This window comes from Columba livia, chromosome 4 (assembly GCF_036013475.1).
Source record: "Columba livia isolate bColLiv1 breed racing homer chromosome 4, bColLiv1.pat.W.v2, whole genome shotgun sequence".
NCBI lineage: Eukaryota > Metazoa > Chordata > Aves > Columbiformes > Columbidae > Columba > Columba livia.
In genome coordinates this window covers 19,568,400-19,700,756 of record NC_088605.1, presented here as the reverse complement: position 1 = coordinate 19,700,756, position 132,357 = coordinate 19,568,400, and the positions used below count along the sequence as shown (strand labels likewise).

General features: G+C 42.6%; 3 protein-coding genes and 1 long non-coding RNA gene across 18 annotated transcripts; 3 read left to right on the top strand and 1 right to left on the bottom strand.

Annotated features, from left to right (window-relative positions):
* Window positions 1-22,502: 22,502 nt before the first annotated feature.
* Window positions 22,503-42,898, top strand: LGI2 (leucine rich repeat LGI family member 2). Of its 2 annotated transcripts, XM_065060666.1 has the most exons (8): window positions 22,503-22,786; window positions 22,876-22,947; window positions 25,780-25,851; window positions 29,099-29,170; window positions 29,742-29,813; window positions 30,911-31,080; window positions 36,103-36,267; window positions 38,854-42,898. In XM_065060666.1, exons 1-8 carry the CDS (start codon window positions 22,560-22,562, stop codon window positions 39,669-39,671), a joined length of 1,668 nt encoding a protein of 555 aa, XP_064916738.1. In that variant the 5' UTR covers window positions 22,503-22,559; the 3' UTR covers window positions 39,672-42,898. The 2 variants fall into 2 exon arrangements, with proteins under 2 accessions (XP_064916738.1, XP_021141764.2); XM_021286089.2 differs by lacking the exons at window positions 22,503-22,786; window positions 22,876-22,947; window positions 25,780-25,851 and adding an exon at window positions 28,131-28,581.
* A 6,757-nt stretch (window positions 42,899-49,655) lies between these two features.
* Window positions 49,656-72,620, top strand: LOC110357948 (uncharacterized). Its single transcript, XR_002411958.2, has 4 exons — window positions 49,656-49,788; window positions 52,373-52,442; window positions 54,157-54,267; window positions 69,517-72,620. It is a non-coding gene; the product is annotated as an uncharacterized LOC110357948 (long non-coding RNA).
* Window positions 72,621-74,684: 2,064 nt separating this feature from the next.
* Window positions 74,685-127,086, top strand: CCDC149 (coiled-coil domain containing 149). 13 transcript variants are annotated; one of them, XM_065060650.1, is made up of 14 exons: window positions 74,691-74,875; window positions 83,850-84,011; window positions 84,548-84,586; window positions 94,611-94,718; window positions 100,085-100,201; window positions 101,629-101,801; window positions 103,266-103,338; window positions 104,631-104,715; window positions 106,003-106,147; window positions 113,367-113,443; window positions 114,742-114,774; window positions 118,418-118,540; window positions 123,009-123,602; window positions 124,208-127,086. In XM_065060650.1, the coding sequence occupies exons 1-13, from the start codon at window positions 74,828-74,830 to the stop codon at window positions 123,599-123,601; spliced, it is 1,776 nt and encodes a 591-aa protein (XP_064916722.1). In that variant the 5' UTR covers window positions 74,691-74,827; the 3' UTR covers window position 123,602; window positions 124,208-127,086. The 13 variants fall into 13 exon arrangements, with proteins under 13 accessions (XP_064916729.1, XP_064916730.1, XP_064916722.1 ...); XM_065060651.1 differs by having other exon boundaries at window positions 74,695-74,875; window positions 118,418-118,525; XM_065060652.1 differs by having other exon boundaries at window positions 74,697-74,875; window positions 118,418-118,525; window positions 123,012-123,602.
* Window positions 127,087-127,893: 807 nt separating this feature from the next.
* SOD3 (superoxide dismutase 3) lies at window positions 127,894-129,428 on the bottom strand. 2 transcript variants are annotated; one of them, XM_005501284.3, is made up of 2 exons: window positions 129,266-129,428; window positions 127,894-128,817 (listed from the first exon to the last, which is right to left on the bottom strand). In XM_005501284.3, the coding sequence occupies exon 2, from the start codon at window positions 128,799-128,801 to the stop codon at window positions 128,076-128,078; it is 726 nt and encodes a 241-aa protein (XP_005501341.1). In that variant the 5' UTR covers window positions 128,802-128,817; window positions 129,266-129,428; the 3' UTR covers window positions 127,894-128,075. The 2 variants fall into 2 exon arrangements, with proteins under 2 accessions (XP_005501341.1, XP_021141766.1); XM_021286091.2 differs by having other exon boundaries at window positions 127,894-128,835; window positions 129,266-129,407.
* Window positions 129,429-132,357: the final 2,929 nt, after the last annotated feature.

The window sequence follows — 132,357 nt, the reverse complement described above, 5'->3', positions numbered from 1 at the left end:
CTTGTGATTGAAGGGTGTCAGAGGCCAAAATACAGGGAAAAGGAACAAGGCCTCCAACATTTGGGAAGGTTCCTAGATTAGTTGTGTGTGTTTGGCTTTTGCTGTGTATAAAGGTTGAAAAAATGCTTGAAAAAATGTTTGCAGCCATTCTTATCCCTTAACCTGAAATGTTTCCAAACTGTATTTGGTGCAGTGACCCCTCTGTAGGTGACGGGTCACTGTACGCAGGGGCACGGTCCACGTGCCCAAGCAGGGCAAAGCGCTTTGGTTTGATACTGGACTGCCAAGCAGATGTGACGAGCAGAACTAGTTTGCAGACACAGATAGTGTTGAGCAGTTGATCCTGTAACTTATCTTTCTGGAGTCTGAGGCACTGCACATGGAAAGAGTGTTTAGTTTGGTCTGTAATATTTTAAATGAGGAATGTTGCTATTGAGGGCAGAGAATCTGCCAAACGTAACTAAAGAGAAGCATATTTTTAAAAAATTCTACAACGTACTGTATAATCTCTTGATCAAATACAAGTTCTCTTACTACTCTCATTGCTTTCTTCTGGATCCCTCTGCAGATCCTGGCTTCAGATTTTATACAGCATCTAGTTCAGTAGTGGTAGAGAAATTGCAAATGGCTTAGTGAGTGGAGGGGCTTGGGATACAGTTCAAGATACGTATTTTAGTGGAAGATGAGTAAAGTGTCTGGAAGTCTATAAAAATAGCAACAGCCTGGGATGCTTGCTGTGCAGCTGAGGGGGCAGCGGGTCCAGCAGGACCTGAGGGTGCACACTGAAGTCTTGATCTGCTGCACAGTGCGAGCACCAGACAATACCATCAAAATAAGCTTCGTTCCATCGCAATTGTAGCCTGCCCCCTCATAGTATTAATTTCTAGTAGTCTGTTCTCTCCTCACCCCACTGAGTGGTTTTGGGTGGTTTTTTGTTTAGCAGGCTCTGCCATACTTGTGCGTCAGAAAGGGGCTGGGGAGGGGAAGGACACCTACCGGGGTGTTGCCATCCCCACTGATGCAGAACTTCATGTGCAGGGAGTCTGCTGGAGCACACAAAGGCAGCAGGTGCGAGTGCACATGCCGCTAGCATTTTTTTTTGTTGAAGGGTTTATAATCGGTAAATGGATTTGAATATATAACTGTTTTGTAATAATGATATAACTGATGCTGTTAAAACTCAAGCTTGTATTCCATGCAGATGGCACAAACTGTCACGGTCTGGTTTTCTCTTTGGTTTTGTTTCTAAAAACTGCAGCTGAATGTTATATCTTTGTCAGGGCAGCACGTCGGGTTTCAGAAAAGATGCACACCATGCCAGTCTTCTAGCAGTAGGTGGTGTGGTCGGGCCCCACACGGTTCCTCTCCCCTCTCTGAAGGCATGCTGAGGAAATTCAGCCTCATTGGCTCCAAGGTCTTTGGAAGGCAAGTGTTTCTCAATGACTGTTCAGCAAGAATCTGTTGTGGCTGCTGGAGGTCTTCGTAGGCTACATATACTCTTCACAGTGCCCTGTGGTGGCTTAATGACCTGAGTTCTGGATCCATATGCTCTTTTACAGGTAAATAGTTTTTGTTCTCTTTTTTCGCACCTTCAGATGGGCAAGACAAACACTTCTTTATTGCTTGTACACCCTTATCAGTATTAAAAGTTGTGGCGGCTGCAGCACTACTGCTGCCCTCAGCAAAGCTGTGATGTGTGTGTGGACCTGCCAGTGGAGTGAAGCGGGGCTGGAGGCATTTCAGCTCCAGGGACAAGGTACTTTGTGCTCCCAAGGGTGACACACCACGGTGCGGTGGCCCTTCTGGAGGTGTGAGCTGGGCAGCGTGAGGTGTGCGGCTGGCCATGGGTTATTTGGTCTGCTGATCCAGGAGGGAGTTGTGTTTTCTCTTTTCTAGATGTGACAGCTTTGCAGTGTGCTCAGGAAGAAGAGGCAATAACAATGTATTTTTGCCATGGAAGCAAGTAGCTGTGACTCGCAAGGCTCCTGGGGCACCACTTGGCAGAGTTAAAAGATGCTCTTTTCATTTAGTCACTATATAACTGCATTTCTGAGTCTCCTTGTTTGCTTTGTTCTTGCATAAGCCCCTCTTCCTGCATCTCCAGGCCCTAATTTTCCCCTACGTTGCACTTTCTATAAATTTTTACATTTGTGCAGGTGGTGGTCAAACTCAGCTCTTTCGATGTGACAGCATTTAGCATATATGCTGCATTTACTTGGCACAAGCATAGAAGGCCATAGCAGGGGCAAGGCGGTGGGGAATCAAGCCAGTTGTTTACATCTTCCTCTAACGGGCTGGTAGGTCAAACATCCTTCTCCTTGTCCACAATTCTCTGCCATTAACAGCTGTTAGTGAGTGTTAGCGCATCATATTTTTTCCCCTCGAGGCTGAGCACATTATCTCCACAACACTCCAGCACCTTGCTGGGAACATGCCACAATTCTGTTTTCAGAGTGTTTTGTTAATGCTAGTGACCTTGGTGGTGTGACCACAACACCTGCTTTACCTGATAAGATCATTAATTTTTTTCTCCGCAGCCTTTGTGTTGAGCGTAAGCAAATCTTCATTTGTACCTGGAAAACAGTGCCCGAACATCAGCTTACTGGAGCACTGGCCTGTATCTCCCAGTATTTTTTAAGGCATTAAATAGGCAATTAGAAGAAATCACTTCAATAAAAGCAGAATGAACACGAGCCTCTCGTTAGCTGCAATGGAGCAAGACGGTGTTGGAGTCAATCGCACAGCTTTTCAGCTGTCACTCTGCTGCAGCAGCAGCTGTCTGTCAGCCGAGGTGACAGCCGAGAGCTGATCTATACTCTTCGCTGAGCTACAGAGATAAGCTGCACATGCACAATGAATGTGTTCACGAAATAAACACATTGTGAAGAGCAGGGTATTTTTTTAGTGATAAATCTTCTCACCCTTCTAACAGTTCCTCCTTTTTCCTCCTTTGTTAGTTTACGAGGTTGCTGTCACCCCCTACCTTTTTTCTTGTGATGGCTATGTGTTCTCCTTCTGCCTTTTACCCTATGGGTTTGTTTTTCTGCGTTCTGCTGCTTTGTACTCCCGCGGCTGCACCCGCGTTGTGCATCCCACCATGAGCTGAGGTGGGGCCCGTCCATGGAGCAGACACAGGTGGTGCTGCCTCCTGGGCCAGCGTGACCACGGCAGGAAGTGCCACCATGACAGCTGGTGTCCATAAAGTGCTGATTGGAATTGCCCATGAAAGGTTTAAATGGATCTGAAACTCAGGGCTTCTGAAGGGGCCAGTCCTACTTCAAGCCTTACCCCAGTCTTTTGTGCAGGCAGGACTCCAGGGTTTTTGTATTTGCTTTTTCTTCTTATTTATCAGGCATGAGTTTATTAAATGATAAGGTGGCTTTAACTTTCCCCTCCCCACTGTTTGCTCCAGTTTTGTTTTTCCTCTACAGCAGTGCTGACTTTATTTGACACGTATGGGCCAGTCCTGCAGCTCTTCTCTCTCTTCCTCGTCCTTGCTGGATGTGGAGAAACAGATTTCCTTGGCAGAAATCCTGTGCTATGGGTCTTGCTGTGTGGCCCCATGCACAAGTATATCCTGGTCGTATGTCCTGCGTGACAGGGCTGTTCAGGCTGCTCTGATCTCTGGTCATGCTGGGGTTGAGGTTTCTCCTGTTTTTCTGCCTTACTCTACAGTAACAGGCATTTGTATTTAGGAGTCTGAGAGTCTTGGGTGACCTAATTTCCTCAGTAAAATAGAGCAGTGTAAGCATTTTGTCGTGAAAGTGCAGGGGATGACAGTGGCTCAAAAGATTGATCGTGTCACTGGTCCGGACTAAGAGCACATACATCATGAGAGACTTTCTTCAAGGCCTTCCAAAAAGATCAGTAGAAACTAGCAGCTGGCATAAAAAGAGGAAAAACTGATCTCAGATAAACCTTTACATGTACAAAAAAAACCCCCACCCTAAATGTTTTCATTTAAAAATTAAGTTTCATTCTTTATTTTATGATCTTGGTTGTACAACACTTACGTGTACTTTTTAGTTTTGCCTGAGGTCTACAAAGCCTGAAATGGAAAGCACGTACTTCTCCATCACTCTGTGAGACAGAGCTAAGTATCCTTCCCATTTTATAGGTAAGAAGGTAAAGACAGCAGGATCACCTCTGAGTGCCGATTGCCTTTGGTGTAGCTGTGCGGGGGGATGCTGTTTATGCCCTTTGGTTCCACCTCAGAGAGCCCAACGCAGGTAGCTTAGGACACGTGCTGTCCCTGTCCTTGTGTCTCTCTCTATAAGGTGCAGCTTACTTCAACCCTTCCTTTTTTAACTGTTTTCTACTTAAACAAAGATAAATACATTTTTGCCCCAATACATATGCTGTAGGATTCACAAGACCTAATACACATTATGGCATGTACGGGGGTAAAATCAGCAGCTCTCGTTTTCCAGGCTGGTGGCTTGGACTCCTTTGATAATTTCAAAGGGCCTGAGATAAAAGGAGCTTAGAAAATACAAAGACCTCTGATTTCCTTGCAGGGGTACAGTGGAGGAGCAGGGATGTGACACTGAGCTATCACTGGTTTTGTAGCTCTCAGTTCACTGAATATGCACGAACAGAAAATGCCAGCTTTCAGGCCTGTCAACAGATATTTTTCTTCAGTATTTGAAGTACCTCAGCAATGACAATTATGTAGCCTCTTGTGCACTGCCAATCCTACCTTTGAAGTCTATGGTTTGGGGAAAGTTTAATACATTTTGCTTAAAGTTAAGCAAATAACTTATCCACATGCAATGGAAGTCTGGTCATATTGTATATGTATATATATATATATTTTTAGCTGTTACTTACAGCTTTCCAGAAAACAATGTGTCTAGAATAAGATTTTGACAGCTAAAATTTCAACACTATCAGTTAGTTGGTAACATTATTTTTCTTTCCAGTTATTATCTCAGAGTAGCTTTTTCTCTTCCAAGTTTGGCAGGCAGCGTGCAGAGTAGCAGCATACACTGCATCTATGCACAGAGATGGGGTTTTCCAGTGTGCTTCTAATTCCTGTTCAAACTTGAGGCATTGCTCAGCTCTGCTTTCAATTTTACTGCAAAGTCTCAACAAAATAAATAGAAGGCATAGAAAAAAGACCTAAAATTAAAGGAAAAAATGTTTTAAATGGTCATTTCTAAGACATATTTTTAAAAAAATTCATAAGAATTGAACTTAAACTATTTTCTTAGTAAAAAGTATGTTCCATAAATCCTGATCTCCTAAGCCACACTTAATCCACGCCTATACAAGATTTCCCTTATGGTTTCACATTTTAGATGAATGCTTCGTGTACACAAATACCGTTCCAAGATTTTTGTGGGATCTTGGTATTTTTAATAGTTGATATAAATGAGAGCTGCATTCGGAGATGTCAGACACGAAGGCATTAGGTTGTGCACGTGCAGCAGACAGAGCCGCAAGCTGTGCCCCCTGTGCCTGGGGCCTGGCGGTGCCTGTCCGAGGGCCGGGACATCGGGAGGTCACCGATCGCTGCCACAGGGGCCGGGCACAGCAGAATCATTTGCTCTTGCCTCTCCCCTTTATTTAACCGATTGTTAAATGTGAGAAAGATAACCAAGGCACAAGATAAAACACCTTTGAACAAATCCAGTTATATGTTAATAGGCCTTGCAGGAGCGGGGCCTGATCCTACCGCCTGTGGACAACCAGCAGATGAATTTGGAGAAAGCCGAGGCTGTCACTGGCACTTGGCACCATCCGGGGCAATGGCCGCAGCTCCTGGTGGACTTAAAGTCTCTTCACACAGGCTTTTCCCGCTAATGTTTAACCTGTCTGAACTGCGGACCAGTCTGTCTGCTGTGGGTGGAGGTTTCTAGCTAACAGGCTAGCAAGAAAAGAAAAAAAAACAAACAAGAAAAAGGCAATTAAAATAAAATGGATGTGGGGAATAAACAAATTAATGCATTTAAATTGGAGGCTTAATAGGGCAATGACTGTATTGCTCCATGTCTGAGTTACACATGCCATTACAGAAACTCCTCCTTTGTTGGTGACCGTTCAGTGACCATTCATTCCTATAAGAATGACAAATGCTAACTAAAAGCTCTCAGAATGATACAAGAAGTCATAGTTCATTTCAAACAGCTCCCAAGAGCGCTGATGCCATGATGGATGGTGCCTTACTTGAAACCTCCTTTCCCGCAAAGCACGAGACTGCCAATATTTGTAAGCTGTACTCATACAGGTCAGCAAATATAATAGGCAAATATGCAGAGCAAAATACATTTTGATTTATTAGACTGCCTTTGGAGAGAAGGCAGAAAGTTCTTTATTACAGATATTTATCTTGTAGTCTTTTCCACCCTGCTGCTTGTTAGTGTGTGTGGAGTTTTTTGCATGTATTTTTAAGTACTAGTAAATGTGAGAGACGTGGGAAAGCCTTTTCAGTGGATTTTCTCTTATTTTAATTGAAATGAGGTCAGAAATACTGGCCTAATCATATCTTGTTAAGCTCAAATGTATGTATATTCCGAGTACTTAGTGCATGAGGGAGAATCAACCTAAAGTATGTCACGAAAGTGTGACTAAGAATCCCATGTTTATAAATATTTCAAGTGTCTGTTACAAAAACAAACATCATAGTAGCAATGGCTTTTCTCTTTTATCTGCATAAGCATACTTGGGAGTATGCCAGAGCTTTCGCATCTAAAACGGTCACCAACAGGTGGTGCTAACTATTTCCAAACTCAATACAAGGTTCTTCGCTTTTGTTCCTCAAGCAAATTCACCTTGCTGCCTCATCTTCCTGGCAGATCTGCCTCAAAGCCTATTCTTGATAAATACGCAATTCCCAACAGACTAATCTAACCTTTTTATACTCCTTCTTTGCTGCTATGACCTTTAGTTGCTCTTGCATGCTGGTCTGTGGGTTTTCCCCATGCTTCGGTTGGTTGCAGCCAGCTGTCAAACAGGAACTTCTGGGAACATGATTCCGGCGCCCAGAGCTTTGGCTGCACTCCTGAGGAGCTTACCTTTGTCTTTGTTCAGAGTTCTTTGATCTTGACTGTATTTTTCCATTCTTTCTGGAAATAGGTCTTAATGTTGCTCCAAAACAAATAAATCATTTTCACTCAAACTCAACTTTCATCCAACATTTTAAAAGTTCTGCTTTTGAAAGCAAAAGGGAGAATGTAAAGAAAGGGAAAGGTCATATAAATATAGAGCAAAGTCAGTTGAATGGTATAGAACAACTCTGGTGACTTCAGTCTTTTATCTTCAAAAAGGATATTCTTTTAGCTCATCGACTCAGAATTCAAACCGATAGGTGTTTTCTGTTTTCAGTGGCTGTCTGGTTCAAAGCAATAGCCCGTTACTGCAGCTCGCATATACTGCAGTGCTAATTCTCCTGATACAAGCCATGACGTTAGATTTGCATCAGTGGGGAGAACCAGGCTCGTTGCTATTCAGCTGTCAGCGCTGCAGATTACGTTGTCCTGAGCCCTGTGTGGGAGCTGAGAAGTGCCAGTGAGAGCTGGACCAGAGAGGGACTGCGTGAGCCAAACCTCCCCACCAGAGATCAACATGCCTGCTTTCCCAGCTATGGTACTTAGGGTACGTGTTTGCATTTGTAATGGCTTTGTTAAGCTTTTTTTCCCCAGTGCTGCCTGTGAAACACAATAGACTTAGTACTGAGGATAACTGGGGTGCTCTGGGTCCTGCCTACCAGCCTGGCTCTGGAGTGGGGCCCACCCTGTAGGAGGAGCAAAGCTGCCATCTCCAGCAGCCCTGCGGCACAGCATGGCCAGCCCACGTCCCTCTGCTCCATCTTGATTCCTGCTAGAGAGTATGCCTAGGCCAGGACACTTTTGGTAAGAGATTGCCTCCACAGAGGTTACTTTCCTAACAGTCAGAAACAGTAAAAATACACAGGTACCTTGAAGTGCAATGCTGAACTCCCTAACCCCTTTGAAAGGTATCCACAGCCTCCAGAGTTTTTATAAAAATCTACCAGAAGGCTTTTTGACATAAAAGCATAGGAACTCTGAGCCCTATGATCTGTCCGAAGGACCAGATTACCTCACTGGGAGGTGTGGACAGCAATGAGATCTACCCGGCCAGGTCCCAGCTGGGGCACCTACACCACTTGCTCAAAGAGCGGTGGCATCCCTGGAGCATTGTCCCCTCTGTCCTGAGTCATCTGGCCACAGGTCACCAACCTATTTCTTTCTCCTGCTCAGTTTAATGAACGTTGAGGGGATTATTTTTTCCCCTCCTTGGCACACCTGGAAGGATGAAACACATCCTCCCTCTTCCTCCAGAGGAGACTCTAAGCCTCAGGGTGAGACCCTTCCCTCGAGGCTTAGAGAATTGCCTTGGGTAAAGCTGAGAATAAATTTGTCACTTCCTTGATGGATGGTGATCAGAAAGCTGTGGAAGGAAGGTGGAAGGTGGTGCTTAACATGAGGTTTTAAAAGTAGTGGCAGGAACTGCATTTTATGAGGGTTTTGATCTCGTGACATGCTAAGATGCTCTAAGGAAACATGATGGCTCAAGGCTTTAATGGGGACAGAAGCAAAGAAATGTCCAGTTTCTGCATTTCCTTTGAATGTAAGTACCCCTAATCTGGAGCCTTAAACCTTGGGCAGTGTTGGCATGGGCAGCTTTTGAACTCGGTACCACCAGAGAGGTGGCCACCTCACTACTCAAAACCACGTTCTGTAGGTGATGCCCAAATTCCCAAGCTGTGCAGCATGACTCCAGACATGGTTGTTTTTCTCTGAAAGGTCAAGGCCCAAGAGGGGATGCCTCAACCATTTAATGTAGCACTTCTACAGCACATTTTCCTTTTTTTATTTTTTGAACTTCCAACCTACCCTCAGTGAGTTGTTGTTACTGATCATCCTCCTACCTGTGGGAGCGAAGAGCCTTCTGCCCTCCCTCATGTGGTCTTCAAGGCCCGTCTGATACTTTGCTGAGGTTTCAGTGTTCTGCACCTGGACCTTGGACAGAAAGCTATTAGCTTACTTTCCCAGCATGTCTTTTTTGTCTTTAACTGAAAGGTACAACTCCTCAGCTGCAGCTTCTAATGTGTTTGCATTGCTGCAGATAAGATCTTGCTGACCCTTTAAGAGATTTTACAGTAAAAGAAATAGTTTTGTTGCATCAATATGATTTATGAGCATTGAAATGTAGACAAGGATCCTGGCAAGGGAAATAGAAATCTGATATGAGGAAAAGAGATGCTGTTTGGGTACACAAATTGGAAACACTGAGGTCCTTGTTACAGCTCTGGAGAAACCAGATCAGGTTAACCATGTGATCCGAAACACAGTGGAGTGTCCACATTAATTTTAAAGACCTTAGTAAATCAGCAAGTGTCTTGAAAGGTGAAGCAGATCACCTGAGCTTGAATACTCATCTTTGTCTCCAGTAGGTTTTATACCGATCTAGCTGTGTTGTAGAAGCCGGCGAAGCAACAATCTTTCACTTAGTATCGGCACCAGACACAGTGTCTGACCTATGTATATTCACTGAAGAAGCTGAATCATCTGGGAAGAGGAACTTTTCTGATGCTTGATATAGTTGCAAGGGAAGAGAAAAACACAGAACTGAGCAGGACGTCAGACCTGCCCTAAATAAGCGTGACCCCAAGAAAAAGCCCCTAGAGGCAGCTTTGGAAACACGCTGTCTGGAAGAGGCTTGGTAGAAGCACAGGAACTATCTTTGTTTACTTAATCCCTCCAATGCCCGAAGGAACAGGGCTCAGAAATTTTGTAAGCAGCAGCATCGCATCAATTTCTCCTAAGCAGAGTAATTTGCAAGGCCTCCGCATTTTCGGCCTGAAAGAGTCTTGGATTTGCGGGTTTGTAGATGCTGTAGGATTAGGTTTTTTAACATTTTATAACTGCATCCTGTTTTCCCCAGTTTATTCCATTTTATGAAGCTTGCGTAGGGCTGGTACACATCATCACTCCTCTGCCAGCTAGGAACAGATTTGAAGCTTTGCAGGTTGCTGGTCCTGTTGAGCAAGAAACCTGTGCTGCAGGAATACTTTTTTAAAAAAACGTATTTGCTTTACCTGCAGACCCTGTGTATGTAGATACAAACAGAAAACACATTCAAGAAAATACCTTGTTGAACTGTGTGCAATCAGCAGCACCATGTGGTTCCTGCCACACAGGCTCTACTTGGTTCTTTGTAAATCAGTGGCATGTGCTGACCACTACGTGTTCAGTCACTTATTTAACCTTGACAGAGACTGAAGAGAACAAAGGTTAAAAGAGAGATGTGCAAAAGATTACTTAGTACCATTAAATTTCACATCTTTTCTACTAATAGATAAGATGATTTCCACCTCATGTATTTTTGACTCAGTTGTAGGCTGTGGCAGCAAAAAAATACATTATTATGTCTTTCTGCTGTTTCTTAGTTCAGATGCTTTATTTTATTCAGTTTTATTTATTTGCTTTGTATTAGAAGGTTCCAACATTTTCCCTTGCTGTTCCTGTTTCTCAATGTTCTTAATAAAAACTCCAGCCATAAAAGAGTAATTCACACTGAATTCAGGTGGGATTTTATCATACATTTTTCATGCATTCCCTAATTCCCAAGTAGGAAATCCATGAATAGGAAATCATGATTTAAGCCAAGAAGCAAGTACAGCTGATGTTACCTCGCAATGTTTACTCGCATCATTAGCCAAATGGGAATAATACTTGGAATTAGCTGAAAAGGTGCTTATTTTCTAAGCTTCCTGCAAAAATCCACAGATATCACAGAATCACAGAATGTTAAGGATTGGAAGGGACCTCAAAAGATCATCTAGTCCAATCCCCCTGCTGGAGCAGGAACACCTAGATGAGGTTACACAGGAAGGTGTCCAGGTGGGTTTTTAATGTCTGCAGAGCAGGAGACTCCACAAGCTCCCTGGGCAGCCTGTTCCAGTGCTCTGTCACCCTCACCATGAAGAAGTTTTTTCTCAAATTTAAGTGGAACCTCTTGTGTTCCAGTTTATACCCATTGCCCCTTGTCTTATCATTGACTGTCACATAGAAGAGCCTGGCTTCATCCTCGTGACACTCACCCTTTATGTATTTATAAACATCAATGAGATCACCCCTCAACCTCCTCCAAGCTAAAGAGACCCAGCTCCCTCAGCCTTTCCTCATAAGGGAGATGCTCCACTCCCTTCATCATCTTCGTTGCCCTGCGCTGGACTCTCTCCAGCAGTTCCCTGTACTTGAACTGAGGGGCCCAGAACCGGATACAATATTCCAGATACCATCTCAATATGTTTATTTATTATTATTACTTTACTGTACAGCCCGGTTTGTCATGAGTGGGCTACAAATGTTTAGTCCTGCTGTCACAGTTCTCCCCTTGCTTCCCTTGAGCAAGGCTGGAGCATTTTGGCCCAATTGCTGGGAGCGCCCTTGGCTGGGGCAGGTCCTGCCCATGCTGTGGGGTGGGGGGCTTGTCCCCAGGGTCGCAAGTGGGCACCACACGTGCACGTAGCAAGGGATCACCCTCTCAGCAGAGCCCCAGCTAGTGTGCGCACGGGAAGGAAGATGTGGTCAGCTGCTTTTCTCATCAGTGAGCCTCTGTCTTGTGCTTAACAGGCTTCAGCTAATCAACCCAGCAGTCCCAAGGAGTAAAATGCAGATATAACTCTTTCTCCCATAGCAGGCTGGGGATCTGTGGGCAGGGTTCAGCCGTGATCCTAACATCCCATTCAAGCTGAAATGTCACGTTATTTACTTACTAAAACAATGCTCTTATTACAAAGACATGTTAGGAGTGAAAATATGACAGCATCTATTTTAGGTTGTCATTGATCTTTAATTTGCTGTGACCTGAAGGTTTTCTATGTAGTCAGTACTTTTTGGCCAAAATACACGACTGCAGGGAAATGAGTAAATGAGTGCCAGAGATGTTCTTTTTTTCCTATGAAAAGACTGAAATTGCTTTGTGTAAATGTGTGGAAAATGCTGATATTTTGTTTCTATAAATACTTCACCTCCTGCGTGCTGTATTTCATTTGTGCTGTTTCCTAGGAGTATTTGGCTTCTTATCACTTTTACGCAGGGTGCTGAATACAAATGAGCTGTGGTTTACCCAGCAACCAAGCTGTGGAGCATTTGTGACTGTTGTGCATTTCCTGAGCAAGAGTAACTAGTGAATGAAGCAGATTACCCTGTAGCCTTGCAAAACACCAAGGATTATAAAACATGCATTTAGTGGATAAATACACAGAGGAAAATGCACAGACGCCCTGTGTTTCTATATATACAGACATGCATGTATATTCATATATCTGGGTGATGTGAAAAAAACAAACAAACAAAAAAAACCACCACCCTGAAATAATCCATCATTTTAAATGAGAATTTAAATATAGGGAAGGTAAAAAAAATTAAAGTTGCATTTCTTCCTCTCAGCGACATTGCCTACAGCCAGGCCCCTTGTTTATGGCTTCTATAAACAAGGCTTCATTATCACAGACTTATGTGATCACAGGATGATTCAGGTTGGAAGAAACCTGAGGAGGTCACTTATCCAACCTCTGCTCAGAGCAAGGTCAGCTCTGAGGTCAGACCAAGTTTCTCAGGGCTTGATACAGTTGTTCCTTGAAACCCTCGAGGATGGAGACTGCAGATCTTCTCAGGGAAGCTGTCCCACTGTCTGATTGTCCTCCTGGGGAAAACCTTTTTCTATATATCCAGCCAGAACCTCTCTGTTGTCTCTCATTCTCCTACCATGCATCTCTGTGAGTGAAGACCCTGGCCTTGCCTCCTGGATGACCTCCCCATAGATTCTGGGAAGCTGCTCTTAGGTGCCTCCAAAACCATTTCTTCTCCAGGCTGGATAAAGCCACTTTCCTCAGCCTGTCCTCTTAGGGAAGTGCTCCAGACCCCAGCCAGCCTGGAGGACCTCTGCTGAACTAACCCCAGCTGAGCATCCTCTTTCTTTTATTAGAGGGATGCTAAACTGGACACAGGACTGCAGGTGTGGTCTCTCTATTGCTGAGTAAATGGGTTTAGTTACTCCCTTGGGCCTCCTGGCCGTGCTTCTTTTAGTACAGCCCTGGTTGCTCTTGACTGCTGTTGCTGCTGGGGCTCACAGCTGGCTCAAGCCCAGCTCAGCCCCAGTTGTGTCATTGCAGGGGACTCTTCCTTCCCAAGTGCAGGATGTGGCATTTATCTTTGTTGAATTTCAGAAGACGCCTGCTGGCCCATTCTTCCAGCCTTCCCAGCTTCCTCTTGATGGCGAGACCTGTCCTCCGGTGTACTGACTGGTCCCCCCAGTCTGGTGTCATCCATGAACTTGATGAGAATGCACTCATGGTGTCCTTGATAAAAATGTTAAACTGAACAAGTCTCAGGGACCCAAGTTTGGCTGACTGGCTTTGTTCACCAGGTTGTGCTTTCGACCTTTTCCGAAGACAGGTGCGAGATTTGCCTTCCTCCTGTTTCTTGGGACCCCTCCTGTTCTGCAAGACCTTTCAAAGGTGACAGTGGCCTCACAAGAGCAGCAGCCAGCACTGTGAGCAGCCTTGGATGCAGCCTATCAGGTCCATGGACCTATGGGCCAAGTTCTGTCAAGATCCCTGGCTTGATCCTCACCCACAGCAGGTCATCTCCTCCAACCCTGCCTCTCAGCGCCGAGGCCTGCTGTGATGGTGGCAGCTGAGAAAATTCCATTTTTGTCAAGAACATTTAGGGTGAAAGGCCTGGACAGCTTTTAAAAAACTTTTTGAACAATGCCAGGAAGGTTTCCTGAATTAGCCATGGGCACAGCAGGGGTGGGAAAGTGCGCTTGGAGTTACGCACCTGAAGTCATCACCCAAGCCAGTTTTAGCTTTTGCTCACTCAAAGCCTGAGCAGGGACATTGTGTTGCCTTCAGAGGGAAATGGCAGCGTAAGCGCTGAGCTCCTCAGCCCTTCCCATGCGTGTGCCGTTTCTCTAATTGCTAAAATACACACACATGTATGCGTGATCTTGTCGCACAGGAACGTTTGTACTGTCTCAAATCAACTTAAATTAATCTCGCTCAACTGTTTGACATAGGTAATATATATGGACTTTGCAATTTTATCCTTTGCTTAGATTAAACTTTAGTCTGTGATACAGTTTTCCAAATTAGGCAAAATGATGTTTGATTATTGTAAGCTAGTAGTCTCCATATCATGATTTCCACCTCCTTCATAACTGCAGTTTTAAACCTGCCTTCGTTGCTGTCTGCCATACATAGTGATCAACTTTTTAGTGCTCTGGATTAGGTTGTATGTTGCAGTAAAATGTAAATATATTTTATAAATATAAAACATATTTTAACATATTGTAGCATCATTAAACACAGACTGTACTTAGTGAAAATACTACTTACACCCTGTAGCACCGTGTTACCACACATGGTTTTCATGGGACTGGGATAAAAGAAAAATAAGGGAGGGATTCTCACATGGAAATGAGAATAAACAGTAGCAGAGGAGCCTCGTTCCATCCCGATGCTCTCCTTGTGGGCAGGACAAGTGTGAGGGCATCCAGTGATGAGCAACCCACCTTCAGGCAGCTGCTTTATGGAGAAAGAGCTGGAAAAGGGGCAGCAGGGATATCTACAAGTATTCCGGTGTGTAAATGCTATGATGGAAATGGTGCAGGACAGACTTAGGAGGGAAAGAAAGAGCAGGCAAGGCTTGAGGAGGCCCCTTCCCCTTCAGCCAACGCCACCACTTGGCGCTTCCAGCAGCATTTAGTGTGCCCAGGCTGCACAGGGGACCGAGACCATGTAGCAACTAGGAGGATAAAAGAAAAATCTAAACGAAGATGGCACCAAATGCTATGCTGCCAATACACGCAAGCTGTTCCGCAGCTCTTTGGGTAATCTTGGGCTGTTCTGCCTGTCCTCTTTTCTGGACAAAATGTGGTTTGACTTTCCTGAAATTCAGAAGATACCACCACACTTTCCAGCACAAATAAAGCTTTGTCAAATTAAGTCTGACTGGTGTTTTGAACCTGGTGTTTACAGCCTCCAAGCTGAGCAATGTCTGTTGTGTGACAGACATTATCTTTAGCTTCATCTCAGGTGTGCAGAAGCCAATGCGAGGTCATTTTAAGATAAATTAGGACTGCAGAGACTGGTCCTTTTCTAAAACCTGATGACTGCTTTTTCCGTAAGGATGCTGTACCCAGCAATCTTGGTTTGAAGTAGTTCACTGCACATGAAATCAATAAGCGGAATTGGGGTGAAATGGTCAGGGAACTGCAGTTGATCAAATGGCTTTAAACTTTATTAGCTGATTGCACAATTTGTCTGTAAACAGGTATATACAAGAAAAAATCTAGCCTTCTTTGTCTTAATGGTCCCCTGCCATGATTCCTACAAAGACTGCTTTCCTTCTCCCACAGCCTCCTGTTTCTTTTCATGGATTACCTGGAATTATGGGTTATCTAAGGTTTGATTTTCAAGTGCCTATACTTTTGAGGGACTGCAGATTATCTGAGCTTGGCCATACATGTAAAAAAATACAGTAGTTCTGCTTCGTTGATTTCACAAGACATAATCCACCCATGAGTGTACCACTTTGGAATATTGTGTCCAGTTCTGGGCCCCTCAGTTCAAGAAGGACAGGGAACTGCTGGAGAGGGTCCAGCGTAGGGCAACGAAGATGATTAAGGGAGTGGAGCACCTCCCTGATGAAGAAAGGCTGAGGGAGCTGGGTCTCTTTACTTTGGAGAAGAGGAGACTAAGGGGGGACCTCATTAATGTTTATAAATATATAAAGGGTGAGTGCCATGAGGATGGAGCCAGGCTCTTCTCGGTGGCAAACAACGATAGGACAAGGGGTAATGGGATCAAGCTGGAACACAAGAGGTTCCGCTTAAATTTGAGAAAAAACTTCTTCTCAGTGAGGGTGACAGACACTGGAACAGGCTGCCCAGAGAGGTTGTGGAGTCTCCTTCTCTGGAGACATTCAAAACCCGCCTGGACATGTTCCTGTGCGACCTCACCTAGGCGTTCCTGCTCCAGCAGGGGGATTGGACTAGATGATCTTTTGAGGTCCCTTCCAATCCCAAACATACTGTGATACTGTGATACTTTTTCTATAGCTAATGCTATAGATATTCTGTCCTTAAAAATATAAAGGATAAATTTTACTTTTATTTACAAGAGTAATTGAGAATTTTTTTCTGAGTTTCAGGTGGAAAAATAAAAATTAAAATTTCTTATTGACCTTGCGGGGAGGTTAGGTGGCCAAATAGTATACCAAATTTCACATAGCAAAATAGTGAAATGCAATCACCCTGCAAATATGAAAATCTCTTTTTCTTACAGATTTGTTGCACTCTCTGTGGGTTTTTTCTTTTGCCTGGTGTCCTAAAGAAACGAGACTTCTGTTTTTGCACTATCTGTTTGCATTTGTGTCTGTTTGCCAGAACTCCCTGATAACTTTGAGATCATTCAGTTTGAGATGGTTTGGAGGGAAGGACACAGAGATCCCGAGTTCCCACTGACAGCCGGTAGAAGAAGAGATGAGGGGAAGCAAGGGGGGCTCCGCCGCTCCCTGTTCTGCTCGCCCTTCGCAGCAGCCAGCACTTGTGGGCAGCCGGGTTCAGCTGGAGGGCACCAGAGCACCGTGCCCACTGGAGGGACTTCCCAAATCCTGCCCCTCTGGCAGGCACAGCGATGGGCACGGGGCTATTAGGAAGGAGGGCGAGCATTGCACGGGGTTGCTGAGACTGGGGTAGCGGGGAAGCGCAGGTCCGGGGCGGGTGAGGATGCTGCATGGAGGGGAGGTGCGGGGGGATGTGGATACACAGCCTGAGCTCAGACTCCATTAGTTTTGCTCTTCAAGGAACAACTTGCAGTTCCTTTGGTGTCTTAGGTGTTCACAAGTGAAGAAAGAGACATGTGAATTGTTATGTCTATTAAGTTCTTATTCCATAAGTGGTGCTAATATACTACTAATACATTTTCTCAAGAAGACTTATTGCAGGGTAGGACCATAGGCGAAGCTATGTGTGAAAGTATCTGAGGCAACCCAACTTGTTCTACCTGTTCCTCTTTCCATAGTGAGCACTTTACAGATCTGGGACTTTGGAGCCACTGTGAATCCCTGTTTAGGGGCCTCTTGGAAAACATGAAAGCAAGGACAGTATGCGTGACCAAGTCTTCTTTTGCTGGTGCGATGTGAATGCCCACCTCCACAACACGTGGCACATAACATACGTCTGGTGTAAGAGACCAGGGCTGGTGACCGGGGTGCCACTGCAGAGGACTTCCAGCTCTCCCACAGTAGGTTTTGGCAAGCTGTACTTTTGTTTGATTTCTGAGATTTTTTTTTAATAGTTTTCATAAAAGCCTACCTTGTAGTATTGCATTTCAGCAAAGAAAACTGCTTTTGCGCTTTTTAAAAGGAAAACTGCAGTAACATACCAGGTGTGTGATCTGGACCAGAAATCTTCAGAAGTCAAAAGCAAAGGACATTTAATCCTGACCAAGCAGACTAAACATTTGGTAAGAAATCTGGAGAACGTTCAAGATAATAATAATGTACTCTGCATGTTGCAGTACATCTCCTCTAACAGTTGGAGTCCAAGAAGGTCACATCAACCATGAGCGAAGAAAGAAAGGAAAACACTCAGCAAGATGAATATTGCTCAGAGCATTAATTTCCCCGTACTTTCTTCCACAGCAGGGTCACAAGCAATTAAGAATCCTCATAGTGGGAACAGTTCTACTGACATACTTTCCTCTCACCCACAATTTTTTTCAAATTTTTTACTTTGGGCAGGTGGTCGGTTGTGATCCAACAAAACTCATTTTTATCCACAAATTAACGTAGAAATCAAATTTTCTCAGACAAAAAAGGTTGAAGTGTTCTTCTCTTCTATACTTCTAATTTTGCAGAGGGTGAGCCGATCAGCAGCTTTCTGTCCGCTACTGTCCACTTCTGTCAAGCTATAGGAAAAATAAATTAATACATTACATTACAATGCATTTACATTAATATTATAATCAGTAGAACAAGGTTTTTATTAACAAAGGGTTAAGAAGCAAAAATAAGAACATGTAAGAAATACCTTCCTGATCTTGAAGAAACAGAGCTGACAACTTTCACATCAGGGTATTTATTTTAATATTTATGTGCTTCTAAATGTTTGTCTGATTCCATTTCTCTTTGCAATTCAAGACAAATACCTGAGATTTTAGAAACGAGAAAGAGTCACCGCGTTAGCAGGAATGACGGTGATAACATAATACATCAAAGTAACAAGATGTCTGAGCCGTACTCACCTGGGAATCAGGGTATTTTCCATTTAGCGTCCTTGTGGAGGATCACATGCGCCATTGTACATGTCTGCGCTCGGGTACATGCGGTGTCCCGGGGGACCTACCTGTTCCCTTGCACACTCGGTCAGGGTGGCTGTTCACAGACATGGCATATCCTTGCACCTCACATACCTATTCAGATTTTTATATCATGCCCATTGACAGGCTGTCTGAGTGCTTCTTTGATTGTGTTACCCATTTGAAATGCCATTTTATCTATGGGTATCTGATAGCACAATCATTCATATGTGGCTGACTGCATTTATTTGTGGCGTGACTTAAATGGATGCACCTGCAAGTATACATAAAAAATCACCTGAGCTTATGAACTAGAATTTGAAGGAAAGCAACAGAATGCACATTTCAGTGTTATTTCTCATTCTTTGGAGCTCTGTTTCAATGCCTTTTTTCTTCTCAAAGAAGAGGGAGGATTTCGTATTTATACAGGGCTATTGTATGGATAAAATAAGACATTGCTTTCTAAACAAGCAATTTTTTAATGTTCTTTTAAGGAAATTTGTATGTGTGTGTGTGCATCTGTGTATATGCATATTTATATTTCTAACCCCCCCACACACCTGTTTTCTGTCATTTGAATGTTCTGAAACAATCATTCATTTTCAGTTTCAGCAAGACAGGGCCGTCTGCTGCGTCCTGCTGGCGCTCCAGGCTCTCTCCTCCTCCTCAGCCTCCGACCAGCCCTCACTCTCCATGCCGGCTCCCTCCTGCGCAGCACCCTGGCCCTGCCGCACCTGCCACCCCGTCCACTTCATCCTCCTCTGGCTCACGATGAAGGCTCCTCGATATCTCTGAGACCCCCGGTGAGCGTGGTGTGTGCCTGGCAGCCCCTCGCTGAGTGGAGCAGGGCGGCTGCAGGTGAAGCTGCATGGAACACCTCAGGAGGGGAGAGAAGGAGAAAATCCTCCCCGTGGAGGAAAAAGTGCAGTTAAATTGGAAAACACGTTGCCTGCAAAATTATTGTGGGCAGTGACAGCACTTAAGTAGGATTCTCTTCAGAAGTGTCATGGGATTTTGAGAGATCTGCATGAAACAGCTCAGCAGGAGTAAAAGTCGCAGAATAGAGCCACGGGATGGGGACTCTAAAGTCTTTGAGGTTAAATAGGTGTGTATCATTTAGGGAAAGTGCTTTACATACCCATATGGCCTTTGTAGACATTTAGAACCTTGTAGCAATACCAAACCTCCAGACTTGTGTTTCCTAAGTGGCATCCCTACACGGCCACAGCAGCTGTGCTTCATGGAGAAATGTCTTCTGTGGCTCATGGGAATATCACAACTTTGCTGCCATTTCAGGAAATTATTGTTGTGCCTTTTTTATTTTATAGAATCACAGAATATCTCAAGTTGGAAGGGACCTATAAGGATCATCAAGTCCAACTCCCTGCTCGTTTCAGACCTACCTAAAACTAAACCATATGACTAAGAGTGTCACCCAGATGCTCCTTGAACTCTGTCAGGCTTGGTGCCATGACCACTTCCCTGGAGAGACTCTTTAGTGATTGACCATCCTCTCAGTGAAGAACCTTTTCCTAAAGTCCAGTCTGAACTTCCCCTGACTCTGCCTGATTCTGTTTCCTCATGTTCTCTGGCTGGTCACCAGGGAGAGGAGATCAACACCTTTCTCTCCTCTGCCCCCATTGAGGAAGCTGTAGACTGTGACTGGGTCACCCCTCAGCCTTCCCTCTCCAAACTGAACAAACCAAGTGACCTCAGCCACTCCTTGTAAGTCTTTCCCTTGATACCTTTCGTCATTTTGGTTGCCGTCCTCTGGACACACTATAATAGTTGGGTGTCCTTCTTATACTGGGGTGTCCAAAACTGCACACACTACTTGAGATGGGGCTGCACCAGTGTGGTGTAGACTGGGACAATCACCTCCCTCACCCGGCTGGAAATGCTGGACTTGATGCACCCCAGGACACGGTTGGCACTTTTGGCTGCCAGGGCACACTGTTGGCTCATGTTCAACCTGCCATCAACCCAAACCCCCAGATCTATTTCTGTAGGGCTCTTCTCCAGCTTCTCATTCCCCAATTTGTGTGTATAACCATGATTATCCCATCGCAGGTGGAGAATCCAGCACTTGCTTTGGTTAAATTTCATACAGTTGGTGATCATCCAGCTCTTTAGTCTGTCCAGATCTCTCTGCCCCAAGGGAGTCCATAGCTCCTCCTTATTCGGTATAGTTGGCAAACCGACTTAATGTACGTTCAATTTCTGTGTCCAGTTCATTTATAAAAACATTAAAGAGCACTGGCCTTAAAATTGAGCCCTGGAGAACCTCACCAGTGACTGTGTATCAGCCTGATGCAACCTTATTTACTATAACTCTTTGAGTGAAACCCGCCAGCCAGTTGCTTATCCAACATGTTATGAACTTGTCTAGCTGTGTGCTGGACATTTTGTCCAGAAAAATACTGTGAGAGACAGTACGAAAAGCTTTTGGGTTTTGGTCATGTTCTTGTACTTATTTTGGGGAGGTTTACAGTGACATCAGGATAAAGCGCCTGTGACCCAGCTGGAGGAGAATGACAGGAAGATCAACAGGGCTCAGAGCTTTCAACAACTGCTGTCTGCTTGCCAATGAAATAAACACCCTGAGATTATTGCGGCTGTTGAATTAAGATGCAGATGTGGTAATAGCTCCTGTGAAGAGGTGTACTACACGAATCATTAAAATCACTGAAAAGATAAAATCAAGCAAAGCAAACTGGGAATGATACTGACCTCAAATAATTTCACTGTCTTGTTTCTAACTAATCAGACGAGAAAGAAATTAACCCGCTAACTCAGGTGTTGCTCGTGCTTTGCCTCCGAACATTTGCCTCCCGGAGGGATTGTGTATGGGCAGAGATGATGAGACCTGGGTCTGCTGAGCATGAAGGAGTCTCACTGCTGTCTTCACGTACCTAATGGGAGGCTGTGCTGGAGCTGTGCTGTAAACAGTGAGAGGCAGCAGACAGGAGTTGCAGCCGTGGAAACTATCACAAAAATTTTTGCTACTGTCCTGTGCCAACCCAGGAGAGAGGTCAGGATGCAGCACTAAAGTAATTCTTCTGTTCATGTTGTGAAGGAAGTTTCTTTTCCCTGGGTTTCCCAAAGCAGACACTCAGACATGTATTCCAGAAATTCCTCTAAAATAAATCATTTCTTTGCAAGGTATAGTGTAGAGCAGCTCGCAATGGGTGTCCCTGGTAGACAGAGCCCTAGTAAATAAAACCCTGGGCAATTATACCCTTACAATCTAAGCTTCCCACCCATCACACATCAATTTGGGTCAATTGTAAAATTAAAGTCTGGGATCTCCCCATTGGATCCCTTCATTTTCATCAGGTGGGCCATTTCTTATCTTGAGGGGTAGTTGTTTGTCTTTTACTGACCAGACTAGACATCAATCAAAGTCCTGATCTTCAGTTGCTATTTTGCACCTGCAGCTGGGGAGAAAAATAAGTCCTTGGCCAAAATATTCTTATGCTTCTTGTCTTCTTTTAGACAGGCCTTTCCATTTCTTTACTCCTCTCTATGGCTGTAGCTCCTGCTGACCATCAAAAGATCCTTTACCTTCTTGCTTGAACAGTCTATGGGGCCATTTTTGCTTAAAGAGGCAGAAAGTTCAAAAGTGCACAGTTTATGGCCTAAGTTACTTATGCTAAGCAAGTTCTATATTAGCAGCTTCTCAACAAGTTCCATAAGAACCAGTATACCAATAATTCAGTAAACTAAGGCAGTCTATTCCCTAACGACGTGTATGAGGTCTCCCAATCAAACTGGAGCACTCCAAATGAGTTTTCACACGTGGCTCTTACACCTTTCAGACATTCAGGTACAACATGACTTGGTCAGCCGCTACTTTACACATACACACGCACACACACACAACCACACACACACACAACCACACACACACTACTGTTTTGCAACCCAGCTATGATTCTACGGTGTCACCATCCCATCCGCTTCTTTCTTAGTGTAGTCGTCCCGGGAGTGTCGCTACAGTCACTGTGATGCCAGGTGATGGAGGGGTTTCACAGAGGTGCTAGAAGGGGGAGTATGCTGGTGGACAAAGGGGTATCATTTTCCTTCACTCGGGATTCAGGAGCAGGGGGGCCCCACCTCTCACCGCCCCCGGTCCGGCCCCGCAGCGGCGGGGCGGCGCCGCGCTGATGTCAGGGCGCGGGAGGCGGCGGGAAGCGGCCGCCGGCCGGCGGGCAGCGGCGGTATGGCGGCCCCGCTGCGGCTGCGGGCTCTGCGCTCCGTCGCCCCCGCCGCGCTGCCGCTGCTGCTGCCGCCGCTGCTGCTGCTGGTGCTGCTGCTGCTCCTGCCCGCAGCCGCGCTGCCGCGGAGACCGCCGCGCTGCGCGCCGCCCTGCAGCTGCTGGCGGGAGTCGGCGCTCTGCGTGGGGGCGGCGGGGCCACCCCGCAGCCTGCCCGCCGGCCTGGGCTCCTTGTGAGTGCAGAAGCGGGGAGAGAGAGAGATGGCGGGGGCATGCGGGGCGGTCCCGCTTGACGGGTGGCTTCCTTTTTTTTTTGTTCCAGGAGCCTGGTTAACGGGACCTTCTCCGAAGTCAAGGACAGGATGTTTTCCCACCTGCCGTCCCTGCAGCTGCTGTAAGTACGGCACTGAAAATGACAGCGGCCGATTAGCACTTGGCCCGTTCTTCCTAAATAGAGTGCGGGTGCCCTTGTAGAAAGGGAGGTAGCATGTAGATGCCCAGCTTGTGCAGCCCCCCGATGTAGTTGCTGTTTTGTAACAGAGCGATGCATTTTCTGCTCATAAACTACTTCATAAGGCACATATGTAGTGGCTGAAGGAAGACAAAATGTTTTCTGATACCCTAAGGTCCTTTTTTTTTTGTTTTAAGTTTTAGCTTTAATAAGTTTAGGGCAGAGTTTTCCACTGGAGTTGTGTGGTAGTTCTCACTCCTGCTCGCTTTGTGCCCCGGACTCTCATGTTGGCTTTGGGACATGATGGGGCATGAGTAGAGGCTGCTGGGACACACCTTAAGAGGAAAACCTCTGTGCATGAAGCACTGGTGCTGTCTGCAGCATGACTCTGTGCTTCGGTATCCAACTTGAAGGGTGGCCTTTCAGATGCCTTCTGACCTGGTGGTCCTGTGTGCTGGGAGGCAGCGATCCAGCGCCCGGCATGCTGCTCCCCTCCCGCCTGCCTGACCTCGGGCAAGTCACTTGGTTGTGCCCACGTTGCAGCCAGGTGTGTGCCTGCAGCTCCCGTATCTTACCTAAACTTGCTTTAGTTTAGTTGTCCTGGGAGGCAGTAGCAGAGAAAACACAGAGATACGGGGTGCAGTACAGCCCCCCTGGGGAGCCTGGGTACTTGTTTCTCTGGTAGCCTGCTCAAAGCAATGCCGCTGCCCGTGCCCTGCCTAGCCCTGTGCAGCTGCCTGCAACGCCTGGTACAAAGCAGGCTCTCCACATCTCCCCCTGTATGGACCAGGTTACCCCAAAGCAAAGGCATGTTGCAAAATATAAATCAGCAAAAATAAGTGAGGCATATCAAAAAGCCAGGCTAAATGCTTGCCACAGAGCTAGACATTAAAATCAGTTCTTAGCAAGAGAGAGTCCCTGAAGGCATCTTGGTAGGGTGGTGGCCCTGTCTCCTCGGGCACCCTCACCTTGCTTCACTCAAAGGCCTGTCTTGCTCTTTGGGGGGGAGCAGTACCCCATGAAAAATGGTGGAGAGAAGTGAGCAAGGCAAGAGGGGGGAGGCCTTCATCCTCTCTAGCGTGACACCAGTTCCAAACCCAAGTTTTTGTGGGACTTGAGGCCTAGCACAGAGCCCTGGGCAGGGGACAGGGGGACTTCGGCCACCTGTGAGTGGGGCAGACAGCAGACTCCTGCCAGCTGGGAAGGAAAGGGATGAGTCCAAGGGTGGGTTGAGAGAAACTCAAGTTGCGCCAGGGAAGATTTAGATTGGATATTAGGAAAAAAATTCTTAGCGGAAAGAGTTTCAGGTGTTGGAACAGGCTGCCCAGGGAAGTGGTGGAGTAACCATCCCTGAAGGTGTTTAAAAGGCATTTAGATGAGGTTCTTAGGGACATGGTTTAGTGCTAGAGTTGGTTACGTTATGGTTGGACTTGATGATCCTGAGGGTCTCTTCCAACTGAAATGATTCTATGATTCTATGAAGATTAGTGATGGGGGGAATCCGGCTTGTTCTGTATAGTGGTACTGGGAAGGGTGGAAGAGTGGATGAAGGTTATGCTTTTTCCTTTGCTGTAGTAGGTTTCCAGGAGGAGATGCTGGGGTGTGTGGGGTGGTGGGGCAGAGGTCAGTTGTTGAGAAAGTCAGAAGTTGCCCATGTCACTTTATGTGGTAGATCAGATGTAGGAGTAAGAAGGGTTTGCCACCACCACTACCACCACCTTGGGCCCCAACTAATGGTGTCAGTTAGTGTAATTTGTGACTTTTCCTTTCAAACATGAGAAAGAAGAATGATCAAATGACCAAAGGATACATGCATAATTGAGCACTTGGGTACCTCAACACTGTGTCTTCTGTGGCAGTAATGGTAAAGCAGTAATGCAAGGGTTTCTTTTTGATGGCAATCTGAATCTTTGTCAGATTTCTTTGAGATCATTTAAGGCATTTGTCTAGTATTAGCATAATAACCAAGGATCACAGGGAAGGTTTGCATTTCATGTTCATTAGTCTTCTAAATTAATTTTATAAAAATGCCTAAAACCATGCAAAAAGAGGATTAATAAGTTACTCTAATAAAGTGATTAGTGCAGGCATTTTCACTCATAGCAGAAAATTCTGAGATTTACCAAAAATGATTTCTTCTGAATAGCATTTGTTCTTCAGACTGAATTAGAAGTTTTGCTAGAGATTTCTCTCTGTGCCTTTGAACATCAACACTGGATATCATTGTGCTGAGACAGCAAAGAAAGAACTTGGCTGGCAAAGCCTTTCCTTAGCATCCTTCTCCATGACCGCCTTGTCCTGGCTCAGGTGTCAGCCACTCCGGTGCAGCTCTCATGTTTTGTCCCTGACATTCATGCAAGGCTCCCCTTCTTTCTGGGAGCTCAGGAGTGGCGCTGAGATGGTCTCTTGAAAATTTTCGGTGTGGGTGAAGGGGTGGTGGGCAACTGGGGTCCACACTCAGCAGACCTACCCTTGGTAGGCTTGTTCTGCTCAGGAGACCAGAGAGTCAAGGGCCAGGTTGCATTTCATTAAGGTGAATGGCACAGTGAACATTTTTCCTGGGAAGTAGTGGACATTAAGTAGCATCACATTATGCCTTTGATTTTTTTTTTTTTTTTATAGACCATTCCACAGTATTTTATGTGTGTTGCATTGGTAGGGCAGTATGGGCTTGAGTCAGTAAGATGAGTTTGGTCATGGGCAATAAACACAACAGGCATAATCCACTGTGTCAAGTTTTAATGTGCTTTCCTAATGGCTGCTCTCCATTTTCAGCTTGCTGAACTCCAACTCCTTCACTGTTATCCGAGATGACGCCTTCGCTGGTCTCTTCCATCTAGAATACCTGTAAGTTTGGTATTTTATGTCTTCCCTTGTCCTTTATAAATCAAGATGTTTTGATAAGTTGCCAAGCCTCCTGCTGTGGAGTCTTAGTCTTTACTGTGATTCCCAGGAGCAGGGGAGATGAAGGATTTATGTTCCACTCCTGTGCAAATGTCCTTTATGGTGGCTCACCATTTCTCAGAGGTTGCAGTGGATTTTTAAAATACGCTGAGAGCACGGGGTGGTTCTGTGCAATTACAGTACACTGAAGAGGCCCTGCTGAGCAAGAGCTTGTCCTCGTTTTCCAGAACAGTGCTGTCACTGTCAAGGAGGTTTGAACCTCAGAAGGAGGTGGGGAAGCCTCTCCTGGCCTGCTGGCAGCCTGGGGAGGAGGTGCAGAGTATCTATATACTGCCCAGAACAGCTCTGATTGCCAAACTGGTCCTATTCCCCCAGACTTTCCTCTTCAACTTAGCCTTTTTTCTGATATGCCAGCGGCATATATCTTTATATTACAAATAGATATATGACAATATAAATATATATTTTATAGAATATGTATTATTGTAATTATGTATATTAGTACTTAAATTTATTTAATTTTCCTTTACTTGGTTCACTTCTTCATTGATTTTTACATTACCTTCATTTCTTTCCCCATCTTTTTTTTTAGGTCACTTTTTTTCTTTAAAAAAGTATTAGCCCTGGTACCAGGTTGTCCTCACTTCATACTCCTAAGGACAGCCATTTCTCTGTATTACTGGACATGAGCTGGTACATTTGAAACTCTGAATATGACCTGCAAAAAAATTCATCTTTCCACCCACCTTCCTGTGCTGAAGAGCAGCTGTGGAAGATGTTTCTGTCTTTTTCTAAAGGAAGAACAATGCTCATAAAACTGATTCCTGCTAAAGGCTTGCAGGCAAGTAGGTATTAAGGAGGGGCATATTCAGAACTAGTAGTCTGATACGTGCAGAGCAGCCAACAATGGAATTTTCAGATCAAAAAACAGAGGATAGTGGTAAGTGGTGTATGCTGAAATCCACAGTTCATCTACATCTGGGTTTTTCCACGATAGCGAGTTATCTAATAATTTTCTTTTCTGTGTGTCTACAGGAAAAAAAGTAGTTTGCAGAATGTTTGCAAAAAGGAAGCAAAACATGTTGTTTCATTAATGACTTGCTTTCGACTGCTAATGTGTCTGACATGGAGCACGTCCCACAGGACATGCTATCATAGCAGTTGCACTGGTTACTGCAGCCAGAGTCTTCTCTGAAAGAAAAAAATCCTGCCCCTCCTCATCTGGTCAAAGGGGACACCCCGTCCCTGGTTGGCAGCTGCAAACCAGGGAGCAGAGTGAAGACTGGTACAGCCTGGTTGTTTCAATTTCCCTCAGCTGCAGCCGGACAAGTTGTCTTGGTTAATGGTTGTGGTCGCCCACCCTGACAAGTCCGCAGAACTTGGCCTTTTCCCAGCAAATCACTGCTGTCTGGGAGCTGTTTGGGCCTCTCTTTAGGGTTATTTTTGGCCACGCAGGTACTAACACCATTACAGGTTCACAGTCACTAGTCATCAGACCTTGTGGAGAATTAGAAAACCTCACTGAGAAACAAGAATGACAGGTTTCTTTGTGCACAAAGCAAAGTCTCTGGATGAAGGGCAGCTGGGGAGCACCCACAGCAGATACAGTATATAGTATAGTAGTATATACGCATATAGTGTATATATATATATATATATATATATATATATCTCCAGCTGTGTCCTGCTGTGCTTGCAACACTGATAGCAGCATTCAATGCACCCTTAAACTCTGTGTGCAGAGTCTGGATAAGACAGGTCTGATGCAGACAGGAGCTTTGCTGGTGATCAGAGCGGTGTTCCCAGGGTAGCATCCCTTCAAGGCCAAGTTTGCTGACTCAGAAATACAGCGACTTTCTGAGTCCCAGCCCAAATTTGCACCATCCCTCTGCAGTGTGTACAACGAAGACGTGTTTATTCACACATACCAGTGCACTGGCGTTGTGTGGTGGTGCCAGGTGCCGGTGCGGGTGTCAGGAGTCAGTTTGGCTCTGGACTCTGCAGATTGAATTCATGTCCTTAGGCAGCCTTGTAATGTGGTATGGCTGACCCTCTTCTGACATCTTCCTCGTAGACACAACAGTTTCTCGTCTGTACCCTTTGCTTGCAGTTAGGGTCATGGTCACTTCAGGAAGGATTTTGGCTATGCCTAAACCGCAGAACCAAGAGCTCTTCTCATCTCCAGTATCCCCATCTTGACTCTCCCTCAAAGAGACCTTGGCTCATAGCATTTTTCCTCTAGTTCCCTGGAAGGCAAACAAGGATGCGTAGGAGGAAGTGAGACACTTTTATCTCATAAAACCTTTTATAAAGTCAGCATGCAGTTGTCTTCCTCTAGGTACAGCTGTACCATGCAATATCTTGATGGCCACCTGGCTGTGATCGCTTTGCAGGACTGATGGTGCAATTAGGGATGTGTCCTCAAGTGCTTGGGGGTCAAGATGCTCAAATATCAGCTCTTTCTTTAAATGCTGACATGCAGTCAGGAGGAGCAGCATGCTCCTGGAATCGATATGTGCCCATCATTATTTCCCCAGTGTGCAGAGCTGTGACTTGTGAGCAGCAGGACAGGCTGCAGAGCTGGTGTCCCGGCTGGAGAGAGCTGAACTGCGGCAGCATGGAGAAGAACAAGGCAGCGGTCTTGCCATTTGTGCAGACTCCAGATGTCTACCAGTATGTAGCTGCATCTCTGTGGGTGTGACGGCGGCACTGTGTACAGCCACAGGAGCTCCGTGTCCGAGCGTCCGTCTGCAGCCTGGGCAGCCCCGGCACTGCTGCACTGCCCCAGGGTTTCAAAATGTGGGTGATTTGTGAGAGGAAGGTAGGACTTGAGCTTCTAAAGTCCATCTCAGAGGCCTCTCCCACACAAGTCTCTTCCCTCACATAACACACCCCGAGAGGATTACCCAGCAAAGGTATAACATTTTTTGCTTTGTTCATTTTGTTCTTTGTGCTGGATATTTGTGTTGCACACTCTCTCTCGTGCTGTCCAGTACCTGCGTTGTTCCCCATGATCCACCTGAGGAAAGGGGAAAAGGGAACGTGAGCAGCTCCACTGAGACTTCCACCCCTTTAGGTCTGAAGGGGCAGCCTAGGAACCAGCTGAATTTGGAGACCATATGTTAAAGCACTGGTGATGCTAATAGTACTGCTCATTAAAGTATTTTAAAATATTTATTTTTTGGCCTAGGTTCATTGAAGGAAACAAAATTGAAACTATTTCAAGAAATGCATTTCGTGGCCTTCGAGACCTGACTCACCTGTAAGTTACTCGGTAGAGTAATTTGCATTTGAAAAAAACCCTTCTGGGGGATCTATGGGTTTTCCTGCCACATAGAAAACCTCCCTTCCCCTCTGTGTATCAGCTTCTTCCCACTGTCAACAGTGTGCCTTCCACAAATTAAAAAATGGCCTTTAAAAAAGTCCTGCTGGGGTGGCACTGTGGTGTGTTGGGCTGCCTGCGCACACTCACAGCTGGCGCTGGGGTGCGGGTGTCACCGCGGGTGCTGCACTGGTGCCACTGTCACACAGGGGCTGCGCTGGTGCCACCCTCACACCACGCACTCAGGATTAACACCCTGTTTCTTTTCAGCACGCTCAGTGGTTGCTCTGTGTGTTACATATGCACTTGGGCAATAAAAATGCTTTACATATTTTACTTTAATGTGGGTTTCAAGAAATTGTCATTTTTTACTAAGAATAATTAATATATGCCCGTTCCTCGTAACTACTAATGATGCCAGTAGTTAGCAACATGCAAGTGAACACAGACTTAGTAAGAGTCAGCCAGACAAGAGACAGCAATCATACCAAGCTCTAACTTTCTTTTCTAGTTCTTTGGCCAATAACCAGCTCAAAGCTCTGCCAAGGGATGTCTTCAGTGATTTAGATTCTTTAATTGAACTGTAAGTAACAAGAATCTTTCTATTGACTGCTTGCTTCTGTTACTCTGAGTTTTATGTTCAGGTTTTGTGTGGTGCTCTATCTGATATCTGCACAGAAAAGAAATGTGCATTTTTTTGTTCTAGTGTTTCTCATTTTAAAGTTGTTTACTTGATAGTCTCCCCTAAAATATCTACTATTTCTCAAATCACTGTTGCTTCTCATGATGCTGTACATAGCTTTCATTATTGTTCTTCTTGCCAGTGTTTTATATAATTTTTTTTTAGGGAAAGGGAGACAACAAATTTTAAAACTACAGTTTCTCTGAACATTTTTTCCTGTTATTGTTGCATGTATTCCCTGAGATTATTTTAGTAGAAGGCATTCATTTTTAAAAAAGGCTTTTTTTTTCTTGGTTTTCTGCAGTTGTAGCACATTGCTGACTTATTATCAGCGTTTTCTTGTATAACTGAGCTGCTAGTCACCTTCTCCTGGTTTTTGCCTGGCTCTCACAAATAGCAAAGTATAATTGTAAGCCACAAAAATTGCCAAGGGATCAAAGAACAGGTACAGTGTTGAAATTGCACATAGATTAATAGAGGGAAGTTAAATTGACTCCACATCAGCAGTGATTCTAAAATACAAGCCTTACATCTGTATTTTAATGTAACGGAGAAATGGTACCAGCAAGGCCGCTCTGTCAGCCAGCAGTACTGGAGCAGTTTAGTGAAGGAATGGGATTTATCTGTGTCAGTGGTAAATGGTGCTATGGAGGTTTGAGCAGACAGCCACAGTGTTAGGATTTATTACATTATAGTCCTAATCCCATGAAAACTTTCAAACGTGAATGACTTCATACATGAATCACAGTGCTCTATTAGTAAGATTATATGTGGGTGTATTTCCTAGATTGAAACAGTTTTTCCAAGGACAACACTCAGTGAAGGAGAGTCCATAGTAAGAGAGTCCAAATAAAACTTAACTACCCTGTTCTCCATTTAGAAACATTTCAAGGCTTCTCAGATATTTTTAAATTCAGCATGTCAAGGTGATAACAGTTCTGTAGTATTCATATTGCTATCAACCTTTTCAAATATGTTTATTTCTGTGTGTTTTTTAGAGATTTAAGGGGAAATAAATTTGAGTGTGACTGCAAGGCCAAGTGGTTGTTTTTGTGGTTAAAGATGACAAATTCCACTGTTTCTGATGTCCTGTGTATTGGTCCAGCAGAATATCAGGATAAGAAGTTAAATGATGTGACAAGTTTTGATTATGAATGCACCACTACAGGTATTCAGAATGTATATTTCTAAGCACACTACAAATGGTTAAATATCAGAAGTTTAGACTATGCCCTTTTGCTTCTGTGAGCATGATCTGGGGGGAGGAAAGGGTTACATAGCAAGCATTTCTGAGTACTGGAACAAGCATAAAATGGGAAAATTACATTTTGAAGCCAAAGTAAGTACCAAGTTTTTATTTGGATTAAGTGATAATGGGAAAAGAGCTGTGACTTTTCATATTCCAAAAGACTTGATTATGACTCACTTTGTGACTTAATTTTCATCATAGAATGCTTTCTATTATCTGGAATAAAGCCATACAGTTATGGCAGATGAGCTTCCCAAAATCTCTGTATTTCACAGAAAGCAATGAAAAGAAGTTCAAATAATGTGGCTATATCTGTTATCTTTAGTCAATAGGCCACGATTTAATAGCATCAAATATTGTGGCAATACTGCCAGCAGTTCTTTATGGAACTCCATTAAGTTGGAGAGAAATGTCCAATAGTATTCAGACTACTGTCTTGTTTAGGATCTTGATTTTTATTTTAGGTAATGTAAAGCATGCTGAAGGAAGTAAAGAGAAACTTGCATGTGGTTATGCTTATATTTTATGACCGAACAGCTGCAGTTAACTATCTTTAAATGTAGTCACATCATATAAGTGAGAATATCAGTTACAAGTATTGTTTTTCATCTTTCATGTGTATGATGTCAGCACTGTCTTTTTTCTATCGAGTAATATCAGAGGCGTTTGATTTCTCATCTGTCATCAAATCAGCTGTCATCATTGAGACAATAGAAAAGTTAATTACTAGTAATGTAAAATAAAGTTTCAGGACAAGGTATGAAAGGTAATCCAAGGGCAATGTATAAAGGTAAAGAGAATTAACACAGAATTCAAAAATATCTCAGAAGAGCAGCAGAGGTAAAGCAGGATAATGTGCTGCATAAAAGGATGTCAAAAGCAGGAGAGCAATATAGCTTAGAACAGTATCAAAGTTACATCCCTGCATCTGCAAATCCACCAAGATGCAAAAGCGCAAAGGAAAAGTGGTGTTCCCTTCATTCCAGTCTGCTTTCAGCAATTGTGCAGCACTAACAGTGTGCGAGAACAAGCTTTATCTGCCTTGTCCTCAGGCCTGTACTGACCTACCTGCCCTCTGTCATCTCTCTGCACCTACAAACCTAACTACAAAGTTGCTGCAGGCAAAATTCACCCTTAATGTTAGTCCCTTTGTCCACTCTAAGCAGAATGACACCAAGCATAACTAATTTGACATGCTGTAGAGTTTGCTGGGGAGCTAAGGTGTTGTGTGGTGCAAGGATTGCCTAGCTTAGTATTTGTTCAGATGCCACCAGAGAAGTGCTCTCATGGCACAGCAAATAGCTGTGACATACTCCTCAGAGAGTAAAGGACATTTTCAAAGCAGCCATTTGCTGGCTGCTGTGAGGGAAGGCTGTCTAAGAGGGACAGGCTGCGTGCAGAAATGACCCATATGAGATAAAACAGAGAAAAGTAGAGTAGAAATGCAAATCTTTAGGAATGTCACCCTTGAGACAGCATCATGACCCCTGTACTGAACTGCGGGCTGCCGTGCTGGAGCTGTGACCCTGCGGTGGCCTTGGCAGCCTGCCATGTCAGGCCACAGCTGCTTTTTCCTTCTCCACAGTTGCCTCTCTCAGATCCAAAGGGAGTGTAAATATGCCCATATTAATTCCCTGAGGATTGATTAGTCACATATTTTAAAGTAAAGCAGCATACCCTGTAGCTGTGTTCTCCTTTCCCATTCACTGATGGGCAGTGCTCTGCAAACCTCTTAAACTCACATTAGTCTTTAGTACCTTATTTCTGTCCTTTACCAGGCATGATCAGACTCTCCATCATTTCTGGTCTCTGGTACTCTGTGCTGAGCATGACTGGATGTAGGATGTGGTAACAAAGCAGTTTGCTTGATAAAATGTGCATCTCAGAGGCTCCATCAGTTCATTGCGCCCTCTGAACTGATAGAATGGTGACAGGAGGAGAGATGTAAAGAGGTGCTGCCATATTGAAAAAAAACAAAAAGGCCAGAGAACAAAATGCTGCTATCACTTATTCACAGCAAAAGTGATTCACAGTGTCAGTGATCCGCACTTTTAACTCTTTTTGTGATAGCATCTCGCTTTTCCATTCCTCACAGCTTGCATCATGGAAGCAGCTTAAGCTGTTTCACTTCATTTCTCATCTTTCTCCCACAACAGTGTGTGAGGGGGCTGTGCTGTGGCTGTAAGCAGGGCAGAGGAATGTGTACTTTCAGGAGACTGGAAAACAAGCTTCGCACTCCCACAGTCACTAGCAACAGGCTGTGTGTGTGCCTGGGACCTGCCTTGCCCAGACCTGCCAGCAGCAATCATCTCGCCGAGCTTTGGAAGCTTGTTTTCCCCACTTCTTTACCTGGCTGGGACTGTCTTCAGGAGGTGGTCCTCTCTTTCCCTGTGGCTGGAAGGAAGGTAGTTTGCAAATTAAGTCACCTGCTCCACATTCACTGCTGTGCGGGAGGTCACCCATGCCCCCGTGGTGGGACGGTGGGAGGGATGGCTGACGCTCCCTGACAGCACCTCCACCTGGGTAGCCTCACCTGGAGTAGAAGTCTCCACCGCGGGGAAGAAGGGCCATGAGGAGAGGAGGACCAGCTGGTGGCAGAATGCAGTTTAGGAGCTGCTGCCAAAGGAGACATCTGTGCTCCTGTGTGCTGGGATCAGCCAGAGCAGGGGCTGCGGGAGGGAAATCGGCCAAACAACAGAAGCAGTGGGTCCCTTATTCCTGACAGCTTGTGCCAGTTCAACAGCCAAGAGAGCAGAGGCAGAGCGGGTGGCTGGAGGATGGGGGGACCACCCCAGCCCTCAGCCAGCAGAAAGCAGTGTTAAAACTACATGTTTTGACCCAGGGAGAGCAAAACTGTATAGGGGCAAGAGGGAGAGAGTGACAGCCCATGCGGCCAGCAGCCCAGGGAGAGTGAGGGCCGCATCCTTTTCCCTCTTCTGTGCAGGCTGATCCAGCTTAAAGAGAAAAATGTTGGGAAACATCTCCCCCCAACACTGTATTTACCATACAAGCTCTTTCTAGCATTAAAGCAAGGCATGTGGATCTGCCTGTAAAACTAAATTAAACCCCCAAGAACTAAATATTTGGCAAGCCTGATGTGGCAGCATCTCTTTACTGTGTAACCTTGTTCCACATTAGAGTCTGGTATTTCCAACTGGTGCTAAAAGCAATGTTTATTGCTTTTTACTGATTATGGCTGATTTGGTTACCCATTTTTACTCATCCAGTGATATAAAGAGCCGAATGACAGGTACAAGTAAAAATAGTTATGTTAGCACTGAGTCGTATCTGAATGAGCAGTGGGTTTTAACACACAAACTGGTTTGGTTTAATTCACAGATTCCCTCAAAGTGTTTCACAACTGTTCAGATTTCAAGAGATGTCTTTTTCAGTGCTAGTGGGTTTTTTTGTTATTTTTCCTCAAGATTTAAAAACTATTTTGGTTTTCTCTGGCAATATCTGTTATTGTCCCATCCTCAGCTACCTTCTGTGATTTATGACTTCATGTCTGCATATTTTGATGTCAATTTTCTCTGGTTCTTTTATTTTCCCAGTAAGAATGAAGATAACTTTCTTGTTTTCCTACCAACATTTATGAATCAAGCCCAAACTCTATTTATAATAGTCCCTCAAAGAATGGAGACTGTCATTTCTTTTGCAGCTGTAGAATCTGCTCTGTTTGTTTAATGGTAGTCATCTATCTTTATTCTTCAGAAGTGTAACTCCTCAAGGGCAAGGCTTTCAAGCATGCAGAGAGAGAGATTTCTTCATTCGAAAACAATTATTTCATAATGCACCAAAATGAGGGACTCGAGTGAGGACTTAATTACCATCTCACCAAAATCCCTGGGTGCTCAGGCCCTTCCAGTGTAGGAGTGCATGATGAAATCGTGTAGCAAATGGAGCTTGAAACAGAGCGGTGTATGGTTCTCCAGAGAAACTCCATCGTAGTGGAAAATGCATTTCCTTTTCTATTTATCTATATCCATATATAACTTCAGCTCAGGCCTGCTGCCATGTTCTAGACCCAAGTGCTGGCTTGTCTTTGTCAACTCTGCTACACTGGTTTCTTTTTCTCACAATACTGACCTTCCCCAGCTGTCAGGCCAAGTATCACATTCAGACCCAAGTCTCCTTGCTTTGCCCCAGATTGGTTCTGTCATTACTGCTGACTTAGCCCAGGGTGAATTTTAAAGTTTAAGCTACAAAGGCACTCAGATTTTGAGAAGAAATCTTGAATTTTGGAGTTACACTCTTAGTCTTTACAGGTTGCTCCAGCTCCTCAGTCTTAGTATCTAGAATAAGTTTTCCACTGGATAGTAATTCGCAGGTTGGTTGTATTTTATCCCTAAACTACTTTACAATGCCCCATAAAACGTTATGTTAACCAAGTTTTTGATTACACCATTTTGTCTATGGTCTAGCCAAAATGGGATTATCCCCAGGCAGACTTCAGCTTATCATTTCACTTTCTGCCTGGTTTAGCATAACACAAATTGCTAGTGATTAAATTTGCATGACTTAAGAAGTTATTGGACTTCAGCTGGAAGTTGCTGTCTCTCAGCTTGAAAGTGATTCGAGCAAGGCCATTTCACTTGATGGAATAACAACTTCCAGCTGTGGGGAAAGAGACTTCTCTCTTGACATCCTGATTTCATTGATACCAGCCAGCCTAGCTGGAAAATCTGATTTCTGCCACTATTTACCTATCTGATCTCCTTGGCAACTGTATTTCCAGGGGACAGTTTATGAAGCCTAAAGCAGCAGAAGCTTTCCCCTGTTGCTACACACCTAACGGGAGCACTGACACTTCCATGCTAGCATTATACAAAATCCAGAGTATTTCACTCATTTTTCAGTGTTAATCGTTACAATCAGTAGCCACTTACTCTATGTTCCTAGCAAGGATGTATCCTAACTGTTGTAAATGTATGTTTCTAGATTTTGTTGTTCACCAGATTTTGCCCTACCAGTCAATTTCAGTGGATACATTCAACTCAAAGAATGACGTGTTCGTAGCCATTGCACAGCCCAGCATGGAGAACTGCATGGTGTTGGAATGGGATCACATTGAAATGAATTTCAGGAGTTATGACAATATCACAGGTATATGGACACTGGGATTCCAGTTGTTGATGAACTACTGGCTTTTCACAAGGGTGAGATTCATAGATGGGACCAGCTGATGGTTTTTGTCCTGAATCTCTGTTGAAATTTGCCGATCAACGTTTATAATGTTGGGACATGAGTGATTTCATGGAGTAGTGCATCTTGTTAACACACGCACATTTAACCACACTGTCACACAAAAACTAGACTTTTTTTGCCTAATCTTGTAAATTGTGCTGAAGCACAAACACTTGCTGTGAATGTCACGCTGTGGCCTAGCTTAGACACTCCCTGCCTGAATCACACTGCGAGTTAAAGTATAGGTCAAAGGAGCCCTCCCTCTTGCCAAAGTGCGTGAATAATTTAAAAATACTCTATTGCATGTAGAAGGAAATAGGTCTGAAGGATGCATATAGGGTGGGCTGGCCCGGAAAGCATGTTTCACAGCTGAAGATTACATAGAACTATTTAAACCATGATTGTTAGCTAAAAAGATGTGCGTAAAGCTTTCATCTATACTTTCCATTAACAAAGATGCTAAATTTAGCATCATGGCCAGATTACTTATCAAACACAAAGCCCACGTGGATGCCAGGTGATTTCCTAATGCTAATAGCCATTCTGTTCCTGATCAATGCTCATGGTGCTGTACAGAGCTCAGTCACACGATGACAACAGGGACGGAGTCTTTAGAGCTGTTATATGCTGCCTCATTTCCCAGCTATGTCAAACTATTGGTTCTGAAGCCTCAGGAGCTAGATTTACCCATGGAGCATGCTTTCCTCCTGTTTGTTGTTATGTGTGATAGATTATTTTCTACCTTACATTTTGGGAAACAAAGAGTATGCTGCGTTCTCATTTGGTGTTGTCTACAAAGGCAGAGAGCACCTACCTCATCAGATCAGCTGTGTGTGTCACTAATGAAAATTTACAAGGTGCTACCCCTCTGTCAGGAAATTTTGGAAATGAAAAATCTTGTATTTTTTTAGGTTTCATTGTGTTTTAGTAGAATAGGGAGAAATATGTACCAGCAGATGTAAATTGAGAAGTCCATGGCCCAAAGAAAACGAGCAGAGCTTTAGAAAAGCTCTGGAAATGAAGTTGAGAATTTGGGTCATTTCCAAAGTCTTCTGGATGTATTTCAGCTTCCTGTGAATGGCAGGATTAGGAGACACTTCTGCTGAGGTGAGTGTTGTAGCTCCACACCCAGCGTATGTGCCCAGACTCTTTTCTCAAGTAACTGTCCTGTGTTCCTGGAAAGCCTGGGCTTGAGCTCTGAGCTCTGACATGTGAGCAAGAGACTTTTTCCAGGGGACACCAGCACGTAAAGAGCCTAAAGTGTGTTTTGTAGAGCTCCGGAGCCAGCTATGTGCTCCACGGGAGTTTCATTACTAACTATGCTTGGCATTTGGATATCTGGACTTAGGCCTTTACAACATGGGCTTATGGAGCTGTGTTAGTTGTCAAGATTGCCTTTACATTCAGCCTATGCAGAGAACAGGTGTCACTGCCCTCTGCAAAAGGAGACATGTACAGATCAGGTGGAATCTTTTCTATAGTGCTTTTTGATTAAGTTAAGTTAGACTAGAAAGAGCCTGGATGGTCAGCTTGAGCATTCAGGTCTATGCTGCAGATGCCTTATGGTACTTGAGATGGATCCCCCCCCGCTCCTACACTGGAAGGGTGGTGAGTCATCCCAGGCCAGCTGTGACACAGCTGTGGGTCAGGGCCAGCAGAGATGCCAGGGTGAGTCTCCTGTAGGGACTGTGACCGAACACGCACAGGGGAACCTGCGCAGTTCTGGTACTACTAAAACCGTCTGCTTCAGGGAGGAATTCATCTCTTCTTCCAACTAAACCTTTTGTAAATAGTCTAGATGTTAGTTTTTTTATGTGGTTCTTGTATAGTGACTTGACACTCTCAAAACAGACTTTAGCCCAATGTGATCTAATCTGGGAGCTGCAGTATTCCTAAATATTTCTAGTTTAATTTAATCTCAAGAATACCTAACATAAACAACAGAGTTAGATTTATCTTTTTCATCCTGCTGTCAGTTGATACTTTCACAAGATGCATCAGTGTTTCTATTTACAGCAGCAAAAAGCTGATTCTGGCCCTCTTGGAGCAACACAAGTAGACTATATTTCATTCTCCTAGTGAAACTGTAATGACAGACATTCCAAGAATAAGAGAATTTCAGATTCCTGCTGAGTCATGAGATAACAACTCTTGTTATTTTAAAATAATAAAATTTGGCTTAAATAATTGTTTCGGATATTAGGGGGCATTTTTTGAACAATCAGAGAAAGAAAAAGTATTCTACATAAAAAAGAATGAACATTTTAGGGTGTATCATACTTGCACACCTTGAAGGGTGTGACATTTCCAACATTTGAAGTCATCTTTCTAGTTACTGGGGAGAAAAAAGCATGAAAAGAAGCTCTGCTGGCATGTAGCAGAAGGCAAAATTATGAGATGGTGCAAATTATTAAAAGGTGGGGTTGATGTGGTAATCTTTCTGTGGTTTAAAGGGCGCTTTGTACTGTCTTAATATATATGATTTTTTTTTTCTTTGGGCAATAGGTCAGTCCATAGTGGGATGTAAAGCCATTCTTGTTGGTGACCAAGTCTTCGTGGTGGTGGCACAGCTCTTTGGTGGCTCACACATTTACAAGTATGACGAAAGCTGGACGAAGTTTGTCAAATTCCAGGATATCGAAGTATCTCGCATTTCCAAGCCAAATGATATAGAGCTTTTTGAGATAGATAGTGAAATGTTTTTTGTCATAGCAGATAGCTCTAAAGCAGGTTTGTCAACAGTGTACAAGTGGAATAACAAAGGATTTTATTCATACCAGTCCCTTCACGAGTGGTTCAGGGACACTGATGCTGAGTTTCTCGATATAGATGGGAAATCATATTTAATCCTCTCTAGTCGTTCCCAGGTTCCCATTATACTCCAGTGGAACAAAGTCTCCAAAAAGTTTGTCCCACACAGTGAAATCCCCAACATGGAAGATGTCTTGGCTGTGAAGAGTTTCAGGATGGAAGAGAACCTGTACATCACACTCACGAGATTCATTGGTGACTCCAGAGTTATGAAATGGAACAGCAAACAGTTTGTGGAGATACAGGCTCTTCCATCCCGAGGAGCCATGACGCTGCAGCCTTTCTCCTTCAAGAACAATTACTACCTAGCCTTGGGAAGTGACTATACCTTCTCCCAGATATACCAGTGGGATGGTGAAAAGAAGATCTTCAGATTATTTAAAGAAATCTATGTGCAAGCACCACGGTCTTTCACAGCTGTGTCAACGGATCGAAGAGATTTTTTCTTTGCCTCTAGTTTTAAAGGAAACACTCAAATATTTGAACATATTGTCATTGACTTGAGTTTATGAAAAGCTGCTGAAGTGAAATTCATGTAGAATGACATTTATACACAAACAAAACAAAACGAGACCTTTCCAAAACCAGGGTGCACCTATGGAGTATGATGACATTTTCTGAACTTTTCAAACTTGCATATTAATCAGGGATTGCATTCACTTGGTTACTGCATGACATGTCTGTTTTATCCTTTTTCAAAGACACTTTGCAATCTGCAGTCATTCAGAGAAGAGTGCAGTGCATTAGGATTAATTTAGACATCAAAGAGAATGATCTAAATTTTACCCAGAAAACTACCTTGAATTGAACATCTCATAAAAAAGTGAAGAGTAAGCCATACAAGACATAGAAATGACTTTGACTCTTACACGAACATGTTAGTGATGATTTTAAGATTAGAGCCAATTCTTCATGGCTGCTGATGAATTGTAAAAGTGAACAGTAATGTTCCAGAATACACTTTAGTTTTGTTTCCTGAGGTCTGTCTTCAAAAATCTCTCTTTGTGGTTTATAGTAAGACTGGGGTATCATTTTAATTCACTGTAAATTAAAAGGAAAGTAAAAATCTATTGCTATTTTTCTTCCATTGATCACTATTTCAGCAACAAATTGTGTGTAACAAATAGCCCAGCCCACAGTTACGGGGTAGCCAGGAAAAGAAGGGTATGTCGCTTCTAGACTGTGAGATCTTAACAAGATAACATGGACAGATAATACCAGAGGTCTGCTTGGTGTCATGAATGAAGCGACTACGAATTCTGGCCACTTTCTGTTTTATTAGATATTTCAGCAATCCACCCCATGTTGCCCTAATTCACACTTTTCCTGATGATCCCAGTAGATTTTGGGATGTTGTGGCAAGTAAATCTGTAGTGATCTCTCATTCTAGAAGGCACAGCTTAAGTTTAGCATGAAACACATGTCCACATTCGGTTTCTCCATGGTGTAGCCTCTCTGTACAAAATGAGATGATTTATTCTCCAGTCTTCTCCCTTCAGCACCAGCTCACAAGCAATAAATTCAGGTTTTGGGCACCACAAGCTGTATTTGAGGAATCCTCCTTCTGGCTGAGGTCTAAATGTGACTTGGGTATCACTGAGTCTTTTCAAACCAAGGCAGCTGGAGCTGTTCCAGGCTAGAGCTAACCCTGGCTCCAAGAAGGGTTTCCTCTTGGTAGCTCCAGGCTTTTGCCAGGCTACCAGGCCACTGAAGGTTAAACAGACCACACTACATTGTTGTTTCGGGTGGCTACAGACAGGCAATTCAGTCATCCGGGGCAGTCCTGGCATGCGGAGCCTCTGTCGGGATAACAGCTAGGGACTTTTCCTGGAAAGGCTTTCCACCAGCCTTACCCAACAAAGCTGTGTATCAGAGGTCTTGTTTGTTCATTTACACAATATGTTTCTTTATGTTTTCATAGTACTTAGCATATTAGGTTGTTTTATCATGTCTTGCTGCTGCCTCAGATAACGAGGAGGCTCTGTGTAAAGCAGGCAGGACAAAGGAAACTGTCCTTTGTTCCTTCATACTCAGGGCTATCTCACCATCTCCGTGCTGAGTGTCATGTTTTTGCCCTGGACATGTGAAACATGGTCTGTTGTCACAAGCTGAGATGTTCGCACAGGCTTTCCAATGTCTGAGATGTGAACAGTGCTGCAGAAGAGGATTATGCACAAGGACTCCTGTGAGGAGCCAAAACCTACCAGTGACCTGGAATATCACAGCCTTCCCCAACTGCTGCCTCGCTGCTATGAAATAAAATTATTACTGTCAGAGACCTAACTAATTTTATTGTGGTTTTAAATGATGTGTTAAATATTTTTTCCTGTAGAAGTGCTCATCTTGGTTTTATTTTTAATCAATCACGTTGGCAATTTAGCCCATTCAGCCACCTGAAGTATTGTGCTCTGCCCTCCAAATCCCGAAGCGGTGTCAGTCATGTTGGTTCAGTCAGACGAGAAGATGCAAATCAACCCTCTGCAGCAGGTTTTAGCAATATCTCTTCTAGGATGAAGCTAACAAATCAGACAAAATGAAGAGATGAATCATATGTCTGCTAGTGAATGCAATTTCTTACCATGTGCCAGTTTACTTTTTAAAGTGTGCATGGTTGGCAAACGATGTTTCTTCAAACTGTGTTGTGGGAAGGCATTCTTTAATTGCTTTTCTATCCAGTGTGCATGTTTAAAGAGAGCCAGATGTTCCGCCAAGGAGGGGCATTTCTCAGAGTGCCAGAACTTTCTGTTGGGGCTCACTGTGAGTACCATCCATTCAGCAAGAGGCATCAGTCAGAGCTAAGAGCTAGTTTAGAGAAATTGGATCTTGTCGTTTTTTACATGAAGGAAAGCAAGCAGATGGGGAAAAGGGCTTATGTATCCAATACCAGGAGATGGTACTCTCTCAAGAGCCAAGGGGATTTTTAGACTTGGCTATCAAGTTGAATTAAATTAAAATGGTCTCTGCAGAGACAGGCTTAATAAAGAGGATAAAGTGATCCGCAGGAGTCTAGCTCATTCGCATGGGACCAGAAGAAGAAAGTGAGGGAAATGAATGCTGTGGGCAGGCTGCTGCTTCTGAGTAGCCGCGTGTGTTGGGCAGCAAGCCCAGCTCAGCAGCACTCCTGGCCGCAGTGGTCTCGGGGTCTGGGGCGGCTGACCTGCCTGTTCTGCTGAGTTAGTGCATGGGAGGTCAAAGTAGCTGAGAGGAAGGGAAGAAAAGCACCACTTGATAAAGGAAAGAGATGATGGTACATTTCTCAGGGCTAAACAGGCAGTGTCTCAGAAAGAGCCTTCTTCTGCTCTTTCTGCTCCCAAGGAGAAGCTATAGGACGCAGCCATAACAGCAGAAATCACCAGGCATCAAAAGTACTTTGTACCTTCCCAAATGCAACAAGTTTTATCTCCACGGCCTACATTCTATAACGGAAATTGTTTTGAGTAATAAATAAACTATATCCATAATTTACTGCAACTGTTAGACCATCAGAACAGTGAGAAAGGATAACAGAACATGCCACCTTGTAATTTTTGATGTATCCTAAAAGACATACAACTATGTAAAGAACAGTAGTTCTTTATAATATAAGCATAGGTTTAATACAATGTGCTAGCTACAGTGGGAGCATTTTAAGGCTGTATAGACATTGCGCTTTTTTTAGTAAAGAGGAGCTGATGCAATCTATGCTACTTACACATGTATGTACTATTTCAATATATGAATAAAATGTAGATAATGAGACTAATAGTGGTGTGTCATGCATGTTAAAATATCCACGCTGTGAAGATCCACACTGCCAGAGGGATGGGCAACGTGGGCAAACGAGTCCTTGTCCATTTATCATCAGTTTTGGCTTTTGAAAACATGGAGGAAGCCCAGCTCTGCTTAGTTGAACTCAGTTTCTGTGCCTGGGGTAGCTTGGACCTCCAAGGTTTTGCTGTTCCCTGGAACATCATCCCTTTCACTCTTTCCTTACACCCCATCTAGTGTTAGCAACTATGTAATGCAGCTGTTACTACAATTTTAGGTTCATATTAAACCTGGTTGTTTCCTTTCTTTCTTACTGCAAAACCAAGAGATCTTCCTTTTCGAAAAAAAATTCGAAATGTAAGATACTTAACCAGGTTTCTTACATGCAGAGTGGGTAGAAACCAAGCCCTAAAATTAATCCCTAGATTTTCAGATCTTCAATATGGGATCTCTTAAGACCTGTTAAATTTTACTGAATCATTGGCATTTACTCTGAAAATGCAAAAATAAATAGAAATCTATCATCAGTTAATACATTTTATTTAAAGGAATCCTTGAGCATTATACACTGATCCTGCTAGTCACTAACACAGGGAATAATTCTTTTTGTTTCCCTTCTTCAGAAACAGCACAATTCCTGTAACTAATTATAGGCTTGTACAATCAGAGACATGTCTGACATACCATAATGGGATGCAATCGTTCTGAGATCATTGCTTTCCTTTTGGGCATTCCACTTTTTTATGAGTCAGCAGCCCTTGTGATGTGGTTCACTGAAACTCCATCATAGCTCAAACATCAGCTTCACATCAGCACCATTTCCCAACCTGCCCTCCCCCAGTTTCTCTGTCCTTGCTCAGTGAACACTTTTTTCCACCCGTTACCAACTTCTTCAAATCTTCCTTGGAAAGTTTCTGTTCCTCCTTGAAAGTCACAGCCAGATACCAAGAGAAAATCATTCCCCACAAGCAATGCAGAGAGGGTCACTCCTCTGCAAATTTCAAGGGGAAGCCAGAGTAGGGTCTTTTTGATAGGTCAAGCTGAAGGCAGATGTGTAAGAAACAGCTGGAGGAGTCCCACTCACCCTCTCTAAGTCCCATTCACTCCTGGTCTACAGACCCAAGCTGCTACCACCACTCCCTCTTGGCAGCAGCGCTCACAGCCAGGAGTCGCTGAGACTTTTTTTCACACCCAAACCCAGAAGAAATGGAGCCAAGCTGCTAATGCTGTTCTTTTATTCCCTGGTATCTGGAAAGCAGGTCCTTGACTCCACTTGTATCCCCATACAGTCCAGCATCCTTTTTGGGAAACTGCAGACTAGGTGATCTAATGGGCTTCAAAACTCACCTTCAAAATCTGACAAAACCAGCTGGCCACATAATGTTAGATCCTGCACAAAATTAAGAGACTGATGCTGGGGAAGCATTTCAAATGATAGCTACAAAAACTTAATCCACCCCGTAGTACCACTTTCCCCATAAGCTGTTGCCATTCTTGCTGCAGAGCTGTGTGGTGATTTGCAGAAGTATTTTGCAAAATCTTGAATGGGAGGAAAGTCGCTGGTGTTATGAAGCACTAGGCAAATGCTGTTATCTTTAGGTCTGAGTGGATGGGTTGGAGCCATCCACATACGTGGTGGGTAGCTGCATACATTGCAAGTTGGACGTGATTCCTCACAAAGCCATGCACAGCAATATCAAAGTGAACCATACATCATGGCTCTGGGTAAGGAAAATGTTGAAGGGAAGCATCTGGAGTTGCACAGTGCCACCCTGGAATGATTCACAGAGGAGTGCGATGCACTTTGACTAGTAGGCAAGTGAGATACATTTTTTACAATCTGTGAGTTGGGTTGAGAGAGATTATATGGTTCTTCCTATAATTGTAGAACAGTTGGGGTTGGAAGGGACCTTTAAAGGTCATCTAGTCCAACCCCCCTGCAATGAGCAGGGACATCTTCACCTAGACCAGGTTGCTCAGAGCTCCACCCAACTTGACCTGAAATGTTTCCAGGGATGGGGCATCTACCATCTCTCTGGGCAACCTGTTCCAGTGTTTTACCACCCTCATAATAAAAAATTTCTTCCTTATATCTGGTCTAAATCTGCCCTCTTGTAGTCTAAAACCATTACCTCTTGTCCTATCACAACAGGACTGTTTTAATCTTTCTTATAATCCCCCTTTAAGTACTGAAAGGCTGCAATAAGGTCTCCCTGGAGCCTTTGCTTCTCCAGGCTAAACACGGCTGACTCTCTCAGCCCTTCCTCATAGGAGAGGTGCTCCAGCCCTCCTCTGGACGTGCTCTAACAGGTCCATGTCCTTCTGATATTAGAGGCCCCAGAGCTGGATGTGGTATTCCAGGTGGGGTCTCACCAGGGTGGAGAAGAGGGCCAGAATCATCTTCCTCGACCTGCTGGCCACGCTTTTTTTTTATGCAGGCCTGGATATGATTGGTTTTCTGGGCTACAAGTGCACATAGCCAGCTTATGGCCATCTTTTTTCCATGAGTACCCCCAAGTCCTTCTCAGCAGGGCTGCTCTCAACCTCTTCATCCCCCAGCCTGTATTGACACTGGGGATTGCCCCAACCCAGGTGCAGGACCTTGCACTTGGCCTTGTTGAACCTCATGATGTTCACAGGGGCCCACTTCTCGAGCTTGTCCAGGTCCCTCTGCATCACATCCCATCCCTCAGGCGTATCGACTGCAACACTCAGCTTGGTGTCATCTGCGAACTTGCTGAGGGTACCAGTCTATGTCATTGATGAAGATGTTAAATAGTACCTGTCCCAATATGGGCCCCTGAGGGACACCACCTGACAGTGATCTCCATCTGGACATTGAGCTGTTGACCGCTACCCTCTGGATACGACCATCCAAACAATTCCTCATCCACCAAACAGTCCACACATCAAATCCATATCTCTCCAGTTTAGAGAGAAGGAGGTTGTGAGAGACTGTGTCAAGGGTCTTACAGAAGTCCAGAGAGATGACATCTGTAGTTCTTGTCCACTGATGGTAGTTGCTCCACCATAGGCAGCTACTAGGTTGGTCTTGGGAAGACTGGATGAAAAATTTCTATAGGCATCACATTATTCCAGTTTTGCCATGTCAGTGAGGTAGCCTAGATGGAATTTGTTGGAAAGCAAGTAAAGCAGGTACCACAAGTTTAATATAAGTAATATTGAAGTAGAGATTAGAAAACCAGACATGGTGAGGCTGTAGACAAATGTTTAGTTACCTTGAGGGAAATGAATCACATTTTCTAAGCACAGAGATAAATCAGGAAATCAGGGAGAACAAAAAATGCTTCTAAATAAAGGAAAGGAATAGGAGTGACAGCATATGAAGTGTGAGTTTACTTAATTGCTATGTAGAGAAAGTATCTAAGTGCCTTTCCAAGGTCACTCAAAGAATGCAATCCACATCATTTTCCTTTCCAGAGTCACCCTAGTTTATGCTTAATTAAACTGTGCAAGCTCTGCACACTCTAGAAAATGCCCTTTTTATTACATTGTAGGCAATTTGCATTTCTGAAGGGCATTTGGGAATCATGACATCACCAGAATGAAGAGCTTCTGGTAGCGTTGCTCCCATTTTTATTCATTTGCAATTGTTGACTTTAATTCCAAAGTTCATTTCTATTTCCTGCTTGGACATTAGCACTGGATTGTACAAGAATGCTCATCTGCCAGCTTCAGCGCCTGTTTCATTTCTTCTGACTCAGCAGCCCCTTGGGGGTGACTCATCCTCCAGCTGCAGGTGCGCCCTGACAATCCATTCTCCATTGTAGTCCTGTGAGTGAAGGGCCAGGGGGTCAAGAAAGTTCTCATGACCCACTGCTGGTGGGGTCAGTGCAGGGTCTGGACTGGCACATGGAAGGAGGGAGCAGCACTGCTCTCTGCATGTTGATTATTTGCTTTCTTCCATTTCTTCCATTACCAGTGTGGTAAATGGTTTTGCCAGAGTTTTACAGAAAGCAAAGTACCAATGAGGCCGGGATGGTGCAGGTTTGCTTGGGATGCTTCTGAAAACAAGCTAAAAATAGAAAGGGGAAAAAGAAGTTAAATCCGCAATTCTGGTTAATAGCACCTGCCTACTCTTCGTTTGTAAATTCTGCAGCCCAGGGATCTCCTTGGATCCCCAGCTTCTCTGGGTTGCTGCTGACAGCATTTTCTGACTCTGTACCACTAGCTCTGGGGAGAAAACTGCAGGCCTATCATTTTGGAGAAAGACTCATCACAACTGTTTGTGTCTCTGTCACCTCAGGATCTGATTATGGTGCTGGGGTTGCACCTTGAAATGGTTATAATTAAGATTTAATGAAGTGAGTACATACAGAGTACTGCAGCTACTCCCCACCCACTTATTGCATCTGCCTCTATCTTAGGAATAACTACAACATGATTTTTACAAATTTTAAAAAGTAAAGCCTCATATTTGGAGTTTGTCCTATAAAATCCCACATGACTGGAACTGTGAGAGCCTGGGCAGCTCTCCTTCCCCATCACAACACAGGCTGGATGAGCTTGGAGCATGCTGCTGGCTGAAAATGGATGCAGGTAGGAGAAAAAACAAACAACCAAACAGTGTTCACTGCTTTTTGGGCTGGAAGATTATAAGGAAATCCTGGGTGTCAATGGTGTGGAGAGGGCTGTGCTCGTGTCCATGTGAATCCCAGTCAATGCTGTACAGCGGTGCAGGTGCAGTGGTCCCAGCAGCCGAGGTGCTTGGGCCGGCTTCCTGAAGCCCTGCGGGAGCTCCACAGCTCCCACAGGATTTATCCCAATGTGCATTAAGGACGTACCTGACCTAAGCCAAGAGAATAAAGTGAAAGATGAGACTAACTGGCACATTAATGCCTTCTTGCAACCCTCGGCTTGAAGCAGCGCATACATGTGTGCAGGTGTACTTCCCAATCCCGCACCACCCTGCTAGTAACAAATAGTGATTTGTTCCTTTACTTTTCTCAGACATGGATCAAGACCGTTCATCTCCTTTCAGTTTTCTTTCTTTGCCCCCAATTTACTTGCCTCTGTCTTTCTAATTGCTGGGAGGTTATTATGTTTGAATCATCAGATGTAAAGAACCATATGCTATTTCCCCTTAAATGACAGCTCAGATATGTATCCTTATTGTTGTAGGGAGATTCATATTGACATCTGTGGGTCAGGTGAGGATAACTGGCCTTTTGATATGGACTACCGGTGGGGGCCAACTGGTGCAAATGGTGACCCTTTGGTGTGGTGGGCAGGGAAGAACAAAGAGGTTCTTGTAGCTGGGGATGAGGCAGCTGGGGACACACTTTTTCTTCCCCATTGAAGGTGTGGGGGAAAATTCTAAACTATCCATGGAAGTAATGAACTAAAACACCTATTTTAAAAAATCATTGACTTCTGCGTCCTGTTCTACTCTGGAATAGTTTTGGTAAATGTGACCAGGACTTTGAACATTGTACTGGTAGCCTCTCTGATGTTGCTTGGTACAGGGGTTGCAGAAATTATTTCTAAAATGCCTGGAGCTCTAGGATAGGCAGAGATTTAGTAACAACGGGTAGGAGGGGGATCTAATTGGCAGCAGGTTGCTTGCTGATGTGCTAACAGCTGTAAGAGTAGGGGGTGAGAATTAACCTTTGAATTTGGGAGCTCATGGAGATGCTGAAAGCTCCAGGCTGCTAGGTAGAGCTGTACATATGTCTTTGTCATCTAAGTGTGGGCACTGGGCCTTTTGGGAAGATTCTGGGAGGGAAGAATCTGCTTGCAATATGCGGACTGTAAAAAGAGATGTGCAAGTCAAGAAAAGCTCTCCGCAGTGAGAAATGCTGCACATTTCCTGCAGTCATCAGTTGAGGCATGCTAGATTCCTTAGGAAAAAATGCAGGAATGTTAACTTTTTTAGCGGTTATTACATTCCTTATTGGTGTTGTCTTTAGTGTTTGCTTCTCTGAGACTTCTTCTCCAGGTTTTCTTTAGTGAGGTGAGTATTAATTGTGTTTTCTACCTTCTTTTCTATTCTGTCCGTGTTGGTCAGGCCTGTGATAGGAAGGATCGGCAAAGACAAGGCACTCAGGTATCGGAAAGGCTGTCAGATCATGACCTGAGCCAAAACAGAAAAAGTCGCAGTCATAGAATAACTGAGGTGGGAAGGGACCTCTGGAGGTCATCTGGCCCAACCACCTGCTCAAGCAGAGTAGCCTGGAGTCAATTGCTCAGGGCCATGTCCAGACGGCTTTTGAGTATCTCCAAGGAGGGAGGCTGCACAAGCTCCCTGAGCAACCTGTGCCAGTGCTCGGTCACCCTCATAGTGAAACAGTTTTTCCTTTTGTTAAGTTTTTTCCTTATGTTCAAGTCCTCCCTATGGAAGTAGAGCAAAGAAATACGCTGCTTATGACCACCTGTATAGAAAATCCAGCCATTCCAAGAATATTTAATTCTCTGTTCCTCTTATCCTCATCAAAATGTGTCTAGATTAAATAATTTCCATGTCATTTGCAGCACCAAAGTGTTCCTAAGTATAGACTTGGCTTAGTGACCTTGTAGTGAATGTCAGCAGTCAGTTAAGTCACTGCTTAGCACTGACACTGAAGCTATTTAGGAAGTAATGAGTTGGCACAGCGTACTAACTTCTGGAATAACTGGGAGCTTGCTAATGTCTGATGTATGTCCCACGCAGTGGTATAATTTAGGGAAGAGAGTGAGTCACTCCTACTACTCCCAATGACATCCCAAGACATTAAGTTTGTCTTCACTAGAAACAACTCAGGCTCATCCATGGGTTTCTCGCCTGCTGTACCTCCCTTTCACTTGTCTACACTGACAGGTAGCTCAGGATCTTCCCTTTCAGATCAAGAAGACCAGCTATCCATGAATACTTGTGAGATTGAGGTAAACATTGTAAATATCATCTAGAGTCATAATGATGATGACAAAATGGTGTTCTGTTCCCTCTGACCTGAAGTAGGTAATGAGTTGTTCCCAGGGTCTCGCCGTGGCTGGGCTAAGGAGAATGCTTATTGCACTCCCTCTTATTTGGAAGAGCTTGAGTGGTAGAAAAGCTTAATTCTCCCCTGTCCTGAGGGGAGACAGAGTCTGGTATCCCAGTCCTGGGGCTCCCCACAGCCTACACTTGGAAATAGGAATAGATACCAACCTTGGAAATTCCTTGGAAATGACGTGGTTGTTGGGCAGAGGCAGCCTCTGAGGGTGTGCGGGTCAAAGGACAGCGTGTTATAAGCAGCGGCTTTGAACACCTCTGAGCAACAGAAGGTGGGGATGGGAGCTCCTCAGGGAGCAGCTCCTCCCGCCCAGAGAGGGCACAGTGTGCGGCAACTGCTCCTGCAGCTTATCCTGTACAAAGCAACTTTCAGCCAGAAGCACCTGGTTTACATGAACAATTCAGCAAGAGAAACTGGGAGGAAGTTTGCTCCGATTCATAAGGATGAGGTTTGGGCCTTCCCTTCCCTTATTTGGTAAAAACTGATGGTTTTTGTCGTGAAGAAACCAAGGCACAGCACAGAGTTACAAACTGGTTTGTGTGGGAGGGCAGAAAGACCGCCTGGATGCTCATGCCAGCCTTCAGCACTCCCTTCTTCCAGCATGAGCAGGTACTTCTTGTACTCTGAGTCGGTACTTGAATGTGCCACCTCAGTGTGCCGGCTGGTGACCCTCCAGTTACGGATGCTGCCTTCATTAGGCATCATCACACCTGCATATTTCCATACTTTTGTTTCATGTTTTCAAATCAAGACCAGTCTTCCAACTGGTTCCTCTATGAAGATACAAATATAATCCTGTGAGGAGTATATAGCTTCAGTCTGAGGCAGCTTCTGGGCAGGACAGACTACTTCTTTCACTGAGTTTGTTCTCTAGTGTCAACAAATCAAATCTGAATTTGCTCAGTTTAAACATATTTTCAGAAAAACTCCATTGTTGGATACATTCTATTACACCAGTGTACAAAAACCAAAGGAAAAATGATAAGGAAAGGTTTCTATCTTTTTTTTTTTACTGTTTCTTCTCTGAAATCTTTCACATGCAGATGTTGATGCTTTGTCAAGTACACGAAAAACAGCTCAGTTTCTGCAGATGCAAGGAAATAGAATATCTAAGGAAATAGCAAAGAGTAGGAACAAATGAGAGATCTTTTTCAATAACATGCAAGGTTACAGAAAACAAGGATATTCATGAACCTTCTAAAACAGAATGCGAAGCAATGAGATTGTATTTACTTTAACAACAGAGCTTTCTTTTGTCTCTTTGTATTTAACCTCAAATTATTTGCATTGCCTCCCATGGCAACAAATTCAATCCTTTGAAAATGTATTTGCCTTTTGCTGGTAATATCTATTACAATAAAACATACAACATTTATTGTCAAGAGCTATACAGGAGATACAGATGGAAATTCAAGAAAGGTGTATTGGCTTTGCATGGCAAGATATTGGTAGCAGGGGGGCTACAGGGGTGGCTTCTGTGAGAAGCTGCCAGAAGCTTCCCCCACATCTGATAGGGCCAGTGCCAGCCGGCTCCAAGATGGACCTACCGCTGGCCAAGGCCAAGCCATCAGCGACGGTGGTAGCACCTCTGCAATCACATATTTAAGAAGAGGGGTGGAAAAACCTGTTGTGGAACAAGAGAAGCCAGAGGAGGAGAGTGAGAATATGGGAGAGAAGCAACTCTGCAGACACCAAAGTCAGTGAAGCAGGATGGGCAGGAGGTGCTCCAGGAATTGGAACAGAGATTCCCCTGCAGCCCGTGGTGCAGCCCATGGTGAGGCCAGCTGTAACCCTGCAGCCCATGGAGGTCCACTGTGGAGCAGAGATCCACCTGCAGCCTGTGGACGACCCATGCTGTGACCCCGTGGTAATCCAGTGCTGGAGCAGGCTCCTGGCAGGACCTGTGTCCCCATGGACAGAGGAGCCCAGGCTGGAGCAGGTTTTCTAGCAGGACTTGTGACCCCATGGGGGACCCAGGCTGGAGCAGTCTGTTCCTGAAGGACTGCAACGCTGGGGAAGGGACCCATGCTGAAGCAGTTCATGAAGAACTGTAGCCCATGGGATGGACCCATGCTGGAGAAGTTTGTGGAGAACTGTCTCCTGTGGAAGGGACCCCATGCTGGAGCAGTGGAAGAGTGTAGGCAGTCCTCCCCCTGAGGAGGAAGGAGCGACAGAGACATGTGATGAACTGACCACAGCCCCCATTCCCTGTCCGTCTTCACTGTTCAGGGGTGGGGGATGTAGAGAAATTCAGAGTGGAGTTGAGCCCCGGAAGAAGGGAGGGGTCGGGGGAGAGGTGTTTTAAGATGTATTTTTTATTTCTCATTACTCTACTTTGATTTTGATTGCTAATACTGTTAAACTAATTGTCTCACGTCGAGTCTGGTTTGCCTGTGATGGTAATTACTGAGTGATCTTCCTGTTCTTACCTCAACCCATGAAACTTTTGTTATATTTTTCTCTCCCCTGTCCAGCTGAGGAGTGGAATGACAGAGCAGCTTTAGGGGGCAGCTCGAGTCCAGCCAGAGTCAACCCACACAGAAGGTAAAAAAAAAGGAGCTATTTTGCCGTGTGTTCAGCACACCAAACAACCTCCTGTGTCTAAACTGTCCCTCTTCAGGTCAGTAGACATTTGAAGTGCTGCCAAGACAACATACTCCTTTTGCATGGACTAGAGATTGCTCCATAGTGACCTCTCTGCCCAGTTAAAGGCTGGACTGGAAAAAGACCATATGTCTCTAGGGATTTCTGCCTCCTCTTGCTTGGCTGCATACTGAGAAAGACTGTGCAGGTAGTGATTACCAGCAGGTTCTTAGATGCCTTTCAAGAAACAGCATGAAAGAATTACTTCAGCTGTTGTGAGTTGTGTTTGGTTTACTTCTTAGTAGATGACTAGGTAGACAAGAGAAACACTATGTTTGATCCATGTGATTGTGGCATCTCTGGGGACCCGGAGGAACAGGCGGGCAGGGAGGTTCGTGCATCCAACAGGGGTGGGTGGCTGAGGCAAAGTGCTGCACCAACACAGCGCTTCTGGGCTGGTAGATCCTCCAGTCTCTGCACTGCACATGGGTTTACTGGGCTGGACACCATTGCACTGTGCACTGCACCGTGCTTCAGTGGCTGTAAATTTGGTGTCCTTGCCAGAAGCTTCAAAAGTACAGAAGGGGTCCTCCTTCTTGCTGCTGACTCCCTTGGTGATGAAACACAGAAGATCGTTTTAAAGATCTTTCCTTGCATAATCCACCTGTCCTCAATTCCTCTGACACCTGAGATTTATGATAAGCAACATAGGGTCATGAGCAGCTCAGGGAGTGGAAAGAGCCCTGTTCCAGAGAGAGAGAGCTGGTTTCTGACCAGGAAGACCGCACACTGAACTGAGCCCTCTCAGCTCCTCTCCTTGGTGCAATCCACGGTCAGAGAGAGGACAGAGCAAAGATGCAGACCTGTACCTCTGCAGTGAGAGATGGTGCTGGCTGGGGAGGGGAGCAGAGCTGGACTTCAGTGAGTGCTCATCTGTTTAAATTCCTAATAAATGGCATCATTACAGTAGGCCAAGCAGTGACTTAGAGCCCTTGAAATGGGAAACAGACCAAAGGAGCACTGCTGCAAATTGCAAGGAGGAAAGAGTGGATAGGGAGGCAGAGTGGTCAAAGAGCTATTATCTGCCTGGGTGGGAAGGGACCTAAACTAACTATCAAAGAGGCAGAAAAGATGTTTTGCTCTTTATTTGTACATGTTTCCTGCTGAGTTCTGAGCTTCTGACTGTGTTCATTTCCCTCAGGCAAGGTATGCCTCTTTGTCAAATGTTCCGGACAACCACAGTGGGTGCATTCAGTCTTCTGGGGTTTCAGGATGCAGGTTTAGCCTATTCTATTACTCCTTAGTTTTTATGGATTTAGTGGAAACCTCTGCAGAGTTCAGGCACCCAATATTTCCACCTAAGACTTGCATATTATCCCATTGTGTGATTGAGGATAGTGAAAATGTGAGGCAATGTTTTCAGGTAGTTTCTCTTCCTGCATTCTTGTGTAGTCTTGTGAGGGCTTTTTTACTCTGAACCTCTATGCTCCCAGAACTGAAAGAAAAATATGCTTAAGAAAACTACAAAACTTAGTAAACATTGGAGATTTTCCATGTGATTTTCCTGACTATCAGTCTAGTCTGTGCTTCCAAAGAACACTCATTTATCTCTTCTTGGCTGTTAAAGCTCCTTTTCTGTCTTGTTCTCTCTTCCTATTGCTCTTTTGCCTTACAGCTGGTGTGGGCAGCCAAGCTGAAACAAAAATGGATGGAAGAGAAAAAGATAGAAGACCTCGACCAGGAATCTCTTGCTGATGGAAAATTGAGGTATCTCTGTGGTAAGAAGGTAAGAAGATGTTTCCATAGGTCTTCCCGTCCTTGTCTTTATTGTCTGTCACAGGTACTACTTGCATGTCAGAGAAGCAGAACTAAAGTGTTAGGCTGAAATCATTCCTGGAACTAAATCCTTCAAACCATCATGAGGTGGGGCTGACTTTGCCCAGTCTCTGCCATCCCCACCACTACTCCCATTCCCATCACCGCTCTGAGCCACATGAACAGTTTTCAGCAAAGTAAACCCCACAGGAGCTTCTTGCCTCCTCTCTGTTAATTTGATTAATAGGCTGGATTGAGCAGCATCTTCTTCTCAAAGAAACCTCATGTCACCAGGAAGGTGCAATGGCTGGTTTCCAAACCACACAGCGTGGAGCACTAGGGCTTAAGAGGCCGCTTACAGAATTGTCCTGATAAGCAGTGATGAAGGAAGCAGAGACACTAAGTCACAAGGAGACCAGGGCTTTGACAGTGACTGCTGATGATGTACAGCACCTGCATTTGCTTTGCAATCAGTTCAGGCTACTCTTCAGATGTTGAGGTGTCTTTTTGGGTTTGTTTTCTTTTAATTTTCTTTCTTTTTTCTTTTTTTTTTTTTTTTTTTTAAGCATATCCAGAGAATTATGCACATTGCTCCAGTTGCTATGTGTGTGCCAGACTGACAAAGTGTTCTCTTTTGAATCCCCGGCGGCCTGCTAAAGCCCCAAAACAAGCAGCAAGGATTAATTCATCCCCAGATAAGATTTTCCTAAATCCTAACAGATAATTTGTTTGAAGTTTAATTTTAGTCTGTTATTACACACACAGGTCTTATCTTCATTCAGAGTTGTTAGCAAAATTAAACAAGCCTCTTCAAACAGGAAAGGGAAGCATAGCAAGAGCCTGAGTAAATGAGTGAATTGCAGGGCTAATGGCACCACTGGTAGGCTTACACAGTGATGGTAAGCTCAGGCCCTCGAAGAACCTCCAATTTGTCACATTCTTGCATGTTTGAGCCATGCGGCAGGGGCACACCTTGCCCTCTGGGATCACATGATGCTCAAGCCACCTGTGCTGTGATCCGTGTCAGGGTACCTAGACCCTGCCCCTCCTTCTAGTTAATAGGATGCCTCAGTCCATGGGTCCCCAACTCTTGCCCATCTACCTGCATTGGAGCAGCTCTGGGTTTGCTTCCTTAGATGGCAGAAGAAGTTATAGCAGCAGTGTACAGTGCAACAAAGATGATAACAAAAAAAAAAATGCCACATCACCTCTTGTGTGGTCCTTTAAAATGTGCACTGCACCACTGTACCACTGGTTGAGGCCTATCTTAGTGGCTTTGTGTGGTGAATCCATGTCTCCATCAGTGACCTGAACTCTTCCTCTCTAGCCAGCAAGACATAGGAGCCTGGGAGGAGGAGGTCACCTCCTCATTGCACCACTCTGTAAATGGGATTTAGGCCCCCAGTCTCCAGGTGCAGAAGAGTGTCTGAACACGTTAACGTTGCAGCGTGCTCCTGATCAGGGTGATATTTAAGGGAACACTTAGGCAGCTACCATTTTTATGCTCTTCGACCTCAGTCAACAATGTTTGGATCAAAGCTCAGTTGACCACATTAGTATTTCATATGTAGTCTTCATAAAATGCAAGGTTCTCCTCAGACAGTGCTCCAGAAGGCTCCCTTCCCCAACTGCAGTTTGTATAAAAATTCCAGATCTAGAAAAGAGAAAAAAAGACTAAGATTACTCGTGACTTCAATCAAGCTGGGAAAAAAGCAATACTGCTGGTCTCTGCCTTTAAATCAGTTTCTTTCTTCTTTAGCACTGCTGGGACCACATGGGCTCCCTCTAGTGAGTACAGGACAAATTCTTCTGCGCTGAAGCTGTGAAGGTTACCTGGAGCTCAGCAATTTTGGCACAAGAAACTGCGGGTGGTAAGGCAGTTAGGACATAGTATCTATAAGATTAGGCCTCAGGACAGGATGCTGAAGACCTACATTACATTTTCTGCCCTGTCGCCAGTCCATATGTCCACAATCAAGTCACTTAGGTCTAAGCTGATGGGTATGTCAGGGGGATGCCAGTGTGCCCCTTGGACATCCAGCCAAACAGCCTGGGGGCTGCCCCCAACCCCTTGCACAGCTTGTGGGTACAGACAGGCACCCCAGAAGAGATTAGAAATTGTGGTGGCCACCCACAAACCACTATGTGGGGATCTCCCCTCTCAAGATTTAAGCATTTAACCCTGGCCTCCCTGCAGTATGCAGATACCTGTTATCAGGAGGTGGAGTGTCACAGCCCAAGCCTGTCCTGGAGCTGGATGGCTGATGAACCCTATGTGCGAGTTTTGGTGGGATGAGCTGGATGAGTGCTACCACTGCTCCAGAGTACTTTGTGGGCACTTGCTTATGTCCTGCAATGAACGCAGGGTTATGCAGCGTAGCTTGCACCTCCATGAACGTGAGGAACTGTACACATCTGGGGACCTGTCAAAGGTAAAATGACTTGCTGAAGAGCTGCACCCTGCATCAGCCCATTACAAACTGCTCATCAGTGTTTGGGGGCTTTTAGGTGGAGCAGAGATCATTCTTATGTTCAGTAGCTTCTCCTCCAGGACTGCTTTTAAAGTAAAGTGGTTGTGATCACTGTAGACATATCAATTGTGCTCTGAGACAAGGTGGCTCAAGTCTAGGGGCTTAAATAGAGGCATCTGGACATCTGGAAATTTTTGAACAGACATAATCGTGAGATAGATATGGAGTTGTTCAGTCCAAATGGAAAGGTGTTTCTGACCACATGCACAAGCATAAATGCAGTTGTGCAGCAAACTTTACCTGCAAAACTTACAGTGTCACGTAGGGCAAAGGGGATTGCAGCCTTAAGTAGAACATAGGTATCCAAGACCAAGGTCCAATGCAAGTGCAGAGTGTGAATTTTGGCATTAGTCTCACTCTACCTCATTTCTTAACCTTAACCTTTGATAGATAATCATATTTCCTGATCTTCTAGATGTATTACAGAGCTGACCACCTAATTTACTGTTTACCTACTGGTATAAAAATCAATACGATGAATACAATTCTTAATTTTTAAATCAAATATTATAAGTCAGGGTCTCTTTTTAACTCAGTTAAACAAAAATTAAGCAAACCAGTCTAGATTAAGGATGCACGGCAATCTTCCTTCCACATAGTCTACCTATATGTTCCCTAATATAAAAACATTTGTAACTATTAACTACCAACTTCAGTGGTTACAGGCCTGCCACATACATTTTAAGGACAAAGTATAAGAGTGAGTGAATAACATTAGTTCTTCATATTTCTCATAAACATGAAAAATCTACTTCTACCATAGAAATGCAGACATGTTAATCTTCGTAAAGGCAGCCTTGAGGCAAGGGAAATCCCGTATCTGAACACAAATGTGATGCATCAACAAAAAACATTGAATTCAGCCATTACCTTCTGATAATGGAGAATTGACTGTATAATTTAATTTAGGACAGCCTGCAAAAGAAACTGTAATAGCCAGAAAACATCTTTATTCTCCCTGCCTTGTAGTATGAATAGTTTCGTGTAGAGTTAGATGGAACAGAGAATAGTTTTTCTTCTAAGTTTAAGTATTGCACAGCAAAGGACAAGAGGGAACAAATACAAGTTGCTGTAAGGGACATTCTGGTTAGATATAAGAAAAAAAATTCTTCTATGGTCAAATGCTGCACCACGTTGCCCAGGGAAGCTGTGGGATCTCCATCCTTGGAGATACTCAGAACTAGACTGCACAGAGCCTCAATACCCTGGCCTGTGACATTTGCCGTGCTTTGAGCAAGGTGTTGGACCAAATGACCTCCAGAGGTCCCTTTAGCCTCAATTATTCTATGATTTTATGATAGATACCAAAGTCCTTTTGATGCATTTATTGACAAGTTTTTTTATCCTACCAAGAGGGGGCAACATATTTTAATCCAGACACATATGCTGGAAGTAGGCGGGGTGAGTTCTAAGGCAGGACAAAACCCACCATACAGGCTTTAAATATTTACATGTAATTTAATGACTTCAGAGAGCAGCCCACCTGCCCCAAGTCTCAGTGATGGATTTTGAAGTTTGCAAGTCTGGCTGTTCCTTAGACTTTGGACCACATGTTCGTAAAATGGCTCACAGACAGAGTTGCACAGGTACAAGTGAAATTGAAAATTATTTATACGGAGTGGCATTTTCAGGCTTTCTATGTGCATTTATCTGGAGGTTGCTGGGTTGTTTTGTTTTTCTGAAAAGAATATACTACCTCCAAATAGACTGGGTAGTATTATGTTCCTCCAAGAGATTGCTAAAATTAGGCAAGTTCTTAAGAAATTATTAACAGCAAGTAACATTTTAAGTTATTTCTTTCATTATATTTTCCACAAATTCATTTAAAGCTTTTTTCTTTTTTCTTTACAAAATGACCTATTTTGATAGCAAAACTGTTTAAAAATGGTATCTATTCAAGTTTCTATGAAGATACAAATATGCTAGTGCATGTATGTTCCTCCTCAGCCTGCACAGCCACGCCAGCCTCTTTGCTGTAAACAGTAACAGCATGTTGTACCTTCACACTGGGAAGAGGAAAAAAGCTTTTTAAACAGCAGCCTGGGTAGGATTGTAAACAACATAACAAGCTGTAGAAAGGCTGAAGTGATGCTCTTTTCTGAACGAAGACCACTAAAGACAGATAAGGAGGGTAAGGTACCTACCTGGGTACCAATCTGGCTGGTGTAGATATATGCTGAGTTTGAATTCTGCTGCCATGGAACTGTGCATCCCCTGTGAGATGCAAAGCATGCCTTCCATAGACTGAAAGCCATTCTGATTTGGACTAAACGTTGTAACCCACTCTCATTAGAAGTAGGTTAGGTGATTCCAGGTAGTTTAGATCTCCAAATCCAAGGTTCAAGTGACCAAGGAAAAATCTCCCTTCTTTTCATCACCTTGCTGTCATATCACCTCTAAACAGTTCGGAAGGTTGAGCTAGTGGAAACTCAGTGTTTAGAGAGGAGACAAAAAAACCCCAATGCTGTGATTCTGATGAGCAGATGACAAGGCAGGCGGTAAATCCCATGTATCTGGATTCCCAATAGTGTTGATATGAAAAGTGTTTTCTCTTTATTATGATGGCTTTTTATAACCTTGAAACTTTTTTTTTTTTCTTTCTTTTTTCTTCTTTTCCTTCTGTACTAGTCTAAATTTTGGTATTTTTTCAGTGTTTGGACATTCACACACATCCAGGAATCGAACTATGGGGATTCTTCTCTCTCATAGTTCAATTTTACACATTGTTTACGGTCATCACTAAGCAGAGGTGCTGTTAGTTTTTGTGGGAAACAATGCTAACTCTCATGATGGTAACACTGAACAGTCAACTATGTTTTCTGAAAGCACACTTCAGTAAGTCTCTGTGCCAGTAGAGCTCTGGGATCAAGCAAACCTTACGTGCTCTCCAGATAAATTGTACTTGCACAGCTTTCAGTTTTATATGGTGATGGTCAAAATCCAAAAGAAAAACTGTGCTTCAAACACCTCAGACATTTTGGGAGCTAAGTGTGAAACTCTCACCCTAATATGGGGTCACCTTTAACAACTTTATTTACGGAAGCAAAATTCTCTCTGATTGAGACCATGGCCCTGAAATCTATAATGGGATCTGATTTGTGTGCTTTGATTTCATCTGGGATTTTAAGACTGTTGGTTCTTATTTCTTCATGTGCTATTAATTTGTGCTCCCTGACAGAATAAGCACAAGATTCATTTACATGAATAACCCCTGAGGGCTGAAATGCCCCAATACTGTAACAGATTACCTCATTTCTATTTATTTTTTGTGGCAGTGTTTTTTTCCCCACTGGTTACTAACTGCTTTTGTCCTAACATTATACCAGTGTAAAACTTGGGAGCTATTTAAATCCCTCCCTTAACAAAAAAGAAAAATGGTAGCTGCAGTGGCATGCATGAACCCACCAGGCAATGCAAGGCGGGGAGTTCACTCCCACGTCACCTCCTGCCGGCGTGGTACACGTGGTCCAGGTCACAGATGCAGCTACACAGCCCTGCTGGCAACGAGATGGCTGTGGGGAAACGTGTCTGGTGTAGCTGCCATGGGACAGCTCTTTGCTTCTTATGTAGATAGGCCATAGGGTAAATGCAATCCTGTGGACTGCTCTAATCCATGAAGGTTTCCCTCCTTTTACTATAAATCACTTTTTCCAGTATAATTTGCTAATATGCTTAGTTATTGTAAAATTCAGTAAAAGTACGTTATATGTCAAATGGATGCTTGAGCAGAAAACATTTTACAGAACTGCCTATACTACTGCTGCTCACCTGAAGCCCAAAATTAATGAGTCAGACCCCTGAAAAGTTACAAAATCCTGCCATTTTTTGCTTGCGCACAGGATCACATAACACCACTGTTTTTTTGTGTAGTTTGCACAGTGTGCAGCTTGCTCTTCTGTGCCAGGAACCCTCTGCCTGGGCTGGGAGCTGAGCAGTTTGCTCTTCATCGCTCTCCTGAGAATCTGCCCCTCCTCAGTTTTCCTGTACTGCTCTCTCCTGCTGCCTGGGGAGGTGTTCGGTGCCTGCACCCAGACTTGCTTGCTGGCAGGTAATGGCCTAGTGCTTTGACTCTGCAGCCGGAACACACTTTCAGCCCAGCTTGGTGTTGTCCAAGTTGCCCCTGTGCCCTTTGTAAGTTGTTCAGTGCTGATTCCTCTACCTGTCAGCCTCAGCTCGGCTGCCTTGCAGACTTTGACAGGACTACAGTGACAATCCACCCTCGCCAGCCCTCTCCCTCTGTTCTGTGCCTGTCCTTCATCCCTTGTGCTGCTTGGCAAGAGACGCTCCCCACTGAGCCGTTCTTTCTGCATCTGCACACCATCACCACTAACTGACCTGCTGTGGAGTAATTACTGAGGGAGCAAATTATTGAAACTAATTATCGAGGATACACTTATTGAGAATAAAGTTATATCCGCATCTTCAGCATAGAAGGCAGCTGTGTGACAGGTAAGAAATCTCTTCTGCATGGTTCTGCCCCCCAGCCTGGCCTGCATTCTTGGATGTTAGTGCATGGGGAAGCCCAGTGTGCTGGCACTAAGAAATATGGGGGAGTGGAGCGGTGTGGAGGTACCGCAGCCAGGCCCTGTGTATAAGGCAGGCACAGGAACCAGATGGTATGGCTGCTGTCAATTAAAAAAAAAGATGAACGTTCAATTCCATCCAGAATGCTAGTTTTGAGCCAACAGATGTGTTGAAATTTGCTCTGTGGATGAACTTTGCTCATTATAATCTTATTATAATACCAAAACACACCTCCATCTCAAAAGATATACGTCTCCCTCACACCCCTATCTCCCTTTGAGCAAGTGCAGTCTCTTTACCTTAAAAATCAAAGCAAGAGTCTTTACACCAATCAATAACAAAGAAATGTATGACTAGTGTCACTCAAGCTCTACCTAAACTTAGAAAATAATATAAAAATCCTAACAGTAGGGAAACGTTAGGGAAGGTACCGTCACTGAGAAGCCAAGGAAACACCATGATAATTTCTGCGATCAGTCAATGGGCTGAACCTATCTTCTCCACCCAAAAGGATACTTTTGGGTAAGATTTGTGCACTTGGTTATTCCAAGTGTTTCCCCCAGGACACTTAGACTTCAAGCTTGTATTTGTAATCATGTTAGTAGCACTATATGGTCATCTTAGAATTTATATATACATGGTACCAATACCTATTTTTGCAAGACTGTGTATTTTATCAATGTCAGTCTAAAACTTGTACCTGTTGCTTTCATAAACCTCATTATTTGTGAATCTAGTCATGAGAATTTCTCATTGGATGTGCTCATACTTACAGTATGTATGTTATACTATTTGTGAATCTGTGCAAGCACATAAGTTCAATGGTCATGACCCAGCCCTGCACTATTGGTGTATCTGTAGTCAAGTGAATTCAACATTATACTGGACTGGCTGTTGAGCACAATCAGACTTTCAGTGCCAGCCTGAGGTCATCTGGTGTGATTGGGCATCGCTCAGGGGTTTAGCTCAGCTGGCCCCAGCCCTCAGTGCAAGCACTGAGGACAAGCTGGAACACAAGGGAGCTTAACTTCTGCTAAATTAACCCTCTTAACACAACACCTGCTCTGTGCTCTCACACTTGTCACGCTTTGCACCATGTGCCCAGACACACCTCTTGCCACTGTGAACAAAGCAAGAATATAACACACCACCAGTATGTACATCCTCTTGTATGACAGCAAGAACCATTCTCTGGCTTTTGGCCAAGTAATAGCCTTATTTATTTTTTTTTCTCCATTTTCATTTTTTTTGGTTGTTGAGATGGAAACAGTATTGTCTTCATATGTTAAACTGTTGGATATTCAGCTGGATATTCAATGCATTTGGCTTAGCTCAAGCCTATAACTTTAAATTCCCTAGCTTAATCTGGTAGGTATTCGTCTTGTTTGGTCGATTCTTGTGCTTTCCATCATTAGCTGGCATTTTTCAAAGTCCTGCCTCAGATACCTGTCTGACCCTTGCAGGGAATGGGGTGAACTCTCTGTGAGAGCCGTGGATTGATTTGCTGGACCCAGGTCTCGTGTACAGCTTGGAGTTCTCTTGGGAAAAGCGGTGGTCCAAGAGCACACCGGCAGATCCGTGCCTGTCACACACAGTCTCTGCCTACACCCTGGGGTGAGTGTGCTGCTAGTAGTTACTCTCGTGGCCTGATTTTACCCTTGGCTGACATTACTGGAGGCTCGGGTAGGATGTGCTCTAGTGCCTTGCAAGTGCTTCATTTATAATAATCAGCAATGGCTTCTGATCAAACTGCAAATGGACCTCAAGCCCAAAAGTAACTGTCAGAGTTACAGCAAAGACAGCAGTCCTAACTCTGGCCTCATTTGAGACCGAGAAGGGGGCCATGGATGGTCCAGTGACAGATCTGGGTATTCAGGAGAGGAAAGCCTCTCTGACCTGGACTTTTGTAATGGTGAACTAGGCCTTCAGTCAGGCCCTAGGGTGGAGAGCGTGGAAAGCTGCTCAAAGACAAGGGCACAAAATGAAGTCAGAGAGAAAAACAGCCCATCCAGAGCCAAAGGGCATAAAGAGATAAAAAATAAAATATGAAAAGGAAGAAAAAGAGCCAATGCAACAAAAATAGGGAAATTTAGAGTAGATTTATTGTAAAGAGGGGGCAAAAGCCGAAGCTGAAAGAGAGAAATTACTCAGTAGGCTAATAAAAGGCAGGTAGATGCACATTCTCAGGTTCTAATTTTCTATTCAGTTAAACTTTTGTGCTTTTATTTAGAGTTAAGAGAAAGAAGATGGACTTGTTGGCACATAACAAGTTACTATTTTAGGTCACAGTGACTATCTCTGAACTTGCAGCCCAAGGGACAGTATTTGTTGTGTTATTTGTGGACAACCTCTACAGCACGCAATTCTGATGTAGCCATGCCATAGCATGCATAAACTTCTTTAACTCCTGTCTCAAAAGGAAGGATTGAAACCTTGGCCTTTCCAATGTCAATGAAAAAACTCTATTTCGCTTCAGTGTGTATTCAGGATTTCACCTCAAACATGGAGTTTGTTCAATACTAAGAGCTCTGTGAACTTCAGGTCATAAGCAAAGCCAAATCTTGGGAGTTCAGGTGTTTTTTCCATGGAAGCTAATATAAATTGGCAGGAGTTTCTCCAGTTCCTCATAAGTGGAGATTCTGTCCCAGGGTTAGTATAAAATAAGCTGCAGTTCTTCTTACTTTGAAGATTAATTGCTCTGTGTGGTGTAGCAGGGGCAGGTTTGACAAAGGTGATTAGAAAACAAGCATTTGCACACAGAACTTTCAATGAGGACGTTATCTCTTCTAATCCATGAATTCTGCCTTTTTTCCTGGCTTGGAGCGTGCGGCGCTTTACAGGCAAATACAAAGGCAAAACAGCCATGCGCTCTGAATAACTTGCATTCAAATTAGATTGACAACAAATGAAAGCTGAATAATGTTATATTTGGAAGTCGTTGATGGAAATCATCCCCAGCTCGTATCTTGAGAGGATAGTAGGATGAGTGGTTATCTATGCCTCTGCTGCTGTGCTGCTTCTTTCACAGTCATTTTCTTTTCTCATCTTGCCCAGCACTCTTCAAAAATAGCCTCTTTAAGATATGAAATTTATCTTTATTCTTTAAAAAAATATCCTCCTAACTTTCTGGATGGACTCTTATAACGCTCCGATTATGTTTTAGAGTTGGTGTACTCAAATCCTCACTGATTTCCAGGATGGGTCTTAAATCACACATTATATACCCTTATCCCCCAATACTCTGCTTTGGATTTACAGTTTCAGTTAAAGTTACATCTGTGAAGGAAGATGACATTGTGCTGCTCTCTGTCCTTTTAAAATACCAAATCGATTTGAGGGCTTAACTTACTGTTATAGTTTATCCTGAACCTTCTGAGTCAGTTCATTGAATTTTAGCTGTAGCCATATAAAATTCTATACAGTGAAATTGTTTGGCCATACTAAGAATGGCTATGCCTTGATCCATCAATGCCACTAACTGCCAGCAATAAAGAAATTCTCCTTTATTCTTCATTTATTTCAGTGAATTTGTAAAACTACTATTGAATACCAAGAGTATTTTTTACTGCGTTTTAATTTTTTCCTTATTCTTTTAAGGAGCACATCAATGATATTTACCTGAAATGCACTTCACTGTTGAGCGGCTTCAGTAGCTGTCAAATAGAGACACTGGGAAGACCCAACAAAATGCAGACTTGTAAGACTGACTGTAGTAGTGAGCAAGATAATGGAAACATTTATAAGGAGAAGATTACAATTCAGTTAGAGATGTGATTTAGTAAAGGGAATGCTGCATGGTTCTGTTCAAAGAAGATCATGTATGACAAATGTATTAGGGTCATTTCAATGCATTGCTGAATTGATAAAGATGAAATCGTTGACATAATTCATCCAGATTCCAGGAAAGTATTTGTTACAGACTGTACAGGAGAACGATTTACAGGGTCAGAAAGCTGAGCATAGGGGACAACTCTTGAAATGGAGTACAAATCGGTTTAGGCACAAGAAACAGATGGTGTCAGTAAAATGAAACAATTGAGGGTGTGATGAGGTATGGATATGCCTGAACGTGAGCACTGAATACCACATGATTCAGGTCCCAAATCATTTGTTGCGCTATGGATGTGGACATGGGCAGGTCTTCACTGCTTTGGAATGAGAAGATTTGCAAACCTCTCTGGGGTGATTGATTGAAAACAACCATGAAAATGCAAATCATCGTGAAGAAACCCATGCAGTAAATGCACTTCTAAAGTCCTCTATGGACAGCAGAAAAATGCCGAAAATTCACAGGTGATTAACCACTCCTACCTGCTTTTTAACACCATCTGTGCACCTTGTTAAATACCAAATTGAAATAGATACATTTTCCTGGTGTGTCAGAATCTGCCCAGCCACTAAAGATGAGAAAAATGACATTGTGCTGTTAGAGGAACCTGTGAACAGTGTAGAATTGGAGGGCTGGAGAGTGCAGGGTACACTCTCCATCAGCAAAATGTCCAAGAGGACAACCTCCAAGAGATTTTTACTTCTTTTTCTTATTGTGTGGATTTTTTTTTCTCTTTATTTTAGAAACAGACTGAGAACAGTCTAGGACTGAGAACAACTATGACTGAGCACAACGAGCTCACGGGAGGGTCCTAAAAATTAGCAACGTTCCACCAAAGTCTCCTTCTTTGTCTATGTAAATTGGCTGCCACCCTACTCAAACACAGAAACAACAAGGGTCCACATTACTCAGTACACTCCATTAGATGACAGTGTCATTGCTTATTTTATTGCAGAAAGGACAGATGTCTTAAAGTCTGGATGGGAATTAGGCTCCTCATTACATTTAAAGTTCCACCACGGGTGTCTCTGCATCTTCTAGCCCTAAAGTTGCTTAAACAGTATGATCCTTTTGGACTCCACCGTCAGTGGTGAACACATTGTTATTTTTTTTTTCATTCCAGCCTTTAAATGTACCTATTTCTGTAACACAAAGATGCTTCTTACTCAGCAAGTATGTTGATATAGAATCCCAGAAGCATTTAGGTTGGAAAAGACCTTTAGATCATCGAGTACAACCATAAACCTAACACTGCCAAGTCCACCACTAAACCAGGTCCCTACGTGCCACCTCCACACGTCTTTTAAACACCTCCAGGGATGGTGGCTCCACCACTTCCTTGGGCAGACTGTTCCAGTGCTTGCCAACCCTTTTGGTGAAGATACAAAACTTTAAGTCCATGATGGAGAAAACCCTTCATGGAGAAAATATTTCTGGCAAAACCAGAAAGAGCAGAGGTCTAAATGTTTTTGGCTTCTTATCTCTGCATACGGCTAACCACACCACATTGCTAGTACACACTCTCAAAACTCCCCCTCATGCTCTGTTGGAGGTTTTAGGAATGTGACTTGCAAAAGAGGGCAGACGTAGAACAGGTGGCTAAAGAAAGTACCATAGATATGCTTGGCATACACAAATTAATTGAAATCCATTTTCATTCATTTCAGTACACTTGGTTTAAAATTGTGATTCAGAAGCTGTTTCATAATTTTCATTTGTTCTTACAAACTGCCTCTGGGGGACAAGGCAAGGGCCAGGGAGAGCACCCACTTCAGCCTGTGGTTTCTGCCCACTGCTGAATACAACTCAGAGCCCTCAGCCCTTATCTTATCTAGTTCTATGGGGTTCTGCTTGCTACTGGTTTGTATGGTGCCTCCACCATTTGTCAGAGTGAATAAATAAACATACCATCCACATATGACCTCTCACTAGGACCAGGAGATTATATTTTAAATTGATTCATTGACCAACAAGCATGAAGATAAAAACCATTTTGTAGTGAAAGAGATTATTTTGAAAAAAAACAGAAACCAATAATAAAAAGGAAAAGGTATAAAATTCAGAGGCAAAACAAGCAGCAATGAGTAAATTAAAGGTATAGCTCTACTTTCACTCAAATAATAATTTCATAGGATCATAATCTCATCAGTAAAATTGCCACCAATACAATAAAGCAGCAGGGGCAAAGAAAAGAGACTGTCACTCTAGAACCTCATCTATTCCAACGGCTCCTGTGATAGAGGAATTGCGGGGTTTTATTTCTTTCCATCTGATTCAAAACTGGAGGATAAAAACAGATCTCTTAATTTCTTCTGTTAAAGCTGTTGCACTTTCATAACTAAATATGAGAAGAGAGGGAGGCTATATCCCACTAGCTATGGCTTTACCTGGGATGTAGAAATCCAAGCTTCAGCTCCTTGATCCAATTAACATTTAACTGCTTTTACCAACTGTGAAGCTTCCCGGAAGATAAAAGAATGTTCACCAAACTTCACTTAGAAGAGATGGAGGCTGAAGCCCCAAAGGTCTGCACAACTTGAATGTAAAAGATGCAGACTTCAGCTCAGTGTCACTGGGTGCCACTGCCCATTCTAAGGCATGCAGTCAGGGTGTGATGAGAAATTACCTCACGAATCCAGAAAAACTGGATACCAAAACTGATACTTTTTGTTTTTTCCAGATAGATATTTTCAAATGGAAACTTATTTTTCTGTAATGTTCTCAACAAGTTCTGTTTCAATTTAATTTTTGTGCTCTGTCTCAGTGAGCTTCCCTTCTTTATGTCTTCTGAATTGACTAAGAAGCACAGGATCAGGCTGGTTGTCTTCCAGATTCTCTACCTTGTCCTTTGCTTACAGTCTGTTGAGTATTGATCACATATGCAAAGTTCTGGTCTTGGTGCTGGAGGCTGGTGTGGTCACAGCAAAAAATGTCTCCGCAATGGTCAGACAATTTTCAGGGATTTGATACACCCCACCAGTTGAAAAATGAACTTACAAGTCTGAAAAGCCACTCATATGTCAGATTTGATGACAGTACTAGGTCACTCTTCAATTTCATAGTAACAGAGAGTAGTCTGAATTCCCCACCTGTATTTCTTAGTAAAATGAACTATTTCTTATCTATTTCTAACACACTCAGAGGAACATAAAATGCAGAACACGTTTCCTTAGTACCCGTCAGTTGTGCCTGTCTGAGTCACTTGACAAAATATTTTCTCTGATCTTATATTGCATTTTTAGCTACATCAATAGCAGATACTTTAAAGGAAATAATAATAATGCAGAAGGAGGGCAGTGAGAGACTTTCCAGTCTCTCCTGAGAGACTGTCTTGACAGGTGGAGTTTGATGCCTCTAGGAAAACAGAATTCATTTACACTAACTCTATATTCAATTGTAATGACAAAGCCTTGAAACAGGCTCTGAGATTTTATACTTTTTTTCTTTACTGCTGTGTTCTATATCCTACCGAGTCTTCCTTATTCTTAGGGTGAGGGAAAGAAGAGCCATGAATTCTGCTGGTGAACATAAAATAACTTATTTGTAACCCATACAAAGTTATCTACTATCGCTGGCAGAGACAAGAGTGCTGAACTTTTCCAATACAGCATAGATCAAAACAATTAATTTTACAGATGCTCTTAAAGAACTTCGAGCTCTTGTGGTAGAATAGGATTTGAACTCCTTCCCAGCATCTTCCAGAGCCTCGTCCACAGCCTGGTGGTCCTGGGGGACTTCACTAAGTCCGAGCTTGGTGTCAAGCTCAGTACATCCACACAAGAGTGTATCTGAACCGAGCGTTTCTATATAATGGGTGTTTACTAGCAATATCTAAGGGTCAGTGACCTGCTTAAACACCTCTGCCCACCATCCTGCCCATTTTCTGAGCCATAGCTAGCTAGCAAGCACCCAACAAACTGTTCTTCAAGGAAACGTCCCATATTACCTGAGGCTCCAAACTTCTCTAGACAGAAACGTGCCTAAGCGCTAGGTGCTGCAACATCACAGGGCCTTGGAGAAACCAGCCTTTAAACCAAAATTATTCCTAAAAAACTCATACAACAGAACACTATTGAATTTGCCTTCTCAGTCACTTAGAAAAAGATAAAGAAAGGAAAAAGGAAAAAGACTGTCTCAAGTTTTAATGTTACATGCAGCATATAATACATGAAGGAACACAATACATTGTAGGTGCAAAACTGTTGAAGAGGAAAAAAGAAACACCATCCCTTTAAAGATCTTCGGTGTTTGCCTAAGATGTGTCCTTCACAGACCTGACTGGGCACAAAAGGATTCAACGTAAATTAATAACTGCTAAACTGCTTCTGATCTGCAGATCATATTGTCCTGCTGACAGATCATGCATGTGAAGTAGAAGAGCTGATACAGGACAGTGAAACCAGCAATGAACCTGAGAAAATTGAGAAGGCGCAGCTGGAATATAAATGGACCCAAAGCAGCCTCTGACAAGGAAAGGCAAAAGCAAAGAAAGGAAAACAAGCAGGGGAACAGAAAAATGCTGAAAGTAATAGTAACCCCCACAAACATAGGATGCTTCCTCCAGAATGTGTGCATGAGGGTTTGAACATGTATTTATCTGTCATCAGATTAGCAAGAACATGAGCCAGAATAATGCTGATACAAATTACAAAGGTACCAAAGTGCATGTTTTATCTATGACAGGTTATATCCTCATTCAGAGGTATTTAAATCCTGATTAAATGGGACCCTGAAACATCTGTGGAGAGTCAAATTGAATCATCCTTCAGGGGGACAAGCACTACATGTTTTCATTACATTTCAATTATGTAGCCTGTCCAGATCTTAAGGATTTACACTGTTTTTTTAATCATATATTTCTTTAGAGCTGGACAGAGATGTAATGATGATGCTAGTGCAGTAGACAAATGTTGACAAAAATAAACAGCAAAATTTGAAGCAATCCATTCATTAGACTACCTATGGATGAAAAAATGTGTTGTTTTCTTTTTTAATGACTGACAAAGACACTGATTCCTGAAAGCTGTGTTTTAGAACTGTTGATTAAATCTCCTACAAGTGAAAACTGTCGGATAAATCTCCTACATGTGTTTACCTGAGTAGTGCATCAAAGAGCCACAGTAGCTCGGATCTGATTCTGAATGTGAAAAAAAAAAAGAAAAAGAAAGTGTTTTTAGAAAGCCTGGAGCCTTTGTAATGAAATGTGGAAAATGCTTAGAGAAGTGGAGGGTAATCTGGTGAAAAGCCAGATGAACTCAAGATACTGAGGGAAAGATTGATCACGAAGCAGAATTGCAGAGAAGGGAGATGAAACACTAGAAGCAGATAAGTTTATCTAGTGAATGTATAGAGGAAGAAAGCAAAGAAGATAACAGATCTAGAGACAAAGACAATGAGATGGTAGCTGAAGAGGAAGGCTGAGAGATGATTTTTTTCCTCAGAGGTTCAACGACAATACTGTATTCTTCTGATGCTGGCAAGGTGATGGTGCAAAAGTAGTTACTGCAGCAGGTAGGAGAAGAATCACAATGCCTTGTTAGTTTTGCAATTAGACCAGCAGATTGATACTCCTGAGACCTGCAATTTCCCTTCTCGGTTATGTTTGAAACCTTGGTTTCCTTGGGCAAGGCAATTACCCCTCTCTGGTAAATAAGGCAGAAAGGATGAGAAAAGCTGAAGAAGCTGCCAAAAGGCCTGATAGCAGGCACTAAAAGTGATTACTTACAAATACATATTGGGGTTCTTTTGTTTCCTTTCTGATCCCATCAAGAGCACTCAAGGCACATTTCAGCTTATTTTTTATTTATTCCCTTGAATCTTCTTACTTCAGAAGAAACTGGTTATTCTCACCCAAGAGCCTGGGCTCTTTGAAAAGCACCAGCTCTCATCAGACTTTTGATAAAATCATAAGAGCCAGAAACATTGAAAGTTCCTTTTGTATTAATAACCTCTCTTTCATTAATACTTACTTTTCATTTGAATAATTATCATAAATAAAAATTAAAACCTTATGTTTGTGGGGAGTGTGAGCAGCCTTGGGATTAAAATGAGTGACATCCCTCAAAAATGAAGGCTGTTAGAGGGTTATTTTTCTTACAAGCGGAGCTGTTTCTGCAAGAGCATTCTGAGTCTGGCGTACTACCAGACCAAGAAAACACAGGAGATAAATTCTGCAAATGAGAAGCAGAACTGGGAAAAAGATTGTTTGATTCATCTACAACAAAAATTGTGTAGCTTTAACTATTAATACTATGAAAATGATGGAGTTTCTAATACCATTAATGATTCTTTTAAGCAGTGGGTTTAAATTATAGTTCTTCTTCATTTAATTTTCATTATTTGCTATTTGCCTGTGCAAACAAGACACGGTTTTCAGCAATGGTTTGCTGAGAAGCTTGGGAAGACATGCAGGACTGTGATATATCACACCCATGACAATGTAAACCACAGAAAAATATGAACAAAGGCAAGACAAATGTACCCTCTAGAGCACTAAAGTTACAGAATGCCTGGAGATGAAGAACAGCTAATTTACGGTAAAATGGGCCATAATTTGGAGAAAATGGCTAAGTTTGATTTATAATTTGCAGGTAAAATGTATGAACTCTGTGTCTATCAAACTAGAGCTCCATACTAAAGCTAACTGCTCTCCTGGACTGTTTTTATTTTTTAATATATATATATATATATGGAGATAACCACAAGCATTTATTAAACTTGATAACTTTACATTCAAAGAGAGCTCCTGCTCTTTTTAGATGTGGCCTATATTTCTTCCCACATAAGACATCAATTAAGCACCCGAAACAGAAATGTTGTCAGTGGCAAGACCGAGGCATCACCTGCCATTTTAGAGAACACGACACTGTGCTTAGATGCCAAACCACAAACAAATCTTAACAGTAGGGAAATTGTGTTAAGGAATGAGGCACACATATTTTGTTGTGTTGTCTTGAACTGTTTGTTGTGTTATTTAAAACAAAGTGTAATTGTTGGTTAAAGTGCTCGAATACTCCATGTAATTACACTTGGACTCTGTTGGGTGCAGCTGAGCCACAGAGGTATCTGGAAGGGTGTGAAGTGTGCTTGGGTTTCAACGCTGATGGAGGGGTCAGCACTAGCAGGGAGAAGAAGAAGCCAGACCAAGTCCTGGGTCGTTATATTATTTACACCTCTGTGAACTGAGTGACAATAGAGATCTGTGCCCGAAGTGGGCAGTGTAATAGTATCATGTCTTGAGAAGATGGTTTTCTACCTCTTTGTCCTCCTGCTCTGTCTTAATTTACACACACAGTGTGTGTACCTGATTCGCAGAGGGTGGGTTACATACAAATAATACCTATGGTTGATGAAAAATTGGACATGAGCCAGCAAAGTGCGCTTGCAGCCCAGAAAGCCAACCAAATCCTGGGCAGCATCAAAAGGAGCGCGGCCAGCAGGCTGAGGGAGGTGATTCTGCCCCTCTGCTCTGGTGAGACCCCACCTGGAGTCCTGTGTCCAGCTCTGGAGTCCTCAGAGAGACGTGGACCTGTTGGAGATGGGCCAGAGGAGGCCGGAAAAATGATCAGAGGGCTGGAACAGCTCTGCTGGGTGTACAGGCTGAGCGAGTTTGGGTTGTTCAGCCTGAAGAAGACAAGGCTCTGGGGAGAACTTATTGCAGCCTTTCAGTACTTAAAGGGGGGTTATAAGAAAGATCACAGAATCACAGAATCACAGAATGTTAGGGATAGGAAGGGACCTCAAAAGATCATCTAGTCCAATCCCCCTGCAGGAGCAGGAACACACAGATGAGGTTACACAGGAATGTATCCAGGTGGGTTTTTAATGTCTCCAGAGTAGGAGACTCCACAACCCCCCTGGGCAGCCTGTTCCAGTGCTCTGTTACCCTCACCGAGAAGTTTCTTCTCAAATTTAAGTGGAACCTCTTGTGTTCCAGTTTGAACCCATTACCCCTTGTCCTGCCATTGGTTGTCACCGAGAAGAGCCTGGCTCCATCCTCGAGACACTCACACTTTATATATTTGTAAACATTAATGAGGTCACTCCTCAGTCTCCTCTTCTCCAAGCTAAAGAGACCCAGCTCCCTCAGCCTTTCCTCATAAGGGAGATGCTCCACTCCCTTAATCATCTTTGTGGCTCTGTGCTGGACTCTCTCCAGCAGTTCCCTGTCCTTCCTGAACTGAGGGGCCCAGAACTGGACACAACATTCCAGATGTGGTCTCACCAGGGCAGAGTAGAGGGGAAGGAGAACCTCTCTCGATCTACTAACCACCCCCCTTCTAATACACCCCAGGATGCCATTGGCCTTCCTGGCCACAAGGGCACAGTGCTGGCTCATGGTCACCCTGCTGTCCACCAGGACCCCCAGGTCCCTTTCCCATACACTGCTCTCTAATAGGTCATTCCCCAACTCACACTGGAACCTGGGGTTGTTCCTACCCAGATGCAATACTCTACACTTTCCCTTGTTATATTTCATTAAACTTTTCCCTGCCCACCTCTCCAGCCTGTCCAGGTCTCGCTGGATGGCAGCACAGCCTTCTGGCGTGTCAGCCACTTCTCCCAGCTTGGTGTCATCAGCAAACTTGCTGACAGTGCACTCTATTCCCTCGTCTAAATCATTGATGAATATATAGAATAATACAGGCCCCAGTACTGACCCTTGAGGCACTCCACTAGATACAGGCCTCCAACTAGACTCTGCCCCATTGACCACGACTCTCTGGCTTCTTTCCTTCAGCCAGTTCACAGTCCACCTCACTACCAGATCATCCAGACCGCACTTCCTCAGTTTAGCCTAAGGATGCTGTGGGAGACTGAAGTCAAGATAGACCACATCCACCACTCTGCCGTCATCTATCCACCTCGTTATGTCCTCATAGAAGTCAACGAGCTTGGTCAGGCATGACTTCCCCTTGATGAAGCCATGTTGACTGCCCCTAATGACCCTCTTATCCTTGATATGACTTGAGATGGCACCAAGGATAAGTCGTTCCATCACTTTCCCAGGGATGGAGGTGAGGCTGACCAGTCTATAGTTACCCGGGTCCTCCTCCTTGCCCTTTTTGAAGACTGGAGTGACATTCACTTTCCTCCAGTCTTCAGGCACCTCTCCCATTTCCCAAGACTTGGCAAAGATGATGGAGAGTGGTCCAACAATGGCCTCAGAGATTTAGCAGTCTCTACTGCAGTACAGCATCCTGATGCACATCCCACAGGTGTGTTCGGTGCCTGGGATGGCAGCGGAGCCCTGCCACTATGCAGCACGAGGATGTAAGGAGATTAGGACAATCTGGGCAACACGTATCAGCCACTTCTGCACAGCCCTCGGTGGGTGACTGCGCTGTGCTCCCCACTCTCCCCTGCAGACCTGTCTCTCCTCCTCCTGCCCAGGCACCGCGGTCCTGCCCGGCTCTGCCGGGGCCCTGCGCCGTGCGGAGGCGGCCCTAGGCCCGGCAGCGCTCGGCGGGCAGGGCCGCGTTAGGCCGCGGGCGCCCAGGCGCCGCCGCAGGCCCGTGCCCGGCACCCCGCCCGGGCGGCCCCGGCCGCTCGGCAGGAGGCGGCCGCAGGCCCCGCCTCTCCCCGCAGGCTCCCGGGCGGAAAGCTGGGGCGGGCGGGGCCGCTCGCCGCCACGGGTCGCCGGAGCCATGAGCTCCCGCCGCAGCGAGAGCGACTGGCAGGGGCTGGTGAGCGAGGTGAGGCGGCGGGGCGGGTGACGGTAGCCGCGGGCTCGGGCGCCGGCCCTTCTGGCATCGCCGGGGGAGAGGGGCGGGCGGGTGCGCCGGCCGGCTGGCCCCTCCGCCTCGCCCCTCCGCCTCGCCCGGCTGCTGTCCCGCTCCTCGGGGAGACTCTGCCGAGGCGCAGGGCACAGCCGGCGGGAGCGGGAGCGGGCCCTGGGCCGGGAGCGGAGCCTGACCCCGCGGCTGGCGCGGCAGCAGGTGCGGCCGGCGGGGCGGGGGGCGCTGAGCTGCAGCCGGCGAGGCGGAGCTGCGCGGGCACGGCTGCCAGGTGGCACGGCCCCGCCGCCACCCGCCCCCGGGCCGCCGGCCCCTGCCCGGCTGCGGAGCACCGGGAGCCAGTGCCTGCGAACCTCTGCGTGTGCCGGCTGCCGGAAAGCCCGTGTTCAGGTGCGCAGCCCGCTGTCGGGGCCGGGCACCGTGGATCGGCTGAGGCCCGGCCTGGCGGTGCTGCCGGCCGCAGGGAGGCCCAGCAAGCGGGCCGCTCTAACCAGTGGGCTCGTGTGGCAAATGCTTTGTTTTCTTAACTCGTCTTGGGTCATGAAGGAAAAGGTTTGAGACCCCTGGTGTTATGTGTGCAATGGGAGAAAAATCTTTCATAGGATAGGGGCTGTGAGCTTCAACAGGTAGAATGAGGATTTTCAGAATGCAAGGGCAGAAAACTGTATTATCTACTACGTCCTCATTAAAAGTTCCACAATGTTTACAGGTACACATATTTGTGTAGGATAAGTTACCAAATTCAAAACAAGTCGAGGTCAGTATAATTTAAAGAAATATCATCAAAGTCAAGCTGGGTTAATAGACAAAACTATGAAGTGTGTAGTAGGTTGGCATGCTGGTTTTTACATTGCATTTTGCATTGCATTAGTTCTGTATAACTATAAAATAGCATTTTTATGTTTACAGCTAGCAAACAAAACTTTTGTGCAAACGGCTTGGGCCTAGATCAACCTGGCTGAATCCACCGTCCTGGAGTATGATGGACACTGGTGAATTCCTTCAGTTTCAGGAGGTCTTTGCCTCTGTTATGTTATGTGAGCGTCACTTAAGGCCCTGACCTGTCAAAAAGATGCATGAGTTCAGGATCCTGAACCTGTCACTTCTCCCCGTTATTTCAGTGGGAGTTTGTGTGGGCCCAGATCCGTGCTGGTACAGTATGCCCAGAATTGGAGTCTACCTGTGCACTCAGTGCCTGCAACCACACAGAATTATCCAGAAGAAAGTAAAAAGTGTACTTTCAGTAGTATCCTAATCATGCAGCACTGCATCTGATCTCTCATTTCCCAAATGAAGTCTTATTTGGGGGCAGGGGTGGTGTCACATGGCAGAGAAGGGTTAAGGGATGGAGGCAGTTCCTGAGGTATGTTCAGTGGAAATGTCATTATTCTTTGCTTTAAAAAGTCATTTAGAATTACCTCAGAACTTTTAAACTTTTTATATAATTTAACCTAAAAACTTAATCCTGAAATTGAACACTTATTTCTGGTTTAGGGGTTTCTTGCTTGCAGCAAAGTTTAATGACTGCTAAGCTATGTTCTTGCAAATACGTAAGCATACATATAATTTCTTTTTTTCAGGAACAACTGGAAGCCTAGTGATTTATATTCCATTTTTCCTTCCTTTCTCTCTGTTCCCACAGCAGGCTTACAGCCTGTTTATCTGCATGAAGTCTATAGTACATATAGCAGGGTAGAGGCTTCCCTCTTTTGCCTTCCTCTTCCTTTGGCTGTTGTGATTAATTTTGTGCAATTAAGCCATTAACTCCAACATCATCATGGATCTGTGAGAAGGTGGCTCTAATTTGTGAAGTAACTGGTAGTGTTTTTCCAGTTTACTGTATCCCTCAGTGGTACAGAGCTTCTCCAGGCCTCATAGTTTCAATGTAATTTAAGTTCTCTTCCCTACCCATTTTGTAAATGTTTTGAAGTGTTTTCAGAATAGGAGATAACACAGCATGAAAAGACATGGTAGCTCTAAACAAATACTCTCACATTGCTGATGCTTGGCAGTTAAAATACAGAATGGGGTTCAAAATCTTGGTATAAAAGACCGGAAGCTGGTGGGTTTGAATCCGTGGTCACATTCTTTTTCATTTCCACAAGCTCAGTCCTCCAGATTTGAAAGCTAGGAGTAATTGAACTCATTGAAGCAACTGTAATGTTTTTAGAAGTCTGGTGTTGCAGGTGTTAAGAAAAGTGGTAAGATATATTTTTTTGTCCTTACATATACACACAAACACAGCTGTATATTCTTGTAGTTTGGCTTTTAATTCTTCATCAGAGAAAAAGAATGCTTGTTTTGTGTGTTGCAGTCTTTTTCTGTATTTACCTCCTTTTTTTTTTTTTTCCTTTTCGACTGCTGTTCAATTTCAGTGCCTTTTGCTCTGTACCATTTCACATACCTTTCTCTGCTTTTATTATGCTCATCACTATCTTCTTGCCTGTGCTTTTGTCTCCATGTTTATGTATTTTTCCACTAATTCTACAGCCATTTGCCTTTCAGGCCTAGTGTGCACCTGGTACTCTTGAATAATGTTTGCACCACGTGTACCTTAAACATTCTTTGAACTAACTTTGAATAGGTTGACTAGGAAGGAATACTGGGACAAAGCCAACTTGGCAAATACCGAAGGAGCAATACTGAATGAAAGAGTCATTATTTCCCATGACAAGCTTGCAAACTGAATGCAAAAGAATAAACTTCAGGAGTGAGAATCCACGTAAATTTTTCCTGTCCTTAGCTGAGTTCAAGTATTGATGGTGGATTAATATAAATAAAAAGCAAAGTACTCTGTTCGGTTGCCACATAATTTTTACTAGGAGTTTTGGTTTTTGTCTAACGTTTACCTAGAAAGCAGTCACAGAAAGGTGGTTGTACTGTGTTTTTCAGTGAAGAGGACGGAATTCTTGAAAACAATTTTGGTCACCAAAACTTGGTTGCAGAGTTTTGTTTGTTTGCTTTTAAGTGTTTTTAAATGTCTGTACTTACTTCTCAGCCTGAGAGCCATGCTTATGGATATGCTAAGCTGTTGACTTTTACAAACTCATGTGAGTCAACTCCTCTGTGGCTCAGTTTTCCAGTCCCTCTGTGAGGGAGATGAAACATAACTAAATGCTATGGATATGAATGAAAAACATGATTTATGAGGTTTGTTTGAGAGTAGTTGGGGGCTTCTTTTTGAAAGTTTGTAGAAGCTTCCAACTCTTTATGTTCTGCTGTGGAGAAGGGTGGGATTTCAGTTTTTGCCTGAATTCCATTTTAGTCTGTTTTGGAATCATTTGATCTGAGGATGATGACAGAATCAGTGGTGGAGAAAGGAGTAGGTGATAGCATGATCTTGGGGTGCTGGGATGAGTTGAACAGCACTGGGAGATCATGTGTGGTAGGGAAAAAACACTTTTGAATCATCTGCAAGATCAGCTCTGCCCTTGCTTCAGAGATCTGACTTCTGTGAGTTCGGTCTCCTTTCTGCTCAAATCTGTGAGTGTGCTTCCATTCACTTCATTAGGAGTTGGCACTAGTCCTAATTTAATGCTCCTTGGAGAATGTGTACTTTTAGCAGTGTTTTCTACTGGGAGCAAGAAAGGTTTCCTAGGAAACCCGTAAGACTACAGTGGTTGCCCTCCGTCCTTTCTGCTAGCTTCTCCCTCAGATTTGCCTGCTTCTCGAATTAAATCCAGTGTCAAAAGGCCTCTTTTCCTTGTCAGCTCCCACACATTAGAGCATTTACTGTATGCTATTTACAGCTACGCATATGTGACTGTGCCTCCTAAAATTACTTTGAAGAAATTTAGTCTCCATTTAATTTGTCATTCTCAGGAGGCTATTTCTTGATTAATAACTGTGTATGATCTTTGGCACCACAGAGGGAAGTTATATGCTTGTGCTCTTGAGCTTCCTTGCCTAGTAATTACCAACTTAAATTTGGAGAAGGAGTTTAGGGCAATTATTTATCAAACATGCAACTAGTGAGCAGTAGTTCTAGTTGAAATAGTTGAATGTTCCAGGCATGAATTCTAAATGAGAGTGAGAAACCTAACCTACTTGTAATTGGCAGAGAATGCCTTTCCCATTGCTTGCACTTTTTTTTTTTCATGTGGACAAGAGAGAACAGGAAGGAAAATTAGTTTATAATATCTCTCTAACTTTCTGTCTCGTTGCTTTTTCAAACAGAGCGTGAAATGTAATTCACCAAACCTCTCTAAGGGGACCCAATAGGCTTTGGAGCCACTAATTTCAGAGCTTTTCTAAATGCAGGCAAATGCGAGTGGCTGTAGGGAAGAACAAAGTGGAGTGGATGCTCTGAGGTCCCCAGGTGATTGGGTCGACATCGTAATGGCTCTGCTATTTGGAAGAGGAAGTGGAAATGCTAAACGAGCTGGCACTGTGACTTATTGCTCTCCAAAGTTCTTGGGAGCTTTGGCAGAGGTGCTACAGAGACCTGCGTGCTGGGCTTTCAGGCAATAAAACAAGTGTTTGCTTCTCATGTTTCCGTGTTCCAGGCTGGACTAAGATACCCACAGGGATGCTGAGGAACAAACACAGATAAATTAATGATGCAATCTGATGCACAGCTTACAAAACTTTTAAGGACTGGGCCACGTTGCAAACTAGTGTTATTTTGACTAATTAAATTGAATTATAGTAATTCCTAAATGTCTAGTGATGATTATGTGGTATAATATTGTCATCAAGACAAGATGTGGTGCTCTGGGGAGCTGCATGTATCACTCATGTCATCAGTGAATGACAGCAACCTGCTCTGTATTTCAGCAGTCGGGAGGCAGCTGGTGACGCAAGTGCTGGGCAACAGGAAAAGCAGAGGTGATATTGTGGGATGAAACCAAGGGCACTGCATTGTTTCAGGTTTTATCAGAGATGAGGACATGAGATGGCAGGCGAATAGCCAGTAGTTGTGTATTTCTCTGGGTTTGAGTGCTTGACTCTTTAAGATAAGTTGAACAGTTTAATCTCAAGCCAAGGGCAGCAACATTACTGAAATGTCGTCAACAAACACCTTGAGTAGCGACATTGCAAAGCATTTTGGGGGACTCTGCAGTTTGCCATTTCTACAACAAAATTGCCTCCAAGAGTACAGTGATGAGAAGTTGGATAAAACTTCAGGCAGTTCAATAGCAGCTGGATCAGTTGTCTAAAAAGTGGTGAGTAGAGGTCATGGTTTCTCTGAGAGCATGGCGGACAGTTGGTTTCCAGGCCCATGTATAATGTGGTGGTCCATCGGCATTTTGAAGGACACCAGGTCCTGAAGTGTTGAGGGAGCATGGAAAATGTTCCACAGTAATTTCAAAGCACAGTTTGAAGATCTCTGCTTTTACCCTCAGAAAATTAGATATTTTCCTTCTTGTCACTAATTGCCATTAAGTACCCAAATATAGGCCAGTAATTTGTACAAATGTAAAATAAATTATTTTATGATGGGAATTCAGTGTGTTTGTTGGTTTAAAAAAGAAAGTCTAAAACCTTGACAGTGTTCCAGCTTCATCAGATTATTAGACCATGTCTACTGTGTCGTTAATGAGATCTATCCAGATTTGTCAGTAAAAATAGCAATGGACAAATAGTAAATGTTCAGTCTAGAGAGTCACCTTGGAGCAGTTACACTCTCCTGTAATGTCAGTCTCTTTTTACTCAATTTCACTGAAGTAGTTATCTGGCTGTAAAGCAGTTCAGGCAGTAATGTAGGATGTCATATATATTCCTTTAATTATTATGATCTTCCTTGTAGCAATTATAATTTGCTTTATTGCAGATAACAGTGAATTGGTAGATAAAAGTCACTAGACAGATATGAAAAGTTGTTCGTCATAGCTTTTAGATTGAAAGTATAGCAACTGATTCTTGGTTAACTTTGTTTTTTAAATTCAAAGATTATTTTGGAACATCAATTTAAAAAAACAAAAGACAAAATATTTTGTAGTAACTAGTGCACAATAGGATTCACTTATTTGTCTCACTGATAGTGTGTGAGATGTATGCTTTCTTTCAATTGCAGAGGAAGAAATATCTGTATGAATGCCATAAGCATCTATTGAATTCTCTTTTTCAGACTGTATGAGAACGTTTTCCTTATTGCTTGCATTGCTCCAAAAAGACTGTTAAGCTCCTGTGTTCCTTGTGACAGCACACCAGTTCATTTGTGCATATGTGGGAAACTGTTGGTGGGACTCAGTTGTTTCCGTGGATAGAATCCGTTTCTGGTGTACAGTTGTTAGGTCAGTTTATGGCCATTATCAGTACTTTTTTTAACATTCAGAAGCATATCTATTGAATAACCTGTTTGAGATCTGTCTTTGTATAATTTGGTTTTCCTTCAAAAATCGTAACAGGAATTGGAAGCATAGATCTGTCGAATAATCAAATCTCACAGAAATGCTGTGGCTTTATTGTTTCTTGTGCCATATACCCATGGAAATGGATTGCCTTACAACATTATCATTTTTATCCCATTTATTTGGGAAAGTAAATATATGCAAAAGGCAAAAATAGCTTCAAAACTCTTCTAGGTGGTCACTTTCATACTAAAATCCAAACAGTAAGTTGATGAAAGATGCCAAGCCCCTTCCTTCTGTATGGCACACCATCAGTATATAATTCATGAAGTTAAAATATACTTTAAACTTTTCATTTGTACTTTAAACTTTTTATTTAGAGCCTGAATACAACTGTCCCCACAATCTGTTTATGGTTCATTATCCTCAACCTGATAGATGATGGAGAATTCCCATGTGCTGCTGTGAAAGGTGACGCCTTCTTTTGTGCTTTGAGGGTGTCCTTTGTGGAGAGCTGTGACTCATGGCAGAAAGAAGATTTGTTTAGCACTAGGTCTGCATTTCCTGCCTCATAAGTATTATTTTTACAGCTTTATCCACATGTTCTGGTTGCTTCCAACTCTTTTATACACTGTTTTGTATTCCAGCACTTGTGGCAGGGCCCAGAGGTACCTGCTGGTGGTGTGGGTGTCCTAAGGTGACTTGTTTAGCGTTGCTCCCTCCCACTGTGCATGTTGTACAGGCTGCTCTGCTCCACCAGTTGGCTGGATGGGCCAACTTCGTTCTTCCTGGAGGCTAAAGGAACAGGACAGGCTACTTGCTTCAGGAGTTTGGGCTGTTGAGGTTTTTTTGTTGTTTGGTGGGGGGGTTAGTTAGTTTGTTTGTTTTTGTTTTGTTTTTTAAGTGGTTACGAGGTTTGCTTTTACTCATTTTTGTTTACAGTAGCTGTATCAGATTGTTAGTATTTAAAAACAATTTAGTGAAGGCATATTTTAGAATTGACCAAGACATGAGATGAAACTGGAAAAAAGAAGAGAGATTATGAGAGGCAAATACTTCACTGTAAGGGAAGGAATTATTTTATCAAGTTTGAAGCGGGTTTACCATGTCACTATAATCACTTGCTGACAATATTAAAGTTTAGCTTCTGATACTTTTCAGTGCTTTATCAGGGGACTTGACATTTGTGTTAGGTATCAGTAAGGACATAAGTACGTAGGTACAGTTGCCTTAGTAAAGTTGATGCCAAGGCATCATAATCCAGAAAATTTATGGCACGATTTCAACTTCAGTGTTGCCAGAAATAAAATTAATCCAAGGTGGAAGTGTCCTTTTTGTGAGTTGAAATCCTTCTTGGAATTGTTTTTCTCATTCCCTCCCCACTTTTTTGCAACTAAGCATTTACCATTTTTGGAAAATGTTGGCTGTACTAATATACCAAACCTGCTTTTCCCTTTCTCATTGACTTGAAATTGAGGTTAACAAAGTGAATTCCAAGCCAGGCGTACATACAAGTAATGATTTTTGTCCTGAAGAACAGCATGGACTTCAACAGTATGGAAGTGCTGATGCTTTGTGCAAGAGCCCGTAATGACAAACTATTCTTGTCAGGGTATATAATGAAACTATAAATTGTTTTCATGACTGCTGTGATATTTGCTCTCTTGCAGAGCACATTCAGAAAGTATTTAGTGGCACATCTTATGTGAGTAACATCAGGAATAGAAATACATGGTTTAGCATGAGAAGCGTCAAGTGATGGGTGAGAAGAATCTGCTGACTGAACATCCCATTAAGTGTAAAAAGTTTCCTGAAACTTCTGCTAGGTAACACTTAGCCAGTGCAAATGGCATAATCGGCACTCGCTCTTTCTGTCGGTGGAGAAGGGCAGTGAAGCAGGTCAGACTGATGCAGAACAGCTCAGATTTGCAAGTCCTGCTTTGCTTTGTGCTGGAGCCCCCCACATGAGAGGCCGTGCCTGGAAGGAAAGGCTCACTTCTGCCTTCCCTCCCCATGCAGGTGCTTGCAATATTCCTACGTTATTTCCCATACTTGACTCAACAAGCAAGTGCATATATTATCACAGCTAAATTAGTTTATTTTACCTGTGCTGATAGGGTATCGCACTGTAATTGTTTCAGACTCAAGGTACGTTCTGCTGTGCCACGGTCTTCTTCCCCTGTCCAGGTGGGAGGCTGAGCACAAGGACATTGCTGGTAACGGGAGGAGGGAAGGGGAAAGAGGTGGGAACTGCTGGTTGCAAACTGAGAGCTGGGTATTGTGGACACCAGTAGAAATGGAGTCTGCAAAGGCTGCTTCTTTCCAGCAGCCTTCCCAGGGCTGTGGGTCAAGTTGTGAGGTTCCTCATACTGTTACGTATGAGGAAAATGAGGAGAAACTTAAATGGCTGAATTTTCTAATTCATAGTGATTAGGTGAGTATGTGGCCTTACAGATGCATTTCAGGCTTCTGATACAACAGATTGCTTTCCTGTGATTGTTCTTAATAAGCTAAGACAACTTGTGACAGACTTTGATCTTGTGCAGACTCTTTCTCCGTATTTTCAGAGAAAAGCTTGAGCAGGGCTGGCTGGGATAGAAATGGCTTGTTCTGGTTATGTTTTATTTTCTCTTCTGCAGTATCTGGTGTGTAAAAGGAAGCTTGAAAGTAAAAAGGAGGCATTGCTAATCCTTTCCAAAGAGCTGGACACCTGTCAACAAGAAAGAGACCAGTACAAGCTTATGGCCAACCAGTTGCGGGAACGACACCAGTCTCTGAAAAAGAAGTATCGAGAGCTGATTGTAGGTTGTTCTTTATGAATACCGTATAATTGGGGAACAAGAATCAACCTCCAAAAAAATCAAAAGGAGTCCATAATCAGTAGTGTAAAAATGTTTAGGTACTTGTTTGCGGTAGTCCTGCAGTTGTACAGCCCTGATCATATTATTACTCATTTGTTCCACATTGATGAGGTAGTGCCTGTTATATAAGACACAGAAAGACAGTGCATGCTCTGAGGAAATTAGTTTCAGTCATAATTTCATTTAAAAATGGACTGCAGTATTATTATTCCACAGCAACTTAATGTACCGTTATGAAAAATAATGCAACATAAATTTGTAATGACCTGCTGTTCTAGAGACAAAAACAAATCTTCAGGCTTTGACAATTTTTTGAGGTGAAACTATTAACCAAGTTGTTAACCAAGATGTAGTATTTTAGAAAGAAGTTTGATAACATTTAGTTTAAATATGTGTTTTAAAATTTAATCCACAAACTTATGTAGTTGCTGGCTTCAGAAATAAGTTGCCAGTAAAATATGTCTGTTTATTTGTAGGATGGAGATCCATCTCTTCCACCTGAGAAGAGGAAGCAGGTAGGATTTATTTTTCAGTTGGCATTATTTATCTGCTGCAAAACTACTTTGCAAAACTGTGAAAATATAAACTAAGAAGTCTGGTAAAAAGCAAACATTTCTGTCTGTTCAAAAACTGTCTTTAAACTGTGGCGTCTTGTGCTTTTGTCTAAACGTGTTTCACTCTGAAATATCTGAACTATCATTAATTAGAATATATGGCTATTGCTTTTATCTTCACCTGAGACTGAAATTGGTCAGTGTACAGAGACTTTAGATTGTTCTTGTTGTTTATCCTTCTTGTATTGAGTCCTAAAATGGGTTTGTGACAGTACTTCTCATACTTAAAAGCAATTTGGGAATGCGTTGTCTGCATCCCACAGTTGTTAATTTATTGTTGTGAGTACTGGTTTCCATTAGGCACTCTCCCACATTACTTGGGCTCTATGACTTATAAATGGTAAGAACAACGGTAATTGCATTTTATGGTTCCCCTGAAAAACTTTTTGCTTGCTCACTTCTTTTTTTTCCTCCCGCAGAGATCCATGTAGTGTGTCCCTGTTACAGAGTGTTGGTTGTCACATCTTAAAACTATCTTAATTTTTAGGGAAAAACAGCACCCAAATACAAGGTGTGAGCAGGAGGAGGAGAATCAAAAAGAAGTGTTGCTGTAATTGCTAGTCCAGAAAGTCTTTTAACCATGTTTAAAACATGGTTATTGCATTCTCTTAATGAGTCAGAAGTTTTATTCATTGTCCTTTCCCTGGCAGTTTGCATGTAGTTATTGCTGTTTTTTCGAAAGTTTAAGGGCTTAGGGTTTTGGTTGTACTAAACTAAACTTTCAGGGCGTTATAATTACTCCTTCAGGCACTTAAATAGCTGCCAACAAGTCAGTAGCTCAGTGTAGAATCATTTAACTTCCTCATTATTGTGCATAATTTATTTGAAATTCTGTTATTTCAACAGAGTTCTATTAGAAGTTTATAACCAGATATAGGTTTGTGCATTCTGATTACTAAAATTGGAGCTGAAGAATATACAATTAAAGGAAACACAAAAAATACAGTATATGGGTCATTACAGAGATAAGTAGAAAGGGAGGTTTGCCATGCCATGGATGTTGTTCTAATTCCTCTTCTGTCTTTCAAAACAAATAAATTTTACATTTGTTTCTAAAATACTAACAAAATTTAGTCTAAATTCGGAAGCTGCAATTATATTAAGTTTTGGCAAATCTTACCATGGTAAATACCTGGAAAGGCATTTAATGATCTAGCTAGGAGTCTTTTTTTCCGAGGAAGTTATGTATTCATCCTAGGTATTCATCTGGAGTAGTTAGGGCAGCCTTTCTAAAGAAGAGTATAGTTTTGCTTTGAGAAATGCATCGAAGGATAATAAAATTATGAATATTTTTCTGTTATTACTTTATGTACATTTTTTGGCATTTTCTCATCTAAGAAAGAGTGAAGTTCTCTGTGATCTTTAGGACTTTTTCCAGCCCTTTTTTTGCTCAGAAGCCTGTTGCAAGCTGGGAGAAGTTTGTGACCTCAGTCACTTTACAAAAACAGAGACCCTGATCCTGTAATGAATTTTGTGTGACTCAGAAGTGCATTCTCTTCTCATGGTTAGAGATGAGATGAAAACATGACATGCTGAACCATTTGCTATCTGTTACATTTCTTTACTGCAACAGATAAATTATTGTTGAAATTACAATCTAGAACCTTAAATATAATAGGTGGGTTGGGATTGCTACTTTCTTCTCCTTCATCTCTTAATTTTTCACCTTTATTATCAATTATGCTTTGTGACTTCTTAAAATATGTTGTTTTCCATACTGTGCCCATACATGTTTTCATGTTTTATGTGGAAATACCATGTAAGCAGGCAATTTCTATCAGCAAGCAGTTAACTCAGAATGTGTATTTGTGAAACTGGTGTGATTTAAAGGTACCTTAATGTGCAGTGCTCTGCACTGTTTCCCCTCTCGGAGCTGTGTGTACAGTGGTGCACATCTGTGACACAATCCGAAGATTGTTCCATGCGTATCATCTTCTGACAACCAACAAAAGCAGGAAATAAACTGTGCTACTGAAATCCCTTTTCCTGCAGTAAGTGTTTTAACATTAGTGTTGTTATCACAACCTGTGAGCTTTCAGTACTTTTCTGGCCCCTCTTACCAAACAGGCACAATTAAATGCCACAGTTGAAGGTAGTTTATGATGTCATGTGGTCTCAGGTGTAAGGTAGTTTTTGGAAATGTAATGGAGGGGTGAAATGTTTCAAGAGGATAGGAATAATGAAGAGCTGATGTTAAAATTCACCGGAGATGGTAAACAATAGCCACTACCCATTTTGAAAGGCATGTTTAAATGTTACTCTGTCTACAGAGCCTCTGCTTTGCATCCTGTGTAAGTAGAAGTTCTACCATTCTGCTGTGGAATACATTTATATGCCATTGCTGTGATATAGAACATTTTCATCACGTTGGCAAACAAATACTGGATATCTGTTGGGCAGTGTTGCCATGCTGGGAAACTTGAAGAAAAAATAATGATGGGATTTCTAGCTTGATTTGTACTAACTATTGTTTTCATCTACATCGCTTAAATTTTCAGTATAACTTTAGGAGGAGTTTTGTCATTGAAATAACAGATCAGCGAATCCTTTGACCTTCTATAGGAAATTAAAGCTCTTTTAATACAAATGAGATGCTTTGAATAAACAAAGGTGAAGTGAAATGCATGGTTGGGAAAATGACTGTGCTGGGCCACAGTCCTAAATATGCCTTGCTTAATTTGATCTCGGTGAGACCACTCAGTTGGAGTTAATGGGTTTGCAGTGTAGCTGTGTGTCAAGAACAAAGCTGCAATGCATATGTTCATTGGTGAGGGCTTATATTTTTATTTTAAATGTGTGACAAATCTTGAGATCAACTAGTCCAATCCACCTGCTCAAGCAGGGCCATCTAGAGCAGGTATCCCAGGACTGTGACCAGTCAGATTTTGAACATCTGCAAGGATGGAGACTCCACAGCCTCTCTGGGCAACCTGTTCCAGAGTTTGACCACTCACAGTAAAAAAGTGTTGGCTTTTTGTGTGTGTGTGTGTGTTCAGATACCTGCAGGTATTGGGGTGACTAAAGTCCCTCATGAAGATCATGGCCTGTGAACATGAAATGTCTTCCAGTTGTGTGAAGAAGGGCTCATCTAATACTTCTTCCTGATCATGATATCTATAGCAGATACCTGATGTAAGAGCATCCGTGTTGGTCTGCCTGCTAATCTTGACCCAGAAGCTCTTAAGTGACTCCTGAGCTGTCCCAAGGCAGAGCTCCATGCATTCCAGCTTCTCTCTCGCATAAAAGGCAACAAGCCCATCCCACCTTCCCAAATATCCTTCCTAAAGAGCCTGGATCCCTCTGTTGCAGCACTCCAGCCATGTGAGGTGTCCCACCATTTCTGCATGATCCCAGTGAGATCGTAATCCCGTAACCACACACAGACTTCAAACCCTTCCCCATGCTCTGTGTGTGTTGGAGGCCTCTGAGGGGCATCCAAGTGTGCCAGTTCTGCCATACAGGCTTGGGAGCTTTCCCCACAAGGCTGTTCTGCAGGCACTTCCGTCTACACATGCCTGTGCTCAAAGGGATTACACTACAGCTTGGTTGTTTCGTGAATTGCTGTGTCCCTTCTCGTCCCATCGTCCCAGGCTCTTGGCTTGCCTACCCTCGCCCCGAGCCTCCTTGTTTCCTCCTCCATCATTTTTAGTTTTAAAGCTCTCCCTAAGAAGCTGTCCAGCCTATTGGCAAAGATACTTTTGCCTCATGTAGTCTAGTGCATCCTGTGTCTTCCAAGTAGCTGTTGAGCCTTTGAGAGGATCCCATGGCCATAGAACCCTCTTTGAGGCTCCTAATAATGAGCCTCATAACATCATGATGACATAGTCCTAGTAGAGAGCCCAGCCTGATAGTTACTGTTTTTGCCAGGCAAGAAGTTTGATCAGGCAACCTGTGTGCATCTTCCCTGCAGGTCGTGGTCCTTAACTCTGTTATTGTTTCCTGTTGGTGTCCCAAGGTGATTTGTTCAAGCCAAGACTTCGGTTCAGTGATCATTGACATCACAGCAGCATACTACCCACTCACCAAGATATTGGTCAGTCAGCTTGATGTCTGCTAATGGATAAACTAATGAGCCTGGCCTTTTGGGGCAAGTAGAGTGTCATATGGACTGGAGGCTCCAGGCAGGAGTGTGTTCTGACACAGCACAAGTGGACCCATTTTGATCCCTCTCATTTCCACTTCTAGCGTAATGTACTCAGATGTCACAATTCACTTTTGAAACAGAATTCAGGGATTACTTTATGACCATTTTTGACATCATCAGAAAAAATGACTGGTGTGACTATTTCTTGTTAATTAATGAATTCTGGAGGTTTTGCTAGACTTGTGCTAAGGTGCAAAAGCTGCGTTCAGAGTCCTGTGAGATAAAATCTTCAGATAAAGTACACTGCAGGGTAAGCAATCATTTTGTATTTGTATCATGAGGATACTGTGAAGATTGATGTGATTTCCTCCTCTCTTCAGAGGGTTTGAAGATGAAAAACATTATGCATGTGCCAAACTGAGGCCTGTGTGCTTTGCTGTGGTTTGTAGGTGCATGTTTGATTCCCATAGTGTGAGGTAGCAGATGGAAATCAGTGTGATCATTTGCCCTGGCAACGCATCAGCGTAGTATTCCCATGGATTTCAAAATGTGCCTGTGCAAGAGCACAGCCAGTGAAGAGATTTTGGTTTGTGCGCACTGAAATTTGCTGTTCTGTTAATAGGAGCAGGTGACAGTATGCAAAAGCTAGAACTTCCTAGCCACGCTAGGAGTCAGGTTTTGTGAAGTGATGCTGTTGTTTCTTCAACAGGTAAGTTCTGCAGTAAACTTGAGGCTAGCAGAGATGAAATGTTGATTCTAATAAATGTGATAGTCCCTCTTTAAAATTTGAAGCACTGTTCAGGCCTGATACGTACAATGTCCTTTCCTCTAGTTGCTCTTGATGGAATGAGAGATACTTTTCCACACTCTTGCACCTGAATATTCTTGATAAATATTCTGTTCATTAGTCATAACACTCAAAATGTGTAAGGGATTTTAATTCCTTTTGTGCATTATCTCAAAGCTTAAGTTGTCCTTAAGATCTCAAAGCAGCTAAAATATTTCTGCTAAAACAAGCCAATGAAACAATCTTTTCTTCTATCCTAGTATAGTAGTCTTTGTATAAATACAAGTTAACAATTTCTCTTCGACTTTGTTAATCTCTTGTCAACAAAACCTTGAAGCCTATATGAAATATGGAGAGACTGAAGTACCTTATTGAACTTTCACAGTGAAGGAATTTCTACCAAGTAACTTCTCGTGATAACTGGTTACTGATACTGACAATCTCAGTTGCCACTTATGATGTATGTGAACAAGTTGCTTTGCAAAAACTGGCCTCCTAAGGAGTCTGTAGTTGATGATGACCCTGTTTTGTTTGTCAGCCTTTGGCAAGTGTTCTAGATCTGGCTGGGTGGTGTTTGGTACAACACAAAGCTAATACACAGAAGACTGGTTGAAAAGGAGGGGGAAAATATTAATTTTCTATGTGTACTGCTAAAATGGCCTTTTGGTTCTATTAATCAGCTCTATAAAATTCTGATTGCTGAGTGTGCTGAGTGGTGTCCTTCTGTGGTGGGATTCCTGCCGGCTTCTCAGAGCAGCACGTACTCGGACAGGGAAAGGATTTTCTTCTCCTGTTTTATGTCAAGTGAGTGCTTGGCAAGGCTTTGATTTTTGCTGTTGTTTTTCTGCAGGGAAATATGACCCATGTTAAATGTATTTTGTTTAGTATGCCCAGGACCTATAATTTCAGGAGTCTTCTCTACCTGTTTTTTCAAATAAAAGAGAAAAATACAATAATTTTTGCTTTTTATTGTAAGGAAGCTAGTGCTAGGGTAGATCAGCAGTTCTGCCCCGGAGTGAACAGTGGTAGTTGGTAAGCAAAGCAGGTTTTTCTGTATTAATTCAGCCATTGCAATCATAGGAGTGCATTGAAGGAGAAACCGCAATTGAATTTGCCATCAGTCACACCCATCAAGTGTGCTTAATGTTTCATCAAACTTTTCTTTCTGCCAGCCCTATAATTCTGTGTTCTTCTTTGTTTAAAGGTGTGGCTGAAAGAAACACAAAAGACTGTAAACTGCAGTATAGAAATGCTTGTTTGTATTTTAAAAATATCTTGAAAATCTAGAAGTGTGTTGGAAGTTTTTCCATCTCTCCCCTTACCAAATTACTTTTTCGGGCAGTATCTAAAGGCAGAAAGACCTTCTTTTAAATACTTTTTTGTGTGTGTCAGATAAGATTTATGTGCAACAGAATTGAGAGCTATATTAAAGACTGTGTTACTATCCATCATTTTTAAAGTGGTGTGAAGAAAAATAACACTGTGGATGTGTGGCTAGTTTTGCAAAATTGTTACAGGAGACAAATTCAAATGTGCACAATGGCAGGGATGAGTATTTGGAGTTACCATTTTGTTGGGGGTTTTAATGGGTATTTTTTTTCCTTCTTGGGTCGTCGGTCAGTGGTGAGCAAAGATCTGTCACTGTCTGACAGGTATTCACTGACTTATGTTAATCAATATTTATAGGTATTTTTGTCAGTAGTTTCAGTTGCTCATCTGTAGCTAAAAGTAAGGCTCTTTTCCACCTTCTATCCCCAAAACATTCTTGCAAGTTTTTGCAAAATCTAAGTGGAAAATGATGAGGTCTGTGGTCCCACCCCATTGCATTTTTCACACTCTGGTCTGTTTGGATTTGTGGTGCTTTCTTTTTCCCCTTTGTAATAATGGTAGGCACTTCCCACTTGGTGCGTTCACATCAATCTTTTTCACTTTTCATCCTGCCTTCTGGCGGGATCATTGTAAATAGTTGCTCTTGCTCTTTGTTAGAGGAGAAAGGAGTGTGGAGGCACTTTCTCATGTCTCCAGGGGTTTGGGCTGTGCTCACTCTGTACATGCACACTTCCTCGTGCCGGAGGGACGTAAAACAAAGAGCTTGTCGTGCTGCGGAGCCTCGAGAATACCTGCTGGAAACCGAATGTCACCAGAGGTGGACAGAGCTCCAGAAAGATTGCTTGATACCACACCGTCAATTAGAGGCTTGAGTGAAGCACTCTCTGTTATTTAGTATTACAAATAGCTGCACTGAGAGGAGGTAGGAGGTACAAACACTTTCCACTCTTGGGGCTTGTTGCAGAGGCACGACGAGGCTGCAGAAAGGGACAGACCTCAGTGTTGTTCCCTCCCATTACCCAGGGCTCAGACATCTCTCTTCATTGGTACTTTGGAGTCAGCGCTGAATAGTGTGAGCAAAGGAAGCGAAGTCTCTGGCAGATACAGGAGCCTTTTTAAAGGCTTCACCTGGAGTCAGAAGAAACTGTTGAAGAAATTGAGTCTAGGGAAGCTGAATTTGGCCAACTTTCAGGGCGTTGTTCTGTGTTGCACAGGTAAATTATAGGGGCTTTATTGTCTGCTGAAATAATTTGTCTTAAATTTCTAAGTGAATTCTGTGTGTGTTCTATGAATGTTGAAAGGAAGTTGCCAGGTGGAAAAATGAATCGCCTTTCTCCTTGCATAGATTTCTCCCCTTTCTTCAAAAAATACACTCCTACAGGTTCACAAAGCCACTCCTCCATTGTTAGTTTTATCATCTTTCAACCATATGGTATGTTTTCTTATGTATGCCAAAGAAATGGTACCAAGTCCAGGTGTTGTTCGACGTATCCTCTTGGCTGGCTCTCTTTAAGCCCAGTAGAGCACTTTTGAAAATCAAATACTCCTCCTTCTGTCTACGTTTAACTGAGAGCTTTAATGAGGTCTTGCCAAAACCTTTAGAGCTGGGAACAATTTAAATTATAGTTGTATGGAACCTCTAAGCCAGGGAAGTGAATAATTGCTGGAGACTACTTCTGTGACATAGCTTGGTTGTTTTAGTTTAACAGAAGTATAATAGAAGCTTTGCATTAAGGAGCAAGTCTATACTTAGCTCATTGTAATGCTCTTAGCATGCTTAAATGAGACTGGTTTATTTTGGTGTCTAAAATCTTTGTTTAAAGTTTCTTCCAAAATCCCCGTCTCGAGTATAAAGGTTTTTGTCACATTGAGTCGTTTATATGACTGACAAATAAAATTCAGCATAGAATTGCAATCCCAGAGAAATGGTTTTAAAGGAAATAAATCTGAGCAGGAAGATTTAGTATAGGCATCATAATGCCTTTCCTGCAGTTGCTGGGAGCTGAGTTTTGACTACAGACTGCTAGAGTCCTGGTTTTGTGGCTGTAAACACTAATTAGTGAGATTGAGTTCGTCCCAGGTGTGGAAATTACATGTGCTATTCCAGCGTTAGGAGTTGTTCAAATCCATCATAAAAAGGTACTTTATAAATAGAAGTGTTTCAGAGAGGTTTGTGCAAATCATGTTCCTTTTAACTAACACAGTCTGATGGTTGGATGGGCTTTGTTGAAAGCCAGCTTTCTTAAAAAAGAAAAAAGGCATCTGAGCACTAGCCATAGGTGCTTCAGTTTAAATACAATTTCCTGCAAGCATCGGCTCTTGGTTTTCTTTCTTTTAAACAGCCCTTAAGTACCACCTTTTCAGAACCGACTGAATGTGTTCTGAAGCTCCTTGACTCAATCAGTATATAAATGACTATTACACATGTGTTTAATGTGTAGAAAAAAACCCAACACTAAACCAACATTTTATCAATGCATACTTGAGGAACCTTTTGCATTGCTTGAACGGTTGCCGTTTTCAAAATAAAAATAGATGCAGCTTAATTTTGGCCCTGCGATTGGCTATTTACAGGTTTTTTTGCTATTACACTCTTTTCCCAAATAATATATATATGCAGTCTTCAGGTATATCAGTAGCTTAAAAAATGCTTTGTTTTCTTCCAAAACTTTGGGAAAGTTACATTACTTTCTTCAGAATCTTTGACCTCAGAGCACCAGAACTGTGGAAGCTGTAGCAGTGAATTGGGCTTGTTGTTCATGGAGTAGGATGTAGCAGTTGGTGCGTTGGCCTCAAACCCAGAGGGTGCGTGTAAGGGTAGCTTAGAAATATTGACTCTTGGGGCTGTACCAGGGCATGCTTAGAAGATCTGAAATACCTTTTTCCATTTCCTTTTATTTTCTTCAGATTTCTGGCAGTGAGAGACACCCCTAGCTGTCTACAGGCAATGTCTCGAAAGGCTGCGCGTTAGCCAGTGTGATTATAACTCTCTCAGGAGACATGTCATTGGTTCGGCTTTTCCTGAGCTGGGTCAGTGTTTGTGGATTCGTGACAGTTCGTTAGGGGAAAAAAAATAATAAATTTATCAGTAATACCTGCTTGTTTTCAGATATCATAGCTAAGAAAGGAGGAGATTGCATTATTTTTTTATTAGCGATCAAGGTGATGGAATTTAATTATAAAATCATAGACCAGACTGCTTACCCTGATAATTTAGTAGGTTAATGTAAATGATAACTTTTGACCTGGATTATTTGGGGGGGGTAGCGTGTGTGTTTGTAATCTCTGGCTTTCACTTCTCGTTTTCTAGAAGTATACACGCTAGCTGATGACTCAGGTCATGTTTGAAATTTTGTGCTACTAGATATCCATGGTACAGCTCCATACAGGGGCAGGGACTCTGACTGGTGTCCTCCTCATTGGCTAGGGATGGGCTCTAAACACTATTAGAGAATATAATTATATCATAGTTATTTCTCAGCTCTGCCCTTTATCTAATGATATACAAGTTTAAAACTATTATTTTGGGAACTTTGTATAAATATTGTCTTGCTCTTCACAGCAGCCAAGATATCACAGCTAGTGTGGATGTTTTTCACTTTGGATTTTTTTTTGTGGTTTGTGTGCTGTTCTGGGAGTGCGTAAGTCTACAGTTTCTTTTCAGTCACCACTTACGCTTCTTTCCATAGGCACTAACTTTTGGTTGCTGTTTGCTCCTTTTCTAGGCAAATCTTGCTCAGCTACTGAGTGAGGCTCAAGATCGAAATAAACATCTTGGAGAAGAGATCAGAGAGCTTCAGCAGAGACTGGGAGAAGTACAAGGGGACAATAAGGTATTACAAACTTGTGTTATCCATAAATGGCGTGGAATGTGCAAACTGGGTGAGAGTTTTGCATTTATATCTTAGGAAAACAAATAAAACAATAGATTGCACAACTTCTAAAGTACTTGGATTCCAAAAAAATGCTTAAAATAGAAGAATGAAAGAAGCTTGTATAGGAAACCAGTAAGCGCAGCTAATAATATATTTTTTTTATACTGCTTTTTCTCTGTTGTCCTTTGCTATGTATTTTGCACCTAGTCTTGCTTTAATGATCTCAGCTTTTCTTCCTTCCATATATTTTATTTTATTAGTGGTATTTCCTCTTACAAATAAGTACAGATAAGCATTTCTTTTTCCTCATGGGATAATTTTCAAATTTTTTTGGCAATGCAAATGTAGAAATTTTAGTAGGTATTAAAACCAGGGGAGGCATAATTTTCCTTTCAAAAATATGGAGCAGGTAATCACAAATATACATAGTGAGCTTTGTATTAGCTCTCATCCTATTACACTTACATAACCCCATTTATTTTATTGCTAAATTTAGCAAGTTATATGGAACATTGCTCAAAATCTGCCATTTGGTATTAATCAAACTCCTGTTGTCTCTGTTAATTGAAATATTTAAACTCAAGCCAAATGTGTGTAACATTCGCAGCTGGAGCTGTATGCAAAAGTACATTCAGAGATCAAACTAGTGCGAAGTTGAATTTAAGAGTCAAAGTGGTTAACGAAGTAAAAAATGAAACAAATAATGAATGAGAACTTACCTCTCTCAACTACAGTTTTGAAGTTATGGGATTTGAAAATGTGAATAAAAATTATGTGGCTTTTAATTATTCACGTGGCTTTTTTCTTTCTATTTGTTTTATTTTAAACATAAGTCTATTGTGATAATGCAGTTTGATTCATTGTTTATCACAAAGGATTTTTTCAAAGACATGTGGGGGGCTGGGAAAAGGTCAAGTGAGACCTGAATTTGTAGCATGCATAGCATTCAGTTTAACTTGCTCAAATCTTCAAAGACCAGCTTCTCCAGTATTTATTTCCATTTGCATATTATTGTTTGAGTTATATTACAGTGTGGAAAGCAGTACCTTGCAGTTCTCAAGTACCGATATTATGCCATACAGCCTTTTCCAAGCGACTCCTGAAGAGATAATAAGGGTTTGTTAGTACAAACAACACAGAGGGTAGTACAACTACAGTGTATTTAAATATCAAGGTTACGTACCTCTTCTAATTCCTTATAGCAATATGATCTGGGTAACACAGAGCCGTGTATTTTGTGCTTGAACTGGCTTTGTTTAGATTTACCCTTGCGGATTAACTTGATATCAGCTGTTTGTCTTTGTGACATCTGTATTCTTGGCATGAATTTGAATACATGACTCTCATAAGGAATGGAAAAATCCAAAAATGGTTATTCGGTGCCCCTCTCCAAAAGGTGCAAAATAGTGCATCACTAAATAAAGAGGGGGAGGAAAGAACTGCATCAGACAGGGATTAATTTAGAGTAGGATTTTTAGTTTTGGAACACATTCTTCACTTTCCTGGTAAATGAGAAATAGAGCTTATTTTAGAGTCAGGTTGCTGGTTTTTGAAGTGCCTAAAAAAGCATTTCCATCTCTCTGAGGGATTTAACGCTCTCCTCCTGTGTCAGATTTTGCTCCCTCCTAGCTTTGGTGATAAAATTCTAGGCTTGTTCCTGAAGCCGTTGTGTTGTGCTCATCAGTTCTCCTGTCCTGGCAGCTGGGTTACTTCAGGCACTGGAGTCCAAATAACGCACGGTATATACAAAAACAAAGAACTATAACAATTTGCTTGTTCTTACATTTTTCCTTTGCATTCTTCTCTCTGCTCTCTTCAAAATGAGGGAGGGCATCCTGCCCAGCTGGTCTACGTCAACCTTACTTCTGGCAAGAGATAAACAAACAGCTGCTTTTGCAGCAAGTGAAGCTGCTTATGGATGAACAATTCTGCCTGTGTCTGAGCAGGAGTGACTCATGCAGGCTTTGTCACTGAGTGGCAAGAGCTTTGTAGGACTGAAAAAGAAAAAAAAGCTCTTTAAATATCACACATTAGCTCTATTGATAAAGAAATGTTTTGATAGCTTGACTTGTTTTTCACCACTTTAATGTGTGCTACTAGTAGGATAGAGTCACTTGGATTAGCAAGAAGACCTTAAACTGGTGACTTGTTGAAATTGTGTTAAGTCCGTCATCAGTTAGGTAATAACAAATTACTTGCATTTGGTTTAACTCGACTATTTTTTTCCTTTATTTTCAGCTAGAATTCTGTTGGCACAAAAAAATAAAACTTCTTCAGGCAGCCTCTGGAAGGATTTGCTGCTGCAGTTTGAGAAATACTGCAATAGACTGCAGCGCTCCAGCAACAGATATATAAGACTATTTATTTTTATGATTGATCACAATCTCTTATCAGCTCTGACACATGAAAACTATTCTATGTTTATGATAGTAATTTGTAAATCTTTTTCCTTCCTAACGTTCTGGCTGCAATGCTTGGAGAACAATTACTGAAACTTAGGAGAGGATAGTTAGGAGATCTAAAAGAGTGAAAATGGAGAACATAAGAGAGACTGGAGGCATCTGGAAGACTAGATGACTCAGTTGCCTCCACTTGAATTCCTACCCACATGAAGAAATGGTTTTGTAAGCTGTCGAGGGCAGCATTAAGCGAGAGGAAGATGCATGGAAAACAATGGCTGTGGTATTGCTGACAGTTCGTTATTGTAAAGCAGTCAATCACTCACGCAGCAGCAGTGCAAAGTGTTAAATGTGGTGCATGTGTTTTGGCAGAACTGGGACTTAAGGCAGCAAATCCACATAGTTCTGGTCCACTTCTTAAGATTTTGCAGACAGCGTGGTAAAGACAATTTCTGTCAGTGGCCGTGGCTGAACATGATGGTGTCTGCCTTCCATGAACAATTTACTGGTTGTGCCTGTGTCCCTTTTCCTTCTGCGTGTTGTATCAACGGGCAGGAGCGCACAGCCTTGGTGCAGGCGCTGCCTGTGGACTCGTCGCCTGCACGGCAGTGATCACAGCCTGCGCAGCAGCTATCGCGGTGAAGCCTGTTTTGAGCATTGTGGGACTGTTCAGAGTTGCTCCCTTATGAATAATTAGTTTAGCTAACACTGATGAAGAAAAAGCTGGAATATTAAAATAATAAAGACTAGTGGCTTGCAGCACTGGATTGTTTTGGTTAACAATCTATGAATTTTTGACAAACGGGAGCTATCTCTGGTAAAGTGCCATTAATTTATAATAAACCCACTCTGCTGCGATTGCTGTTCACAGAGTCCTGAGGAGTGGCGTTAACCTCTAGCTGCAAAATGAAGTTGAGCATTCCTTTCCTCAGGGATTTCTGAATGACAGAAATAAAAATACAGCAGCCAGAGGGCAGGTGTATAAAGTTTATAACAAAGCACTAATATATGAAATAAACCCTTAACCGTCTGGCATAACACTTAGTGTCTCTTTGGGTCACAGCATTTTCAGGGAAGAATTTTATAGCAGGTGGTGCTGCCTCATGAGACGTTGGCAATGCAGAATTAAAGGACTTGGCCTGTTCTGCCCTGTCAACTCTCAGATTGGCCAACTGTCTGGAAGAAGCATTCTTTTGTTTTATGGATTGGTGTTTTACTTTATTTTATGTATGTTTATAATGCTGCTTTTACTGGCTGAACCTGGATTTCAGAAGCATTCTTTTCGTAAGACTTCATACATTTTTTTTGCCTCAAAATTAGTAATAAATAAGGAGCTCTCCTTCTATTGGAAGACTGTTTGACCTTGCAAGTAATAATTACTTGCAGTTGGAGTTGCATCTTATGCCACCCCGCCTCCCGGGCTGGAGGAGAGTTGGTCGTAGTGTGTGAGTCACTGCTCTGGTCCAGTTCCCAGCCTGGCGCCCAGGGTTACGCACAAGTTTTGCTCTGCTGCAGCCGTTGAAGTGTCATTCCCCTTCCCATTTCCAGTTTTTCTGAACAAGATTGAGTCCTCAAAATGTAATTCCGTTTGTTTGCTACTGCCTTTCTCACTAGTGAGAGATTCTAGAAATTATGTTAATCTAACTGAATTAAATCATGTTACTATGCCTTTTGTTCATCAGCCTTTTGGCATTTAAAAAAAACCCAGTCCCGTAGCTATGCAGCCATTCCGGGATTTGCTAGGTGCCATTTTGACTTATTTGTTTGGATAAATAAATTAGTAGGAATTATATCTCCTATTATCTCTTCAGCCTGTGCAATGATTTGTGCCTTCCCTGTGGGGATAGGGAAGTGTAGTTTGCCAAAACCAGTTACTTTTGGGGGCACAGCTTCCCCTGAACAAGTGAAATGCTTAGCAGAACAGGTTGTACTGCCTTTGGTGACTTGCGCTGAACTGGAGCTGAAATAAGTGGGCAGGATGATTTTGGTATTTGGTCTTGCATCAGCAGGATTTTAATTGGCACATTGCAGCTATGGTGACTGGCATGCCATAAATACCAAAGATAGATTTTAATGTACAATCTTCTACTTCAGAGGATTGATATTTTTTTTTTCTAACTCTGCAATATAATGATGTGCATTAATTCATTGGTGCAGTCAAAGATACAGGGAAAGTCAGGCTGGTTATTGTGCTGGGTTTCTCTAGTCTCTGTGGAGCTCCTACAAATGAGGCCATGTGGAGGCAACACTTTTGCCTAGTTGTACTCAGTATAAACCACTGTAAATGCTGAATGCCTTGTAACCTATTATTGAGTGTTTTGGCCAAGTCTGTTTGCTGTTGGCCTGTTGTTTTGTTTTTAACGTGAATTAACCTTTGTAAATGGATGGAAAAAAAATAACGTACACACAAATGTATTAGCAGCTTTTCATGCAAATTCTGCACTGATGTAGTACAGTGGGATTTTAAGTGGTATCACTAAAATGAAGCTGGGCAAGTCACTTCATGCCCTTTCATTCTTAATTTGGAAGAGTTCTCTGCTGCTGAGAATTTTAAGATTTACATATGAAAATGGCTTTCTGAGAATTCTCTAGTTTTAGTCTGTCTAGAATTAGTTCATGTCACTCCCAAAAAACACCGACCGTGTGTCTGTGTTTGCTTGGTCTTTCATCATTTGTTATACTCTGGTGACTGTTGTTGCAACGTCTAATTCAGCTCCTGTTGATACTTTGAGTGTTAGACCAGAATTTTTCACTGAGAACAGGATTGAGCGCTCGGCTCAGAAAGTTCCCTCTGGTTTAAATAATACCAGCTGTTTGACCTCCAAGAGATGAAATCTGTGACAGCTTTACTATTACTAATAGAGAGGTACTCTGATGCTACAGCCTGGCTTCTCTTGCTTACTGAATCTGTTTTTGTTATCACAGCTCCTTCGAATGACAATAGCGAAGCAAAGACTTGGAGATGATGAAGTTGGGGCTCGTCACTTTGCAGCACATGAGCGGGAGGACCTTGTTCAACAATTGGAGAAGGCTCGAGAACAAGTAATAGTTAAATGGGCATATACTGTCATGTTGTAGAGAGCTAGTGCAGTAGCAAGCAAATGGCTGCTTCTGTTGTGTTTGGAGGGCTGGTACCTGATTAACATTGCAAATAGTGGTGAAGGTACTGGGATTTTTACTGAAATAGTTCTTATTGAGCACTCACTTAAACATGCACACCTGGTTAGAGTAAGTTTCCTAACCTCATTAATTCCTTCTCTAGATTATTGATTCTCCTCTTTTTGTAATGTGCAGCAACAACTTGTGACAGTTGAATATTTTCAATGAAAGAGACTCCTTAGCTACAAGCTGTTACAAGTATTCATCACAATATGTGGTGGCTGATGCATCTCCTAAAGATATTCTCAAAATGGATTTTTCTGTAGGAGTGTTGTTAGTCTCCTCTTCCTCCTGCCTCATAGGTATTTCTTCCCCTTTTTTGAAAAAGTCTTGCATCAGACCTCTGTCCCCTACTTCAAGTACTACACAGCATCTAATTTATCTGACTCTTTCGCTAACACCGATACACAGCTTTCCAGACAATTTTGGGGGTTGTGTTCTTAGTTGTTCCCACACTCATTCCTACCAATGTCAGTTCCCCCTGAATGAGCCATTCTGTCGTGCAGGAAGAGGTGGGTATTTCTTGGTTTTCAGTCTTCACTCAAGTGCAGTGCTGCTTTAGTTCACTAGAAGGACTGCTGACTGCACTTGGTCTTCTTCCAGTGTGATCCTATTTGCTGTCTCTGTTTCCAAGCTCACACTATGTTCATCACCTGGCATCTTTTCACATGGTCTTCTGTTGTCCATCCTCTGCTTGGCAAGTGTTTTCTGAGGTGCCAGGGGAGACTTCTCCACTCATTGCACACTTTTCTCACACTCTCCATTTCCTCTCCTTGGAAGTTTGAAGCTGTTACTCCTTAAGTATCTTTTATACTGGACTCCTTCACCTTTTTCCTTAATAGCAAAGCTCACCCTGTCAATTGCTTTATGTTGTACTTTTCTCAGTTCTTCTTCCTATTCTGTGGAACTTCATTGCTGAAAGTCCCGTGATTAGTATAATTTCTGCCTTACAGACTTTTTCTTTATTCTCTGAATTTGCCAGATTCTTATTCAGTTGAGTTCATTTCTGGAGTCCTAGAAGTTATGTGCTAAAACCAGCCTAATATGTTTGTAACAAAATTATAGTATGGATTAAGGTTTATTTTGCTGTTGCATTTTAGTTGTTTTCTAGAAATTTTGTAAAACCAGTCTTACTTAACTTCACATTAATGAAATAATACCAAAATAGAGTAAAAGTACTGGGGGTTATTAGCTTTGGAAAGACTTTTGACTGTCTAAAATCAAGCCTTTTCAGTGCTTGTTGCTGTTTTCAGCTATGTGACCTTTCGTTTAAACTTCAAAATATTCATACAGCTCTTCCTTCTTCCCAGATCGAGACTCTGAGACAGGATCTTCAGGCTGCACTGGATGAGTTACAGGATGTGAAAGAGGAACGCTCTTTTTACCAAGATAAGTCTGACAGACTAAACCAAGAGCTTAATCATGTCTTAGGAGGGCATGAGAACCGTATCATCGACGTAGATGCTCTGTGTATGGAGAACAGGTGAGCGCAATGCAAACTGCTGTTTCCCTAGAACAAGCAGTGCATTGCTTTAACAGGAGTATCGGGAAGTCAGTCACAACAAAACTTTAAAGAAAATATATCCAAGAATATAAGTCAAGAGATGTTGGTAATTTGTTTTGTCTGTTTTGTTTGTGCTGTAGCTAACCATCAAATAGTACTGAGAAAGGCTGCAGGAAATTACCAGTGTTTTATTTGGCTACAGAGATGTCAGTGATACTCCCAAATAGAGCTAAACAAGGAAAAGGAAGAAAAGTGCAGAATTTTTTATTCCCATCACTGCATGCCACCAAAAGCAAGACTATTAACATTCGGTGTCTTCAGAAAGTCAGTGAGTTGTAATGGGCTGATCTTGGATTGGAGACAGGGACTTTGAGTACCCTGAGCTAACAGTTTCAGACATAATTGTCACCACAGGGAGAGGTTGTCAACACGGAGTGATTTCCCAACAAAAGTTGCTGGTGAAATCACCCATATAGGTATTCTTGCCGCTTCCTTGGGAAAATAATTTGCTTTATGGTTTCTGCTAAGGACGACAGAGGAGTCACTGCCAGAGCCATCGCAGGTACTTCCCTTAATGTCAACAATTACCTTAAAGTGAAATAGATCTCTTAGACACTTTCCATTTACAGAGACTTATACTTCAGGTAGCAAAGTGTAATAGCAAAGGCATTACTTCCTCCCAGCAACTCCCATTTTTTTTCTGTTTTGTGTGGCCTATACAGTTCAGTATGAATTTAGGCCCCCTGCTCCCCTGAGAGTGATATGATTTTTTTTTTTTCCTCTAAAATAGTTAAATTGTCACAAACTCTAATACATCTGCAGTTGCACTACCTGAAAGAGAATATTTTATAAAGCCTTTATGCCTGAAAAAGGTATTTTCCTATGTGGAAATAGCCATCTAATCCAAGTGCATAAGCTCTGTTAGGAAGAAATGTACTGTTTCAGTTAACTGTGTACCATTTTTCAACTATACTGTTAAATTTTCTACTTTGTGATTGCTAATGAGAAGTGCCATGTAAGTGATGGATATTGCAATCCGAAAGTTCTGCGTAGTTGAGTCTTGTGTTGACATATATACAAATCTTCATGCATCCATCTCACAGACCTTCAAGTACAGAGGGCATGAGTAAATGCTTCCTGTCCATTTCCTCTAGATATAAATATATCCTTTTAGCTTTTCTCCCCAAAAACCTAAGGACCGATATAAAATGGTTGTGCAGCATGCTTGACAAATCTAACAGGAGAGCAGTCTCCTTCTCATGCAATTTGTTTCCCTACTCAAAGTTTTATGAGGTCAAGAGCAGTAAGATTTTGTTATTTTATCCCTCACAAAACTGCAGAGGGAAAAGAACTCTTAGTAGTTCAAAGAGAGGACATGCCAAATAGTAAAGAGGAGTGCTTGAGGCAGTACTTGAAGGTAACGTGAAGTAATTCCTTTTTCAGGTATCTTCAAGAGAGATTAAAACAACTTCAAGAGGAAGTCAACCTTCTTAAGTCTAATATTACTAAATATAAGGTAAGATCCTCTCAGTGTATTATCTAAACTGTGCTTCGTTGTTCATGAAGGTAATTGTTCATTCTCATGTTCAAGTGCATTTAAAGAGCAAAATGGTGTCTTCAAAGAAAAATCCACCCCTAACATACTGACAGTACTAGCACGTATACATATTACATGCACTGTCTTCTTATAAGTTTCTTAGCTCATGTAGTACAAAGGGATACCCATTAAGAGTATTTTGAAAAATGAATTTGATACCTTTAAGTTTTGTGGGAGAACTCTCCTCCTGCTGGTAGGTGCAAAGTAGCAGGGCAGGCACTGTGAGGTGAATGACTTCAGCTGTGTTGCTATCACAAGCAGGTCTTGTCTTCCTGTTCCTGAATAGCCACTGTTTCTTCACACGGCTCAGTGATTGCTAAGTCGTTTTTGTTCTCCCTTTCCTGGGTTAAGATATATGCTGTTTTGCACTAAACCTTCAGGTCTGAATTCTGAGGGCAAAATATTCTTGCTCTTCCCTGAGGTCAAGCACTCTGGTTTCTTCTGCAAGTGATTTTGAGGAGTGGGAGGGGGGCGCTGCTTGTCAGGGCATGAGAAGATTTGTCCTAGGATTGCAAGTAGCACTTCTTAACCATTCAGGTCACCGTGAAGCAGCCACAGCACTAATTGCGTTTTTGTGCATGAGCAAAGCTCCTCAAAATACCAAGTTCGTTTCAGTGTCTGTTCAGACTTATGACTTGGGAGCCTCAGAGTGCGAGTTAGTGTATCGGTGAGAACTGAGCATCATGGTGGTCTGGTGGGTTTCGTTGAACTGTATTAGTTTTGGAAGAGCTGGACTTCTGTAGCAGGATCATTCTGCTGCTAATTCCTGAAAATCAGTATTTGCTACTAAAAGGGCTTCTAGAAACTCTGATAGAGGAGTTTGAGCTTTCCCTTTGAATGCTATCCAAAGAGATGCTGGGGAAAGTCTATTTTGTACCCAACCGATATTCTGTATAGGGTACTGCAGTATCTCATTGGCGCTGAGCAGATTATTAAAAATTAGGCAAGTCTTAAAAATGCATTGGGTCAAGTAGGTGGAAGAGACTACAGTAAAGAGATTGCAATGAGACAGAATGAGCCTTTGTTACATTGCAAAGACTTTTGGCTGGAGAACAATTCCCCAGGAGAGTCATGTTCCCATGACTTGCTATGGGTGTAGGCTCCAGGCCCTGCAGAGTTGTTCTGAGACCAGAATCCAAAGTTCCAGGTCATTTAATGAAAGGATTTGTTTGCTACTGTTTTTCTAAACGAGATACCTCTTGTTTCCTTAGAATGCACTAGAGAGACGAAAAAATTCAAAGACTCACAGTAGATCCAGTAGCAGTGCTCTGACTGGAGTCCTGTCTGCAAAGCAAGGTATTACAGAAATGCAGCATGATCTCATTGAATTCCTTCTGTCTTACATCTTAATTTCAGTAACCTTTCCTCACTAACCAAACCAAAATCTTTCATCTCTTTCCCGTTTATTATCATGTACTAATTTTTGTTCTTTTCTCAGTCGACTTGACAATATAAAATTTGCCTCTTGAGTGCTGCTTCTCCCTTTGTTACTCTTGTGCCATTTATTCTCTCCCTTTGTTACTCTTGTGCCATTTATTCTCTCCCTCTCCAGTTTTATCAACCACTTTTTTTTTTTAATCTCTAAACCCCTCTGCAACTTTGACCCTGACAAATCACTCCTTTATTCATCTCTTTGTTCTGCCTACAATGGCAACCACAAATCATATTCCAATAAAAAATAGACTGGGTGGTAGAGGAAGGTCCCTAACTCAGGTTTTCTGCTCCTGTTCTTGGAAGCTTTTACACTCAGATGTTTTGCAAGAAATCCTGTTGTTCCCTGTTTCTTCATGGGTAGTAAAATGGAGTTTTATATATATGTTTTTTATTTTTTCCCCTTCAAAGAAAATATCAAGATTAGGAAAGAAGGGAGAATAGAAAATTCTCTGTACCAAACAGTATACCTGGCACCCTACTGTTTAGGTGCTGGTGTACACACGAGATCAGTAGTATTTGTTGTAGTTGGTTGAAATGCGCTTTTCTGGTTTTGATTTGTCTTTTGTCCTCTTCTCCATGTACTTGTATACATGTAAATATATATATATATAAAGAGGCAGAGCCAGATTCTTGTTACAGAAGTTAATGATACTTGTGAACTTCCTGATGTGGCTGGGAGGCGCAGGCTCTGAGCTGCAGAGGAAGAGCTCATGGGTGGCTGTGTTTTCACATTAATCTTAAAAAAACTGAAGATAAAATAATTCTAAAAAATAAAAACTTCTCTGTAGGCTTATGTTTTAATATAAGTGGGAAAAAATAAATAATTTTTACCAATCCATAGGCCTGTAGAAGAATGAGGTTGCTTCCGTATGAACAAAAATGATTTTCCAAAAGCAGAATTAAGTTAACGTAAGATGTGTCTGTCTATACTTGTTCTGGCAAGTGCTGTGCAATAATGATCAGCTTAGAAAGCCACTGTCATTATGCCAGCTAGAGGTTGTATTTCTGGTCTTTTGTCTTTGTTTGTTAATTCAAGGAAAAAAAATATTCATTTAAGTAAGGAGAATAGTTCTTTAATGCTAAGTAAATGTTTATATCACATCTCTGTGTATGAGTAGCCAAAACGGATTTGTGTTTTTAACGTTATAGTCCAAGAGCTGTTGTCAGAGGATCACGGCTGCAGCCTGCCAGCCACACCACAGTCCATTTCAGACCTCAAATCACTGGCCACTGCATTGCTGGAAACTATCCATGAAAAAAACATGGTCCTACAACACCAAAGGCAAACCAACAAGTAGGTGGCATGACTTCTAAGTAAAATAGAACTTAACAAGCTATGGAAAAGTCATAGTTTTGGGGGAGTTTGGGAAATGGGAAGGAAGATCCATTTTCACAGAAAATGTATTGTCATTGTTAACTGCTGAGTTCTTTAGTTTTTAAGATCAGGTATGTGTTTAGAAAAAAAATTACATTTTCAAAGTAAAGTCTGGGATTGACAGAGACCTGTCTGCCCCTGCTAGGCAAGGGTTGGTTTGCTGCTCAAGTTTGAGACAAACCATATTAACACAGGGGGCACTTGTAGGAGGTGGTCTGTAGGGAGGGCTGAAGAAAAACTGCTGGGAGGAACGATGCCATTGAACTGGAGGAGAAGATACGTGGTAATTGGTTGTTATTGTAGGAATTTGCTAATGAATGCTGGTGAGAATAGTAAATATTGCACCTAGGAAAGGATCTGAAAAGATTTAATGTAACATTTGTCACAGGCTAGCAGCCTGTCATACAAATGATAGCTGTTGCTCCTGTAGTTACTTTGCCAAAAGTTGTAGGAGATAAACACATTTGGATTGCTACTATGTGATTTTTTTTTTTTTTTTTAAATCTGAACTGAACTTTCAAGGAGAATTTGTTTACTCTTAGCTGTTCTACTCATCAGTAGAATTCTTTGTCTCGCACAGGTTCTATCATGGCAGAATATAATCATTTTTGACACATTTTCTGACATTCTGATATTATTGTCCTTATACGGTGTATGAAAATCAGGGCTGGGAAGTGTTCCCTGATTCTCTGCTCAGTATTTTTTCCTTTCTTGTTTTTTTTAACACTGAGTCACTAGTGGTAATCAGAGGTTATTCAGGCTTCTCAAAAGCACATCAGGACCAAATGCCAGAAACAGGCAGACATCTTTCATGAAAAGGAGGAGGAGTACTGAAGTGAACTGTATTGCACTAGAATAGATGATTCATTTTGAAAATTGATAACTCTGATACTAGGCAGACTCTGTTGCATAATTCTTAGTGATGTGGCAACAGAAATGGAGGAGCAGTTTATAGCGACTCTTAATACGCTTAAGAAAGCAAGTGCCTCATCAGCTGAAGGGAGACTGAAGTGTTGAAAACGTAGCCCAGATCTAACTGGTGGCAGCTCAGTCAGTTTGTGCCTGTGTGTCAGGTAATGCAAGAGCAGTTCCTACACTGAGCAGTTCTAACAAAAGGCTAACGCCTGCTTACTCCCTCCTTATTGCTAACATAACATCAGATGAACACATCCAGAGAATAACTTTTGTTATTCCATGTATAACCAATCTTTGCCTTCTACATCTTCATACTGTATCATTACTTGATGTTCTAGTTTGCGTACTCTTCCCTGTAACTATAGCAAAAGTCTTTCTTAATTTTGTATATCTCTGATCACATGCAGCCTCTCGCATATCTCAAATGCCTCATTGTGGTGATGGCTTTACTTTCTGATACCACTGTCTCTGCTTTCAACTACTGAGTATGGGTTTTCTTGCGATAAACCTTCTCAAGGAGATGAGATTCTTTTATCTGCAGGACAAACTGGTCACTTATAGCCAGGGCAGTAGAGGCTGGATGTGTGCACCAATTAATATTCTGTGGCCAGTAGAAGATCAGTTCTTAGAGGGAGGGGACCAAGGTCAGGTGTGTGCTCAGAGCTGTAGTGTTGGCATTTATTTCAGCATGCTTAAGGGGGAAAAAAATAAAGTCCTGGGCAAGTTGAGTGAAGAGCCTCAGCAATGCTCCTGTGTGGTGTGCTCATTCTTTTTATTATGTCTGGCTTTAGTTGGATTAAAAAAGCTTTTAAGCAGCTTGGAGGAATGGGAACTACTTCAAGTAGAAACACCTAAGACACAAAAGGGTTTAATTGAAAAAGGGAAATACAGGTAGGACATCCAGGAAAAACACCATTTATTGGAGGTGCACTAGCTGGTTGTTGGGGGCACTTATTTGCCAAGTAAAAATTTACAAGTAAAGACTGATGACTCTAAAAATGGGGAAGAAACTGCCCATCTGTTGGAGAAGGTTAGAGAGGAGAGTGAGGTCAGTGCTCAAGTAAAACAGACAGATCCATAAACTGGTACTAGCACAAAATGCATTCTTTTGCTGAAGACATTTCTCCATTCAAAGTAGAAAGTTGAGAAGGATGTGGAGCTAGAGAGAATTGTAATGACAAAAGGTTTTACATAAATCAGATAGAAGTCTTCTCCTTCACCCTTATGTTTCTCTGTTTTGTTTGCCCAGCTTTCCCTGTGCAAAGAGCGTGTTTGGAGATCACTGTTACTCTCTTGGGTTGTTGGGTGAAGAAGGTGAGATTCGATTGGGTAAAGAATGTGAGATATTGAGGTGTCTGTATCATTCATGGAAGAAGTTCTGCTTTTGATATTTGATAGGTGATTGACCTGTTAGTGTTTCTGTTATCAGTAAATGAGACTTTTCAGACCAGAGGAACTTATTTTCGTCCAAACAGTTAACCTGCTCTAAAGTCAAAACATCTTTTGCTTGCAGGTTGCGATATGGCTGTGTAAGCTTACAATAGCAGAGTGGTACATTTGCTTTCTGATTAGCTGAAGCAATGAGACAGTGGATTTTTTTAATATAGATTAGAATTTGAATATCCTGTTGAAATTGACTTTCTGCTGTTATACTGTTGTTAAAAACATCTGTTGCCACTTGCTTTTGGAACAGACACACTATTATTATTACCACTTTTCTAAATAAGCTAAAAGGAGCTGTGAGAGTATATGCCTAGGAATGAGTGGGCTAAATCCAGCCTTTATTTTTTTTAGCCCCACTTTTAAGGAAGAAAGAAGTTGTTTGGGAAGAAAGCAGGTCGTTTTCCCCAGGTGATTAGTAGCTACTACTGCTAAGTTTAAGTAACCTCCTGTTTCTCCTCAGAAGCACATCAGCTTAATTTGAAAAGGCAGTTGTAAATGAATTCTGTATGCAGTAATGTGTTGTGAGATTAAATAGTTACATAAATGCAAAAAGAAACAGTCCTAACCCTGCCTAGCAAGTGGATAAAAATATTTTTTTTCTTCTGCCAGCTGTAAACTATTTATTAGATGTTCTTTTTTCTGCAATTTGTTCCTGAAATTGCCAGCACACATGCAAGCCAGATTAGCGTAGAAGCTGCTCTGCTGCGTAGACGTGTTGCACTAATTTTAACTTTTCTAACTTGGGCAAGCTCAGTCATGACCAAAATTACAAAAAGGATTGTGTCAGTGTGTATCCAAGTAAATGTTTCCATGTGATGTATAGAAGTGGATTTGTGACCGTGACAGACGTTATTTACAGACGTTTGGGTGATTGTGTCTGTGTGAGGGTACACGTCTTCTGTAGCAGGATCTGAGTTGAAAGTGTGGTGGGTGGAGCTCAGGTGCTGCACATCGGCACAGCTCCCTTCAGATCATGGCCACGTATGTTGGGAAGCCTGGGACAGCCAGGGGGGAGCTTCTGCATTCAGGTGGGAGCATCGCTGCTGTTACCTGAACGATGGATTTCTGCGAAAGGGAGGTTAAGACTAACACCTCTGTGGCATTAGACACATGATTGGGGACAACAGAAATAGCTATCAGCACCTTTGTCCATGACATGATCCTTCTTTTTTAGTTGAAGGATCTGATCTATTATGGCTGGAGATAGAAAAAAAAACCAAAACAATAGATTAGGGAATTTGATGCTACCAACTTTAAAAATAACCTGCTGTTCCAGGCCACCACAGCTCAGTCTTCCCACAGCACATACAGGGGTGGCAAATTATCAGGAGGTTATAGGGCGAAGGAAGGAATGGGATAAATCACGCTGTGTCCAGGTTTGCTTACACGTTTATTTTTTTCAAAAAACTGTTTCTATAAGAACACAGAGTTTTACCCATACCAGTCTTCAGATAATGTGGTTTGGAGCAGACTGAATCATACTCGTCACTGAACGTATTCTGCTTTCTTCCTGAATGAAAGGAACAGGGTTAAGCATTGTCCTCCCTGTTTGCCAGCCTTTGTTCAGAGCCGCAGAATGATCCTTCTATGTGAGAAACTGCAACAAAGGCTCAGCCCTTCTTCTGAGGATCCACTGGGAATTATCAGGACATATTTGCTCCAAAACCTTTAGAAATAGTGTGGTACAGCTGATAAATGAATTACTAAATTTAAGAGAAAAAGAAGAGTGACTCTGCTACTGTTGCCTGAATAAAAAGAGCAGTAGTAATAACTGAACTTGCTGCTGAGGGCTGAGTTTCCTTCTGTGATGCTGCTAGCTGACAGGGAGAGCAGGACCTTTCCCCCCTTTTCTGCCCTGGAATTACTGGTGAACTACTTATGAAAATAATAAGAATTTTCTTCTTTTCCTGGCAGAAGTGCTAAACTTGTGACCCATTTGTGGTGACAGTCATTAGCCACATCAGCTTTGCTTTGTTGGCTCCTTGGCTGAGGTAACATGACATGGAAGAAGTCTTGGATCATCTCTCTCCGTTGGCGGCTCTTCCAAGCCAGGGAGCTGCGGGGCCAGGCCGGGAAGACGGGATTGGGCTCCCTGTGTGCCAGGAGAGCTGCCCGCGGGGCTCTGTGCCCTCTCCATCACCCGGGCTTTGTACTGCACAGCACAGCTGCTGCGCGTCAGGCCATACGCTGGGCTATGAAAATAAAGTTATTAAGGATGAGTCTCTGGTACCAGATGGAAGCATCCTGAAAGCGAAATCTAGACTTGAACAATTTTGATTGTAATTGGAGAAGACAGTAATAGATCCATCATGACCTTGGTAACCTATTTGATTATTGAATTTAAATGGGGAAATAAACATAACTGCTCCCAAATGTCTTCTCTCTTCTGCTTGTAAACAGTATCACAGTATCACATTATGTTTGGGATTGGAAGGGACCTTAAAAGATCATCTAGTCCAATCCCCCTGCTGGAGCAGGAACGCCTAGGTGAGGTCGCACAGGAACATGTCCAGGCGGGTTTTGAGTGTCTCCAGAGAAGGAGACTCCACAACCCCCCTGGGCAGCCTGTTCCAGTGCTCTGTCACCCTTACTGAGAAGAAGTTTTTCCTCAAATTTAAGCGGAACCTCTTGTGTTCCAGCTTGATCCCATTACCCCTTGTCCTATCATTGTTGGCCACCGAGAAGAGCCTGGCTCCATCCTCATGGCACTCACCCTTTATATATTTATAAACATTAATGAGGTCCCCCCTTAGTCTCCTCTTCTCCAAACTAAAGAGACCCAGCTCCCTCAGCCTTTCTTCATCAGGGAGGTGCTCCACGCCCTTAATCATCTTGGTTGCCCTACGCTGGACTTTCTCCAGCAGTTCCCTGTCCTTCTTGAACTGAGGGGCCCAGAACTGGACACAATATTCCAGATGTGGTCTCACCAGGGCAGAGTAGAGGGGGAGGAGGACCTTTCTCGACCTACTAACCAACCCCCTTCTAATACACCCCAGGATGCCATTGGCCTTCCTGGCCACAAGGGCACAGTGCTGGCTCATGGTCATCCCGTTGTCCACCAGGACCCCCAGGTCCCTTTCCTCTACACTGCTCTCTAATATGTAATTTCCCAACCTATACTGGAACCTGGGGTTGTTCCTGCCCAGATGCAGGACTCTACACTTTCCCTTGTTAAATTTCATCAGGTTATTCCCCGCCCAACTCTCCAGCCTGTCCAGGTCTCGCTGGATGGCAGCACAGCCTTCTGGTGTGTCAGCCACTCCTCCCAGCTTAGTGTCATCAGCAAACTTGCTGATAGTACACTCTATTCCCTCGTCTAAATCGTTAATGAATATATTGAATAATATTGGCCCCAGCACTGACCCCTGAGGCACTCCACTAGATACTGGCCTCCAACTAGACTCCGCACCATTGACTACCACTTGATGGACTGTGATGGACTGTTTGCTTTTTAGTTGATATATGCTTCTGTACCTCTCAGTACTTTCTTTTATATGTATTATAAGCTTTCTCCTCTTTTACATTCTCTCTCTCATCTTGATATTTTTGTAATCTCCAAAATACAGACTTTTATTTGGCATTGCAGAGCCCTCACAGTAGAGGTTTCAAGCATACTTCTTAATCAACTTTCCTAGACCCTTTGATATTTACTGGGTTTGCTGTTCCTCATGTCCTTCCCACATCCTGCCATCGTGTCAGCAGTGACGTTCCCAGTGTGCCCAGACGTCTGCAGCACGAAGCCCTCGTAGGCAAGCTCGTGGCACAGCGTTACGCAGCCCCATGAGCGGGGGATATGCTGCTTCTCAGCATCCACTTCAAATTTAACTTATCCTTCTGCTTTAATTTGATGAGTAAAACTTGCTGTCCGTCCTGTCTGCTGTTGTTTAGAATTGCTGCCTCGTCTAGGTTTCTCACTCTGTTGGGTATTGCTGGGGTTTATTTAAAGACTTCAACTCTAGAAGACTTGCTGTGCCTGTGAAGAGGAACACATTCTGAAATTCATTGGGAAAAAGAGCTCTCTTTGCAAGATAGAAATCTCTCATTTGATCTTGTGAGAGAATTAAGACTAAAAGTTAAATCCTGCAGGAAAGCTAACTGCAAATAGTATTTGTGTAGGAATAGGATACAAAAGAAGCGATGACCTAGGAATGCAGTGAAAACTAAGAGTTGGTGATAGAGACGCTAAAGAGCTTGAAGCTTTTTAGTAAAGTAGAGAACAGAGTTGAGCACTGAAAGAAAAGGCATAGTGGAAAATAAATTCTTTGCCATTTTAAGCAATTTTAGTGATAGGGAAACCTCTATGAGTAAAGGACTAGGCCAACATTGTTCTTAGGACTTCAGAATCAATCTAGATGTTGTCTTGAGTTGTCCATATTTTGTCTGCAAGTGGTTTACCTTTGGGTTTTAGTTGTAGAGAAAGTAAAAGTAACCAGGAGGAGAAATTTGCCAGCAAGGAAAGAGAAATGTTGTGAGTTGGGATTCTTTGTCTTTGCCAAAAGGCAAAGGTTGAATGTCCAGTACATCCTATACCTTTTTTTATTTTTAATCCACGGGATAGATTAGACAACTATATTTCAATTTTTTTAACTCTGGGGGAGGGTGTCCATTGCCATTAATGAAAAGAGATGACTGTATCCAAGTTTACTGCACTAGTTAAGTGACAAGTTAAAAGCTCGCCTGTGGTCATGTGTGCAATTGTGCTTTGGTTACCTTAGCATCACAAGGAGTCTCACATCAGCTGACTATCCCTGGCTTTCGTTTTTGTTTTCTTTTTCCAAAGAATTCTAGGTAATCGAGTTGCAGAACTAGAAAAGAAATTAAGAACTTTGGAAATTGCTGGCTTGTGGAGTCTTCCAGGTTAGTAAAAATTCAAGGGAACAGCTTGCATTATTTAGTTTTTGAGGGTATATTTGCATCTAAGAAAAGGTTCGCTGTAATTTTTTACTGACAATTATTTTGTGGATGTGCTGTTCAGCACATTTGCAAAATGAGAAACCTCTAATAAATGTTAAGTTGAAAACAAAAATCACTAGACTATTTAAACTCGGAGTCAAATATGTATACTGGGAGAAAAAAAGAAAAGTTTCAAATACTGGAAATAATCAAACCACCTCCGTAGTCTGCAGGCAAAAAAAAAAAAGGAACTATATTATTTATGATACACAGAAGATTGGCCATGATATTTTTTCAACAAATTTTATTTATTAATTTTGTACTTCTTGAAACTTCCATGGATTTTATTGCTGTATTTTTAATGTTTTTCTGTAGAATCATAAACTCTGAGAAATTTGAAATGTAAATGATCTTAAATTTTCTAGTCCATCTCTCCATAACAGACTTATTCCCAGTAGCATTTTAAGTATTGTATTTGGGTTTGAATTACTAAAGTAATGGGAGATTAATCTGCTTCCTAATAGACCTCGCCGTTAGGAAAATGTACAACATTCAATTTACATTTACTTTTTGCTTCTTTTCTTCCCATTACACCTAATTGTGTCTTCTTTAACCACTGTATATTATGCGGCTCCATTGCTGGTGTTTGCATCATTAGGCTTTGTTGTTTACAGCTTCCTATCAGTACTGCTGAGGGTGGGAGACAGTGTGGTTTAGGCTTCTAGGCTTTTTTGCTCGGTGTTCCACCCAACCTTTCCACCTAGAAGAAACATCTGACGAAGCTGAAGAGACCTTCGGACAAGCTGTTGCTGGTAGCCCTTTGGCCTGGGGGGTGTATTTCCAGTTCAGCGTGCCCACTGTAGCCATTCTCTCACCTGTCTGGAACGGGCTCTCTCATTGACACCTTCCAGAACTGAAGGACCCAAATTTATTGCCATGTATTACTCTTCAGTCACCTAGTCCCGCCCCACATTCTCCAAAAGTATTTGTCTAAGACCCTCCTCACGGCCGTTTTGTACATTGTTGCAAATGTGTATCATCGACTCACCAGTTTAAGGTACTGTAGGATTTTTTTTCAAATACAATGTTCCGTGAAATTCATACACTAATAAATGCAGCCTTTCTAATCTTTGCAAAATATATTTTAAAAATTAAACAGTGGGAACTTCTTGCGCTGTTGTTGGTCTCTGTAGGTAAGACATCAAATTAATGTTTATACAATAACAACTGTCTCTTTCCTTCCTTTCTTTTGCTGCCTGAAGGCCTGAGCTACAATGTCTCAGTGGGATTTGGGAGTAGGTTCTGCTTGATGTATATTTTTAGTAACTGATTATAGCAGTACGTTAAATATTGTCACTGCATGTAAATAAACAGAAATGTTATTTGAGCATTTTTATATCCGACAGATTAAGATGTTCAGTCAAGTGAGTTAGATGACCACAAGAGAAATAGAGACTGCTCTATAAGACGATTCCTATAAATTGAGCAAATAGTAAGAAATTGTGATCTTAAATAGTTGTAAAGGAATTTTACACTGGAGTGTGAGCTCTGTTGAGCCCAAGGTTTGTTGATTTGCTGTGTGCCTTTTGAATCAAGAGTGCGCTTTTGTTCCCAAGTGCACTCTGGATCCAAGGTGGTCTGTGAGAGGCTCACACCAGCTGGTGGGTCACCAGTCTTCATGTAACAGCAGCATGTAACAAATAGTGTGGGAACTACCCCAGTGGACTCTGCAGCTGGATGTTGGCTTGGGCGAGGGGCAGAGCATGCGCGCTATCTCATCTAGTCAGTCTGAAATCCAGAGAGACAAAGTTCTTATTTGATTGTGAGTTGAACTTTTTGTCATTGGGAAAAAAATACGCAGGTGAAAGCTGATGTTCAGTCTGGCACTAAAAGAAACGCACATTTTAAACTGCAGGTTTTTTTAATCTGAAGTTAATGTTTCTACTTAGTCATCATTGTCTATTGTAACATAACATCCACTGTCACCATGGTATTAACATCTTCCATATGGTGTTAACAAATGACATTACGAAACTTTATCCTATTGAAGAGCTTTTTTTTGTTAGGGGACGTATTTGCCATCCACTTTTTGGGCAGTGCATGAATGAACTATGGTGGAGCTCAGTCAAGAGGAAACGTGTGTTTAATTTTTGAAATGGTGGAAGTGGTATCGTAGTTCATTTTCTATAGAAGTTCTGCCTACTACAAACTTCAGCTTCCCCTCTTGAAAAATGTGCTTTAATTAAACAAATCTCTTGCAAGGTTCATTACTGAAAAGAAAGCAATCTCGGGCATAGACTTGGCTCTGATTTTCTTTGTATGAGCCTACTTACCTTGAGAAGGAAGCAGAGAACATGATGTTTGCAGAAGCATTTAATTATTCGCTTTGTCTTAGGTACATTGTGGTTCAAATATGCATGCATAATATGTTTAGTGTATTCAGTGACAGTACGTAGTGAACAAACACCACCTTATTCCTCTCAAAATTTGAAGTCACTAGACATTCAGTTAAGCAATTCTGTATTTCTAAAAATGTATAGTTTCCTGGAAATTCCCCATTTCCACTGAAAAAAAGCCTGAGGAAAGAGCCGGCTGTGACTCAGCCCTTTTCTGCGTGGGGTGCCAGGGAAGTGTCGGCGCAGCCCTTGCTCTGCAGCGCTGGGCAGGGAGCAGAGCGGGGGGACAGTCCCCAGGCTCAGCCGCTGCCAGGGCTGGAGCCACTCAGAGCCAGTCGGGTGCAGCACAGGGTGCCCAGCCCTGGGGAAGAAAATTAAGAATTTACTGCTGCTGGAAACTCACTCGTCTGCTTATTTGGCGATGTGTATAGTTTTCACTAAAGCCCTTGAAAAATCATTAAATAGAGGAGCACAAAGCTATACAAGCTATAAAATTGAGGTTACTCAGCAGCTAATTGAAATTCCCTGTGTGTAATCCAACTTCAGATCACGATTCGTAGAATGTAGTGCAGCAATACCCCCATGTCCCTCCTTCATGAATGGACGTGAGTCATTGTTAATAAATAAATATGCCTCAGGTTCTTTGCTTACATGTGTGGATACTGAACTTAGGTCTATTTTCTGTAACCAAGTTGGTTTTCAGAGAAGAATGTGGAAGTGAATGTGTTTACTGTCTCAATGCTGGCTGAAAGTCAAGAAGTTTCTTTTTTGAAGTTTGTCTTGAAATCTTTGGGCACTTTAGCTCGAGCTTTACTTTAAAAAAAAAAAAAAAAAGAAAGAAAAATACTCTTCTGGCAAAACTCCTTCTTACTCCCCAATGCTTTATTCATCATCTTTTTGCATTTTTCTTCCTCTGTTGAATTCTTTTGTATCTTTTTGGATATGTGGCTACTTTTGACTGTGTATGAATATCTATGGGACGTTTTCATACCACTAGTTCTCTGTATGACTTAGCTCTTCCTCCACCAACACAAAATTCCTTCACTGTTACAGGAAAGTGCATTCTTCTAAGAGCTTTTGCATTTTGAAATAGCTACCAGGGTTTTTTTGCCTTTTTTTTTACCTTTTTAATTAATTTTGCCTTACACTGGGGGGATTTCCCCACTTTGCTGTTAGGTTTGTTTTGGTGTTTTTTTTGTTACTTGCTACGGTAAAGGCAGAATTCTGATGCGTACTTGACAGGGGGATCAAAGTTTGAGAAGATCCATGTTTCAAAATCACTAATGGCATGCATATTGCTGCAGTATATGCCCCAACACATTACAGATACAAAAACATCATTAATACCTTTAGGATCAGGATATTTACAGCCAGTGCTTTCAGTAGTAGTTAGGGACTGGGGCAGTCCAGTTAGACTCCATGGGAACAGTGTGACTTTCATTGTTTCTTAGTAGGTACCAGAACTTTCTCAGGGCTGGATTTATTCCCAGTATCTCCTGACCTTGGTGCTCTTTGGAAAGGCTTTGTTTCGGATGGATGATCAGATTTAGGATGTTGCCTTAAGGTGAAATGTTCAAGCAGATTGAGAGGGGAGAAGTGGTTCTTCCATAAATGTCCCTTCTTAGGGAGATAAATAGCGCAGGAGCTCGCTGCCTCCCCAGCCGTGACTGATGGGTTGGCCCTTGTTCTGGAGGCCACACGAAGACCACGCTCAGCTGATCGTGCACATTTCCTGCTGTTTCCCCTCTGGATTTAAGGTAGTGTCAGTCACTGAAAACATGAGCATCCCAGATAGTGGAGCACTTCCTGAAGGGTCTGCAGGTGTTGCTTTCTGTATTGCTAAAATATTTCAAGACTAGGCATCTGCAGCAGAGTCCTCAGCTGAAGAGTTTCTTGCACTATTTTGTCTGCAAAAGAGCTGGAAAATTGCCCTTTTCTATTTGGCTTAAAACAGAAATGCTCAGAAGTGGTTTTGGAATTTTCAGATTAAAATCTCTCCTGTTTCCCAGCAACGTATGCTTGTTTGCTCCCTCCATTCGTAGTTACTATTTTTTTAAGGCAGCATTGTAGGATATTACGTGTGTGAGTTTGTAGTGTAAAACTACATATGTGATATGAGCAGGTTCATCACCAAGGCAGAGTAATAGAGAGTAAAGGAAAAGTGCGCAACACTTGCTGGTAAAAGCCTGCAAATGATCCGTTACTCTTTGTAAAACTTTTGGTATGATCTGATTATTAATATTCTGAATTGAATTCTAATTGCTAATACAATTTACTGCATACAGCACCTGGTCTTTTTCAAAATCTGTCCTTTACTCAGTCCTGTGGATAAAAACATATGTCTTTTCTGTGTTTGACTGGCATATTCCAGCCAGAGTACAGAGTATGTTTTTCCGTGCTGCAGAAGGATCATTTGAGATGCTTTTCCTGTTTTGTACTTTTCAATAACATTGCAAAAAAAAAAAAAGTAGGATATGCTTGAATATCATTAGTGCATAATGGGTGTCATTGGTGAATTAATAGTTCTAACACTTTGTTTCAGGCGGAAAGGATACCATAACATTCAACGACCCAGCCTTGCCGGTGATCCAGCGGTCCAGGTCACCATTGTTGGCGTTTACTGATAAGCCACAGAAAACTGAGGTGCAAGGTGAGCACCTGGAATGTAAGGACCATGATGAGAGCTGAGCACTCATTTCTTTCCAAATAAAAAGTAATAAATTGTCATTCTGGGAGAGCAGAAGGCAAAGTTTCAGTGGTCACAGAGATTGAATAAATCATCCAAAAGTGAAATGGATAGGTGGTCCCAGTACAAATAGCGAAGAAACGACTGAAAAACGACTGTTGAATAGATTGCTCAGGGCTAGGGATCAAGTCTTACACCTCAAAGAATTTTCGTGGCAGATAACTCGATACTGTGAGAAGCTATTCATGCCACCTCTGTTACAGTTAACAGCCTCCTGCTCCTTTTCCCTCCGTTAAAATGCGCAGTAGGAAAGCAGCCTGTGCAACTGGCTTAGCACTTCCCTGCATTATAGTTGATATCTAGATGAAAGGCTTCCTGATTGCGCCCAGCAAATTGAAATACCCTACTCATTTTCCCAGAGAAATTGGCTGCTTTTTTTGTAGTCTTGCATGTGTTTTGTTAAAAATCCTTCCCCAATAGCAAGCTTTAACATCTCTCCAAAGTCAAGCTTGACTTTATTTGACAGTATCAGAAGATAGTGTTTTGCTGATAGCCTTGATTTATTTTTTTTCCTTAGTTTTTCATAGTGGCTGGGAGATGGATTATTATGCTTGCCTATCGGCATTTGGATAAGCTCTTTAATGGGCATGACATTTTGGTATGCCCAGATTTTACTCAGCTAACCATGAAGCATCATAAACTATTTATTTGTTAGTTCTGAAACTAAATAGATTGTGGTTTAATTTTGACTTTATCATCCATGTCATCATCTGATAAAACTTGACAGCCGGTCTGTTTTTTATAATCTTGATCAGATGATGCTTTTGCTAAAAATAAGAAGTGAAACTATAGTGGATAGTTCTCCAGTGAGTAACTCATAAATATTCATTTTTTGCCTGCTTAATCATTGACTTTTAATTAAATCTGCAGTCACTGAAAGTATTTACTTGGTGGCATTATGTTCTTTACGTATTTGTCCTAGGTGAGGCTGGTATTACAGCTTTGATTAAAGCTGCCCATCAAATCTCACCAGACTTTGTTGCTTTGTAACACTGCCAAACTTTTGCTCTGGGCTGAAGCTTTCCATGCTGTGTTTTCTACTTCAGCTGATTTTTATAATGACAACCAGATCACTTTTTCATGTTAAATTCTGATGATCACATTTGTTTTGGTGTTCTTTTAATTTGTCTGGTTTTTGTTGTGATGTCAGTGGTTTTGGTTATTGTTTTGGTGCAAGCATTTAGTATATCTATAATTGAAAGGAACTAGAAATCTGGAGAAAAAGTTTCCTCCCTAAGAAAACGGGCTGGAATTTCCACCCCATTCTAAACCATTCATTTTCACATCTCATATGCTAAAAACAACAGAAACCAATCCAATTATTCTGTTGAGCTTGCTTTGTGCCACCAATGCTGGTAAATCTGCATGTACCATTCCTTCAAAATAATGTAAACCTGGAAGGAAAAAAAAACGTGGAGCAGAGAGGAAAGAAAAGCTGAGATCAGGACTCTTGAGTGATGGGGAGTGACAGGGTCCAAGGAAGTCTGAGTGAGGGGGGACTTGGGTCTGGCCGAGCAGAACTCAGAGCACAGGAGCAAGGAATTAAAATGCTGACAGTGAAAGCAAGGTGTGATTAAAAAAAGGTGGTAAGGTGGATGAGAAATGGGTGGAGTTGAGTGTAGGGACTGAATAAACAAAGGGTTGTAGGGCAGGGGAAGAGGAAAATAAAACAGCCTTGGAGACCAGAAGGCAGACAAGGATTAGGACTGTGGTGGTCACAGAAAGAATCTGCTCCCAGTAGGTCATCACCCTCCTTCCACCTCCCCGTCCTGTCACTGTAAAAGAGAGACAACATCAGTCACAGAAGTCCTGTCATTAAACTGGAGCAGGTTAGGAATTACTGCTCTGCTTGCACAAACGTCTTGTTTTTTTTCCTTTGCATGTGGCTTGGTAAACCTGATAACCTGCAGTGAGAACTCGGACAAAACTCCCCTCTGTGATAGTTTAAAGAAACGAGGCCAACTTTTCACTGGGCCGGATGAGCACTTGTATACTGCCCGCTGTGCTGGGGACACCATAGCATCTAGCAGCGGGTGGAGCGACAGTGACTTCTTCCATTGCTCCAGATCCTTTTTCTGGAGAATGTTTGGGGCTGCCAGCTTCCCTTGGAAGCCTGGGAAGGAGGCAGCGTGTTTTCAGCTCTGGGGCACATCTCTTGGAGTCACACAGCTCCTCTGCACTCAGCGGCTGTATGAGAGCGATAACTGAGTCACCTTTGTGCCACTCTGCATAGAGAATGACTCTGTGGTTGAGGTGTAGGAGCTTGGTGCACAGTGCATTTTTTCATCTATGCAATGTAGCTCCAAAATCTGGGGGAGGTGAGCAGCTGGGAAGAACATAGGAATGTGTTCATCTGCCTTTGTTTACCAAGCGAGTATGTCCTTGGTTTAGAGGTATTCCAGAAATAAAAACAAAACCACTTTTATTTTCCTGTTAGCTAAATGATCGGTTGAGTGAAAACAGTTGATAAGTGGAAGGGCAATGAAAGTCTTAAGTATCTTTGAAAACAAGGCTTGATGTCACGCCAGCTATGGTCCTTTAAGTAGTACCATTGATATTTGGTGCCTTTTTGGCGCAGGAAACATTTTTGGCTTTTGTACTAACACACATTCTTTATCAGAGCTTTCTATAATACATCAAATGTTGCTCTAGCTAGGCCTACAGATAATCAGATGGCTTTTCCAGGCTTTTTTTAATCTAATCTCTCTGCTTACCCTGATCTCATCAAGGCCTGTTCTAGTCCATACTTGCTATCATTGTTTCAGTTAAGCTGGATGGTGGAAGTCTGTAGGCTGTACTGAGCAGTTCCTGTGTGAAAATGCATAATGACATAGTGCAGTCATTTGAATGAAAGACTCTCTTGTGCCACCAAATCTCCCTTTATACACCGCAAGGGATGGATGGTGTCCTGGGATAGGTTGTGCTTGAGTATCAGGGCTGCTAATGAACAGCTATTCAGGTTTTTTTCCTCTCCATTGTTGAGTGCATTGTTCCTGCTGTATTGCCTGTGTGCTATTTCAAGCATCCCCTGAAGACAAAAGCGCTGTTTTTCTACAAACTTATCTCTGCTGTCCTAGTGCTTTGAAACGATTTATCTTCAGAAAATTGCAGCAAGGTGATGGGATGGTGTTATCCCACTGGAGAGGGAGGAAACTGAGGCATGCAAAGAATAGGGTAGAGTCCCTGCTAATTTCATGTGCCAATTTGAGGTACATAAGTTTGGACTCTTTTTGGAGCACTTTGGGTGTGTGTGTTCAGACATACAACGTGAGCAGAGCAGTGCTGTGATTCAGGCTCCCAGGCTTCCAGCTGAGCACTCGGATAATGAGGATTAGATCCAGTGGGTGATCACTTTTTGAAAGTTAATTTATCCCTGCCTTTTCCACAGACTTAAATTCCAGCTCTTCAGAGTAGCATTCCTAGCTTCCTTAGTGGCAGTAAGATTCTTCCCCTCATGCCAACCCTTGTCCCACTGACTCAACAGCTCCCAAATTATAAATGAGGCAGATCCAATGGAGGCGGAGGCTCCTCAGTTGTGTAGCTCCGATCCCTCCCTGCAGCCAGGCTGTCCTGTGCTGTGCATGAGGCAGGAATCCTGCGGGAGAAACGGGGTAAATGCTCAGATACTACAAGGTAATGCATGTGCATGACAAGTGTCATTTTAAGCTGTCAATGCCGCCATACTTCTGGCATTTCCTAACTTTTCTTACTTGGCTTTGCAAGCTTATTTTCAATGAGGCTTTTTGTCTTTAACTGAGATGAGGACAAATCCTCCTTTTTGCACAAAGCTCTTTGTTTACACATTGGTGTTTTCTCTATTCTGACATTTTGTTCAGTGTTTGCCTTTTGGTATAATGGTATATTTAAAATTCTTCCGCTGCTGCTTTGTTTTATGATGTTTCCTGAATTAGAATAATCTTTTATGTTAGGAGAAATGTAGCAGGACCAATAACAAAACTTCATTATTGGATGAAAGCCCGTGAAAAGCTCCAAATGGAGCTTGGGTTAACCCCTGAAAGTGGTAATGATGTGGGGATTAATGTTAAGCTGTGCCAAAAATTTCTGTAGCTGAGTGCCTTGCTTAGAGTTGATATTCCTTTGAGAAAGCTTGCCTGACCCTGCTTTTCTGCAGTGCAGTTTTGGCTATGAATCTCTTAGAATTGTCAAGTGTTAGGGAAAAACAGGCTCCAAAAACAGGGCCAGACCCAGCAAGAAACTCTGTGTAGATTGCTTGTCATCTAAGATGGGCATAGGGAATCACTTTTAGAAGTTTGTTACCGAGGTAAAGATCTCTGTGGCCTGGCCCGGTGGTGATGGTCTTCAAATTAGATATATAACCACTATCTGTGACTGATCAGCACATCTCGCTGTTCCGTTTCTCTTCCAGCAGAACAGAAGCGAGAACGTGATGAAACTTGTACTGTTGCAAGTGAGTCCTTGGCTCCAGAGGGAACAAACTTAAGTGACAGAAACCAAAATAAACATTTTTATCCTTCATTACCTCAGCTACCTTCTGAGGAAGAAGAAATAAGCAAGCTCGGAAGTCAGATAATTAAACTGACAGAGCAGGCAGTTGCAGGACTGGAACGGAGAAGAGCAGGCGCTTCCGCAGGGGAGCAGAGCGCGGAGGCTGGAGCGGAGCTTAATGGTTCGTCTGAGGGAGAGTTCCTGCTTTCCAGCCCTGACCCATCTGACCCCACGGATCCCTCAAACTCAGAGAACGAACAAACAGCTGAAACTGAGGCCCTGAAAGACAATGATGCAACCTCAGAGAGCGATTGTGAAATTCCAGATGAAAGAGGACATCGAAACAGCAGCACTGTGGATGTGGTGCGTACTGGGGAGCCTGGAAGGCACACGGGGCTCGGTGTTACAGCGACACACACGAGTAACAGCTCTGAGAAGCTTCCTGAATCTGAAAACAAGAAACCATCTGATCCTGCTGAAAACTGTGAATATTTGGATAGCAGTTTGGCTTGAGGTATGAAATCCAGGCCTTTGAGCCTCTCACTGTACTCCTTTTGCAGTGTTTGTGCTGCCGTGAGTATGATAGGTCAAACTGTGCCGTATTGTTCATTTTTGCATCTAACTGCTAATTTTTGTCTAATAAAGGTGGTTTTCTGTTAGTTTTGGCTACAATGTACCAAAGATGTAGATTACCTAAAAGAAAGAATTAGTGATGAGATTTAATTGTGTTGGTTTTTTATAATGATTTGAAGTTTCTACATAGATTGATGCAATTTACGTTGGTGTAGCAGAGAGACCAATGATAATGATTTACCATGTTATCACTAGGCTTCTGTGATGTGTATGGTCCTAGTGCTGGACTGTATTTTAATGGTTAGAAGTGTCTTCCAAGGATGAAAAATTTGAAGTGATAAATGGAGAAGCATGTTAAGGCTACAAGCTTTTGCTCGTTTCTCAGATTGCATTCTTTTTCTCTTTACTTATAGTGACTGTAAGTACATCCTTAGAATAAAATCACTGTTTCTTATAGGAAGTTTCTAAAAACCATCCCTGCATGTATATAGTTCTCTCATTACAAACCTTTATATCTTCTCAACTGAATGAACTTCTCCTTTCCAGCTCATCTCATGAAAACACAGGAGTTATTTAACTAGATACCGAGAACCCAATTTAATGTATCTCTGAGGAAAACGTCATCAGAGAAGCCAGAAGTCTTTCTGTGAGAAGCAGCAATGCTGTTCCAAAGTAAGGAGAACAGCAAGAGGAGAACCAGCGATGCCCTGTCCACCTGCTTGGCTCTGTTACTGGAACTGCATTCACAGAATCACCTCAACCTACAGGAGCTGGAACAGCCCTCGGGCTGAGGAACGGGTGGTACATCTCAGCCTACTCCATCTGTGCCCTCCTTTTTAAAGGAATCTGTGTCTTCGTTTTGTCATGGTTTGGAATTAAGGATAGATAACTCCTCCTTTCCTCCTCATTTCACCAGACTGTGGTGTAACAGAAGGTTTATTTGCATTGCTGCCGCTTTCTTAAACCTCTTCCTTTGTTAATATTTAGTTATAGGACGACGTTCCTATGATAACTGGGGAAAAGGGAGGCTGCTGTGTCATTCCCTGTTCGCTCCTGCTGCTGGAGCTGTGCCAGTCTGCTCCTAGGAAGGCAGCAACAAGGGGATACTTAGCGCTGAAGTTAGCAGCTGTTGGAGAAGGGGAGGCACGTCCTTCCTCTCCTGTTTGTAGCATAAGGAATAGTCTCTGCAGCTGTGGAGCTTCTATGGGCCAACAGCCGTCAAGGCAATTTTTCTGCTGGCTTGAGACCTAATTGTCTGTAAATGTTCGTTTCTCACTCCTAGGACTTGAAACCAATCAGCGAGAATTAAACCAAATTTAATAAAATACTACTAATAAAAAGGAAAATCCCTCCCAGATTGAATCCTTCTTTGACAAATAACTGCCAGCTGCAAATTTTTACAGCCCACTTGTCAGTTACGGAATAAACAGAGTTTATATTAGCCGTACTGACAAACTCTTCTGTATGTGGAAGATGAGCTAGCAGGTGCTGCCATAATCAAGGTGTTAGAGTCCATGAACGGTTTGTATTCAGCAGAAGAAAGGCTGTATGTAAATGATTACATATAAATATAAGGAATGATAGTGGGAAGGTGAAAAATGTGGCTTGTCTCTCTTCTCATGTGTTTTCCTGAGCAGGTGCATCCATGTAACCCTTTCAGTGTCTGTCTGCAGGCTGCAAAGCCACACTCACTGTGCTCCTCAAATATGTTTCCTTCCTCTTTAAATGTAATTTGACATTGCAGCGTTTCACTGATATTAAGCAGCAGCCCTTAGGAACAAAATCCATCCCTATATTTAAGCATATTAGGGACATGGAGTAAAAAGTTTTTCTTTCATTATCCTCATCACCATTTAAGTTCCTCACCACCTGAAAAAACGAGAAGAGTTTAAATGTTTGAAAGATTGTTATGCTGTTCCCATTAATGGTAACCGACTGCACTATTGACTCATTTATACAACAGTACTGACAGGTCGGAAGAGAAATAGCTGCAGAAACTGAAATCTCCAGGAGAATGTGGCAGGGCTTTTTCCTTTAGTGCTTGAATGTCACATGAAGTAGCATTTTATTCAAGATGTATTCTTTTCAATCTTTCACAGACTACTCTTGCGCAGAGCTAAATATCAGTGCAGTCAGAACAGAGGCAAGTGAATAAGAAGGTCAGGATTTCACGTAGCTGATCTCTGAAACATTCAGGATGTTGCGTTGCCTGCCTGATGCACAGGTGTGTGAGTTGGCGTTTTGCTCCTGGCCCTTCAGCAACCAGTTAATGCCATTAACTAATTAAGAGCTTGGTGCAAAAATTTGAGCAGGTAGAAGCAATGCTGGACCAGCAGCTTTTTAGGGCTGCATTTGCTCATTCTGTTTGTGTTTTCTCTGTGAGAACATAGTGATGTACAACCCAACAACTAGGACATCTTGGTAATTATCCATTCTCCCTCTTACAGGCCATTTTTATATCTTTGCAATCATTAAATTGCAGTGAAATATCTAGATCTCTGGAAACCTAATTTTCAGTGCTGTGTCACTGCTGCAACGCTGTCCCCTCTCCTTTCTGCCCTAGTGAATGTGTATTCTAGCTCTGGTTTTAGCCTTCTTTTGAGAACACAAAACTCCAGAGCTGGGAAACTTGTAAGACATTTGCTGCACTATGTGTGTCAAGATCTTCCTTGGATGTTGCTTTCATTTATGTTGGTTTGCTAATAGAACAATGATTATTTATTTTTCCCCAGAAAATTAATTAGTGTTTTGTGGTGGAATCAAGACTACTTGAGGTTTTTTTAGGGGAGTTGGTTTTGTTTGGGGTTTTTGTTTTGTTTGAGTTTGTTGGGGTTTTTTAGACTTGTGTTCACTTTTTCTGGAACCGCAGAAATGCAGAAATTGCATCCAGCCATAGAAGCCATTCTGGGCTCCGGGAAGCAAACTGGGAAGGGAATATTGTGGCGTGGATATAGAGAAGATGCATTTCACAAACTGGTTCTAAAGAAGTTTTCTCACCTAAAAGTGAATTCGTGCATTATCTGTGTGAAAATATGATGTTGTAGTTATTTAAGAAAAGTGTTGACTGAATTTGTAAAATAAGTGCGTGAAAATGACAGATGAAGACGCATCTTTTAGAATGCTGCTGCTTTTCTAAGTGAGACTATTTTAAGTATATGGGAATTTGTATAATAAAGAAGTGGAAGTTCTTTAATCATTATGAGCTCAGGAATGTATTTCAAAATCCTAAGTGAGATGAAGTTGAAAGTCTACATCTCTAAAACATAGGATTTTGTTTACCAGCTTCTGTTTTGTAGTTTTACTTTCTAAATTATGCAGTTTAATTTATTTGCAAACCTCTCTTTTATGCTGCTTGGATTAACTGCACAACATGGCTCAACTATATTAATACATTTTGTCATCTTTAATAAAAACATTTCCTGATACGTTTGTTCTACCTGCTCATTTCCTTTTCTCAGTACCAGATGAATGATATTCATGTGTTTTAGTATTTTCAGTGAGTTGTGTTAAATTAAAAACGTAAAGCTTTATTGAGTGAGAGTTTTAAGTTTGAAAATTATCTGATTTAAATCTTTTCACTGTCACTTCTCCAAGTCTAAATTGATTGATTTACTTCCTACATTTCTGTATAAAGAAACACAGCCACTAATTTTTTGCTTTGAAAATAGTATTTGTCTCTGATCTGAACTGTCATTATCTAAGCAGCATTAAAACTTTTGTGTACAAACTAGTTACTAACAGGCACAAACTAGAGGCTTTAGGGAATTTTTGTCTGTTTTCAGATGTGAACAGTGTGACTTCGCTATGGCCATGTGGACAATTAAAAATAGTTAAGAAGCTCAGACATGTTTCAGGAAACAAGCAAACTTAAAATACAAGTAGAACAATGAAATTGCCCTAAAGTTTAAAACACAAATGTCTGTACTATCCTTTACTTTTAGGGGAAGTCCATTATCCAGGTCTTGCAGCACAACACCCAACACTGTTGAAAGCATAGAGGTCGTTTTACCTGTCAGATTTGGAACTAAATACAGGGTAGCATCTAATGAAAGGAAATTTTTTTACTTATTCATATTAACTTTTTTTCCTTTGGTATCTACCTTATGATCCCTTTGCAGTACACGCTCTCTTCACAGACTGCAAACCATATCCATTACCTCTCTTACTTACATGCGTTCAACTCCCAAACTGCATAAAGAGGAATCTTATCTTCAAGAAAATACATCACAGTGTTGAATTGATGCTGGTTTTATTGATGGGCTTACAGAAAGGAGGCTCTACAAAGTGATAATGCATTTCTTAGAGGAACAAGTGGATGGAAATGGGAGTGCTTTAGCTGTGTGTCTTAGTGGCCGGTGGCACAGCCTGAGGTACTTCGTGCTGCCCAGGCTGTAGCCATCTTGTTGGTCTTCACTTAAACCTGGTTCTGTGTTCGTTTGTTGAGCCCTCTCTTCTTCTTGTCTGTAACTTCAGACAGTTTCTCTTCCCACAAGTTCTTGTTGCAGATCCCAATCACGCAACAAGCCAGACGTTTCCCAGCGTTTCCATTTTCCAAACTGGCCTTATTGTTGCCCTTGCCCATGTCGTCTTCCTGTTCGTGGATCACAACAGATCTGCCCATGATGGAATATGGACCAAACATAGTGGCAAAGAGATTAGTTTTGTATTTTCTGATTTTGCCTTCTTTAGGAAAAAAGTTGCCAAAATCCCCTGGGTGCCGGGGGTGGTTCACTCTGAAGGGGTTATAGTGTCCTCCCGTAGCATCGCAGCCGTTGCTGAGGTCCCCAAGCTCGTGGATGTGGATAGCTCTACCAGACTGATTATTATCCAGCGGAAACCCATCCAAGTAGAAAATGGCTTCTAGTCTTCCATATGAGTAATACTGCCTGAATAAGACTTGTCCAGTCACTTGTGGCTTGTCAGCATCTATTTTGGAGCTGGGCTTCATTTCACAAGTGGCGTAAATCATCCTGTCGCTCTCATTACCAGGCGCTACCGGATAGAGCAAACTCTGCCAGAGGTCGTTCACTTTTGTCTCTATGTCTTGAAATGGCTCTTGGCTTGAATCACTTTCTTTGTCTGTCACGCCACCAGAGGCAGACAGGGCAAGCCCAGCGACCAGAGAAAGAAGCAGAAGCATCTTGGCAGCTCAGATCCTGAAAAGGTACAAGAAGCTACAAAGAATTAGGGGAGTTTTGCAGTGGCACGGCTGGAGAGAAAGGCACGCAGGCTCTGGCAGGGCTGAGCAGAACAGCTGGAGCAGGGTCCCCGTGGACTGCTGCTTGCTAAATCTGTCTGATGTGATGAACTCAAACTAAATCAGAATGCAAACGCATGTTTAAACACATAAAACTGAAACCCACGTCTAAAATACTAGTGATTTTATATCTTGCACTAGATCTTGATCTTAAAAACTGTCTCTGTTTTCATGCAGGAAGCAAGTAAACCAGAGTGTTATTAAATACATTTTTAAGTTTGCATTTAGAGTTTTCTCCTACTACAAATTCCAGCGAGACAGTTTGCCAGGGGGCTTTTTTTGATCCGTCTGCTTAACCACTAGTTAGGCATTACAAGCATAAAGTAAAAATCCAACAAGCTGATTACCTTGCAGAGCTGCTGCAGAACCCCTCAGTAGTAGCTCTTTGCCTCTGCTCCCCTAAACCAAGATGTGATCAGCCAGAAAGCCGGAGCTGTTTGAGGTTGATGCTTGTGGGAAGTGCGTGTTTGTGTAAAGTTAGGTAATGCTGGCTCAGGGGAGGCGGCACCAGGAGGACCCTGGGAGGGGGGGGAGAGGGAAAAGTTTTAGGCATTTTCATTTTGGGCAGGGTGAACACTTTGTCCTTTCTTGGTCTGTTAGTCTGGCTTTCAGTCCTCACGGACATTCCAATTAAACGGGGAAAAAAGTTAATAAGCTTTTAAATTAATCTTCCTTTTGATGACTTCACGTGCTTATCTAAAACACGCAACCTTCAACGTGCAGCGAGGGGAGGGGAAGGAGCTTTACTAAGGCACAGTTGGGCTAGTTCGCTCATTTACGTGCTGGTTGTCATGGAGCTGGTTTGCATTTTTATTTCTTCATTAGTCAAAACTGAAAGTGGTGCTTGAGCAACATAAACTGTTTTACATGGATGTATCCCAAAGTTTTGGTGGTTTTAAAACCAGAAGGGCACAACTCAAACTGTCAGATGTTGAGATACATTTCAGTGATGCTGCTCGGTCAGATTTTAGGGCTGCTGTCTGCTACTGTACCTGCCAACTTATCTGCTCCACTGAAGTGGTTTTTATTCTTCTTTTGGAGACAGCAGTGCTTTCTTTCCAAAGAGAGGAGTAAGCAGTACCGAGGCAGTGCAACATCAGACTGAGGCACAGAGAAATTGTTTCCCAGAAGCTGGCTGGAGCACAGAGACTTCACACGCGTTTCATCATCCCGTGAACTGAGAAATGCTCTTCTCCCGGGGCACTGCCCTGCCGGGAGCGCTTCCCGCTCCTGGAGCTGAAATGTGGGGTCAGCCGCCACAAGAGCAATTTAACGGACTGAGATTTCTGTAGAAAGAAAAGAGCAGCTCTTATTACTCAGGAACAATTCTCAACTCGAGAAAATTGCAAAGAAAATCCTTTTTCCCAGTTCGTGTTTCCTGCCAGCTGGGTAAGGAACGGGACTGTCGGCTTCTGGAATGCTGAAATTGTGTGTTTCAGTCTTACTGCTATCATATTCTACATCAGATCTGAGATACTGGTTTTTGAGAGCTATTTTTTTTTCTTTCTGATGAGGGAGAGTAGAGCTGAAGGGATGTCCACCACTTGGATCATTAGCTAGGGACTGGAAATCCAGAGCTGGCTTCTGCTTGAGCTGTTGGGATATTGAAGGTGTTACTTTAGCCCTGGGCTTCAGTTCCTAATCTATGAAACAGAACAACTAGTATTTTTATTTTTTCAAGATATTTATGCGTTGTTCAAATTATTCTGCTCACGGGAACCATGGAGTGCTCGGTGGAAGGCAAACTCTGACCGAGGGCCAGGATTGCCCGTCACCCCAAGCCCAGTGCTGCCTCCTTTGCAGCCTTTTCCAAGTTCACTGGCAGTCTCTGAGCTGGGAAAACCCATTCTTGCAACATGGTAATATTATGAAATTTCTCAGTTTTAAAGCATTTGAAAGAAGTAAAATGTTTTACAATCAGGTTTTATAAATATATGCAAAAAATGTTCAGCTGAAAACTAGCCAAATGCAAAGGGAGGTGGTTAAAGTTTGTAAAATGCAGCTGTCCAGTCTGAGTACTATTAGAAAAACTATTTCTTAGCGTGATAAACTTTTTTAAGGAGACATGATGAATGGAAGAAAGAAAGGAGCATCATTTATGGTTTACTCCTTGAGTCACGAAGTAATGGACTGCAATTGAGTTTAACACTTCTGCAAGGAAATTTCCAAGCCAGCAGTCAGCACTTCAAGAGAAGAATTTTAAAGCTTTAGTTGAATTATACAAGGCATTTTGCAACGGGAACTAGGGTCAGAATTTTAGCTGGTTTAAATACAATAATGCTGCTGACTTCACTGGCATTTGTGATGTTTTACACCAGCTGGGATTCTGTGCCTCAAAAAAAAACCGCGCTGGAAAGGCCAAGGTACTTGCTGCAAAGCTCTTTTTTGATGTACTGCACACGTGGGAACGAAGCAGAAATGCAGAAGGGTGTAAAGGAGACGATCAAAGGGATGGAAGGGACTGCAGCAAAGCTAAATGATGTATTTGTAGTGCTCTGCACTTCAGAGAATGAAAAGGAATACTAGCTGTGGGCTGCTGTCAGAAAGATGTATTTTAAAAAGCAGGAGGGCTGATAACTACAAGAAATGCAATTGCCAGGGTGATTTGGCATTCAGTCTGGGTCTCAAAGATGGAAGTCGCTAAGTACTAACCAGGTGTAGCATCAAAGTCTGTTGCTACTCCCTGCCTGTGTTTTAGTTTCCTGGTTAAAAAGAGGTGCAGAATAATGGGCTAACAGACTTTAGAGCAGACACAGCTGACACAGGAAAGCCCTCAGTGACCTGACCATGCACTTGGACTTGTGTTACAATCCCTGTTTGAAAAATAGACTTCTGCTTTTGCCCAAGTTGTACAGGATCTATCATATCTCAAATTTCATGTCTTGTCCTAGACCCTCCTGGGCTACACAACACAGAGTTGTCAAAAAAACTTCTGCAAGGCTCTTTAGACCACACAGAAAACCCAGACTTAACTTTACTCATGGGCTTTACAATGTACTTATTGCCTCTGCTCACAAGTTCTCAACCCATGCTATGACTTTCAGGGTTGGCTGGTTGGTGGGTTTGTCCTGGGGTGACTTTGTCCATTGCACCATCCTGCTGTTCAACTGAACATCCTTTGATCCAGTGTAGAGTTAAATGCAATGAAGAAACGCTGCATAGGAGAGCATCCTTTTGTAGCAAGCAGTTGCCTTGTTTTGTGTCTCCAGCAGTTGGATCGGCTGTCACTGATTTATGGTAGAGTGATTCTCCATAAAAACGACACCCACAGAAGGCAGGTTTTACGTCTTCTGCAGTGGCTGATGGAACTGACTGCTTTTCTCCACGTATGGCTGAGGCTGGAGCCGCCAAAAGAAGAGGGATGTTTGTAGTCTGAGGGAAACTGAGGCCGGATCTTTGGGAAACCAATCTGCTCCTTCGGTTCAGGGCACTTGCTGCT

What these genes read in the sequence shown, in the direction of transcription:
- LGI2 (XM_065060666.1), top strand. Translation starts at nt 22,560, where the DNA reads ATGGCGGCCCCGCTGCGGCTGCGGGCTCTGCGCTCCGTCGCCCCCGCC. An exon ending in TTAGATTCTTTAATTGAACT is followed by an intron (nt 29,814 to 30,910) that starts GTAAGTAACAAG and finishes TGTGTTTTTTAG; the next exon opens with AGATTTAAGGGGAAATAAAT. An exon ending in GAGTTATGACAATATCACAG is followed by an intron (nt 36,268 to 38,853) that starts GTATATGGACAC and finishes TTTGGGCAATAG; the next exon opens with GTCAGTCCATAGTGGGATGT.
- CCDC149 (XM_065060650.1), top strand. Translation starts at nt 74,828, where the DNA reads ATGAGCTCCCGCCGCAGCGAGAGCGACTGGCAGGGGCTGGTGAGCGAG. An exon ending in GGCAGGGGCTGGTGAGCGAG is followed by an intron (nt 74,876 to 83,849) that starts GTGAGGCGGCGG and finishes TCTCTTCTGCAG; the next exon opens with TATCTGGTGTGTAAAAGGAA. An exon ending in CACCTGAGAAGAGGAAGCAG is followed by an intron (nt 84,587 to 94,610) that starts GTAGGATTTATT and finishes CTCCTTTTCTAG; the next exon opens with GCAAATCTTGCTCAGCTACT.
- SOD3 (XM_005501284.3), bottom strand. Translation starts at nt 128,801, where the DNA reads ATGCTTCTGCTTCTTTCTCTGGTCGCTGGGCTTGCCCTGTCTGCCTCT.